Genomic DNA, 102,818 nt, shown 5'->3' with positions numbered 1-102,818 from the left:
GCTATGACAATTTAAGAACTTCCCATCTGAAAAAAAAAAAAAAATAAAAAAAATCTCTGATTACAGAATGAAAAGCAATGCCCCCGCCATTATTATCCCAGAACAAAACACGAATACTGTCATGGAAACACTTCAAAGAACTTGATCTCATGAGCCAACAATGCTGCTGCTAGGAAGAACTCAAAACAGCGGGTTTTGCATCTGTGTCAGGGACAAAATGGTAAAGTTGGTTGTTTTCACAATCTAGTTCTTTCATCTTACTTACCACAATGTGCACTGAACAAAAATATTTCTTATTAGGTACACCTGGACATTGGCTCAATGAGAAATAAGACAGAGAAGGAAGAGAAAGATGCAGCATATTATTCCATGTGATTAAAATTGCTGTAATATATCTACAAATACTCCACCTGAACTCCCCATCTACCTCTCTGTGCTGCTCAGACTGTCACCACTGGAGGCTTCACAGTGAAAAAAGACAGGGTCTACCATTGTGCATCACAAGTCAATTCAAATGAAGTTGATTCAAAGCACATGTTGCACTTGAGAAGTACTGGAAATCCTGGGGCAGTTCGTTACTGCCTGCCTTAACATCTTTTGTTCCCAGGATGAATACACAGACGGCTCCTGATGACCCACAGACAATTTATGTTAAGATTCCCTATTAAGCTATTTCTGTCTATAATGCCTGCTGTTACTGCTTCTGAGACGCCCTTAGGGAGTGAGCAAGGCTGCTCAGAAGAAATCCAGATGCTTTGCACATAATCCATCTGATCTACCTAAGCTGATAGCACGTATGTGGCATTTGCATCCTTACACTCTACACCTCAAATAAAGAGCACTGGGAACACAGTGTGGACACAGTTACAAAGCTGTGCAGAGCCAGTCCGAGTTTAGCACGGATAACACTGAACTGGGTCTATACACAAGGCTTACTCCTATTCCTGCTTAATTACTTGTGCATTCACAACAGAGTTTTCAGCACTGGCAAACAAACCATGAGTACATGGAGTGAGCCCAAGTCTGGTATCACTCTTGATAAGCTCTACCGAAAACAGAAGTGTGAGGATCACATCATGCATACTCTAGTTTTTCTGTCAGTGCCAGGTTTGGAACAGCAGGTGATATCAGGTACAGACCAACACCAGTCATGGCTGCTGCACAGTTGGGTTGCAGGTGCTATCTGCTCCAGGGTGTGAGGAATGCGATCATGTGTATGTGTAATACACGGGGTTTTCCCATTAGGTCAGGTATTCCCATCTGCACAGCTGCCTTTATCTTAAATAACAAAAAGCTCTGACTGGAAAAGAAAAATCCCCATCATTAGTACGAAAAGAGAACTGTGAATTTCCATTATAGGACAATATACTAGCAAAAAATGGCATTTCAGTTGCTGCAATTTTAACTTTGCTTATTAACATATGATGCAACAAACCAAAGTAATATATTGTACACAGCTTATTTCATCATGTCTGAACACAAGATACGATGTTCTGTATTGCAAAAGCGTAAGGTATGAACAAACACCGATTGCTCTCAGAACCACCACCCGAGTTATACAATCACATGCAAGCTCCAAAATTTAGTATTAAAGGTATTGCAGGGTGTTTAGCTACTAAAATACCATACAAACATGCACTAGTCATACAGCTCCCTGATTGTCATCTTCCTTTTCATTTGTTTTGTTCAAGAAGTCATTAGTGAAGTTTCATACACTTAATTAAAGCTTATAGAGAACAAAGTATCAGTGGATCATATTTGATGGCAGAGTAAATGATGACTTAAATCTACTAAAATTTCAAGTTATTATACAAGTGGAGTATTAGGAAGAAAGGTCCTAAGAAGTTTCAGAAACTCAGCTGTCACTGACAGATGGAAAGACAGACCTTTCCAAATATGCCATTAGTCATGCCAACTGTTGCACAAAAGCACACAGAATTCGCAGACAATCAACCCAAAACCAGAAGCAAGGGTAGCTTAACCTAGTCACCTATACTACACTATCTGACATGAGGGAAGCTGAAATTTGGAGGCACTAATGGAAATTCAGGAAGCTTTGCAAAGTCAACAGTTCACACTACATTTGAGTCTCCTCAACTCATTTATCACATAAGCTTAGCATTAGCTTTTATTAAAGCCACCAAACACAGAATTACAACTCCTTTACTACAACAAACTTGAAAAATACACATTCAAGGGGCTTTAACTGTAAAGCAAGAATTTTGGAGTAATTAAAGCAAATACAGGACTAGCATGACAGAACTGAAGGTAAAGAGGTAGGTTGTATTAGCTTGGCATTCTTCCAGGATGACTCCCATGTCCACCCAGCAGCTAAAAATGTCTAGTAATCTTCCCTTTCTCCTCAGTGTCTCCTTCCTCATAACTTCATATCCCTTTTTGCTGCTGAGACTGAAACCTCTTCAGTTTCAGCAAAACAAAAACACATTTTTCTTCACCTTGACTCTAATTTTGGCAGTTATCTTTTCTCCTAACCCAGAACTTCGAAGGAGCAACGGGAGTTCCTTCCCAGGCACATTCTTGTTAATGGACTTTGTCTATCGCCCCATCCAGCCCCAACATTGCTTTCAGCGCTGCTCAATGCCTCAAAACCAGGTAGGTGACAGGCAGCCAAAATTGCAAAGGGTACTACATACACAATCTATTTCCCTAAATAAATGTTAGATTCAAAGATCTTAATAGCAGACTTCTATTAAATTCACTACCTGCACCCGAAATAAATCGGTTTAAAGGAATGCACTGGGAACTGCAGCTCAAGTTTTTTCCTTTAACATTTTTCAAATGTATTTGTATTATTCTCATACAAATGTATTTGTATTATTCTCATACAAATACAAATACAAATAATATTTGTATTATTCTCATACAAACCTGAGCAAATATTAATGATCATCTGAATTTCCCCACAGTTAAACCAGTAATGTTACAAGCCTTTCTGTATCAGGGCAAGAAGAGAATTTATCTCAAGACATACACACCACATAATCCGATATAAAACTTTACATCAGGAGCCAAATAGCTCAGATAAGAAATATCATGCAGAGTATAAAATTTCTCTTAAAATACAACTAAAAAGCAAGAAAAACCACAGAAACATTCAAAGTCATGAAGCATTTTGATAATAATTTCACAGAACTGAAAGTTAAAAAATTTACATTAAAAGGAGACACTAAGTATTTCAAAAACCTCTGTTTTATTTGTACAGAGTAAAATACATCATATAGTGAATACAGTTTTCCACCCATAATCTAAAGCCATTAATAAGTGTTTTCATTTCACCAAATAACCAGGCCAGAAGCACAGACAATGGAAATGGGAATGCTAATTAGTCTCTCTCTGCCAGAGCTACAAGGTGCACATCAATCTCTGCTTCTGTAAGGATCCTGAAAGAATAAAATGAAATCTTAAATAGCTTAAATGATTCTTCACCTTAAACTCCAATATTATAACCCAGTACCTACACATATAAGTTATATACAATGCATCTTTCACCCCTTTAAAAAGCCCTGCTGTTAGGGCCACAAGCCAACATTCCAATTCATTTTAAAAACAAAGGAAGAATCAAAGGCACTAGAAAGCAAAGAGGTAACAAAAGGTAAAACAACATTCCTCATTCCTTATGACTAATATATTTGTGAGCTGGGACCTTGTGAGAAGAATAGCTATGGTAATTAGTATGATACTCCAAGGGGGACACAGGTTTTCACAGCCTTCTCCCTCTACTTGTTATTTATCCTTCCTGAAAAGGACATGGAATGGTAAGTGAAGGTTGCCAGAAAGCTAGCACTTGACCCTTGAGCAGCAGTAGAAAAAAGCAGTAATTCAGCTCCTTGCATGCTTTCTCAAAAAAGAAAAAAAAAAAAAAATCTATGCTATTCTGTTGTCCTCAACACACACCAAATGCAAAACCACCTGTCATCACCATGTCAACTTTAAACACATTAGACTTAAAGCTTTGAAGCCTCTCTCCAGTCCCCACCTACCAAGTAGCTAAACCAAAGCAGCAGAGGACCTTCCTTCCCTACTTAGCTGTCCCTCTCTTCTCAATTTTTTAAAAATAGTATATACTAAAATGTATATAATTAAAAAAAAAAAAAAAAAAAAAAGGCTAAGGCAGAAATAACTGCACTCTTCTGCAGTAAGCCAGACTTACCTAAATTTTTGGTAATACACACCCAGAGGGTCTTTTTGCATTAACAAAAAAGCCCCAGAATGTATTGTCCCACATTTCATGCATACTTCCATAGATATACATTGTGTTGTGCGAAGACCATCAGGGACACTGTATCTGACATGAGGTATAGCCCTCAGCAGCAAGATTTCAGTTTGTTGCACACAGTGCACTGCACTCAGACTCAGGCAGTAACAGGGAAAGGAGAAAATAGCAGGCGTCTTGCTTTCATGCGAGGTGGGAATGCAGTGTACTCAGAAGGTAGAAGTTCAAGACAGTTTCATATCATTGCAGTGATTTTTAAACCCAGGATCTTTTAATCTTGCCAAATATATATAGCATTTCAAAGAATACAAATTCATAAGGTGTTAACTATATACTGGAGATGTTAAAAACGGCTGCAATTACAAGATGAGCAAGAATAATTTAAAGATCCCATTTAGAAAAAGATAAAAAAACCTAAGTGATTTGCAAAATTTTCCCTTGTATAAAAACAGACTTCACTGTGTTAGTTGTCCTGACTATGATCTGGAAGTGGACTTCATATACTAGTACAAAGAAAAATCTTTATTCCTTTAAGCATGGAAAACCACCTATACCAGATGTAACTACATTTTAATCATCACATAAAGCAATACCCTTTTAAGAAACAAAAGATAATACTTTTGTTGACATCCTTTAACCTTGTCAAATGTTTTAAAAATGTGTTTTGTGCTATGTGTTTTTTAACAATGTTTTATATACCTACACATTTTGAAGAGTTACAAGAAAAAAAACATCAAAAACTTCAACTTCTGACTTTTTTTTTCTTGACTTATCATTACAAAGAAGTTCAAACTAATTGCACACAACTAGAGAAACACACACCAAGTTTTATAACACTGATCACTTACCTGAATTTAGGATTTTCCACTGTAACTACACCAACTTCTATTTCTGAAGGTTTGAAATCAATGGATAGTACAGTAGACAGGCACGTTATTGCTGTCTGAAAGATGACAAAAACCCCTATCATTAAACAGAAAGCCCTAAGGTTTGGTATTTTTTTTAATAGACATAGCATTCACAACTACCCTTCCTTCTAGTTTTATTTCCTTCCACCTCAAAACCTTAGCTGAAAAGTTTCAAATAGCTTCCCCTTGTTATAGAATACAGTCCCACCCCAGTCCTCTCCCTAAAAACCCCAATCTACAAAAAACAGAGGAATATGTGGTTTTCATAACACAAAAACCCCACACAACAAAACCCAAACTTTGTCATGAGAAGATTAAAAGCCCAGGTCCCAAAAAAAGAACATGTTTCATTAGTGGCAAATAATACAGACATCAGTATTACAGTCCAAAATTACCCAAAGCACATGTCACTTGTGTAGCTTCCATCTTGCCTTTTTCTTCTGGTAACTAAAATTATGTTGGCTGTTTTTAAAAGCTGTATTTCATCATGGCTTAACTTATGTTTTGTTGCACCCTAATCATCAACTGTTTTAAAAGGTGTTCTTTGTAACCTCGCTCATACTTAACCCTGCAGTAGGGTCATAATAATGCTACAGCTGTATCATTAAAATGATGATTGAGCACAAAAAGAAGTTTCATAGAACAGCTATATGGCTAGATGCTTATCAAATCAGTTATTTTGACATGCTGCCATTTAATACTGATCAGCAAAGTGTCAGTAAGTGTAGAACACCAGACAAGATAAAGTTTATTTTCAGTATGATAATATATTGATTCTGCAATATTTTTATAAGACTATATAAGATGTATTATCAGAAGGCTGCTAAGTTGTTAAAAAAACCCCACTAAACTAAGAAAATCCAAACTGAGTTCTTACCCTTGGAGCAGTACCTCTACTGCACCACAAGCTTTAAAAAAAAGAAAGGGAGCGTATGTGCGTGTGTGCAAAGAGCACAACAAAAACATGATTCTTGTTTCTGCTTGAGACTTGCTTCTCCATGTCACTGCCCACTTTTAGAGTAACAGTGTCTGATTCACAATCTCAGCACTTTTAAAAAGACAACAAAAGGTATAGAAGCGCATCCAGGATTTGACTGCCAGATTAATTACCAAGTACGCATTTGCAGCATGCCATGGAGGTTTTATGAATTAAGAACAAGAAAATGAAGAGACTGTTTCATCTACCTCTCAACAAGAGGCATGCACAAAATAATCAAGCAGCGTAGAAAAATGTGAAAAATATTTAGCCAGGATAAGAAAGGCTCTCTGAAGTAACTGCAAATACATTCAATTTCAGTATGATATGATTATTTATCCCCTTCAGGATCAAAGAACTCACATACTAAGGAAATCCGTACTTACTAAGATATACACTTAAGCCTTATGAATTTATGCTGAAGAACTTTCTGGTTAAATGGTACTTTCACAGCAATGTAGATTTCACAAGTAATTTAGCTGAAGGTCTAAATCTGCAAAGCACTCACAGCGATCTCAATACAATAATCTTACAGGGGCATCAGTTGTTAGGATGTTATTCTACATTTCAACTGCTCATCTTGTGATGCAGGAAACGTAACATAGAATCATAGAATAGTTAGGGTTGGAAAGGACCTTAAGATCATCCAGTTCCAACCCCCCTGCCATGGGCAGGGACACCTCACACTAAACCATGCCACCCAAGGCTTCGTCCAACCTGGCCTTGAACACTGCCAGGGATGGAGCATTCACAACCTCCCTGGGCAACCCATTCCGGCACCTTACCACCCTTATAGTAAAGAATTTCTTCCTTATAGCCAATCTAAACTTCCCCTGTTTAAGTTTTAACCCATTACCCCTTGTCCTGTCACTACAGTCCCTAATGAAGAGTCCCTCCTCATCATCCTTATAAACACCCCTTCAGATACTGGAAGGCTGCTATGATTATGAGAGAAGTACAAGGCCTGACAGGGGAAACAGGTATGCCACAAAAAAAGGACTGTTTAGACAGATCTCTATAGCGTAAGTGAAAAATCAAGGACGATTTATAAACTAAGTTCATTAGCCTATTTTATAAGTGGGATACATCTTTTTAAGGGGCCCTGAACACCAGCTGTGATGCTCAGTGTGAGAACTGTTATGTTTACTAAACTGACAGACAAGCACTGCCATGTCCTGTTTGAAACGCTTTCTAACACAATGACTGTTTTAAGTGCCACTAAGTGGAAATTGCACTGGTATCCCCAGAATCAAGCATTGTAGTAACCAATCACCCGCTACAGTGGAAGTACTAGAATTATAGATTCTGCTTCAGCTAACGTAAAGCAGATTCGATGACCATTCAAACATTTGCAGAATACCTCCAAAAGATTCTCTGGTTAGAGCAGCTGTATTTGCTCTGGCAGCAATACAGAACTGTAAGAAAACAGGAAATGCCTCACTGCATTCCTCTGCATCAAAAGCCCACACACAGCATGTTCATTAAAAATACTTTAACAGATCTTTAATTCCTTCTGCTGCCCTACCTCTACTGTTTGGTCATATGTCCAATCAAATTTCTTCTTTACTTTCTTTTCAAGGAAACTGGTTGACTCTGTCTGCTTTACTCCTGCAGCTGTGGCCTTGAATCCACAGTAGTAACCTGCTGGATCACACTTGTATACCTGAGGGCCGTGTTCTTCATCGATACCAATCAAAATCATACCTTGAAGAGAAAATTTGTTAATTTATTTCTTACCCCAATTTTAGCAATTTCATTAAGCTAAAGAACAGACTAGATACTCCCCCCCTGTGAAAATCGTGCATGCACAGCAGTACATTTTAGGGAACCAGTCCCATACCAAGAGCTGCGATTTCCTCTTTATCTCCAATTCGCCATTTGTTACCAGCATCTTCTGAACACGCATGCAACTCCATTTAGTGCAAACTAGATTTCTGTCATTACCAAAGAAGGCTCCTCATTAAATGTAGAAACAGTTTTGCCATGTGTGTAGAGAACCACAAAGTCAGGAAAGACTATTCAGCCCCAATACAAAGTTAACCCAGCCACGATTCACATCCTGCTTACCATACGGCACTTTTAAAAGTGTAAACAATAGTTCTATTAACAGGTGCTTTCCACCAGAAAGCAACTTTACAAATATATTGAAATTAATGGAAATATTAAAAGATCAACTTTAGATGTCTTGACTGCAATCCTGAAAAGCTCTGCATTACATCCCTTTTCCTCTTCTCTTCATACTAAAAAAAAAAAAAAAATCTGGAAAAATAGTGGAATGTGGAAATAACAGAACATAGAACTGTGTCTTTGAAGATCATCTGATTAAGTGCTTCAAGTTGGATGCAACAAACTGGTCACATCACTGAAATGCATCTATGTTCACCCACACTTCTAGATTTGTATAGACTCAACAGGCATGTTAAAAATAACTCAAAAGCAAAACAACAACAAAAAAATCCCAGAACAGGATTAAGGTTTTAAATAATTTTTACTTTACACTTGTGAAACTCTTAACTAGTAGTTACAGCTGATAAGCTTGAGCCGTTATTACTACAACAGATAAACAATCTCCCAGCATCTTTTCAAAAAAACCTAAAGGAGAATTAAGATATTTGCTTTCATCTACTTAAAAATAAAAAAACAAAAAAAAAAAAACCCCAACACCAAAAATCACTTTCCAGTAGTATGAAGGCATGGGGAAATGCCAAGGGAAGAAAGAAACAATCATTCCTGAACATCACAAACATAGGAAAATTGCCCCATCATGGAAACCGTGGTGCAACCATGACTGTTACTTCTGTAGTGAGAAGTGCTGGTGCCTACTACGATTACGAGAAGTGATTCACCAATTCTGAAACTATTCCACTTAGTGGAGAGAAGAGAAAAAAAAAAAAAAAAAAAAAAACCCAACAAAAAAACAACACACCATAGCCCCCCACCCCCCCCCCAAAAAAAACAAAACAACCCAAAACCCACCAAGCAAGCAAAAAGAAACCCAGACAGTCTAACGGTACAGTTATAATTTGCCCACAGCCAAATGTAAGAGAAAAAACAAGTCAGAACCAACCTCAGAACACACAGATGACCAGGAATACCTACAAAAACCAACTCTGCACACATCTGTGTAATTTAAGCTGCATCTGCTGTTATTATACAAGACTGATGCAGAAATGCTTGCATGTGAAATATTTTTAAGCACTTCTCTACATTACATATATCATGGTTAAGAGCAAAAATCATGCAGATTTTCATCCTTAATCTGCATGATTAAGATGCAGAAAATCTGCACAAGCACAGCCCCAGAAGCCAAGGTGAAATAGGATTGCACATTTTAAATATGCTAAATCATTTACTCCAATTCAAATGCTGATTCAACGGCAAAGTCATGGCTCCAATTCAAGACTTCCAACACTGCTCTCTCACTTGGCTGTTCATCCCTCTTACTTATTCAGTTACATCTGTATCTTGCACAACTTGAAAACGGGTGAGAATTTCTTATACTTTAAGTTGCAAGCTTAGACAAGAAACAGAAAAGATTAATTTCATACACTATACTTACAGCAACCAAGAGGCCTCATTTCAGCATTTTGTGTATAGACCTGAGAAATATCTGCAATCCTTTTACACAGCATATCCACAGGGATGTCATAGCCATACTTGTACTTCCAGTTAGCAGCCTCATAGCGAGCTCTCTGCACCTGAGATCTGCTGTCAGCTAGACAGGAAGAACCAATATTAATTTCACTGAACTTGTACCATGTTTATTGCTAGCATCACTTGAGAATGCAAATTCCAGGGTCAACCTTAAGTCACCTTTACATGCATATATCAGAACTAGACAAGTTTTCCAAAACCAGACTGAGTGGAACAAATCTCCTAGAGCACTCGTTTGTTTTATCTGACGCAAAGTTGGCAAACTACACGCTTCAGGTACTTAAAAAGATAGTGAAATAAATACCTGTCATTCCTGTCATCACACAGCCAATGTTTTCAGTAATTCTGAATAAATGAGTCACTGTGTTGGAATCCAGTAACTTGTCCTAAAGACGAAACAGAAATAAACTAATAGAAAACACTGTCCTTTGAGTAAAAAAAAAAACAAAACCCTGAACAAACCAACCCCAAAAACCAGACTTGGAATACTCCTGTATCTACAGAAAAGCCCAAAAGGATCAACTAACAGCTAAAAATTGCCTTTCAGTCTCACCACTACTTACTGCTATAGGCATGAAAAGAAACAGGAGAATAGGGAAGATAAAACTGTAATATCTGGAAAAGGATGACAGCTACAGCATGACCAACATCAAAGTCCTTTTCCCTTTGAAAAAAAACTTTGAAAACACAAAATACAAAAACTTGTGCTTGTGCCTTCATTTTAGCTGAGATAGAGTAAATTTCCTTCCTAGTAGCTGGTGCAGTGCTGTGTTTTGGCTTTAGTCTGAGAACAATGCTGACAACATGCCAATATTTTAGTTGTTGCTCAGCAGCGCTTACCTTGATCAAGAACTTTTCAATGTCTCATGCTCTGCCAGTGAGGAGGGGCACAAGAACCCAAGAGAGAGCAGAGACAGGGCACCTGACCCAAACTAGTCAAAAGGATATTCCTTACTACAGTGTCATGCTCAGTATATAAAGCTGGGGGAGTTGGCCAGGAGTGGCTGACTGCTGCCTGGGAACAAGCTGGGCATCTTCCTTGGAGGGAGTGGGGTTTATTGCTTTCTCTATTTTCTATTATTATTTTATTATATTTTACTTTTATTTTTCAATTATTAAACTGTTCTTACCTCAAACCATGAGTTTTTACATTTTTTTACCAATTCTCTCTGCCATCCCACTGGGGGCTGGGGAGGGAATGAGAGTGAATGAGCAGCTGCATGGTACCTAGTTACTGTCTGGGCTCAAAGCACAACAGCTCCTATTGCATACTTTCCTTCAAACACAAGGTTTTCCTGCTTTGTCATCACCACTCTGCTGAAATGCTCATGAAATAGTTCTACTAGCTATTGGTACAATGTCTGAGTGGGAATTAAAGAAATCATGAAACTGATTATGGACCTTACTGCCCTTACAAGCCAGAGAAATGTATGCATGCATGCATGCATGCATGTATGTATGTACATCAGGACCAACTTACTGTTTTAGCTTCATCCCTCCCACAGCTAAAGAGAAAACCAGTACTTACAGTACTTAGTGAAGAAATGTACAATTGAACACTAAATGGAGCTAGAACTTGTAATAAGCAGAGTGATAGTAAGATAATCAATCCAAGCAGCAATACAGGTCAGTGGTAATCAATATAACATCAAAGTCTCACCTCCCACACCTTTTTTCTCATCTCCTTCCAGTCCCCCCCACTCCCAAAACCAATCTACTTACAGGTACTTTCTTCTGTGTTACAATTACTGCAGAATCTTTCCCACGAACAGCGACAGATGTAAGTCCACCTTGGTTTATGGCCTTAAACGCATATTCTAGAAAAATACGTAAATGTTAATTAAAAAACAGTGTTAGAGATACCAGAACAATTAAGTCTGACACCTTCCCCTAACATAGAAATCTCACCAAGTTCTGGCTTTTTTAATACTTTAATACTTCACAACACTTGGTGTCTTTAAGGTCTTTAGTAAAATGCATATAAGTTTCTGATCGGAACTGAGAACTGAATTAATTGACTCTCTTCACAAAACCACTACCACTGCTTCCTTCAAATATTTCTAGTAACTTGCCTTTTTGTTCAGTTGGAATGCTTAAAAGGAATAGGATTTATTTTAAAACAAAGCAGTTGCGCTGTCCTTAACCGAAGTGGTCCAACCTTTACCTACAGTAACTGCAAATCCTCAGTGTTTTTTAACATGCAGAAGCTTAGTATTTCAAGCATTGTTATCACTGCAAAGATGTAATTTTTCTTTTGTAGATTTTAACTGATACAGATGAAAACAGAAATGATGGACCAGGCACAGAAGATGGGGTTTAACCTTACTATCACATTTTCTAACTTGACATTCAAACCCTGCAATGCTTTTGTTCACTTTTGAAAATGAAACCTATGCACACCCCAACTAAACAGCATTATTCAGATAAATATAATGGATTATGATTTACTTTATGTGATCCATGAAGTAAATTTCCCTTGATTAATGGTTTCAAAAGCCTCAGGAACAACAACTTTATAGATTATTTATCCAGCAATATATGATAAACGTACAAAACTTCCTACTATCTGGTTAGCAGAGGCAGGTTTCAGGCTGCAGCTAAATGCAGATGAATTCTCTCTTAGCTATGTGAATGAAACTTGAATTTAGAATATGTCTAGATGCTAAAACTATCTTCTAAAATAGGGGAGGCAAGAAACTCATCTGTTTTAAAAGCTGCATTCAGATCTATGGAAGAAACTGCACAAGAGAAGAGGAATAATCTGAAAATTACAACCTACTCTTGCAATACCAGGGTCTTGATGTTCAATCTGCCGAGTCAGTGTTGTGGAAGAGCTGACCGCCATGTATTCATGGCACTGTATTTATTACTTACAGGCACCAGAGCATTTACTGGTTACCCAAACATGCCATAAGGAATGTTCTCCCTTTCTGCTAGATGCACAACTCCACTCACCTGTTCACTTGCCTTCCCCAGGATGACCAGTGCTAGCCTGCAGCAAAGCACAGAACCCAGTGAGACATAAACTAGTACTGCCCACAGCCTAGTCATGTTTGAAGCCCCAGGCCAGGGCTCTGCAACACTTTTTTATCTGTGTGTACAAATACCTGAAGGGAAGGTGTGAAGACAGACAGAGCCAGGCTCTTTCCAGTGGTGCCCAGGGACATGACCAGAAACAATGTGCACAAACACGGCAGAGTCCATCTGAACACGAGAAAACACTTTTTTACTGTGAAGGTGACCAAGCACTGGCACAGGTTGTGGAGGTTGTGGAGTCTCCCTCCTTGGAAACATTTAAAAGCTGTCCGGGGGTGGTCCTGAGCAACCGGCTCTATGTGACCCTGCTTGAGCAGGGGTTTGGACCAGATGATCCCCAGAGTTCCCTTCCAACCTCAACCATTCTGTGGGAGCAGGAATAGGTGCCCTCACAAACCGGCTTTGCTCACAAGTAGTGACAATCAGGGTTGTTGACTGAACCGTGGTCCCCTCTTGCGCCATTCTTAGTATCATCTGCATTGCTCAGTTTTCAGAGGCAAGCCAAAAAGTGAAGTGGCTCTTAATGTATACCCAATGCAAATGGCTAGTGGTGTTTTAAGTCTGTTTTCTGCTACTTTAAGTATTTCAGTAGCACTGCATATGTTTTCTGAGAAGAGCCATCCCTCGCTATTCCCTGAAAACATCACAAACACTCACAAATTTGACCATAATTATTTTCTTCACCTACCAAAATCCCACTTAGATGAAGCATCACACTTGAAGACAGGAACTAATAGGTGGCAAGATAACACTGATGCTCTGAGGGATTTTAACAAAAGCAGTAAGAAACACATACAAAATAACTTATACTTTTCTAACACATCTATGTTGTGATAGACACTGGATCAGTGTAGTGATAGGGGTAATGGGTTTAAACTTAAACAGGGGAAGTTCAGGTTAGATATAAGGAAGAAGTTCCTTACTGCGAGGGTGGTGAGGCACTGGAACTGGTTGCCCAAAGAAGTGGTAAATGCTCCATTCCTGGCGGCGTTCAAAGCCAGGCTGGACAGAGCCTTGGGTGACATGGTCAGGGTGAAGCACTGCCCATAGCAGGGGGGTTGGAACTAGATGATCTTAAGGTCCTTTCCAACCCTAACTATTCTATGATTCTATAATATGAGATCACTTTAAAGGCACATGAGCTTCACAAGGGAAGGGAGGGAAGAAAGGCAGCTAGATTCTGATATCTGACCAAAAGCAAATGTGAGCTTTCTGCCCATGCGGTGGCTAAATACTGACCTACAGAGACACTAGTGTGGCACCATGCCAGAGTTACCAGCCTGGCAGTGGGAAAAGTGAGCTCATTCTTGCTTGAAGTTAACTATGCACATCTATGTATTTTAATTCTCACAGCATATTAGTACTTAAAATATCTTTAAGACAGCTTCAGGCTGTGTGCAGAAGTTCTCAAATACACGTGCAGAGACTTGGTTCTATGAAGCCGGTAAAAACTATGGAGGGAATGCACATCTTTCATACATTAACTTAATTGCTGAATACACCCAGGAGGTAGAAAACTAAGGCTCGGTTTCCTCTACTACAGGATGCAGAAACCATTCCCAACACAAAGTATGAAACAGAGAACAGCCAGAAAGGTGATGCAGACCAACCAGCCTGTTCTAATGGCAACAGAAGGTCAGAACCACTGACATCCTCTATGAGAAAGTACCGTCCCTACCATCCATATGTAGAAGGCTTACTATGCAAGTCACACACGAGCCTTATACAAACTCCAGGTACCTAGTACAGGTAACTTGCTACCTGCGTATAGACACCACAGGCACTTTCCTAGTTGCTCCTTGGGAAAAAGTCTGCTCAAGCCGGGGCTGCCAGCCCATGAAGCCTATTTCACATAGCCTTCTTCCTGAGAACTCAAGGGCAGACACAAAAGAAACTACTGACTACCATGGAAAATTCATGCAGCCTGGTCCTAGCAACCTCCTTTGCTGGAGAACAGATGACAGTATGGACATGCCACACAGTGAAGCCACTGCAGCTGGGGAAGAACCACTAAGCTCCAGGGAAAAAAGGTATCAGGATGATGTCACCAGAACAATTCATCTGGCCCTGTTACGAGGATCCTCCAGCTCCACCCTCAGTGAACTGTCCTGAGAGACTGCAAGTTGACTATGCCGGTATAAAGTATTCTGCAGAAGGAGCACCATAAGGCTCTTCTGCAGAACCTGGTACACTGTAAAAATAAGAATAAAAGGCTTAAGCCTACAGCGGCTACAGGAAGAAGCAAGATGAACCTACGCTGCAGCTTAACTGCAGAATGCTCAAAGATGCCTGGAAATAAAGGATGCTTGCTGCTGTCTCACAGGCCATGATGCACAGAACACATTGCACTCAGGTGTAACAGGAGAGAGCATGGGTTATCTCCAAAACCTGGCTTTGTTACTCTGGCATGCAGGATTTGAGGCAGCTCAAGTCCTAATTCAAACAGCTATATAAGTTCATAGGTTCCAAAACACAATGCTTGTAAGTTTAGCAAGAGAAACTACAAAAAAAGAAATAAAGACACTTCAGGGAGAGCAAACAGGCAGTTTCCCAGGCCCCCAAGGCGGCACGGCCGTGACCGCAGCTGCTCCAGGCTCCCACCGGGCTTCTCCCCGCACACAGCGCGGCCAGGCAGAGCGGGAACCGAGACACCTCGGCCGCGGGCAGCGCCACACTCCCACCTCCCCAAAGGCAGCCAGGCTCGGCGGAGGCAGGCTCTCCGGGCCGGTGCGGCCCCGCTCGGCGGGAAGCGGCGCGGGCAGGCCGACCCCGTGACGGGGCAATTCAGCAGCAGCAGCATCCCCGTATCCGGACACCCACCGACTTGGTAGAGGCGCCCCTCGGGCGAGAAGATGGTGATGTGACGGTCGAAACCGGCGCTGGAGCCTCGGGACATGGCGGGCAGTGTGAGGAGGGGCGGGGCGGCGCGACCGAGGGGCTCACAGCGTGCAGGGCCCCACCGACACCGCGCACTCAGCAGCCGGTGGAGAGCTTCCGGGTCACACGAGCCGCGCAAACGCAGAGGCGTGCTCCACTCGCGCACCGTCACGCTCCATCACCCTCACCGCGCACGCGCCAACTCGGCGGCCCCTCTTCCCATCCCGCCTCCAGCCGCCGGAGTGGGCGGGCATGCGTGCGGCTGAGGGCCATCCTATCGCGATACGTCATCTGTGTCGTGAGAGAAACGCAGCAGCTGTAAGTTTAACCAGAGGGGCTGCGAAGGGGAAGGGGTTGGGAGCTGGCAGAACTGTTTCTGATTCATCGAAAAAGCGAAACGCGCCCTACGTGCGCTAGAGAACACGCACGGGAACGGCAGAAGACGGAGAAAAGAACCTTCAGGAACCAGCCAGGGAAGCACAACCGCCCTTCGTTTTCTAAGCACAGTATTTCCACGTCTCCTCCTCAGGGAGTGTAGCTTTAAAGCACAGGGATACACTGACCTCAAAACCCACGTTTAAGATACTCGTAATGAGGAATTGTTGCCGCAGCTGCATTATAATGTGGTGGTTAAAAGATTCTTTTTAATCGGTGTCCAGAACAAAGGGAAATTCCCCAAGTTTAAACTCGAGAATATACGCTCCTTTTGCCTTTCAGCTTCTTGGATTTCCCCTGCTCCCTGTGGGAAGGCTGTTACAGTCGGTTATCAAAAGAGTTCAAAACTCTTGTTTTGATATCCACACCTCTGTTTTAAAAGATGTTAGATGAGCTTACTTTCTGTTGGAACAGCAGATCACAGGTGCATTTTGTGTGTGCCCTACGTCAAGAGTCTACTTGAATATTTCAGTATATTTTACCTTGCTTTTTAATCTCCTTATTTATTACAGGACACAGAGTTTGTCTCCTGTGTTAGGGAAGCACTTTGTGGGCAGACATGAAGTGTTTAAAACTCTGATGCTTCTCACTGGAACATGGAGAACATGAAAATGCAAGATGGTCTCTGCTGGGTCAGAGGCAAAGTCTCCACAGCCCTATGCTCCATGTCCAGATGTGAATGCCCAAGAAGTGTTAAGGCTATAGAGAGCCTTTAATGAGGCACTCCCTAGTCTCCAGCTGTCTGGAGGGACTTCCCAAGGCAGGCAGAGATTGTGTCTGGTTATTTAATAAACTATGCTGGATTTGTCTTTCATGAACTTGCGGGTCTCTCCCTGAACTCAGATGAACTTCTTGTATTCATAATGTGCCATGGCAAAGAGTTGCTCAGCATAACGTTCTGTGTTGTCTGGTTTCATCTGAAACCTCACTTTTTATCTGAAACTTCTATCTACCAGAACCATGTGGCACCACTTTTGTAAGACACAATAATTAAACAATCCCCATGCATCCCTTCCACAGTACTCATGCGTCTTATGGCCTCTACATCTCTCAAAGACCTGTTTCTCCAGGGTGAGGATTTCTACCCTCACATGTACAAAGCTCTCCCATTCTATAACACTGGAGTTTAATGTCAGATTTTTTTTTTCCGCTTGAAAAAAAAGGGATAGGAAAATGGAAGTAATTATCTAACATTCAGCCTGTTTGCCATAAAGTAGCCAAGTGAGAAAATCTGTGTTTGCATCCAGAGATTCCATATTTGACTTGTACCAAGGAAAGACTTAATAGTTGCTCAGTACCATGGACACGATGGAGTGGAAATCATGATACTCTCAGAATATAGCTTCCAGAAGTCTTCTCCATCTACATAGCAATTCCCTCAACTTGCAAAGTATGGGTTTGTTTCAGCACAGCAATCATTTATATTTGGTTTAGTGTTGATCACCTCTGATCCACCACAAGTCGGTGTTGCAGGATCCTGAGGCAGACTGCTCTCACTGACGTTTTTTAACAGTAAACAAGTCTGTGAGCTTGGAGAGGAAGCTGTTCACAAAACAGTTACAGTGCAGCCTGAATCAGTTCAGTCTGCCTCAAGGCTATCTTGCCAGTGAGTCTCCATCTTGATAGCACATGGCAGGCTAAGCTGAGCATTTGTCCTTCTGATTTCTGTTATCAGTGTCATTTGCCATAGTTTTGGGGGTACCAGTTGCTGCAACATTGGAGGACTTGCCTTTCCAGCATTCAGCATGGACCATCAATCTAATAAACTACTAGACAGATATTAAAAATCCTTAGATTTTTACTGTGCTACTGCATACAAAGTAATAGATACCAAGTAGATTCTGTTCTATCTTCTAAATACACTTAGAATGTGTATTGAGGAAGTATTACTATGTAGAAGGTATTATGGTAATTCTAAGAATAGTTTTTGAGATGAAGCCCAAATCATCAGTATGAGGCAAGTTGTTCTCAGTCAAAAGGAAGTAGAGGATGCATTTATTCCAATTAGATGTTGATACTATGCATGTCTGTTAGTGACCAGCGTGAGGTAAAAACCAAACTTCAGTGGATGAACATGTCTGGCAATGAAGTAGATAAAATGTCAATTTCTGGTCAGCTAAAGTTGACCTATGGCAGAGTTGCAGGGACCCATGTTCTGCAGCCTGACATTTCAGCCCCCCTCCTACACAGGTACTTGTGCAACGGTGCTAGTTCAATGAAACAACACTAGTCTTGACCTAGCCAAACCCAATTTTTCAAGGAGTTTGCATTCAGCAGACCCAGCTCTGAATTGCTTAGGACTGCACAAGCACCAGAGCTAGTACCAAACTGTGACTGTAACATCACTGACTCACATCAGCTTATGCTGTTATGGGGCTTCATATACAGGGTAAGTAACCCTCTTACAGAGCAACAGTTGCTAATTAAGCAGTTCTGTAGAGGAGCAGATGCTTACTTTAACAAAGCAGAATTTGCACTTTCAAGGAGATGTGGCAGTTCTCCAACTTACAGAATTGCAAAACCCATCTTCTGACAAATTAGAATTAAATCAGTTTGATGAGTGAGAGAAGTAGATCCAATCTCGCCGCTTTCCCTGGTGGACTCCAGAAAGCAGATGACTCATAGGAGCTGGCATGTTCTGTCAGAAAAGGGGTCTATGATGAATGCTGCCAAGATGATGAATTTGAAAGCAAGGTTCCAGATTACCTGAAGAGTTAATCAGCTCATCTACACTTTCTGCACAGTACCTGAAGGATGTGAAAGTATGCAAATCACACCCGCTGGTTTACAAACTGATACCTGGAGTAGAACAAGTGACATGAAAAAAATAGCAGGGAATGTGTTTGAATGCTAAGAGTCCTGAGGAAGCTTGTCATGGGATACTACAAAAGCTCAGAACTGCAAGTACTATACAAAAAGATCTGTGTGGTTCAGCTCAGTTTCAAATAGAGGATTTTTCAGTGTACAAGATAAATGCAACAAACCCATGGTATTTTATCTGAGATTAATGTGTAATCTATGTTGTTGGGGAAGAAAGGCTTGCATTAAAATGGTAAGCGCAAGAAATGAACACATTTACTATATACTCACTTAGAAATAATGACTTGGAACACTTTTCCTGTAATATATACTTTTTTTCTTGCTTTATAACTTGGGATAGGTTTTACAGAAATCTGTGTTCAAAGTTCAGTTTTATCCTATTGTTGCCTGTAAAAATTTCTAGTTATCATCAATTTGTGTTCCAAAAATTCATGCATTTCCATAAGCAAACTATTCCAGTGACATGAAATCTGTCAGAAGCAGCAAATTTAAGAGTGTGAAAGAGTCACACAATATCCCACTGGTCATTTCCTTGTTCTTCCAATCAAAATCTTAATGTATGTTGCTGTAACAAATCTCTTGCATTCTATATGATCAAATGAATTGTAATTAGCATTAGCCCTATTAAGGCTGTATGTGTCTGGCAAACAGTATACATATCATCTGGTCTCATTAGTTTTCTTTACTGGTGGCAGACACTGTAACACTCGTACTAGGTCAGCCCCACAGACTTTGAGGTATCTTGCAAGTCCTGCTTAATTTATTTGAAGTACAGAGTTTATGCATTTCAGTGTAGGTGGAAATCTTGAGGGGAAAAAAAAACCAAACCCAACAACAAAACCCAAAACAAAACAAAAAAGTTACACTGCAAGAGGAAAAATCAAGTTTTAATTCAGATCACTTTGAGAAGCCACAGAAATCACCCATAAAGATGGAAATAATGGACGTAATTCATCCCTGCTGGACCACCACTGATGTTAACAGATTTACTGCAGGCATGATTTTGACAAAATGCAGTTACTGAATTTTTTCTTCAGTTCTAGGCCTCACACATTAATCCCATAATTGTACTGCTGAGCCCTCCTGGTCAGCAACAGTGATCAAAAAAAAAAAAGAAAAAAAAGAGGCAGCTTCAGCACGTGCAGTTACATTGTTCATCATTTCTGTTGGATGCAGAGCCATTTTCTTGGTACTTGATAGGAATATTTTTCCTCAAAAAAGTCTTTATAGGGGATATGCCATGTATCACCTGTAGTCTGTACCACACAGTCGTAACGTAAAGCAGGCTGTTGAATAAAGACAGAGAAAAGCAGCATTTTTTTAGACATTACCCAATATATGACTAAAATACCAGTTACAGGTAGTTATCCAGCATTTATTGTATAAACCTCCATAGATTCATCTCCTTAATAACTCTCATTTATTTCCTTAGAACAAACAAATTCTAAATTTTAGTACTGGAGGAAAAACTAAAATATCTTTTAGTATTCTGTGGTCTAGGAGTCATTATAAATGGTTAAAATTCTGTCTTCAATCTCCACCAGATAATAATAATTTCAACATAATGCATTATTTTCTAGAAATGGCAAAATTGTTTTCCTGTGCAGTTAAATGAAATCATCTGGGAACTAATTCAGGATGTGGCGTTTATAGGCTTGAACTGATAGGATTTAATGACATTTTGTGTTTGTTCTTCCAGTATACCTCTTTAGAGACTGTCTTGCTCTGTGGTGAGGAGGATGTAACACTTTCAAGAGAGTCTAGCTGAACAAATTTAATAACCTATTTTTCTAGTCTATTATGTTACAGGTGTACTGACTCAACATATATGACACAAATAAAAGAAACATTACCGGTTGTCAGCTTTGGTTCTCAGAACATACTATACTCTATATGTACAGTTTTGGAAGTCTGCTTTCCCATGACAAAGTCCAGAATAACCTCTCAGACAGCTGTGACTGGGAATGTCAATCATCTAAGTCATTTCTATGGGAATTAAGATAGAAGATTACCAGCCCTTTTGTACAAAAGAAAGGAACGAGGTGCAGCTAAAGCCATGTTAACTCAGGTAACCCTACATTCAGTATTTGGTTCCATAAAAGGAAAGGTATGTATGGCAACACGGAACGAAAGACTGTCATTCTTTTAAGATTGTATCTCTATGGTCTATTTGTAATGATGAATATTATTTTACGGTTTTAACCAGAGCAGCAAGAAAAAGTAATCTGCATAGATGCAATATTCCTTTAAGCAGGCAATAACAATGCAGACAGACCAGATAACAAAAACCTGCATGATATGAAATAGCACATGATGAATTTTTCCCTAAGAAAATCTTACAGCAGCCTCACTCCTGTTAACGTACTGCTCATGGCTCACAAGGATACATGTCTCCTAGACAATACCAGAAGTATTCTGCTATAAGATGATACTATGCTTGGAAGACTGTAATTTCTGCCACTGAATACTGACTATAAACCTGACTGTTCTGGGCTTTCCTTCATGAAACTTCCTATGTATGTTAGGCTGATATTACAGTGGATACTGAAATAACTGTATTTTCCTGATTCTTTAAAATAAAAGTGAAAGAAATTCAATTAGAGTTCTATTAGAATTTCTTTAGCATTAGAAGCACAATATTTTATAATAGTACTACAAAGGAGATATTTCAAAGTTTAAAATAAATGAAAACATACTGGCACTTAGGTTTTACAGAAATAGAAATACACAAACTTGTATTTACATTGTAAACATTACAGCAGCATTTCCTGTCTTTTTGAGAGTTTTCATGCATGTGGCATGCTTTGTGAACACAGTGAATTTTTGAGCCCATTGGTACAAAACCATTTCTTAGATAATTTCAAGCAGCTTTTTGCTTCCAGAGTTTGCAATTGTGTAGCTTTAATGAATGTGCTCAGTGTGCTTTCTGACTGCAGCAGAAAACTTACCGAAAAATGTATATGCTTTCCTTCTGCAGAAGGGGAAAACGCTATTTGGCATCCACGCTGCCACTTACGGAACAGATGACGTGTCAGGCTGTCGGAAAGGCAGGCCTTGTGATCCCGGAGGAAGTCTCTAGTGACAAACTTGCAATGCTTGCCTGATCGAAGAGTGGCATATAACAAGAAGGCATCATCTTCAGAGCTTAACAAAACAAATGGAAAAGACAGACGTCATTCACAAGGCAGTGAGTGGTTGCAGGAAATGAATCAAATGCTAATCTGATATTTATTCATCAGCAACACTGATGAATATCCCAGCACCATTCCAGTTCCCTGGTAAAATAAAGAACTGCTTACCAAAGGGCACCAGAAGTTAGAGTGCAATAAATACTGACTACGTGCTACACAGAGCATTCTTCCCTCTTAACACAATTTGATAATACAACGGTATAATCTTTTGCCACAAAACTTAATGCAGTGCTATGTGGAACAGAACTGCTAAAACTCATAAGCATATCCCCAAAGTGTTGCTGGAAGACAATCACCACAACTGATAATAAAGTGTCACGTAGGCAACATCACAGATCTGTGAGTCTTTGTCTTTACATGGGTAAATATACTTCCAAAAAGTACTAAGGTTATTTGAAAAATATATTCAACACTGGCTGCTATTGAACTGAAACAGTTTTAGGGAAAAATTTCTAAAAATACATTGAGAGTGGCATGAGTTGCCCTATACCTGGAGAAGCTGAGCAGAACTTTGCTTGAAACCATTTTTGATTGCTGTGGATTACTGTAATAGATGAGATTAGTGAGGGTCTCCATCGTGGGGTAACAGTGTCCCCTTTGCTGGTGCGCAGACAGCAGGAAAAGAAAGCAATGTAATTCAACAGCAAAGAGAACAAGAGCTAGAACTGGAGTCAGGGGGTGTGAAGGAGAACAGATCTGGAACAAGGAGGCAGACACAAAAGACTTGGTCTGGCTGTTGGGACAAGAAATTTGGTTAGAAGTACTGGAAACTAGGATGACAAAAGAAATGGCAAAGAGAGGTTAAGGATTAACAGGGCCCAACTCAGAAACTTAGATGAAGCTGAAACGGAAGAAAAACTGAGACTCATAGGAGGAAAGCAGGGCATGGAGAGGGAACACTGGGCTAGATTCAGTCACCTAGTTTAGAGACAAGGACAGCTTGACTGGACAAGAGCAAGGGGTCACGCTTCCTAAATTAGTGAGGCAGAAGGTCTATTTCCATCCACAGAAATAGCCTCCTCTGGGAGAAGCAAGGACGTCAGTGCTCCAGATTCTCCATGCTACTGGACTACCAAGCAATAGTAGCCAAGCACGAACTTCATCTGTTCTTGCAGGGCTTACACAGCTAACCACAACTGTACACTGATGCTATCAGGTATTCTGTAAGTTCAGGCTACTGTTTTTTGGCAATGGTTGTAATGGTTACAAATCCTAATAAACCATACAGCTTACACGATTCCAAGTGATGACATTCTTCATAATGCAACTTTTAATCGGTATTGGTTTTTGAAGAAAGTATAGTAAGGGATATGATGTTTCTCTTTCACACACAGAGAGCTGGAGATACTGGAAATGGTACTAAAAACTACAGGAAAATCCACATAAATCAGGTGTTGATCTCCATTACGTCATTTTCTTCAACTTACATATTTTCAGCAAAGAAGAAGTGTGCCTTATGCTGCATCTCTTCCATAATCTCTCTTTTCCAATTTGAAGAGTTAATCAGCATGTGTTTGCGGCCCAGCACAAGCAACCGCGTATTCTTTTTTGCCAGGTAGTTGACAGCATTGAAGAGCTGCAGAAAACAAAGCAAAACCACAGATTCTATTAGCTGTAAAAACAGAGTGACAGGAAACAATTTCACACCTGTGTCTCAGTTAGTGGGACTTCTACCATACCCTCATTTCCCACAGTTCTTAACTGCAATACGAATGGAGTAGATAACTAATTTAAATCCCTAATGACAAAGAAAAAAACCCAACAAACCGTTGTAGGAAGCTGCTCTCAACCACACAGAAAATGCATTGCTATTATAAACTTTTCCCAGCTCTTACAGCTTAAATGACATGAATGAACTCAGGAAGAGTTGTACGGAGATTTCAGAAATTCACAGTCAGCCAAGGGAACTGAATCACATTGGGATTTAGGTAATATCTACTTTTGGAAATGATTCAGCACTGAAACCTTTGTTGGTATGAGAGGAGGACCAAGCTCTAAATCATCCTGCTTTTCCAGCCCCACCTGTTGTCGAAATTGGAGAACTACACGTGATCTGGGCTGCCCTATGGGGAAGAAGCAAGCAGTAGTGAAAGGGTAAATCTGCGGCCTCAGGATTAAGGGTTTATGAAAGCCACATCCACACCAGCCTCCCACTTATGAACCAACATCCTGAGGTAGCAAATTCGCTGCTGCGCCAGCTTCTCTTCAGAGGGACTTCTCACCAGGCTCAGGGATATGCCTGTTTGGCAATAAATGCTTCTCAGGATCGGAACTTGTGCCTGCAGCATTCCCTCTCTGCTTCACCCAGTTTGGCTGGTATTCAGCTTCCAGGTTATTCCTGTGGACTGTTTACAAAGCAATGACATTTCAATTCTGCCCAGAAAGAGAGAACTGTTGAGACTGAAGCATCATGTTTGAAGGCCAAGGACAGTGCTCAACCACCAGGGAAAGGCATTTCCTAATTTTTACCTGCATTTGCTGCTATTATTTGTCAATACACAGCCTCCTGATTTTTCTCTAATCCCTCTTCCTACTTTTTCTAGCTACTTCCCTCTCCCCTATTTCCTTTCCTTATAATACCTCCAATTGTCTTTCTCCTTCTCTTGCTCTTTTCTCTCCTTCCCTCCTATTTGTGATTTTGATCATTATTTGATATCATTATCTTTTGTCTCAGGGACTACAAAGAATTGTTCTTCTAGCTCTTGGGTCTAATTTACAATACATTTAGTTTGATCTACCTGCGAGTATCACTGGAGAGGGATGGTCCCACTCAATCCTCTCTCCAGTTGCACATTCCCACTACTTCTGTTGTGTCAATCTACCCATGTTGTGTCACAACTACCCATGAGCTCATTGATCCAACAAAAGAAATATTTTTGCAGGGTTGAGCCTGCAGCCACACAACTGATAGACCTGAGTCAAAGGCGATGACTGATGTTAACATGTTGCTGGAGGCAGTGAGGAGAGGAAACTTGGGACTACCCCTCTCTCCAAAGGACCTGGAGATGGATCAAATTAACTGTGAATCTGGATCTGAGGATTTGAGAACAGGACAGATTTTCTACATTACTTTTAACTGTTGACCTATACGCTGCTGTTGCCAGCATTGACTCTGATGGACTGAAGGCTCTGTTTTCATGGAAACACAGGGTCTCAGTGCTAATGCAAAGTGCAAGAGCCTAACAGTACCTATCAGAATCGACTTCCTGCTTCTGGGAGATCGCACTGGACATCAGCTATGCATGCATACACTCTACTTTTTCCTGGTTAAAACAAACAGGACATAATGTGAGCAGGAAAAGGTCAAATGCGCTAATTTCTGCCTATAAAACATCATGTAAAAATAATAACTCCATTGTCTCCAGTGCATGACCTGAATCTTTGGAGATACGTTTCAGAATTCTTACTGGAATACAGAATTGAAAGATACAAACAAAAGCCACCATTTTTATGTTACTGGAAAGCTTTCAAGGTAACTATATTATATAATAACATATCTCCTCATCTATGTCACATAATTTATTTGATTATTAAAAGAGGCGGTTATTAAAATTTGAAAAACAACTTCAGTTTTTCAATATTGACATATCTTTTTGTAATGTCTCCTCTGGGCAGGGGATCATCAATTTTACTTGTTTACAGTCAATTTTATTTTCCAGTTCTCATGCACTGGCCCAGTCCTGCAAATAGTTGGGATATCAAAGGAGAATCAAGTTTGTTAAGATGAATTCATTAAATTTAATAAAAGCTAGGAATGTACCTACTGCATCCACACACATTTTCATGTAGAGAAGTCAACCATGAATAACTCAACCCCTTACAAATTCCATATGAAAATACTTTCTCTTTTTGCCTAGTGTTTTGCTACATTAAGGGAAGGTTAGCATGTGAAAAAAAAACCAAAACACAAGCTTGACAGCAAGAGCATCCTAATGGTACAACAGAAGAAACAAGTCCTAAAAGCACACTATGATTCAATTAGAGTCTCAGGAATGTAGCTGCACTAGTGGTATTGCAATGTCAACAATGAATTGCCGGGATTTGAACTCCTGGAGTTTACCCCCAATAAAACCCATGGAAACACCTTTTAATTACACTTATGGTTCAACATAAAGGCAGCTGGATTTCCAGATACAGATTGGTCAGCTGGGGCTATTCCCAAGTTTATAAAAAAACCTGACTGGCTTGCATCCAGATCCCTTAAGTCTTTCATTCTGAAGGGTGTAACCAGTGGTACTTCGTACCTGTTACTCATATGGACTTTCTTCTCCTATGTATCATCAGCGTATGAAGTCCTCTAGTATGAAGTACTTCTGGGAGGTTGGCAGAAATTAGCTACAGTTTTGCAATGGAAAAACTCAAAATAAGCTTAAATTATAGTAAAATTAATGGGAATCACATTAAAAAAATCAGAAACTCCTGCTAGCATACCAGCACACTGTCTCTCCTCTGCTTACCACAGAGATGAACCTTTACTTACACAACTAAAACACAGAAGACAGAAATTATTTTTGCTTTCACAAGATAAACACAATTTTGTTCTCCACACTCCCTGGTCTAATGCAACTTTACTAAAGAGCATTTAACCTCATTTTAGGCTTAACAGGGGTGGTCTAAGGGAGTCACAGAAGTTACATGGGGAGTTTCCTAAGTGTGTCTACTCCCACATCTTCTGCTTCTAAAGAAAGGAAGACATGAGACACACAGTAACACTTGTTTTAGTCATAGAGGAAACTGAACATAATACTGCTAACAAAAACCCAGCAGTCGTGATCTCTCACTTACAAAAGCTCAAGTATTTTATTAATCTGGTATTTCCAAAGGTTTCCTAAAAATTGTCTGCCACTACGCAATGCAAACATGCTATATGCTGTAAGCTCTATGTAGATGCACCCTTTAAATGCTCCACATTATTTAGGCAGCAAACATCATCAGATGCTGAGTTGGATAATCTGTTCAAAACACAATCTGTATAAAACATTAAAAAATACACAACATATACAATATACACACATTCCCTATGCTATTCATGTTCCTGTGAAAGAGGATTACAAAATCAGTGCAAATTTTCCCCCTCTCCCCCCGTTCTGCAAATACAATCCATTTATTGGGCCGTGTTGTCAACTAGATCATGGCAGGATCATCACACACCAGGGGAGGAGCCTCTGGATCAGAGGAGCTGGAATCGAAAAGAGGTGGAGAGGCAGAGCTGTAGGCCAGAGAATGCTTACTCCACAGGATCATGCTGATGGTGAACTTCTCATATAATGCAAAAAGCCCAAGCTTTGCAAATATGAAATAAAGCAACTGAAAATGCTGTAACTGGGAGCATTTTAAAAATCATTAAGTTATACCTTAAAGAACCACTCTTCAGGTGAGAATAATATTAACAGTTTTCCATCAGAAGGGAACTTTTCTATACAATTTCCTGGAAATTGTTTTGCAGTGACCCCCACATTCATAATTCTGCAGAATTTAATGGAGATCAAACACTGGGAGAGCAGGGAATCTTATTCACACTGCAAGATTAATCCTCATTCTTTAAATTTCACAACAGCCTTATGAAGTAAATGCGTCATTACATCTCCGTTTTACACAAGTGCATAATGGAGCACAAGGAAAACAGATTAATCACTCTACCTCATACAAGGAACTATGAGCAGAGCACAGTACAAACTTCCTAGGGCTTCACTGCCCATCACCTGTTTGGATCACTAGATCATGCTGTGCCAACGTGTCCCAGTTTCAAAGGTTAGTTAGTATGTTATAGGACAGCTTTCTTGAACACTACTAGCGGCTTCCCACTTGTCAGATGGGAAACCCCTAAACACTGCTGCTGGGAGACACACCATTCAGTGATTCAGCAAAAAGTGGCTCACCTGTATACAGGTATAGCATGATGAAGTAATCACCCCAGAGTTTAAATCAGATTTGTTATTAACAAATCATGTTTGCCATCCTCTAAACATCTGGTTTCACTAACTGCCATTTAAAAGCAAAACATGCCTACAATCAGATTATCTGCTAATAACAGCAACAAACTCCTCTATCACTGTTATTTTCATCTGTTGCTATTGCTGCCTCCCACCCAACAATGTAGCTGTGAAATTGTAGAGGAAACCCCAATGCTGACCACAGGTACATTGCTGCCAGAAGTACACTGTCAGGTGGGGCTGAGCATGAGCTCCAAAGGTTATCCAGGAGTCAATTCCCATCATCGCCACATTAATTTGACTTACAGTGTCATCATTTTTAGTTCCCATGTTACATGTTGTAGCCAAAGAAGCTCAAAAACCCAAGGGTGCTGCTTGCAAGAAGGCTGGCCCTTCTCACTGAGCCTGGCGATTTCACCAAAGCAGATTCAACACCATCATCACAGCACCAAACACAACAGAAACTGCTTCTTACATTCTCTACATTATTACTGATAACACATTGTAAATTAGTCTCAAAGTCTTTTTTACTCAACTGCAGGCACAGCATACACATTTCTTTACCTCCCTAAAGCTTATCTGCCCATGACTAGTAAGGGGCAGCTACTTAGAAGGGAAAGAAAGAAAAAAAGAAGGGAAATGGATGAGTAAGTAACAGTGACTAAGCTTAATCAACCATGTTTACTTTACACTTTTGAGACAGCCAACAGCTAACTCTTGGGAATTATCCCTTAAGACACTGGGGATCTCTCAATACTGCAGAAACAACATCTTTGAGAATGTTTGTATCCTGTGTTACTGTAGAACTATTTAGATTGATGAACACACATTATCGTGCAACTTCATATATCAATGACAGTAATCATGCAATGTTTAACATGTTTTAACCTGTCGACATTGACCCCACACCTAGAATTGACTTATTCTCTCTTGATGCATTAACTAGAGATATTTCTTAACTCCCTATCACAAAGGCAGATTATTGATTAAAAAGGAAAACTAAACCACAGAAGTGAAGATACCTGAGCTGATTTAATATATATTGAGGATGGTATGGTAGCTTCATTTTGCTCAGATGAGGTGATGCCTAAATATAGCTCTGCTGCTTGTATTCAGAGGCATCCTGAGGATGCTTTTGCAGCCAGGTCCAAACTGACTGTGTACTAAAAGGCACCTGGTGCTTCTTCACAGCCCAGTGTTCCCAACGACTGGAGGACCTGGCTCAAGTGTAGCACTGGGTAAATGTAGACATATTACTTCCAGGTCAAAATGGATTATGAGGATACTCCATGGACTGAGCTGATGGACAAGCTAAGGAGTCCTCTTGAATCCTGGAGAGTGGGGAGAGTAAGGCAGAGTAACTGTAAACAGATTTTGATCAAGTACAGGTAGGTTTGGAAAGATTCCTCTTCCTTATCTTCTTTCTTGCAACAAAAATACCAAGATCTTGACAATACATATGGGCATCTTACATGGATTATTTTTTTTATCCAGACCTCTCCAGAGTGCTTACTGGAGATCTGCAAAGTATTAAAGAGTTACCAGTATCAACACTCCACCCCAAGGAGATGAGCTAGGGAAATGTTTCTTGCCATGTTTATACAGGAGTAGAAAAATAAACATGTAAAAGCTCAAAGGACTTGAAGTTTTAACTATGCATTTCCACATATCAATACTGTCCTTTGTTCTTATCCTCAAATTCTTTCTGCCTGCACTGCTGTTTCTTCAACAGTATTTTCTTAATGATCACCAACATTGCTTCATTGCAACAGGTACTACATACATTATCTTGTTTTCTTGAGGAAGCAAGTTACATGAAAATGAAAAGGTATGAGGCTTTACTTATTTTTGTATAGGCTTCAGAAGTGAAATGTTACCTATCAGAGCCATTGACTAAATAGAAAAACTGCCCCAGCTGAAGTCACAGCTTCAGAAATCTGCCTTCTCTCACTGTAAAACCACTCTTTGCTATTATATTTGTTGCATTTCTACTATTATTGTAGCAGCTGCATACAACAAGTTAAGGCCGTAAGATAATTTCTTTTATCATTTCTCATTCCAGAAAGAATCACAGAATGGTTTGTGTTGGGAAAGACCTTAAGATCACCGAGTTCCAACACGCCTGCAATGGGCAGGACACCTTCCACTGGACCAGGTCGCTCAAGGCTCCCTCCAACCTGGCCTCGAACGCTGCCAGGGATGGGGCATCCACAAAATCTCTGGACAACCTGTTCCAGTGTCTCACCACCCTCACAGTAAAGAACTTCTTCCTTATGTAAAAAGTTAGCTATTAGAAGGGAACATTTGTGAATTAAATGCAGCAGTGCCAGTCTTAGACTTTCACTGTGTGGGTCAGAAGTTATATTTAAGTACTGAAAATGAAAACGTGAGCAGGATCGTTGGGTGGTGATGGCAGCAATGGTGATGGGATGTTATGAAAATGAAAGCACAAGCTTGACTGATCCTTTCCATAGATAGGAAATAACTTGGTGCAGGACTGAAATTGGCTTTGTAAGACTGAAACTGACAGTTTAAAAGATACCAATACTTTAGCTCTCACCACTGACCTATGCAGACGTCTGCACGGCATCACTGACCTAAGTCTGATGTTAAGTGTTTTCCCCCCTCTCCAATTTGTGGTTGAAAAAGCCCCAAGTGGTACTTTTATTATTTGAGAAAGGTGCTGCAGCAGCTGGGGAGATCAGTTACAGAAGGCACAGGCATGATGCTGTTCAAGGCACATTAAACCCATGCTTCTGCAGTGACATCGTGTGTTTTAATAAGAACTTGACAGCTCAAAAAAACTTTCAAATAAAGACTATTTCTATGCTCACAGGTCAACACGTATCATCCAGGTAGAATGACATGATAACCAAGGAAACCCATCAGTACATCTTTTGCTTGCAGTTGAAAAAAAAAACACATTAGACTACAACCTGCAGCAAATATTTATAACAGTTTTCACACTGCTTTTCTTCTGTTTCTCATTAGTACTATTTTTCAGGTGCCTGCTATAGATTACTGTTCAGAGATAAAGAAGCTACCTTCAAAAACAATTGTTCCAGTAAGAACAATTTTTCATTTCTTAACACAAATTAATACATTAATAAACACTACTTGAGTAGTGATTGCTCTTTGAAGGTCAGAAAGATGAAAAAATTGCTTAATATGAAAGAGAACACATAAAATGTTCTTCTTCAACAGCACAAAAGTCAGCAGAAGCAAACTAAAGCACAAGGGTCTGAAGTGGAGAAGAAGCTGTGTGGTCAGTCAGGCGCACCTACCCCAGGTAGACCATGCACCAAGGCCTTCAGCAAGGAGGGACCAAGGAAGATTAATACTGGTAAGAGCATAACTGGTATTCATCAGGCTGCAGAAAACTTAGGGGACTTCCATATACAGCAGTACACCTTCCCTGCCAGTCCCATGAGACAGAGGTTCAACTGTCTTATTTGGATCAAGGCTTTACGCCCTGGTAAGCAACAGTACTGTTCCTGTAAAACCAGCAAAAATCTGATGCAGACTGTACTTGTATCACGAGTGAATGCAAACTATGGGTCAGCATTATTTTTCTTAACACAATCATGATTGTACATCACTGCAAACTCATGGCATTTTACTACTACTAACACTGCAGGCAGTATCTCAGCCTGGAGATCCTGGGCAGTGAAGGTCTGAAAGCCCCCCACAATAGCTACAATCCACAAGACCTAATTTACTTTGATGCTTTTAACTTAAGTTTACTGATAATGTCCCACAATACTCAATAGCTGGACACTGGGCAAAACACTCTTTTATTCGAAGTACTCTTCTTTCACTCAGAAGATACATCAATTTGACAAACAGATAATATCGTCAGCTCCTACAAATTAATTATGGATGATATCTGGCATTTAGCTAAAAGATCCACCTCCTGGGAACAAGCATGTATATGAAAATCTTTGTCTACTTAGTCATTTTTTGACCTGGTAGTGAAGATAAATAAGCTTGACAATATGAAAATATGAACATCAAAATGGCTTAGACAGCCAAAGCCAAATAAGAACCAACCATCCCCTATTTCATAAAACGATCTATCTTTCTAAAGCAAATTCTGGGCTGGGGACTCAGCACTGCGGTTTCCAGATATCTGTGTATGACTATACTGACCAACATACTGGAGGAATTCTTTTGCATCTTTCCCTCCTTTTCCATTTCCGTGAAAAGGATGCAGATACCCCCCTAACAACTCTTGGGGCACCTAGGACCAAACAGCAGTGCTTAAGTGCAAGAGAGAGCTATAGTTCCAGGATTATTTTGTTTAATGAATTTATCAGATAGCTAAGGGTTAAAACACTGTGTTGTGTTATTGGCTATGTTAGCTAGGCTGCCAGAGTGAAAGAGCTTGTGGAAATGAGAGTGCGTGTGATTGAGAAAAAAGAAATCCCTAACCTCTAGCATTATTATTTCTGAAAGCCTGTCTGGGGACATCCGTTCAAAGGAACATCAGAGCTTTTCACTCTGCAAGGCATGAAGTATGAAGATACATACAAATCAATGAGAACTGAAAAAGTCAAAAGCCTCCAATTCTCTTTTTTAAGCCACTTCATGTAACTATTGAGGCTTAGGGCCATCATACGTAAATGGATTTACAGTGCAATGTTGTACAGATATCAGGTAAATGACCTCAGATGCTGAGAGCAGCATAGTGACATTAACATTAGACAAGCCCAGGATAACTACTCCTAATAAGGAGCATGGTAAATCAACAGCATTAAGACTGGTTCAGCTCTATAATTACCTCTTGCAACCCCCTTACTACTCCTTCATTTTGTTTATTCAAATGTGTGGCAACTTCAGGCTGTGGTGGAATTCCAATCAATCAATCAATCAATCAATCAATCAACCAGGTAGTAGTGTAGGTAGTATTCAAGGAATACCTATCTTTCACTGTGCTCTCCTCAAACTTGCACTGAATGTAGAAGCTCAGATTCCAATGAAACACAGCTCTAACGAACACCTGCATCATATTTCTACTACTTTCTTTTTTTCAGCATATAGTGTAAGCACTACCTCGTTTACCTAAACACCACACAATCAGGGAATAAACAAGGAGAGAAGGCATCAGCAAGCTTCATCTTCCCACACTGGTATACCACGTAAGTCAAGAACAACCCCACAGAACCAGTGGAGCTGAACAGGCTTTTAACTTCTGTTAGAGAGCTTATGGCACACCATGTACACAGCTTGCTCATGGAGCCATGTCAACACAACTCCTTAAAAGCTCAAGACTCAAAATATTAGAGGCAGAAGAAGTTCTACTGCCAACTCACTGTTTCCTTTTTGGCAGTCACAGAAGCAAGTGGGCAAATGAATTAATGCTGGATAATGACGAGGACAGGCATAAGCATCACTAATATTTTCTGATTTATGTAAAACAGAAGTTGTCATCATTAGTATGATGGAAACACAGGTCCAGTTTTAACAGTCATTACAGGAAACACTGTGCAAACATGCGACAATGCAGCAGCTGGAAACGGTAGAAATTATTTGGAAATACTAGTAAGAAGTATCAGTTAATACTTCACAAAATTGGTTGGAAAATAGAGTATATTATGTTTATATAATTTTGACAACCTCTTCAGCTTCTGACTCACCTGACTCATTATAACTTCAACACATTTCCAGCTAGAACTATGAAACGAACTATTTGGATCATAAAAGGACTGGTGAATAATAAATCAGTAAGAAACAGCACCACAAGCTAGTATCTCTGTGTGTAAAGGAAAAACCAGCAGATAGTTGTAAAGATTAGTACGAAATATGTAAATGATTTGAAGTAGAGAATTTCTCAGGAAGAAGGTTCCCTAACAATGAGGCAGTAAGCACAATGCCAGAAATTAACATTCAAACTTATTTTATATCTATTTTTGGGACCATATTTAGAAAATAATACTTATAGAGAATATAAATGTTTATTTGATAAATGCATATAAAAAGGAGAACATAAATGACGCTTTTTCAATGACTAATTTTTAAGATCTTGAGGTAGGCATATGTCATGGAGGATGGGGAGTGGAAATTTCTACTGTATTTCAGTTAGGACCATGGCTACTAAGAAGTAAATACATACAGTTTTAAATATTTAGTTCATTATCATTTAGAAAATACAAGCCAGGAGATCTAAAAAGCTGTAAAATCATGTAAGCAACAGGGAAGATCAGGTGGGAAAGCAAATAAGGAAGTGTTTAGAGTTTCCGCAACTAAAAAGGAAATTATCTTGCTTTACAAATGAAGATAGGGATGACCTTACACACAAGATCAACCTCTGTAGCCACTGACATGCTACATTAGCATGACATGCATATGAGGTGACCCAGCAGATACAAGGCTCATTTTCAGGGAATCCTGCAACTCAGGACTTCCTCTGCAGTTTGTTTCAGCTTGGGTCATCTTATTATGACTTTACTCCTAGAAGCATCCCCCAGATGCCCAGATTTCCCAGAGTTCATTCTATCTGACATAGGAAGAACCCATGTAGATTAGCATTGCCTGTGCCAGAAATCAGCCTATGGGTTGTACTTATTTTTTTCTTCTGAAAATTGGAAGGACAGCAGCAGCAAAAGTAGCCATAGCATGTTTAGTATGTTCTTGGTACTTACATTCTTACTGCGTCACTCCTGTTCCTCATATGGCAACAAGCAACAAAATCATTTACAAGTCCCAGCATGTATGATAATAGCTTAATTACATTTTGCATGGATAGATCAGGTCTGATTGTAACCATTAACAGACATGCTTGCAAGGCTTCTAGGCATTTCACATCTTGTACTATGCCAGACCACATTTCAATTGCACCGGTGGTGGGGAGTTAAGATAGATGATGCCAAAACACTGTTCCCTGATCCTGCTCTCTCTGTTGCTATGCTGTAATTTAAACGCAGCAGAGGTCCACCACACATCATCCATGTAAGACTGCAATGGATTACTGCAGTGGCACACACAGCCTTTATGAGGTGTAGTTGATTTTTTATTTTATTTAAATCTATTTTATATTTAAAGTCTATCATTCCATCTCTGACACTTAAATAAGGAAAAATAGTAAATTTATTAGGAAATTTCATTCTATGACAAATAAGTGAAAACTTCACAGGAAACTTCAGCTTGTTATATTAAATACAGGTAACCTGTAAGACAAATATACTTCAAACTGAGTTGCTCACAGTCAAACAGAAGATCAAGCATGGAATTTTAATTCTGGCGAAACCAGTCTCCTAGATTCAAATAGGAGTTCCTATTTCCATGTTCCAGACAACACAAAACAATCAGTTTATGAGGAAATTTAGATTAAAAGCTGTGAATAATTGTACTTGACCTCCTATCAGTGTAAGATTACAAAAAAAAAAAAATACTTTAACTTTGGTTTTAAACTTCACTGCAGGTTACAGTAATTTTATAACCTCCATTTAAATATGTTTAATTACCTATATATAAATGTCTTTTTCACTCTTGCTCTACAAAGCAGAATGCGACTAGAGGAAAAAACCAACAAATGCAGGCTAATAGACTGCTGAATCATCAATCAGCATGTCAATATACTGAAATCCCTGGGAATAACCTAATGTTCAAAAAATCTAGGCTTTCATAACTTCATAAATAAATCCAAATGCAGTTTAGGCTCCTTCAGATAACACAGCTTCCAAATACGTTTTCTTTCCTACTTTTACTAAAAACCAGCTTATCAGATGTAAAAGCAAAGTGTGAACCAAAAATTAATTGCTTTTCAAAATATATAAATAAATTCAGAAGTACATGAATGAATGCAGACATTGTTCTGAGGATCTTATCTATATTACCTTTAAGACAGCACTAAACCCCAACATTTCTCAGGCTCAAATAAAATATTTATTCTTACACAGAACTGGCCTTCACATTTTTCTGGCCTGCTTCCCACATCTTGATAGCACTATAGTCTCTCACAGTTATGAAGAACTTTCATACAAGAATCACTTCTAAAGAAGCAGTTCAGTTCCCTAAGATCAGGTTTCAGTTTTGGAGGCCCTGTACACCTCTTACTGCCACACTGATAACAATTCCATGATCAGGTGAATCAGTTGGGCTGCCCAAAGAAAACTCAGCTTGTGGTTTTGAAGGGAGAAGTGAAAGGGCAAGACTGAGACTCATCCAGTTCAGAAGATACCTTCATTTGACTTTATCGTCCTGATTTTAGGAGGTCTTCTGTACAACACACAACAAACAACCTGTTGCTACAGTTACCAACTTCACTGGGACATGAATCATCAAGGCATGTTGAAACATGGAAAGTTCAGGTTATAGGATATAACCTGAACCTTCAGATATAAGGAAGAAGTTCTTTACTGTGGGGGTGGTGAGGCACTGGAATGGGTTGCCCAAAGAAGTGGTAAATGATCCATCCCTGGCAGTGTTCAAGGCCAGGTTGGACGGAGTCTTGGGCAACATGGTCTAGGGTGAGGTGGCCCTGCCCATAGTAGGGGGGTTGGAACTAGATGATCTTAAGGTCCTTTATAACCCAAACCATTCTGTGATTCTATGATTCTGCTCTGCTGAATTTCAAGTTTATATTCCTAGAGATTAGAAGAATTCTTGGTATGAAAGATACGATGCAATTCCCCTCATAAAAAAGGAGCACTTAGGTGCTCCTGTCCTTACCTTTTGATTTGCTGTTGTTGCCAAATACAAAGGTAGAAATTAAAAATACCAGACAGAAACCAATAGAGATAGTCAGCTGAATCACATTGGGTTTATTCAGTTTTATAGCCCAAACCAGAGGTTACAAATAGTAATTAAGGGGAGGCAACCCCAGGAAGTGTCTGACTTCAGGAAAAAACAACAGGGAGTTGTCAAAATGCCTGACAGTCAGATTTTTTAACCTGCTTAGTTACTGCAGCTCTGTTCTCCTTACCAGGAAATGCAAAATCAGACTGGAAACCTATGAAAGGAAACGTAGTAGCTTAGAGTCAACCATTGAGGCATTTAGTCAGGGAATCCTGACAGCTTCCCCATTCCCCTATTTCAGAACGTTGGAGGTTAAAAGTTTTGAGAAAATTTCCCTGCCGTATTCACAGGTAGCCAATCTGACTTTGTATTTCCTTTCTTAAGAAGTCCTATCTACCTTCGACTCTCTCCTCTCAGTGCTGCAGAAGCAGCAAAGGATGCTGGAGCATACCCCTATGGGAAGAGCCAAACTTAGTGGCTAAAGTTATGTAGTCAACATGTGTGTTTCTTTGATGAAAGAATACATGCCAAGCACTTGCAGGAGTACTTCTAGAACACACCATTTGTACTGGTATACAAATCTGAATGTATTACATGACCTTTTATTTTTCTTTTAGCCACAAATGGAAGCTGTCAGGTTTCAGAAGAGAGCAGGCCAGGCCTCTTCCGTAGGTTTCACAGGCAAGTCAGTCTAGTGTCCTTCACCTCCCCTGAGAAGCTTAACAGCCTTGCTTTTCTGGATCTAGTCACCAAAATTTTTGAGCTTTATCTATTCTATTTTAGGATGCCCCAATATAGGAAAGGAGGGGGAAGATTTCAGCATATCAGTATCAGTCTCTTAGATGTGGCTTCGCAGAAGAACGTGCTTCAGTCCACCTGCTGAAATATTCAAGGGACCTCAGAAATTAACTGATAAGAGATGAATACGATGCTGAATGTTCCAGTAACACATCTCTAAAACACTAAAAATAGGTGAAGCTTCAAGGGTACCCCTTAGTACTTGAGCATCTTTCTCTTCTAAAATCATATTACAGAGGGTGAAGGTGATACTCAGTGAAAACACCAAAAATCTTCATATTTATGATTTGTGCAATACTTAAAGGAAATGAAAGTACAGATCTAAAGAATGAAATACATATTGCAAAGATAGAAACCTCTCCAATCTTGAGCAATAGGGCAAATGTTTCATTTCTGTGGAAATGCAAACTTGGACTACCATTAGAAAACAGAAGAATAAAAAAAACAAAGATAAAAAGGCTAGGAGCAAATGAACAAACATGCCTGACTGCTTTGTTGAGTGGTAAGACAAGAATTGGTGGGAGGAAGAATTGATGAACTGTCACAGTATGACAAATAAGACCTCTGGTGGATGTATTGATTCTGAACAGAGAATGACTCACAGATCTACTTCATTCTTGCTTCATTTACAGACAGTAAAGTACTTGAACAAATCACAGATGCTGCCAAACGAGCCAAAGAACAAAAAAATTCTTTTCCAAGCATGACTTTTTGGGGGTCAAATTTATTGATATCTGCTTGTTTTTGCAGGACAGCTCATACAGCAGAGCTCATATTTTGTATCGCTGATTGTGCAGTTGATCTCTCAGGCATGGGCATGTTGCACAGTCAAGACAGACTTGAAGACTGGAAAAAATTACCACATGAAAACCTGAGCATGTTACTACATGTATTTGTCAACTATATACATATGAACAAGAGTTAATTTCTTTGTTTCATCACCTCAAAATAATTTTCAATAAGCAGGAAAGTTTTATTTTTACTCTAATACTTTTTTCCCCCTTTTTCATCACAGAGGATTTATAGGCACAGAGAAGAAATTCTGAAGAAACAAAATTATGCTTCAAAATTGATTTGGGTTACTAACCCAAGAGAATGATGGGTCATAGGTACCTTCTTTGCTTGGAGTCTTTTGTTTGTTTCTGCTCTTTTTTAACTTTAACCTCATTTGAAGAGTTATTTCTGTCCTGATATTTGGAAAATGAGCCTTGAAAATGTGAATAAAGTACATACCAAAGCAATGGTTCTGAGCTGAATTTACAAAGCATAAGTCATATAATGATAGAATGGTTTGCTTTGGAAGGGACCTTAAAGATCATCTAGTTCCAACCCCCCTGCCATGGGCAGGGACACCTCCCACTAGCCCAGGTTGCTCAAAGCTCTGTCCAACCTTGCCTTGGACACTTCCAGGGATATAATTCATCAAGGTTCTTCAATTCTGTGGCCACAGCTGGGCTTTTAAAAAAAGAAATTAACAAGACCATCTACCATTTCCTGTAGATTGATATCCCACATCCTGTTTTTCCCCTCTATTCTGATGGAACCTTTTTCTTACTCCCAGCTTTCCCTTCAAGGCAGCACCCTCTCTGTACCCACTCTTTTCCATACTGCTAAAGTAGGCAGAGAGTCCAGGAATAATTATTACAGAACCACTAGAATAACTAAAACTGTAATAATAGTTTTAAACTTCAAATCCCCTTGACAAATATTATTTTAAAAATAATTAATATTTGGAAAACCAAAAGGCATAATGCATTCACATGATTACTATGCTAGTTGGGACCACATAATTTCTTTAGTCAACTCTTCTCCAATTCAGAGCAGCCTTCACTCAACAGGTCTGCTGCTGTTTCCCTGGAAGAGAAAAGGAATAGTTGCAAGGCAAGTCCTGTCCCCTCTGCCTGTCACGAAGCATCCCAACTACAACAGGAACAGCCTGGCTTTTTGTGGCAGCCTGTGAGAGGAGTGGGAAGGCAAATCTGGTGGCTTTGCTGGCAGGGCTGGCTGCTGCTGCATGCAGGAAGTGTAGTAGGGGTGGCATGCCAGATGCTGCTACCAGACTGGGATGGGATGGGAGTGGAACAGCAAGAATCTGGCTCTGTCAGCTGTTGTACAGGCATAGTGCAACTTACATGGGAATTATATGAATTTATGTAGTCCATTTATAGAAATGCTGATTAAGTTTGGGAAGCAACTACTTTGAACAATCCGCCAAGAGCAAAAACTACTCCTTTTGTCAGCCTTATGAAACTCAATCTGGAACTATTTCACCAGTCTTTCAGATGTCTGAGTTTAATATAGAGATCAGAGAGGGCAAAGTTAGGGCAAAGCTGACCCCAACTGCCAAACTATTTGAAGAAGGGAATTGTGAGTTAGCTTTGATCCAGCACACATTTGAAATACATACTCAGTTACATCTAGCACCAGATGGGTAACCAGCTAAAAAAGGAGCTGACTGATACCTCTTTTGCAATGTACCAATCTCAGTGTAAATTAAAAACAGCTAAGTATTTTTTAAATGGCACTTGCTGATTGTGCTCTCTTACCCCTCCCTCATCCCCTACCTTGGCCCTTCAAATTCTAGGGGTAGCTGGAGCACAGCTCCTTGTAGTCCCTTCACTCCTCACCCACAAGCAAAGTGAAATGCTCCAGAGCCTAGATATCCTGATTGTGCCTGGATTCCCCCTCACTTCCAAGGAATACTTCTACAGAAAATTGTGATATACAGGAAAAAAAAAAAAAATGCACTTAATAATTATGTAACAGTTTGTGTATAGTAAGAGAACTGAACAATTCATGTATGGAAATTCCCACTCGACCTTTGCAAGGTGAAAGGTGGGGGCACTACAGGGAGTTACGGCAGCAGAGGACAGGGAGTTCCAAATGCCATTGTGCTGGCTAGGGATTTATGTAACTAGATACGTCTGGAGGAAAGGATTAACTCAGCGTTATGATACAGCCTGAATCAACTCTGCTTAGTTAAACTGCAAGAATTCCTCAGTTTATAAACTACCATTTCTGCAGTACAGTGACTAACTCATCAAGGCAAACACACATCAGGTACAGTTTTGGACAGCATCAGAATGCAAAATACCCCAAAACTGAAGAAAGACAATATTTAATGATTTTAGACTATATGGGAGTTTGTTTCTGTTGTCTGGATTATATAGCAAAACCAACTTCCAGTCTATAATACTTTTAATTGGTAGTCAACTTTCATGTCTAATTTAAAATGCTACAGTAAGGAGGCAAATTGCTGATACAAGGTGCTGGCTAATACCCAGCGTTACAGTTTTACAGTGTGCAGTGCCTTCAAATCAGATGATCTCACCATTCCCTAGCCCTCAAAAATCTTTGTTCCCACCCTCATGCTACCTTCTCTTTTTGTCAGTAATTGATGCTGCCACATGATGATTTGTACCAGGAAGCAGACCAAGTATAAAACCAACCTGGAAAAAGGGACTGTAATTACAAACCGACAGTCTCATGTACCAGAGAAACTACCACAGGATGTTCCTGTAAATCTGCCAAGTCAATAATATCCATGATGATTGCTAAGTGTGTGCTGGCTGTGAGGACTGAAGTTGCCTGGGGCTACTGGAAGTTACATATCTAGTTTTCCAGAATGTCAGAATACTTTGGGAATTGAGTGAGTAAAAATCACTCCTTCAACTTCTGCTTTTTTAACTTCTCCTCACCCCTCAAGGTACTTGTGCCTTGTCCACACAGCCCAGCCCCTCTCTAAGATGCCTAAGGAATGCTGAAATGGAATTACAAATGCTAGGATGTTTGAGAACAGAAAGGAATATTTTATCATTTCTTCTTGTTTTAATTATATGACTAAGAGTTAGCTAGAATTGGTCTTCAGCAAAACAGTTACAGTTCTTAAAGCTAAATCACAACGTGGAACAGTACTTTCTGTTAAATTTAAGTGAAGACCAGAATGCATTTAATTTACCATATTATTGTCACATAATCTTAGGCCTTCTCCTGTGTTTAACAGTGCCCTTTATTTTGCTGTTCACTCTAAATCATATAAGGGACACAATCAAAAAAAGCCCTACCAGTTTGCAAATAGTAATACTTACAGTGTGTTATAAATGGAGAACAGTCTCATTTTTTTTACTCTTTCAACCATTGCTGCATATTAACTACACACTGGAACAGAAGAGTATAAAAAAATATCCTGGCTGGGTCCGACAGCTGCAGTAATGAAGCCTTAGAAAGAGCACAGACTGACTCCCACCTGGAGACTGAATTTAGCTTTTAGCTAAGTAAAACGTGGCTTGGGCAGCTTTTAACACAGGTCCTTGGAAATCCTGCGCTTTTATTATCTCTCAAGTCGAACAGAAGAGGTCACTAAAGAGTCATAGCGTGCCCCCTTTCAAAATGGGGCAGTCATTGCCCTAGCCGGCAAGTTTGACCGCAGCAGCCTTCACTCTTGGCTTTTTCCATCCTTTGTGCTCTGTCCCCAAACTCTCTGGCGTTTATTTGCCCTCTCCATCCTCTCAGTTCTGCACTATGTTTCCCTATGTACCTTGAAGAGTTTTATTAAAGGTTGTGAATGTCCCAGACCTGCCACTCCACATTTTCCATTCAGCTGCCTCTGGTGTGAGGACAGCAGCCTCCAAAAGAGGACGTTTTGTGGCAGTCAGCCCCCAAAAGGACATACTACAGCATTCAGCCAGGTCAACAGTGGCATATAGGAGATTACTTGGCAGCAACACCAGTAACCAGGGAAGGCAACACATGCAAAGATTCCTGTGGCCTTCCCTCCCTCATCTGGAAGAAAAGTTTAGAGACAGAAGAAAGGATTGCTCTGCTTTGTTGGTTTAGGGTTTTTTTTCCTTTCTGTTTTTAGCAGTCTTGGAAAAAAAGAGCAAGAAAACACGAATGCATGCTTCTTGTCAAAAGTATCCAAAATAAGAACAAAGACACAGTCCTTTCCTGACATGTTACAACACAGGAGTTCAGCCATGAAGAAATATAAACCAGATTTGCTAGCATCCAGCAAGATCTTATGTTTAAGCAATGTTTCCAGTTGGAAAAAAGTTAACTCCATAGTTAACACTGTAATTGTATAGCAAAACTTCTATTATGAAAACAGTTAAAAAGTTATTTCAAGTAACAGAGAGGCTCAATACAGGAAAAAAATCTTTAGTAGCTCATGTGTCTAAAAGAGTATTATTTTTGGGCAGTGAAGAAACTCATTTGTTGCTCAGAGCGCAAATACACATTTCCCATGCCAAAAAAGGTACTATCAGCCAGTGAATATCTACAGGTATAAGGCAGGAGTAATGAGCATATCCATCCTATCTCAAGTAATGACTTCACACTCTTAAAGACAGAAACCAGGTAACTGGAGCAGCAAAAGATCCACTGGCAGAAACTCCAATAATTAACATATTTTGTGCATGACAAAATGCAGTAATAATTAACAGCAACACAGCTCATAAAACAAATAAACTAGCTAAGAGAATCTTACTCTGGAGGTAAGATAAGGTCAGGCCAAGTTCCTGTTCTGTTGTGCAGGAAGGAAAGGCAGATTTTCCTAAAAAACCTCTTCATCTGTAAATACGTGGGATTCAAGAGAGATTTGACCTGTATCTGTATGGAACAATCTAAATGGAAAGTTGATGTCTCCATACAGTCCTTCTGGAGCTCCTTGGCACCATGGATGCCAGAGTCCTTCCAATATAGCATAAACTAAGGAGGAACTCAAAGGCAGATTATGCTGATACCTCCTAGTAAGATTTCTGGTCAGAAACCAGCAGTAATTATCTGTGAAAACCAGGCTGTCTCTTTGTTCCACTGCATACAGCTTTTACAGAACATTCAGGATCCTGTTCAGAGCCCCACACTGGGAACAGGCATGCACTGAGGAAGGATGTTCATTTCTCCTCCCCCTCTTTGGCAGCATAGATCTATCTTTCTAGATCTTAAAACACTGTGCCATCACATGCTGCCTGGGATTCGGCTCAGGTAATCAACACTTCCTCCCTGATCCCATCCAAACAACTTGTAAACTTCATTTTCTATTTTCATAATAAGGAAAGTACCCTCTTCATGAGCCAGTATCTCATGAAACTTCTCTGCCTCTCTCAAACAAGCATTTTTCAGCAAGTTTATCTAACCTCCCTAGCACAGCTGCTTTTATCTACATATATGAAAGCACATCCTGCTTAAGATCAGTTTTAATGTAGTACTTAGAACAAAAACTTATTTCTTGTAATTTACTAAGAGTAAATTACTTCCTTTGTTATAAAGTTCATTTATAACTAAGTTTGAATTTCAAGAGCATGAAAATTTAAATTCTGGCTTTGGAATGTGAGCAGCTACTTTGTTGCTCCTAATTCAAAGTAAATATTTGATTGACAAAAAAAAAAACATCCTTAAGCCACTTCTTAGTGAAATGCCAATATGGAATACCAAGAATTCTCAAAAATAGGTATTGGTAAAAAAGCAGGATTATTCTTCTACAAATCACCAAGTGAAAAGAACTGAAGCCAGACTGAGCTGCCCTTCTAAGCACAAAACTCCAGTGCATAAGGCAATAGGAAGTGAAGTAAGTTTAAACTTGTATAGGATGTGGTTTGAACTCAGAAAGGTGTTATTTTGGGAACTCTTACCAGCATAATTTTATAAGACTAAATTTTCTATAAGGTAGATTAAGTCTGTTCCCTAAAATCCTTATTACTGTGAAAACACACATAGAGCGTATGTCCTACTAACACTTACCAATACCTCAGCTCTAACTATGAGCACTGTACACATGAGGAAATTTAGGTATGATTTTTTTAATGGCTAACGCAGTCAAATATGTAAGAAAAACCATCTTCCCATGGATAATTTTTAATTTATGAACTCTAGATAACTTTAAACTTCATTGTAACATGTGCTACAAAATTGCCTGATCAGTTCCTCAAGAGGATAAGTAATAATGGTGCACTCACTGGTTTACAATACAATCAGCATACACAAAACTCTTGATGAATATTTAACCAGCACTTACATTCTCACACTGCATCTTTCTGGCGTTTATGTGGGAAACATTGAGTCCATCAATAACAATATCAAATGGAAGTCGATTTTCCACAAATTTTTGAAAGGCTTCAAATTCCTGAAACAAACAAAGAAACAAACACATACAGGGGAAGACTAAGTTAATAAAAAGAGACTTCATTCATTTTATAGTAAAAGAAAAGAAACAAAGCCTAACTCTCTCACTTTCCCTTTGCTGGTTACACCTCACATCTTTGCTTGCATATTTGGTAAATCAACCACATACACAAAAAAATCTTTAAAACTCGTGTTACAGTAGATACTTCCAATATCATTTTAAATTACATTACAACTAAGACCCAAAAGTTTACAGTCATCCAGATTTTCAGAATTATAATCTAAACTGTATGCTTTTATAAAGATATATGCTATAGTTACTGTAACACAACAGCTGCAAAACAAAGCAACTTTACAAACCAGTAGTGTGACACTATTACTCTTAACATTTCCAGGTGTAAAATAAGCATCATACCCAGTTTCTCTGTAAGAATTCTGAGATCTCAGAATGCCATCCAATATTTATATAAACATACATTTAGAAACACAGCGTTCCATTTGTGAGAAATACGCAGCTTTAAGGCTAGCAAAACAATGGACTTTCTTACTAGGTCAGAAACATAATGCAGTGATTGAGCAAACCAATAGCATCTATCTAGAACTTCCAGTGGAAGGAAAACCACAATTGCTTAGGCTTGAGACCCCCCCAGGAGGAGTACAGAGTACAAAGTTTTAATAAAATCTTCAGGAATTTTTCCCTTGATTTTTGAGGAAACATTTAGTGTTTTTAGCAAACCCTTGCGTAAGATTTCTACTTCCTGCTTCTGACTGTTTTTAATAGGCATAGGAACCCTAAGCCATCCTGGTGGGCAGTGACCTGATTTCATAAATGACCTTTTTACTAACAAGAAAGACTTACTTATTGGTAACAGAGGTCTCACAGCCCCAGGTTATAAATGAATTTTTATAGGAACTCAAAACAATTGCAATTTCATGCCTTCTGCTCTAAATTCAAGAAGCACTCTTCTAATCCTGTTTTCTCTGATGTAGCCATATGGCAATATGTAAGTCTAAATAAAAAACATCCCCTCAGCATCCAAACAATATATTTTATTCTTCCTCAGAGAAAGGAATGAAAGAAAGAATTTATTTGTCCAGAAAATACATTGCTGTCCAGCAGTAACAAATGATCACTGACTTCAAATTTAGTCAGAATGCTTAAGACAAATTATACCAGGAAAAGGGTTACTTGTATTAAAAGCACAAACCACCAAGTAAGATAAGGATGTCTCACTTAGATGTTAAAATTCCAGGCATAATTTCCAAGTGAACAGAGGCGTACTGGTCAAAAGCACACTGATGAGAACACAGACAACACCAGGCTCAGTCTAGCACCACCAGAATCAACTGCCTTTTATGTTACCTTTCATTTCTTCATGGCTTAAATGTTATTATTGAGAAAGTATAAAAAGCTGGGCAAGAAAATTATCATCTCAAAAAACAAGAAATCATTGGCACTTGTGAAGTGTTTCCTCTTACCCCCCAGCCCCAATCTTAATGTATTTTATATAGATGAATATTCTTATTGCCACCTGATAGAGACACCAAGATACAGAAAGTCACTAGCAAAGGCAGTGGCAGGGAAGCGAAGTATAAACAAATGCAACCCAAACAACAAGGATTCCTGACTTCAGACTTGTGCCATGCAGTAGACTTCCCCATGGCTCAAAATCAGAATACTGGGTGGCTGTCTGAAACATGGGAAAGATAAAAGGATGGAAAATACAGACTGAATGAAGGTAAAATAGGAGAGCTTTGAGACAAAGATGAGTGAAGACAGAAAAGTCAAACGGAAGTAGAACCAGACGAAAAACACACAGTAAACACACTAATAGAACATTGTTTTCCTAATGTCAACAAATGCCAGTATTATTTGAAGTAACATAGTTACAGTCAAGTAGCCATTTTTATAAAGTACAGTGTACATGTAATCTTGTTTTTAAGGGCTTGGTTCAATACAAAACAAACACTTTGTGGAGAACTTTTAAAGTGGTATTTTATTTCAAGTGACAATAGTGCTAAAGCAGTTCCTGAAGCAGTGAGTTTTCCCTGACAGGCAGAGTGGAGTGCTTTGTTGAGGGAACACTACAGTACGAGTTGGGGGAGCAGCAGAGGAGCTTGGTGGGTCAGCACTCCCTTCGGCCCACTCTGCTTGGCTCCCTCTCTCCCACCAGGGCAGATGGAGCAGCAGCTGCCAGGAGGGTCCTGCTGAGAGGCACCAGGATAGTCTCAGCACCTCTGAGAAGCCAGCTCCTGCTACTCTGGGGTTTACTTTTGGAGCTGGGGAGATGCTGCAGCTTTTTCAGCATTGTAACCTTGGCCACCCCACTTTTGCCTGCCATCTCCTCCTGTTCATGTCTCCTATTCCATTCTCAACAGGTGCCTGTCAGCGTGTTCCTGTCAGCTTCCCAAATCTGCTCAATTGTTTTGCCTCATTACCAGTAAACTGTTCAATACACAGGGAGAGATGGTTTGCTGGTACAGGAGATGCTTATCCACACAGGGAAATGAGGAGTTAACAGCAGAGTAAGTGCAGAAGACAAATAGCCAAGTTCAATTTATGTTGCCAAATACAGAAGACTCCAGTGAAAAGCCTTAGATGGACTAAAAATCCCCAAGGATCGGTTCATTTACTCTTCACTATCCATATTTCCACAGCAACACACAAGAGTGCTCCTTTCCAGAAAAAAACAAAACAAAACAAAGAATGACAGAGAAGTTCCAGGCTGCTCCCCTGAGAGACAATTTTCAAGTGGTCATATTTCCCATCCTCTCTAGATACAGTGAAGGAAAAGGGCAAAGCCTGGGAACAAGCAGCAGGCTACATCACCCAGATGCAGCAGAAAAGGTTATTCAAACACACACTATAAGAGTGTATTTTACCTGCTGAGGCAGAGTTAATTTATCCCATAGCAGTCCTCACAGTGCTGTGCTTTGTATTGGTAGCTAGACAGGTGATAGCTGCCTTTCCAACATTCCCACCTCGCCAGCAGGCTGGGGGTGGGCAAGATCTTGGAGAGGACGTAGCCAGGACAGCTGACCCAGACTGACCAAAGGGATATTCCATACCATACGACATCTGCTGAGCTATGAAAGCTAAGAGAAAGGGGGTGGGGGGCATTCATTATTACGATGTTTGCCTTCCAGAACAACCACTACACATACTAAACCCCTGCTTCCTGGGAAGTGCCCGGACATCACCTGCTGATGGGAAGGAGAGAATAAATCTTCTGCATTCCTTTGCTTCCGCACACAAGCCTTTATATTTGCTTCATTAAACTGCCTTTATCTTGACAAGTTTTTCAACTTCTCTTTTTCTCTCCCTCCCTTCCCCACCCCAGTCCCCTGTCCTGCTGAAGAGGGGACTGAGAGAGGCTTGGAGGGCAACTGGCATCCAGCCAGGGTCAACCCACCACAAAGACAGAAAGTAAACAATGTGAAGGATGCTTATCATTCAAAGATCAGGATTTGTCTGGATTTTATGCAGATCTTACAGCCACAGTAATAAAGAGCTGATTCACCCACAATTCTCTAACGATATTTCCTAAACAACTGTAAGATGTTTATAAGCAGTAAATGAAGTAGAGCACTGATGCAGCTAAGGTACAGCTGATCAAGAGAAACCAGACACAGTAATTGTAAACGCAGTACAACAGTGACATGAAGGTTGTCCTTTAGGCAAAAAGAAGTGATTCATACAGGCTTCCCCTTCCAAATGGACAATGCAACACATCATTTACATACACCCCTGCATATCTACAGGGAAATGTCCTGTGAAACACAACAAGGGGCTCTTCTGATGAATCCCTACAACACACCAACAAGTAGTAAAACATTTCTGCCTAACACTGCAAACCTTACACTGATTTCTAGCCTGATCTGACTGGGTACATGTCACAAAGTTTCCAAGGAAAAGTCCATTATCCCAGCCTTGGAAATGCTACTCAAATTTGCTTCAACAGAGCTCACAACTGAAGGGCCAAACCATAAAAAACACATGCATCATTGCTTATTGACGTGATCCTCTTAATGCTCATGAGCCACAGGAAAGTGTTGCAACGCATCCCGGCTGTTACCTCAGGAACATGCCTCTCTGCAGCAGGAATATGTGCAGGGTGCTCATGGGAGGCTCTGGCGATGTCTGGTTTCATACCACGTACAGAAGAAAAGGGAATTTAAAAAAATACCACCTGATTTCATTCATTGCCTAGCTGGGAAAATAGGGGAATGCCAACTACGCAACCGTTAGAAATGATTCACCACACCTTCTGCTAAGAAAACTTCTGGCAAATCAATTTGGAACTAAGAGTGAACCATAACAAACCTATGATGGAATTTATCTTGATGTGAAGAATTAAAGACATTTAAACCAACCTTTTGTTTAACCACTAGCACGCAGGTGGCTCAAGTTCACTCACATCTCAGCAAAAGCCCAACAGTCTCACATTTCTTTGCTATTCCACACCAGCTGGATGACTCATGCCATTTCACCATTATTTTATACTGGTGCATACTGGTGCTGCCACAGAAAGAGGTGTTTCTATCTTCTCCTTTCTCTCAGCCATTCATTACTAGCCTTGTTCCCTTCTCTACCTACACATACATATTTGTTGGCATATGGATAAAGATTGAAATGGGTGAACTGAGCCAATATAACAGTCTTTAGCCTGCAACAGTTCTATTCAGGTCAAAGCACAGAGGTCTGTCCTGGCAAGAAAATCCAGCCAGGACATGGAATAAGAATAAGCCTCGTGAGACTATGGGGATGACCTTTTAGCATAGCCAGGACACCCTATGGGAACTGACTGGGTTGTGAAACTACAACATTTTATGAGATTTAGCTCTCAACTGGGGGTACTGCAGCAAAACAAGAGATAGAGGTTGGTTTTAAAAAGCAAAGTACAGGAATTATCGTTTGAGAAGGAAAGAAAGAAGGGGAGAGGGAGAAGGAGAGGGAGAATGTGGGGGCTGGAATGTATCAAAGCTGTCAGAGACCATGGGAAGAAGAAACTACAGCTGGCAATTAGGAGTGACCATGAGAAGGAGGAACTACAGCAGGCAATTAAGAGTGACCTGTCCCTGACTGGTACTTGGAAGATGTTGGAACTGGCAAGGAACAAGGATGTCAGAACTGGAAAGAGGATGTCGATAAGAAAATCAGATAGACCTTTCACCTGATGTAACCGTAAGGCAAACACAGATGTGCTTTGCTAATTGCTTGGAAGCATATAAATATCGTGTAATCTTTTCAATAAACGATCCAGCTTGCACTCTACCTCTGGGTCCGTGCCTCAATCCTCACGGGAGAGGGAGAGGGGAAAGAAAATTGGCTTTGCCATTTTAAAAAATTAATTGAAAAATTCAAAAAAGTGTGACCTCAGACTCCAAAAGTCTGGCTTACAGAGCCAGTAATATTGGCTGTGTGACAGCAGTAGTAATAAATCTGAAAATAGGACTTTTCTGTAAGAGTATTAATAGTATATTTCTGTAATACCTTTATAAATGGAAATGTGTTTTTCTTCCAATACCAGTGCACACACACATGCTACAAGCCTCAAAAGCACAACAAAAATGAGGAGTGGAATTCATTATTAGTATTCACAGATTTACTATGTTAAATATGGTTAATAAACATTACAGTGAAGACAAAACAAAGAAAACATAGCTAAACAAGCATGTACTTTGATAAGAGCAATGAGAGTAATTCAAATGAATATTCTGAAATAATTTTAATGTCTGTTACGGACGTAAGGGTATTACACGTTTCAGATCACAGAAAAATTAGGTCACTTGAGAGCTTTTCTCCTCAAGCCTGAATATGAAATATGTTGGCAACTAGAAATAAAAATCATGGTATTGCTCAAATTCTTCAAGAATCCAAAACATCTACTGATCTACATGCCAAAACCCAAAGCAATATAACACACAAAGAAGATACATGAGGAAATCCATAGAGGACTTTCAAATACAACAAATGCTATTATGTTCATGACAACACATGGTATTTGAAAAAGAAAAAAAAAAGGGGGGGGACCATAATAAAATTTATTAAAATCACTGCAGAAGAGGCTGTTTGTCACTTTTTCTAAACAGTAATATTTATGCTCACTCATCAGGAATCGTGGACAAACTGAAGTCAAACTAAGTGCAAAACTACAGTATTCAACATACATTGTTTCAAGAAGCATTCACAATAGTTTAAGCTTTGTACAACAGAAAAAGCAGTGTCTCCCCTCTCCATATTAAATAACAATATATTCAAGTGCAAGGAAAGAGCAAATTCTAATTAACAGATTATACTGCTCTTAAGTACTGTCTACCCTTATCAAACAGGGTGTTTTTCAATACCGTAAGAGCAGCTTTTAGAGAAGTGAAAACATTCACTTTTTAACAGCTGTATAAAACACAAAGTGAGGGGGGTTGCTTTGTTTTCAGCACTTGGTTGGTATCAGAAGAAAAACAGGAATGAGCATTAGAGTGTGAGAAATAAAATTCAGCTGTCAAACTGAAATCCAGCCAATTTCTTTTTTTTTTTCCAGGCACCTTGTTGGAGTACTTTTAAATCTGTTTATTGTTATGCCTGAAGGGTTTGAATATTTCCCTCAGTTTCAAAGCCTGGAAATCCCCTTCGAACCCTTATATGCAGGAAGGCTTTTCTCAGTATTGTGTATGGTAACACTATGTACTCTGGATTGCATACTGTTTGTTTGCCCTCTGTTACATGCTTTTAGAGCTAACAAATACTCCAGGAGTCACAAACTCCTGTGGCTGCAGCCTTCAGTGACACTGTCACAAACAGGAAGGTATTCACAGGCACACTGACATGGCTGAGATGTGCTCTGTGTGGCCTGCAGACAGGCTTGCTGCAGGACTTGTTCTTGCCTGCCTACATCAGATGGCAGAGGGTCAGCCACAAGGCCAGTGCAAAACCTGGCCTCCAACAATTCAGGCAATGCACTTCTGAAATGTCCTTCCTAAGCACGCTTAACATGGAGGAACAAGCAGTTTCTGCTGTTGTCCTTAGGGGAAAAATACCCTCATCTTTGCAAGGCTGCCATCATAAGTACAAGAGTACAGAAATGCATCATGCCAAGCTTTCTTTTGAAACAAACAAACAAAACCTTCCAAAGGCAGAAATATTCTGAATTCACAGGGCTTTCAAAATTAAAAACTATTGCACTTGCAGCCCAGAAAGCCAGCCACGTGCTGGGCTGCATCCAAAGGAGCATGGCCAGCAGGTTAAGGGAAGTGATTCTCCCCCTCTACTCTACTCTTGTAAGACCCCACCTGTAGTACTGAATTCAGGTCGGGGGCCCCCAAAACAAGAGGAATGTGGACCTGTTGGAGCGGGTCCAGAGGATAGCCATGAGGATGATCAGAGAGCTGGAGCACCTTTCCTATGAAGACAGGCTGAGAGAGCTGGGGTTGTTCAGCCTGCAGAAAAGAAGGCTCTGCGGAGACCTTGTAGCAGACTTCCAGTACATAAAGGGGGCCTACAAGAAATCTGGAGACTTTTTACAAGGACATGTAGTGATAGAACAAGAGGGGATCACTTTAAACTGAAAGAGGGTAGAGTTAGATTAGACATTAGAGAGAAATTCTTTACTGTGAGGGTGGTGAGGCACTGGCACAGGTTGTCCAGAGAAGCTGTGGATGCCCCCTCCCTGGCAGTGTTCAAGGCCAGGTTGAACAGGGCTTTGAGCAACCTTATCTAGTGTGAAGCATCCCTGCTCATGGCAGGGGGCTGGAACTAGATCATCTTTAAGGTCCCTTCAACCCAAACCATTCTATGATTCTATTCTGAAAAACTTTTGTCTCAGGGCAAGCAACCTAACAGGATGCTAAATCGGGAAAAGACTGACTTGAATGCTTAAACACAATGTAACAGGCATTACAGAAAGACAGTGGAATAATATAAAAGCAATGCATGATAAACTTCATAGAAATGACACCATTTGAAGTTAAGTTAGCCAGACTAGCACTTAATTACAGACAGTCCATAATATCCATGTGGAAAAATGCAATCAAGCAGTCAGATACACCTCCATGCTGTTTACTCTGCTATGCTGGTACAAATATTTGAAGCGAACCTGAACAAGGAACTGATCTACCTTAAAAAACATGCACAAGAACACAAAACATTGTACTGCCATCTAGGTTTGTACCCTGCTTTCCATGGGGCTGTGCTCACTTGTTTCCTGCCACACTTGCAGGGGCAAGAGGAGGCAGGAGTGAAGAGCTGGCAGGGTGGTAAGGCTAGTTAAACTAGTTTCAAAATCACACTGCTACCAAATGCATATGCTAGTATTTGCTATCTCAAGCAACTATGCTGGCGAGCCGTATAGCACCACATGTTGTACCCCTATTTTAATTTCTAGAAACAATCCAGAAAAATAAACCCATGCACCCAGTAGAGTACACTGAAATATGGTTGAACTGATCACTAAAAATTGCACAAGCCCTCTGGAATAATATGATTTGTCAGAGTTTAATGTGCACAGCTTTTGCAGAAGAGTATCTAAAAATTCTTTCCTTGTGTCAATGAAAAAGCAGGTAAAATAGAACCAGATGGCATTAATTAGATTTAAAAAAGCACCAACCCTGACACAAGACTCCATTAACAAGCTACTAAAACACTGAACTAAATACAGTATTAAAAAAGGACAGAGAAGAAAAAAACAATTGGTCATGCTAAAAAATTAGCAGCATGTTTCAAAGTTCTGTACTAATTCCCGTATTTATGAAGTATTTTACAGATATTTAGGAAAGGAGATGGCACAGAAGCCAAGCCAATCTTGAACAGCAAATTAAATTTAGCATCAGAAAGATGAAAAAAATGCATGATATAGGAAAAAAGTGCACTTATTTTTACAGATTTCTGAAGAAACTTAAAAACTTGAATGATCTCACAGTGTAATGAAAACACCTGCTGAAATTGCTTGTTCTAAAACAAATCCAATCAAATCCTAAGAGATAAAGCATTGGCTAGATAACGTAAAAATGATTATAAACTTGTTAAGTTATTCTAATTATCATATAGTATAATGAAGCTTTATATTAGACAATTCCACATAGGCCTCTGCAGCATCAGAAGAATCTGTCTTTGACCACAGCTAGAGAGCAGCTCCCCAGCTTAGAAGGACCTTTGGTAACAGACCAAAGATGGTCCTTTACCAAATGGTGAAGGACCATTCAGTAATGCTCAAGTTCCACAAGGTAACACTTCAAAGTGTCTTAAATCAACATTTGCTCACACTAATTTTACTTTAGAAGTATTATCACATAACTTAGCAATATTTGGAGACACTGAACACTTAACCAAAGGATGGTGGTGTATGAAGTCTGCATTATGTAAACATGTCTCAAGACTCTTCTTAGTGAATGCATGAGCTGCAAGTACGGGACTGGGTGTGCAAGAGGTTCTTGATAAATTAATTTCAAAAATCAGCTATTCAGATAACTCAGATTAGTTTAATTCTTTAGTTAAAAGTTACTCTTCTGACTTCAACGTTATGGCCCTGTCTGCCCCTGTGATCAGCTAATGAACAGGAAAAAAGAAATACTTCATCAATGTATGCCACTCTTAAACCTTCACAAAATTCTTCAGGTTTTTCTAGTTCTCTCAATTTCTTTTTACATTCTAGTTAATGTAAGGAAGATACAGATCTGATTAAAAAAACCCTGCATCAGCAATCCATGTTTGTATTTTCCTTAGCAAGATCTTCAGGTGATATACAGTGGAAACAAGCTAAGGTTAGCAACTGCACTTTAACCAAGCAACTGGTGTTCAAAACCAAGACTAGAACCAGATTTTTCTTATTTGCTTGCAGTAACTGGAATATGAAGAATTCATCACATTAGAAGAATTTCCAAATACAGATTTGACAAAGTAGTAGTTTAAAAAGACTGTGGAGGACAATGAAACAGGTTTAGACAGTGGATTGGAAGAAAATATTCTTGTGTTGCATGGTGGCCTAATTTTGATGGCAGAGAAGACCAAGTGACCTGAACAAAATCCCAACTCATTCTTTTCTGTATGAATTGAGAAAAGGAGGACTGTGGACCACCCCAGCAGATCTGACCCATCCCCAAGAAAGATTCTCTAACACTGAGGTAACTGAGGGAAACAAATATGCACTGCATTTATAATGTTTTCATCTAGATCTATTTCTTGCTGTTAAGGAAGCAGCTAAGTCTTTTATCCAAAGCCAAACGACTGTGCTTCTGTTTGCTTCCAGTATCGGGAGCCTCTGGGGTAAGGGAACACGCAAGAGAAACCTTAGAAAAATTACAACTGCCTTTGTCTCTGACCAAGCATTTCCCATTTGGTCTCCTCTCTTCCCCACCTTCTCCTTCCTCAGAGTTCCTTCTACACTAGTAGATCATATCACAAGAAAAGTGTAATATCCACCCTGAACTAAATGGAGGCAAGAGGACAGAAAGTAAGTAGGATGAAAGTTGCAGCTTGGCCTGCAGTGCTCTCAGACTCAGCACTCTGCTACTGCAATTGTCTCAACACCGGCCATAACCCATTACCTGTCTTTATTCTGTGCTTACTAGACCTACAAGACTGAATACTGGATCAAACTTTGAGGCTAGTGTTCTCTCTTGCCCTCAAACTAACTTCAGTTGTAGGCAAACTAAAACTGAAATGAACCCACAGCTCACCCTGATCCTCACTCAGACCAGCTCCCCTCTATCCTTGTGGATATTACAAGATGCAGCACCAAACCTAAAGGCTCTAAAGGCAATGCAGGATTCTGCCCTACCGAATACCAAACCTCTCCTGACTAAGTCCAGTGGCCCATACAGAGAACTGGAAGGGGAGGTGGAAAAGCAGCAGCTGTTCAACACTATCTGCAAATGTTGTCTCATCTTCACAGATTTCCCTAGATTCCTATGACTGCACATCTTCATGATCCAGGACCCTTCAGGCTTGATATCAATGCATTGAATTGCAATTGCAATACTAACCCTACCCTTATCTCCTTACCTACAAGCTAATGACCATATCCTTCCCATAACTAAAGATCAGCAACAAGGCAGCAATACACTTGGTCATCACTCTTCTATTCTGCAAAACCTGAGGAACTAATGTGTTCCTGCCCAAAATGGCTCCAATCCCTGTGCAAGGGGCTTTGCAGCATCCAGCAACATGCCAAATTTCTGCACTCCTACTGAAGAGGAAAAACACTTATCCAAGGAATCTGATCCCTTTATTGCAGTGTGGCACACACGTGGGAGGTAAGGGGGCACATGAACCCACAGAACAAATTCCATCTCGCCTTCCCCTTCCTTCCATGCTTCCTCCCCTCAGAAAGTTGTTTCCTGGCAGTGATCAGGAGGAGCTAACATATGTGGGAATAGAGGGAGAGGAGGTAAATGGCATACATAGCCTGGGCTGTGGCACACTGCACACAGTATCAGCTGTTTGCTGGGAAGGTGTTTTCAGGCCCTACCTTCTCAGGAGACTTCCCAGGCCTAACTGAATTAACTAGCCTTCCTTTTCTTCCTGAGCAAAGCAGCTATGACATCCAGGTGCAAGACTGACAGCCATCATCACCCAGGCATCTCAGGGTAGCTCACCTTGGAACCTGTTCAAGTGCAGGCAATTTAGCAGACTGACCACAAGTTGAGTCAACAAAGCAGGCAGAAGAATAGTAAGTTCACACTAGAAGTTGGGAGTGAAGGCTCTGCCAGATGAAGTTAGGGCAGACTGTGTCAGACATGGTCTTAAGAGTTCATAGTACATAGGGGTTTTGGAAGTAATAAACTAATCCATTCTGAACAGGACTGATACATACTACACAGGGCTTTGGGGCAAATCATGGAGCTGGGAAATATGCACATGTGGAAGGAGAACCAAAGCATTACAGAAAAGGCATCAATCTAAAAGTAAGAGAGCTTCTTTCAAGGCTCCTTGGAAATAGCACAACCTCATTCAGTTGCAAAGTAACACTGACATGAATGGGTCACTTTCTTTTCCCCCTCCAGTCTCTTATATTCTAGAAGAATATGTAAAATCCCCAGTTAGTTCAGATCTAATGTGGGGAATTTACATGCCCACAAACCCATCTCTTCCTGCTTTCTTGACAGCACATACACATCCCCCAAGTTTCCTTCCCCCTGCGCAGCAGTCCTTTCAGGTTTATCATGGGTATGAGGTAGTCATAACAGGAATGAAATTACTGTGGGTATTTGAGAGAAACACCTGGGAGCAGCTGTGACATGAAAGTCATCACAGTAAAAGTTGATTCTGTCTCTCAGTATACCAGTTATATCATCTCAGGCTCAGTGGCATAGCTCCCAATTAAATGCAGTCAGAGTACACAGGCATGTAACTGAAAATATCATATAGACACTGGTACAAAAGGCGACAGTCTTACAATTGTTCTCTTTCTACAGCAGCCTGCAAGGTGGCAGCTCACTGTATTAGAACATCGTATGATATCCTAACAGGCCCTTCAGTAGCTGTGCATAAAGATCTGAATTTTTAATGGGTAACATGTATTTCCTTATAATTCAGGCAAGCCATCTTTCCAATGTATTTGTAGATCGTGTTCACTACCATTCCGATGTACAAATCTAAGTTGTTTGATTTTCCTTCCTAAAACTAATTAGGAAAAAAAGATTAGGTTGTGGGTTTTTTTTTAAATCACAGCACAACAGACCCAACAAACCTAATCTTTCTTCTTGATTTCCTACTGATTGCATTTATTCTTAAGTGAGAGAAATAAAATCAAATAAACCCCAAATCAAAAAGATTCCAATGCATTACATATTACATTTTAAACATTGGAATAAAATTTTTACAGCTCAAACAACTCAAACTGTTTCCCTGAGTAATAATTTCATTGCAAGGAACACAGGCGCGCTAAATAAAACTAGTTAGAAGAAAAGAAGGAATAGAAAGCTAAAATCTTTTCTATTTGAATTGCAGCTACTACAGAAAAGTAAGTCACTGGAAAATGGAAACCCCCCTCTCTGATGCACTTGCTTACATCCTATTTTCAGCCTTTTCACCTAGTTTCCCCTCTGGAAAACCCTGGCTACAGGAGAAGTCACGCTGTCTGGCACACCTAAAATGGGCAGCATATCTTCATCACCACACATCTGCTTTCACAGCACAAAGGCAACTAAAAAGTCCCAAATTTATTTCTGGAAACCTCTGACATATCACAACACTGTTTTGCCTCTACCCACACATCCATGCACGAAATTCACTTGAGGGAGCAGACTTTAAGCTGTACAGCCGAGTTCACCTCCATTCAGCCGCCAGGTGACTGCCTGCTGATACAGAACTAGCAAGTGGGTGGCCCCAGAGTAGTAAATGACAAGATTTCAGCTATCACATGGACTAACAAAATCTACTGACAACAAAACTTAAGAGTGTATTGAGTCTTTGTTTTATTAGATTGCATTCATTTGATCTATCAGGTCCTCAAACAGGGGGAACATAATTTCCACTACTGTGTAGCAGGACGTGAATATCCTGAATAGCCAGAGCTCCCTTTCTAAATCTCCTGCCTTCAACAGGTATTGCTAATCTAACCCTGTGTACCTGACAGATTTGAAACTTTCAAGACAGCGGTGTCCACAGGAACAGAAATGAAACTTCGCAGACTACGACAGTTAACTGGTTAAGGAAGTAAAAGTTTTGTTGTTGGTCCTTTCTTTAATAAACCAACTGTAATTTTCACAAAGGCATTTAGAGAACAGATATTGTTGCACAGTGTGCAATAAAACACATCCTTTTGTTTATTTTTTAGTATTATAGAACACCAGTACCCATTAAATGCTTAAAATTATTGCTGTATTTTCAAGGATAATTTTACTCCCTTGTACAGTTCACAGCTAGATCAGCTGAAAGTCCTGAACTGAGAAGAAAACCTGTGTGGAAATTAGATTTCTGAACAATAGGCTACATGTACAAGCACCCCACACTGTTTCAAGTTTTTTCTGTAACTGTTATACAATGTCTGTGCCTGCAGAAAGCCTGAAGAATTAAACCTGGTGTCTTCTATATTTCCAGAAGCCATGAAGAACTGAGGTGCCAGCTGCAGCAAAATGACATCAATACTCAAAGAGGTAAAGCAAAACCACGCTGAGATGTGGCGTGTGCTCCATCTAGCGGAGCTCAGCTTCATTCCATATGGCTGGGGCTGAATCACTAATCCCCAAGCAAAAAGAGTAAGAAATAGAACTGCAGTATATTATAGTGTCTGAGAATGATGCCCTCTCATATGTTTACAATGACCTTTGAAAAGCTTCATACTCCTGATGTATACTGTAATTATAAATATGAAATTGTGTATTTAAAATTATGGGGTAGTTGGTTTGTTGGTGGCTGTGAAAGTTGACTGAAGTGATGATTTGTTCATTACTGTTTCTGGCAAACAGCTTCCCAATTGAAAAATCAAATATTCAGCACATGAACTTAAGCTTCAGGTATGATACTGAACTTCAGAAACGGTAGGACTCCTACTTTTTTGCAAACTCCAAGTACTAGATGTTTAATTTTTTGTTCTTGTTACTGGGGTTTATTCTGTATTTAAAATTTAGCTTTTGAAGGGTTAAAAGATTTCTATACCTTTTAAATTTTTTTTAATGTAAAAGAAAAAATTACATTTTAATTGTTTCAGTATCCATTAACAGCTGACTGAAAATGTAAGAGCGAAGACAATATGAATGAAATCAAGATTTAGACCCATTTTATAAACATAACTGAAAAAGATACATGGATACTTCAGTATGTAATGGCTTATTAATGTTTAAAGCAAAAAAAACCCCACCAGATCTGTGGTTTCAGAGTACTTGAACATTAATTGTATATAGCGCCCTAGCCAACGAACCTGACAGTGTGCAAACACCTACCTGTGGGCTTGTCTTTCTGAAAGTGTCAGTTCCATGTATCACATCCCTTATTATTTTTTCTCTGAGATTATTATACTCCTCTTCAGTGAGACTGCTGTCCTCCAACTGACGGTTGCAAACCGGGCACTGTCCACTGTAATAGTAGCGAAACAAATAAAAGGATAAAGACTTTTAAAGAAGAAATACCTTAAATTTTACTAACTTACTGAGTGTCTGTGTATGAGGGTAATTCTTTACAAGAACTCCAAACAGTACAATCATCAGAAAATTACCGTACTCTTTCTTGCATGCATCCAAAACCTACTAAAGTCACTAGAAATCTTTTTATGTGATTTAGTTGGATAAGTCTAATGACGAAGGGACATATACACATATACATAGGCTTCATGGGTACACTTCTTGACTTGCACCTCTGACTGCGAGTTAAACCTAGACATTTTTCCAAGCTTAATTCTTTAATAACTACATGAAAAGAAATGGCCAGATAGGATATTGACATACACTAAGGAAACTCATAGTCAAGTCATGTCTGTTCTTAAGCACTTCTGCCAAGAATATTACATGTGAGATCCAGCCTGCATCTTCATCACCAGACTGGACAGTCCAGCCACAGTACCAACAATATAAACAGAATCTAATAGCTTCTCCAACAGGCAGTAAAACAACATTTAGTCTGAATGGGTCTTTGGCATTTCCTGGCTGATGAACAATGACTTTTTTACCACTTGCTCCCACTTAAAGCTTCTCTTACATGCAGGATATGTCGTTGATGTTTCATGTTTTTCCTGTCTATCATGCTCTGTTCAGAAGCCTATATTCAGCCAGTGGGCCATAGTCTGAATTGAAGGAGTAACCATTTTTTCTCTAAATCCATCCAAATATCGTATTTTCACAAGCACAATTTTAAAGCTCAAATCCTACTATTCAGTTCTAAGTTTTGAAACAGAACAAATTATTCTCCCCTGGCTAGCTCCAGAGAGATAGCCTAGAGATGCTGATGCTAAGTCATTGTAATTTTCTAAACCCATGGCAATCAGAAATGTTATATTCTCCCAACAACTGATGTCTAGTATACATTAATGCACACACCATAAGACACGACTGCAATAATTGCAATGTTGAAGAGCACTTACTGAATCAAAAACTGTTACACATGGAATCCCAACAACGAACGGTCACTGCTACAGTTGGTGAAGCCACTGTGGCCACTGCAGACTTAGCCTACACATTAATATAAGCAATGAGACTTATATGTCTCATTGTTTATATTATGAGGCTGATCATATAGATGTAAAGTTACCATTAAATACATCTAATTGCATTAAGGAACTCCACGGTTTAGCAACAGAGAAGAAAGGCCTAACAAACTGCTATAAGACTATTTCAAAATTATTAAGCCTAAATTTCAGGGCCTGTCTGATAGTTAATTTGGATTCTTTTGCAACTACCTCTTTCAGATTACTTAAAAAAAAGAAACCTTCCCATACCCCAACAAATCATCCCCCCCCACCCGCCAACCACCCACCAACTACCAAAGCTCCTGAAGAAAGTTTCTTCTTGTGAATTCTCCATGTGGATTCACAAAGGGAGCAGAGGTGAAACAGGCACAAGAAACACTCAGCATCTTGCAAGACTGGATCCTTTGTCTAGCTGCTGCTTTTCCACAACTGTAGCTTTAAAATTACTTGCAGTTTTTGTAACTTCTCACGGATCATTTTATGACTGCATGCAAAGAAATTCCCCTACAGGCAGCTTTTGCCTCTGTAGGATAAATAGCTGTCCTTATAGCTAATTGACCATTTAACTACTTTTTTGAGGGTCTACTTTTTTGAGATAGATTTGAAGTATCACGACACCTACATATCAAGCATAGTCTGACATGCTACAGTAATTTGAATGCAGATTCAAAAAACCTGAGTTGCAGCTTTCAATAGCTGACCTTGGAAATGTAAAACTTTTGTAAGTCTTAAAGAAAAATGGTCAGCAAACATCAAGGTTTGTCTGCAGGGGGTTCAAGCTTCTGACTGTCACAGGTCAAAGAAACTAGGAGCTCAGTGATAGAAGAAGATGATGCCCTTAATATGAGCATCTTAGCTATAACTGCCAGCATTTATACAAAATCGGAATAACCTATGAATAAGCCTATTAAATTGTCAAACTCAGTTTAGGAAAAAACAGTTCTTCTGTTTTTTTTTAACTCAAGACTCATGTTTTAAGACATCAGTTATGCTGGATGCAGAGACAAGTCTAGTAATAATCACATGAGTTTCAGAGATACCTTAAGGGCTTCAACCTTTATGATTAGGACCAAAATAAACCTCAACAAAACCAACAAACTTTTTTTTTTTTCTTTCTTAAATCCTAAGGATCTTTTCTGTCAGCAGCCATTTAACTTAAACACAACAAAATTCTGATACTCTTTTTCTTTTCTGGAAACTATTTTGATTTTATTCAAATACTTATCCAAGTAGACTACCTAAAACTTGTTTATTTCAAAACAAAAAGTGTTCATACACTTACCACAAAATAACTACCACACTGCACCTTGTCACCACTTTGTTCACAGATTCTTAATCCATGACAAAATACAAGGTGATCTAAGTTAGTTTAACTCTCAAAGTCTAGCAGAGTTTACAGACAGTAAGATTATTTCTTAACCAAGATAATCAGCTTTAGAGTTTTAAATGTCTAAAGGCTGAAAAAGGTTGTCTAAAATGTGGTGACTTACTGTAATACAGTATAGCAACACACACTCTACATAATAATAATAATCCATTTTACAGTAACCCCTACTCTTAGTTATGTTGTTCAAAAGCAGCAGACTGCACTTGCTTTTACTTCAGAGTATGCAATGCAGTATATTTTTATAAACAACCATAAAAAAATCATAATCCATTGGAGACGTTCTTATAATTAATACATTTATAGTCGCCCAATTGCCACAAAACCACAGAACTAGGTTTCAAACAGAACAAACATTTAAAATAGGAATATACTGTCATTAACAAAACCGCTGTAACAGAAATGAATATCCAAGTTATCCCTGTGAAAACCTAAAATCATTCTGTCTTCACTGAAAATCAGGTGGAAAGGGAGAACCCTTCCATTAACTGCAGTGTGTGAACAGTATCAGTTTTCAAGACATCCATTTACACATCAACACTGCTCTGTTGAATACTGTGTTAAACAACGGATATTAAAAAGCCAACCAAAAAAAATTCCTAAACAGTAAACAAATAAGCCACCCAGTAAAATGGCAGCTCTTATTTTTGTCTGTGTTTTTCTGTCTTATCTCTGCTTAGCATAACTCGTTTCCAAATGTCCATGTTGGGTCTTGTTTAATGCACAAGAATGAGCTGGAAACTGGAGTTTAGGAATCCTATGTACACACAAAGTTCATATTCTCAAGGATTAAAATATTTTTTTATATAATGAAAGATACTTTTTATACTTACAAGAAAACAGTTCAAGATAGAATAATCAAGACAATATCTCACTTTTAAATTAATGTTGTGTTTACCTTTCTTTAATGTTGGTTAGATGTCCTTTCCAGTTCCTTTCTGGTATACTAACATATACAGAGGGAAAGATAAATAAAATAATTAGATTCTTATTTAACAATATCTGAATTACAGATAAAGAATAATTCTATTTTGGTCAACATTTAGAAATAAAAGACAAATCAATAATCTACTCTGTAAAGAAATCATACGAAGATTCATATATAATCGAGCAACGGCTGAAAATATTCTATAAAGAACCAACATTTAACAACATGCAGAGAACCAACACCAATCTCACCAGCTTATGGTGTTCTCAAGTTTGTCTAATTTTCTAACTTCAGCTTGCAGGACTGTTTTGCCACTATATACAGGCAATATATAGCTTTTCAATGTACTCATTGCCCACGCAGTCTCCTTGTCAAGGCCTTCTTATTATACTGAGTTTTCTGTGAATGTAGCACACACCTACAGGTAAGTTCTTCTCTATTCATCTCGATTGAGGCCTACTCTGTCTGCTCACTAGCTATTCCTAGGAATGAAAATAGCTAGGAGACAGCAGTATAAACCATTCTAATAATGGCAGTGCATTCCACAGGCATATTTCCCATCCAGGAAAACTAACTTGTAAAATGGCTCTGTAGCTCACATAAACCAAAGCCAAGAGTTAAAAAAATACATAGCATAACTAGTTGTCATTTGTGGAGTCTGACCATCACTACTTACGAAAAGAAACTGCATGGTCTGCTAAATATCATGCTAAAACAAAGCACCTCCTATAAAGATTATTCCTCTTCTATTATTCTATACAAAGTTAATATTTAAACTTCACTTAATCTAAGCTAAATTTGCTGCCTCTTTCCTTTAAAGAAAGAAACTGTCTAATTTTCAAATAACTTACTACTTCTACACTCCAACAGATTATAGGAAAACTCCTCTTAGGTGTCAATATTCCTTACGTACCAGCCCCAGAAAGACACTGTGGGCAACCATGACCCATCAGTTTCCTACTTTCTATACCAAGGAATAATATTTAACAGGTAAAATCTTTGAAGAAAAAGTGAAATCAATAAGAAATTTCCATTTTTATACTAATCTAGGAACAAAAATAAAAAACAAAAATAAAACACATCTTTTCATGACAATGTATCTGTCATGGAGAAGCAATAACCAAAATGAGATGTTGAGGGATCTATTAAGAGTTGATCTGTCTAATTTGAAACCCATCCTCATGAGCTTGCTGTTGAAACATTATTTACCTTTCAAACCATAGCTTTATACTCCACATAAATGTTTTGTGAGGGTATAACTGGTTCTCTCTCAAATATGAAAGGACACCAAACAGCTCTTTTTGTAACTCAGCACCTTTTATACCCCTGCTGAAGTCAAAAAACACCTGCAGGACATCCAAGGTTGGGACCAAATCCTTAGCCAGCATTTCATGGTAAAGTTCAAACGCAAGGTTCATTTCTTGGTGACGGCTGGCTGCTTTGATACAGGACTCATACTGTATTCGTGAGGGAATCATAATCTTTTTTACTTCTTCCAAAATAGTCAATGCCATCCTCCATTGATCTGAATTACTCAGCCCCCTGATAATAAGGCTGTAAGCCCCACTTTCAAGTATCTTAAACCTGCCTTTCATTATATCATGCACATCCAGAATTTCTGAAGTCTGCCTCTGCTGGACACACAATACCAGATACTTGACCAATAATTTATATTCAATGTCACCACTGCTCTTTGCCACATGGGTCAGCAAGGACTTAGCCACATCAATGGGGCTGTTGTATTTGACCATACTGTTAAGCATTACTTCTTCAAATACTTCAGGTGATTGAAAGCTTTCCCTCAGTCTGTTCCATTCCTCAGCCTGCAAAGGTTTTTCTGGAGGCTGTACATTGGTAAACTGACGCTTTAACAAAGCATGACTCAATAACCGTTTCTTTGGAGCTCTCACAGAGGAAGAAGAGTGGAGTTTCCCTTCAGATATTTCTTTGGCCTCCTTATCCCATGCTTTTTCTTCATAATCAATTTCAGACCTTTTCTTGGAAGGAACGACATCAGTTCCTTTGGGATCCACTGGTAATGCAGCACTGGAAGATGTCATAAAACTGAAACAGTTAAACTTCTCCCTACTGGGGATGCTGAAAGAGACAGCAAACAGTTGTGGACATCCTGAAACAGGGGAGAACATACGGCATTTCCATAGCAAAGCTTGAAAACCATGCAGGCTGGTTTGAGAAAACAGTGCCATCACAAGAAGAAATTCTCTATTAGCTCACTGTACCTAATGAAGTTATAAGAGAAAATGCAGTTTGCATGGGGATGTCCACTATAAAAGCCCAAGGACTGTTCCACTGTATAAGCCTCAGGTTCAAAATGCTTGTTCTTGGAGTCCCTTTTGCCTGTTATGAAAACAAAAGTCTTTCTGCACAAAAATCAGTCTCTTACACTGTGAGAACATTCATCCAAAATCAGGGCATCTTTCTTCTAGAGAAGATGTTTTGCAAGTTTGCAGCTTATCATTTCTGCTTGTTGGTTACAGCAAAGCTGAGTACTCAGGCAGGTAACTGATGCAGCTAGGCAAAAAGCACAGGTCTTTTTCTTCCTGACTTTATCCACATCGAGTCAGAAGGTTTCCTAAAAATAACATGGCAACATTAGAATTCATCCTGTGCTTTCCTGTCATGTTTACATTTGCATGCTACCAAACACAAAGGTCAAGGTACCCTGACAACTTCAGGGGAGGAATCCCAGTCCTGATCCCTCAGGCAGTCCCAGCACGGGACGCCCTAGTTTGGCTCCCTCACACCTTTCAACCTGTGACAGACATTGGTTGAACTGCTTTCCCCAGTCGCAGATCCTTGGTTACACCGCTGCTGAAGAGGAAGAGCGACACCACCAGCAGTAATTACGGCGACACCTCAGGTAAGTGCTAGGCTATAAAAACAAATGCCGGAGATTTGCCGGCAACCGGGCAGGCGGCCGCCACCCCCGCGGCTCATGAGAAGGCCCCGCACACCCCTCCCTCGGTGCCCGCGCGCGCGGCCCGTACACTACAACTCCCAGCGAGCACAGCGACTAGGCAAGAAGCACACAGCCCCAGCCCCCCGCCCCCCAACTCTACCCTGCCAGAGTGTAAAGAAGCGCGGGCTGCGCCCTTACTCCCCAGGGACTGGCCTACCTCGATCGGTGCGCGGCGGCCAAAGGCCCCTCGGTGCAACGAGGTACCGGCAGAGAGGCGCTTACTGCAGAGGTGCCCACACGACAAACGGCGCTCTCACTTCCCGCCAGCCCGGAAGCGCCACCGAGCCCGCCCCTGGGCTTAGAGCCAATCACGCCTCACTGGCCTAGCTGCCACGTGATCTCTCGCGCCCCGTCAGGGCGGATGGGGTTGCTCCGCCATATTGGTTGTGGGTACAGCGGTTTGAGCGCCAGGCGCCGGCCGGGCATGAACTGGCAGCGGAGCCTGAGGAGCCGGCTTGCCGCCCGCTGCGGCCGTGAGTGCCCCGGGCGTCGGGGGGCGGGCAGGGAGAGAGAAAGGGAGGTGGCATGGGTGAGCGAGAGAGCGCGGCCGGCGTTGCCCTCGGTGAGGAGGGGTTGAGGGGTCAAGGCTGGCGGAGTGGTGGAGCGAGCGCAGGTGTGTGTCCGTGGTGCTTTAGTTCCCCGTGTGGAGAGTGCCGCGGGGGTCGGGCACGACTGGATTCCTTCTGCGGGGAAAGAAACCCCTTTATGTTAGAGGTTAGTGACAGCAGGGGCGGCTAGGGAGCAGTGTGGAGGCCGGCGCTGTGAAGGCCGGCTGGGCTGCAGCGTGTACCCCTTTGACAGTGCGGCTGGTGGCTCTTTATTCGTTCCTAAGTGAGCCCTTAGAGAGCCTGTGCAGGCATGCAGTGAAATCCCTGATGTTACAGAGCGAAAGGTAGAGTTCATGCTGCTGCTTGCAGTAAGCAGTATCACACTGCTACTTCTGCAAGAGTACTGCTGCTTTGTCAGTTATAATTGTGTGCCTGCTACAGTCACCTACAGAGCATCGGGTAGCACTATGCTGCTGCTGAAAGAGGTGCTCTGTAGATACTCAGAATATATATGTGACACATTCACTGTATCTGCTATACAATTTATATAATAGGCCTGTGCTCCATTCATTATTTACGTTACTTAACAGCATAGCTGCACCAATGTCAACATGAACTCTTACTTTCAAGGTCCTTGTTACATTAAAACTGTGGAGTACAACACGAATTCTTTTCTGTGTTTATCAGCCAAAAAAAGTGAACAAGAGCTAAAAGATGAAGAAATGGAATTGTTCACAAAATATTACATGGAATGGAAAGGAGAGAGAAAAAGTGGCAATACGTCATATGTGAACATACCACGATTTTACTACAGGGTAAGTGAGGCATCCAGGTAAACTTCCGAAAGAGGCTGTTCTGTGTTATGCGAAAAGATATGCTTACTCAAAGAGACACTTCAGCTTCAGAAGCTTAAATAGATTAAAATCTGAATTATGTGGATTGCTAAGCATAACTTTTTGTTTTGTACACATATGGATTTCAGCAGTTTCAAACATTACTAAGCATCTCATTAGAAGCTATAAAATAGCTTGCTAATCGGACAGTAAGCTTGGTTGCTTACAAAAGACAGGAAGTCCTCCTTCTTTTTCAGAGGAACTTCCTGCTTTAACTGAATTTTGACATACCAGCATTATAAATACATATCTTCCTCGTTCTGTTTAGGCACAGTGGGATGCTGTTTCATGAAAATGGTCAGTCATTGGTCTTGCAGACTAAAGTTATGTTTGTTGCCTGCATAATCCAGCAGAAATGCTTGGTCTGGCAATTTATGTGTGAGATGAATCAGATTGGGACGGGAGAATATGGGAGCACAAGTTCAAGATCATTATATTCCTGGCACTAGTCAGCTTGACCCCTCAGCTGCTGTCTAACCTCAAGTGGACCTGTATTCCTTAGGATTATGAGTTTCTGACAATTAAGTTCTTAAGTACCTGTGTTTCAGCTGATGAATACATATGCAATACCAACTTCTGGTAGTGCTGTACAGTTTTGCATGTAAACATCACCAGAACTTTCATACCAAGTGTTCTTCTATCTGTTTCATTGCTTAAAACAAGTCTAGTAGATACTTACTCTTGAGAGTCAAGCATACAACAAAATAGAAGGTTCTGCACTCTCCTGAGTAAAAACACAGTAATAAATGTCTTTTATGTATGAGCACTCCTATCTTGCTAATATGGGAAAGTGCTTATTGGGTGGGTTTATCAGGTATGGGGTAGGTCTTTGTCTCTCAAGTTAGAGATGTCTTGCTTTAAATAAACCAGTACTGAAATAATTTAACACAGTATGCAAGTGATGTCCCTGTAGAAGAAGAAGGTGCTGTACAGCATTCTGGTAGATAGGTTATGATTTTTTGTCAAGTAAAGAGCTTCATCAAAGTGTGTGAGGCAGGACTACCAAGAGTACTTGCTAAATATGGAGGTTTTTAATGGTGCCACTGGACAGAACACTGAAACACCGCAATGTTTCTAGCTGCCAGCTGAAGATGAAATCTTACTTCAGAAATTAAGAGAAGAATCTAGAGCAGTCTTTCTGCAAAGAAAAAGCAGAGAGCTGTTGGATAATGAAGAGCTGCAGGTAAGAAAATATTTTCTGTATGTCTCAGAATGGCTTCTGATGAGACTTCTTTCTGCAGAGTTTTATTATCTCCTGTCTGCATGGTGAGGTGCTTTGTATTTGGGCACGTTGGCTGGTTGTGAAGTACTAGCTAAAGCTGAAGTGCTTAATTGTCCTGGGTTCAGCAGTAGCAGTCATTTTTCCTCTTCTTGGTAGCTGGTGCAGTGCAATGTTTTGACTTTCAGCTCGGGAACAGAGCTGATAACAAGCGATGTTTTGGTTTGGCCAAGGACTTTGTGAGCCTCGTGCTCTGCCAGGGAGGAGGGGAAGCCAGGGGGAAGCAGAGACAGGACACCTGACCCAAACTGACCAAAGAGGTATTCCATACCACAGCACGTCATGCCCAGGATGTAACTGGGAGTTAGCCGGAAGGGCTGGGGGACTGCAGGGTTGGAGGAGGTATCGGTCAGAGCTTGGTCGGGCTTGGGGGGCGAGTTATCGGTCGGCTGGTGGTGAGATGATGTATTCTCTTCCCTTGTTATTTCCTTTATCATTATTATCATTGGTGGTAGCAGTAGTGATTTGTGTTATACCTTAGTTACTAAACTGTTCTTATCTCAACCCGTGGGAGTTGCATTCTTTTCGATTCTCCTCTCCGTCCCTCCGAGAGCAGGGGGAGGGCAAGAAAGGGGGGGAAGTGAGCGAACGAATTACCTGACTGGGTTTAAACCACGACATTAATATAGTCTTGGGCTGGTAATGTTAGTGTAAAACTTCCTTGTTATAATGTGTATGAGGACTAAGTCAGTGGCTTCTGGTTTTCCAGAACATTGCAACAATTTCTCTAGTGTGCTCAGAAGAAGAAGTAAGTTCTGTTTACATACCACTGAGAGAGACTTCAAAGATGATTGCATTTATTGCAGTGCAAAAGGGATGTGAGTAAGAGAGAGAGTGTGTGTTTAACACCAGTTTATAGCAGTGGAAATATCACTTTGTTGCTTTTCTGGCGGAACTGATGATGTGCATTGATTAAGAGGTAACCTTGCAGCAAAACCACTTTTTTTTCTGCATTTCTTTGATGCTCTGTCTTAAGCACATTGACATCTCCAGAGAAATACCTTCTTAACCAAATATAATGTCTTTTAAGAATTTGTGGTTTCTACTGGACAAACATCAGACATCACCGATGATTGGGGAAGAAGCAATGATTAACTATGAGAACTTTTTGAAAGTTGGTGAAAAAGCTGGACCTAAATGCAAGTAAGGCTTTCTTCTCTTGCATGTGCTTACTTTGGCTCAACCTAAGTGCTGCTGTAACTTGCAGTTGGTAAAATAAATGGAAACAGTTTAATGGCAAGATAAAATCATGCCTGTGTAGTTATGATGGACTAGTTGATGAACTAGTTGCTTTGCATCCTTGTAAAGGTGTATTCCCCTACACCTCTGAGGGAACTTTTGATGGAGATGTCTAAACGAGGGGTACTTCATCTTTTTAAAGAAATTCTTGCCAGCATGAGTTTTTTTGATGTTAGTGGCCAGTAAACAGCACACTTTGTATCTGAAGAGGAAATCATGTCTCCAGTGATATTGCCCAACCTTCCCTAATACCTACTAATGGAAAACTTTCTGCTAGATGTTCTGTGTGCAGCATATATTGAATGTCTTCTTTATGCTCCTGTTGGAGACTGCTGTTGTGCCCATAACTTTGTAATTGAGTTTTAGGCAGATTAGTTGTCAGTACTGGTGATCCCTTCTATGTGCATATTGTTGTAGAAGAATTTAAGCTACTAAATCTATTGTAGTAAAGAGAAAATAAATTGAATGAAAGTTCTCAAAACCCCCATATCACTGAATCTCAATGAGCAGCAAAAGATTCTGCTTTTTGTGGAGTTTACCATTGTTACTTGGTAGGATCTCAGTTGGTGGTTGTAGTGTAGCAAATTAATCTTTTTGAATACACAGAACACATTCTATATTGTTAAAATAGTATTTTAAAGTGTCTAAGTTTTTGGATACCATAAGTGGATCTGTCAGTGCAGTGTAATTGGATGCATAGAAGCAGCTTTGTGTTTATGTTTTACAGGCACTTCTTCACAGCTAAGATCTTTGCTAAATTACTCCATAATGATCCTTATGGGAGAATATCTATCATGCAGTTTTTCAACTATGTCATGCGAAAAGGTTAGTTGGTGCTTTTTCTGTCTTAATGAGAAGTTGTTTTATTTTCAAGACTAATTTAAGCTTTATTAGTTACTTGCTGTTCTCTTCAACAGCAGTGAGATCTAGCATTTGATAGCTAATGCTGTTTTCCTGGAGGCTTGGGACTTTCCACTGTTTACTAGGAAGTGGGAATTCAGCCTGTCTCTAAAGTCCAACTCAGCCAGAGACATCCTTGATCTGTTTGTTAAATACATTGTTATTATAATTTTCTTTATTCAGGCAGTACTGTGAAGAGCGAAAAACTAAAGTTATGTGAGGAGTATGGTCCTAACCACTGTGATCAGATTGTCCTGCAAATAGCTTTGTTTACTGTTTTTCCATCTATAGAGTGGTGTTACCTATTTTTGCAAACCATGCTTGTCATTATAGACTCATATTGTGACAAGTATTTTCAGCTATATTTTTATTACAAATAACCACTTGGGCTGAAAAATGCGGTTTGATTTCTCCTTTTAAAAGAAAAAATAAAATAAATCTGTATTAGATCTTATTTAAAAAAATGAGACTGGCAAGCAGGAAGGAAGGCTGCCTCATTGGCCTGTCCCCTGCTACTGTGTTCATAGGTTTGGTAGGGTCTTCAGGCGGGGAGAATGGCACCTTTCCCCAGAGCAGCTCAGCTTGTCTAACTTAAAATCTTGTGGTGCAAGAGATGAGAGATGTGTTGAGCAGGAAACCTGGTGAGTTGACATGCTGAGTATGCAAGAAAGGAGTGATAGGACCATTTGCAATAAACAGTAAACCCAAAAGCTGCAGGATAGGAGACTCCTGAAGAAGTCTATGAAAATTGTATGCATTTCAAAAAGGCCTGTTCAGCTGCAAAGATTCTTTCAGAGCTCTTCATTTGTTTCACCCAGAAGTTTTAAGTCTTGTGTATTTATGGTGATGCCTTTCTTCTAACACCACAACAAACAAACAAAGCAGCACCACCCAATTTAGAGATGGGAAGCCTTGTGGCATGTCCCATCTCAATCAGATTTCATTTGCAGACTCTGGCCAACATAAAGTCCCATTGAAGTGTTTGTTTGCAAGTACCTCTTGGGTCAGTTGTATAAGGATCCTTGTTTTTTCTAGCTTACAGCATTGACATTACCTAATAAAGTTAGCCCCATGGCATGTCTGTGCAGTAGTAGAGATAATTTCTATTGTCTGATGTACAATGTTACTTATGAGGGCTAAAGACCAGGCCAGGTATTAAAGGAAGAAAAGACTTAAATTCCTGTAGAAACTTTCAGTTAATACTTGGGATTAGTGGATTGGATTGGAATTGATTGATTCGAATTTGTGATTTCCATCTGTATTTACTGCTATGTGTCCTTCAGTGTGGCACTGAAAAGAGAGGGAAGTAACAGATGAAGAAGGGAATTACTCTGCAGCAGCTTAAGTTGATCCAAGTTGGGGCAGTGCAGTGCCCGTTTTCACCTGTTTTGATGAAGCTCATGGACTTGGAGAGGTCAGCCTCCAAAACATGCTGCAGCAGGGAAGAGACCCTATCAACCTGAGCTTAAAACATCTTAAACAGCTGTTCCTTGGGTGTGTGATGGTATTCTCTAACCAGATTAACTCATTAATGAGCTTTGGGGTTTATTTTTTATTTATTTTATTTTAATATGCTTGTTAAATTTTTAGGAATAGCTAAATAAGAAGAATCATGTACTTGTGCTGAACATGTAGCATTCTGTCTTTCTCGTTCCTACCTCCAGCTGGAGGATTTTGTACAGTCCATGGATTACAGCCTTTCTTACCCCTTTTTAACAGTCTGCAGAGTCCTTTTGTGAGGGAATGAGAAAAACGGTAGCTAATAGTTGAATAATGGTGAAGGATTTCTTCTGCCTCCAGTAAAGCTTCCCCTTCACGAGGAAAGGGTCAGGGCTATTGACATTTTCCAAATAAGTCAAGCTTAGTAAAAGTGTCTTGAATCACTTCAGGGTACATCACTTACCTTTAAGCTTCAGCCAGCAAAGAAACAGGCTCACTATATAACCTCTGTCATCTCTAAGTGATACTTAGTCCATCCTGACAAACACCTTGAACAGGTGAATGTTGGTATGAAGGACAGCTCATATTTTGTAAGAGGAGCTTTTAAACTGTTTTTTCATAAAATGGAAATTAAATTTAACGTGGAGTGTATAGTTTCTATGCCTATTCTGTACTCCATCTCTATTACTGTACTTTAACAATGGCCTCAAGCACATTGTCCTATAGTTTGTTTGATTAATGTGCCTTCTTATTGCAAAAGTAGATACTTGTGTTATTCTAATTCTCCTGCTGTAACTTCGAAGTGAAGGCAAGACCTTTGTCAGTAGCTGCAGTGCCTCATGCTGTACAAGGGGCTGTAGCAATTTGAGAAGCACTCAGTATATGACATTGTACAGCTGTTTTTAATGCATTGAAAATACACTGCTTCATATATCTTGAGGTCAGCAAGAACAAATGAATCCATATGATCCCATGTACCAGATAAAATGTGTTTGCTCAGCCATTTCTCACATAAGGCAGCATTGGCCACAGTGTACTATGTATCACCAGTGACTCTTACTAAGAGACTGAAATGGCATTTCTAATCAGGACTGGTACATACCATGGCTTCATTTAAATCTCAGAAAAATGGAAACCAGAGAGGTACTTAACATCCAACAGTGCCCTGTGGCCTTAGAATAACTTCAAATTTTGGTGATGCCTCAAAAGCCCCCTGGATTTCTTGCATTATAATTCCGTTTTCTGTTTTACAGTGTGGCTTCATCAGACAAGAATAGGTCTCAGTTTATATGATGTGGCAGGACAGGGTTACCTCAGAGAATCCGTAAGTAAATTCTTGAGTAACTTAATGTCTGTCTGTACTAAACGATAGAGCATCAAAAAGGTTCAAATTTTCTTCCAGTCTTATGTCATAAAATCATATATCATAATCTAGATTTGGGGTGAGCACGTTTGTTTAGATAGACAGTCTCTGTATTCTAGAGATCTGGTGGCTACAGTGCTGCTAGCCTTTTTATCATGCGGGTAATTGTTTGAAAAAGAGATTGTAGCTACCAAGTTTTTATGTCATTAGCACTTTACTAGATTTAGTAAGAGTAGAAATCACAAAAAGGGATGGCTAGAGTGGGCCTCAATGAACTGTTCTGTTTTAACGGGAGTTGATATTACAAATGAGTTTTAGTTACCACTAAAAAAGATCTATTGAAGATCTATTGAAGTTGATATTACAAATGAGTTTTAGTTACCACTAAAAAAGATCTATTGAAGAATATACAGCAATAGGAGAATCCAATTAGGGGTCATGCACTGGTATTTGAAAAAGGTACAGTTGAATGCATTTATATTTACATGTACATATCTCATTAACATTCTGGGTTTTTTTGTGGACTGTTTCAGTCATGGCATCACATGTGCATGTATGTGACTTAGGCTCTTTTGCCGGCTTTCATGTGCCTTTCTGTGTCATTTCAGGATTTTATTTTTAACAAGACATACTTGAAAGGCAGGGTGGAGTATAGCAAACATGCAGTGATAGTAGTGTTTAAAGCTTGTTTCTTTTTCTTCCTTAATTCTGCAGGATTTAGAAAACTACATTCTGGAACTCATTCCTACTTTGCCACAGCTGGATGGTTTAGAAAAATCTTTTTACTCCTTCTATGTCTGCACAGCAGTTAGAAAGTTTTTCTTCTTTCTGGATCCTCTCAGAACAGGTAGGTCCATGTTTTCAGATGCTAAATATGTGGGACTATTTTCACTTTTAAAATGTTTCCACTGAAGCTACTTGTGTTTTCAAAGTAGAATGTAGTTGTCTTTGTAGTTTGGTTTCGGTTTTGGGGGTTTGGTTTTTTGTTTTGTTTTTTTTTCTCAGCAATCTTGTGTTTGAAGATTAATCCCTGTTGAAGACCATTGTCCTTATGTGGGTCCAGTAATCTACAGCTAATGAATTTCTATGATATAACCATCAGTTGTGATACTATAGAATTATGTCATAGAAACTGACAAAATATTGTTTCATCAAAATGCATTATTAGTGGTAGCTAATTTTAAGTGTTTAGTTTCAATAGAAAGCACAGCAACTAACAACAGAACTGCTTGGCAGAACATCCACAGAGCTGCTGAAATGCTCAAGAATGCTTATTGTGCTGTGCTTCTCCTGTTATTAAATTTGTGTGCACCATGTAAACTCATTACAAAAGGTTTGCAGCTATGGTTGCTAATCCCTATTACAGCTGTAGCTCCCTTGGACAGCAGCTTGCTTTTTCATGGGCCCTTGATTGAAGTCACAAACTGCATGTGTTTTCAAGCTCTAGCTGTGCCACTCAACAACGTCAGAGTTGTGTGGGCGGCAGACTCCAGTGGAGGTAATTACAAACACTTAGAGAGGGTGTGTGTGAAGTTGCAATGCCATTATTTTGCACAGCTGTTTCCGCAGCATCTGTGCACCAGTCAAAGCTACACCAGCAGAAGTGCATTCTGCCACCTTAGCTTTGTGTCACATCCACTGTTTCTGAACATGTAAAAATATCACATCACCTAAGAGACTATTATTCCAAGAAATGTTTTAAGCATGATTTCTTTGAATTTTTTATTTTACTTTTTGAAAAGAGCTGTCGTGGTTTAAACCCAGTCAGGTAACTTGTTCACTCACTCCCAGTGGGTGGTGCCGAGCTGACAACAATCGAGGTCCGTGTCCGTCTCCCCCCCCGCCTCCCCGCACCGGGGCTCTCCCCTTCCCCGCTCCCGGAGGAACGGGGAGGAGGATTGAAGAGTGCAACTCCTATGGGTTGAGACAAGAACAGTCCAGCAACAAATCACCACCGCTACTATCAGCTACAACAATGATAAGGGAAAATAACAAGGGAAGAGAATACGATACCACCGGCCAAGAAAGCGAGTTCCACCCGGAAGCCCTGTCCTTCCGGGTAACTCCCAGTTACCCCTCACCCCGGGCATGACGTGCTGTGGTATGGAATACCTCCCCGGCTAGCCTGGGTCAGGCGCCCCGTCTCTGCTTCCTCACAGCTTCCCCTCCTCCCTGGCAGAGCATGAGCCTCACAGAGTCCTTGGTCAGGGTAAACATCACTTAGCAACAACCGAAAACATCGGCTTCACCAACACTGTTCTCAAGCTGGAAGTCAAAACACAGCACTGCACCAGTTAACACAAAGGAAAAACATGACTGCTACTGCTGAATCCAGGACAATGTTGAATCTAACTTTCTGCTTTTTAGGCTTCAGGAATACTCCTTCTAGCAATATCAAGCTAGTTTTATTCAGTCATTTTAAAAGCTGGTTTTATTTTGTCCCTTAAATTACAGCTTTATCCTTGATGTTAGAAGTTGGTTATGTTTAGTTTTGCCTTTTAAAAAGGGTAACTATTTTCCTGCTCAGGATACTTCTTTTGTAAGGGGAACCACCTAAATGAGAATAATCAAATGGATATATTGTCTGGGTGACTGTTAAAATGTGGTTTTTTTTTCTTGCTGCAGGGAAGATAAAGATACAGGATATTTTAGCTTGCAGCTTCCTGGATGACTTACTAGAGGTAAAGATCTCTCAGCATACACTATTGTATTTCAGTTTAATCTTTCTAAATTCTAACTTCATGTTTCACTTAGTTAAGGGATGAAGAACTTTCTAAAGAAAGTCAGGAGACAAACTGGTTTTCTGCTCCTTCTGCATTAAGAGTTTATGGTAGGTTTCTTTATTTGTGAACCCTTTTTTTTCCCCTATCTCCTCTCTGTCATGTATGATTTGATCACATTCTTGATGTTACTTTTCTTTTGGTTCTGTCTATAAATCCTGATAACTTTTCTTTTCAACTCCTGTAGCCATTTTTTCAGTATATCTTTCTGACTTTTATGGTTTCAGTTCTCCATTGTTGCTCTTTACCATGGTTTTATCCTCTGTCATTTTGTGCTTGTTGCACAAGGTACAAGGTTCCTCTGTAACCTTCTCTTTTGACTGTTCTGTTCATGCTTTTGCATGTTCTTTTTTCATGCTTACAGTAGATCCATTTATTTTAAACTGGTCTTACCCTTCAGCTCCTTTTGCTATACACAGCCTTTACTTTTGAGCCATTACCTTAGAATTATTAGCAGCTTGTTACAGGATTCCCGCTTTCTCTAACCCCATGTTCTGTGTTCATTTATGATGCTCTGTGAATATTATTGTGGATCTAGCATATTCCCACTTAACTGCATTAGCTTTATGATAATTAAATAAATGTTTAAACGTTTAAACCTTTCCTCTGCTGAAACAGTTCTTTGCTGACAGAGGTATATTATGTTTTGCCCTCTGTCTCCACCCTAGGCCAGTACTTAAACCTCGATAAAGATCACAATGGCATGCTCAGCAAAGAAGAACTGTCCCGGTATGGAACAGGGACTCTGACCAACATATTTTTGGATCGTGTCTTTCAGGAATGCTTAACTTATGATGGTGAAATGGTAATCACATATTTTCACTTTGTTCACGATATAAAAGCTTTGGCTTGCAGAGATGTGAAATGTTTCGTAATCAGTATTTTTAAAATAAAAAGTAGCCAAAAGAGGTAAAGTAACTTCATTTATCAATTTGCACATAAATGACCATGCAGCAGATGAAGAAATGAATTTTCTTAACAGCAAGGTGGTTGCAGCCTGGCTTAAAGAGAAGTTGCTTGTTTTGAAAAACAGAGGTGATATGAAATCCAGACAGCCTAGGATAAAGCTTCTTGTAGATTCAAAAACATAAAGCACATTTTGAAAAAATGTATAAATGTAGCAATGCTTTTTCGTTGGATGGAATCATAGAATAGTTAGGGTTGGAAAGGGCCTTAAGATCATGAAGTTCCAAGCCTCCTGCCGTGGGCAGGGACAACTCACACTAAATCATGTCACCCAAGGCTCTGTCCAACCCGGCCTTGAGCACCACCAGGGATGGAGCATTCATGGCTTCCTTGGGCAACCCCATTCCAGTGCCTCACCAATTCCTTAAAGAGAACTAAAAACAAGTGGCACACTTGAGACTACAGCAAGTTAGCTAACCTGTCCACTTCTTCGTGAAGACAACAGTGGTTTTGTTGTGAGCTTTCCATAGTTGTGAAAAATGGGAAGTCTAAATTAGAGTTAAAATGATATTTTGAAAGTTTTTATTAATGTATTGGTAACTGTCGTTGCATTCAGATGACTGAATTCTGAAAGTGATAAATTAACAAATTCATTAGGCAGTCCTGCCACCTTAGCATTTTTTTGTAGAATCACAGAATCTTCAAGGTCATGAAGGATCTTCCTGGTTGCCCTTTGCTGGACTTGCTACAGTAGGTCCACCTTTCTCTTGTATCGGGGAGACTAGAACAGGACCCAGCACTCAGATGTGGTCTAAACACTGCTGAGCAGAGGAGAAGGATCACCTTCCTCAGGCTGCCAGCAGAGCTCTTCCTCATGCAGATCAGAATGCTGTCAGCAGCCTTTGCTGCGAGGGCACGTTGCTGGCGTGTGTTCAGTTTTGTTGCCTGTCAGGACTCATAGGTCTGGCTATGCAAAGATGCTTTCTCACCAGTTAGCCCCCAGCATGTACTGGTGCGTGGAGTTATTCCTCCCCAAATGCAGGATTTTGCATTTCCTCTGTTGAACTCAATGAGGCTCCTGTCATCCCATTTTTCCAGCCTGTCAAGCTCCTGCTGAACAGCAGCACAACTCTCTGTTTAAGATAGACAGGATTATTATATACATAGGACTGAAGGATATCTATCCTTGTCACTACTATATCTTGATCAGGAAACCAAGAATCAGTCGTAACGAAAAAGTGTGGTACATGTTTTTGATGTCTACTAATGCTTCTACCACGTTTTTTGCCAAACTGCCTACTCTGATCTATAAAGAATTTGGCCATATAGTACTGTTTGGTAGCGGTAGGCTTATTGCCACTGGATGTTTAATTTGTGGTAATGAAAACCTTTTATACGACTCTTCTTCACTGGTTGTGTATGTTCAGCAGTTTAAAGATATATTAAACATTGTTTAAAATATATATAGCATGTTTGATTTTGATTTATGCTTGGAATCTGAATTTATTTCTAAAATGACAGGATTTCCTGTTGTTAGTAGTCATTAAAAACTAACTTTTCTGTTCATGTTGGTGGTAGCAGCCATTTTCTATTTCGTGTTGTCTTTTTCAGAAAATAGACTGATCCCCTACAATGAAATAGCTGCCAATTATAGAGTTCCTGCTTGCAAAATCAATTTAGAAAGAAGACTGTAATAAACATGATTGTATCTACTTTTAGGACTATAAAACCTACCTGGACTTTGTGCTTGCATTAGAAAACAGAAAGGAGCCTGCAGCTCTGCAATATATTTTCAAACTGCTTGATATAGAGAACAAAGGATACCTGAATGTCTTTTCCCTTAATTATTTCTTTAGGGTAAGTCTCTTTATACAGGTAGGCCATTTTCTGTATTTATAGTGTTACAGCCTGTGTGCTTCTGCGTGCAGAACTGCAGGAAATCACTTTAAATTACCGGTAGCCACCAGGAGACCAGTAACTACTTCTAAGAAGACTTAAAATATTAAGAAAAGAAAATAAAAAATCCCAAACTTGGAAAGAACTCAAAAGGTATTTTCAGCATTTCATTTCCAGTTGAAATGAACTGGTTTGATTTTGTTTAGCAAAAATATTTTCTGTTGAATTTTTTTAAAGAACTTGAAATTGTCCTAAGATTGCCTAATGATTACCTATTGAATCTCTTATGATGGTTCTCATTGGCTCTTGCCCATGGGTTTAATTTCCACTGTAATCCTAAAATTCAATAGACATTAAAATAATCAAAAGCAGTGATGGGCCTATATAGCTGTGGGATTCTTCATTCAACCTATTGATTGCAAAGAGCTGCTTGCATTTCTCATTTTCGGTATGGTTAATCTGTTACTTCCACATAAGTTAATTTTAATAGCAACTAAAAAAAAAAAAGCTTATTTTCAATCTGAGGCTTGCAAAGTCTTCCTCCAAATTGCGGTTTGTGTGAATGGGATTTTGTTTTTCTTCTGGCTTGTGGTGGTTTTGTGTCTGGGTTTGTTTTTAATTTGTGGGGAGAGGAATGTTGTTTTGTCTTTTATTGTAATAGATACCTGAGGTATCTTGGAAAAGCAAATGTTCTGCAGTAAAGTAATAATTTTGTTGTAAATGATTTGGACAAAGTAATGAGTGTGGTGCTTTTTTCATGTACAAGATGCCTTCAATGATTATCTGTTCAGACAGAGGGACAGGCACTTCAGTTTTCTTTATGTGGCTCTTTGTATTAGAACTGTAAAAATAAACAATAGCATTGTAGTTAGCCATATGTGCAAAGTATGACAAGCAATGTACACGATTCAGCTCATTAGGTAAAGCTTCCAGGCCTATTCAAGGCATAATCTTATATCCACATTGTTTCTATATTATAGTTAAGTCTCTAGTTGAACATGAACTTTGATAGTGACTACAGCCATACCATTCTGTAAAAACAAGATGACTTATCTCAAAGACCTGTAGACCTTTTCTGAAAAGGAAAGGCTTTTTTAAAAACAAACACCTCCCCTTAGAAACAACCCCAAAAAAACCCTAAAGCAACCCCCCCACTCCACGCCCCCAAAAAATACCCCAAAACACACCACACACCCACCTCTATTTTCTTTTAGTGCCTTTGAACCATCAAATAATTTTGGGTGAAATGAACCTTTGGAGGTCACCTGCTCCTACCACGTGCTCAGAGCAGGGCCAGCTTCATGGTTAGGTTGAGCTGATCTGAGCCTTGTGCAGGTGAGTTTTGAGTATTGCCAAGGAGAGAGACTACAACCTCTTTGGGCAATGTGTTCCAATGTCTGCATACCCTGAATGGGAAGACTTCTCCCCTCAGCCTTTCTGCCACCTCTAGTTGGAATGCCTCTTGCCCTTTCACTGTGTGTCTCTAAGCAGTCTTGTTGTGTTGTCTCTAGCTGCATACTGGTAGTTGAAGATGGTATTAATATTCCCCTCACCACCCCAGCCTTCTGTTCTTCAGGTGAATTAATCCCTATCTCAATCTTTTCCTCTCAGCTGTGCTGTGCGTTAGCTTTCAAAGCATGTTGGTAGCCCTCCAGTGGGCTCCAACTAGTTTGCCAAGGTCTTGTAAAAGGGGAGCCCAAAATTGCGAGGCTGCATCTGAAGTACTGTGTCCAAATGTTGAGTCAGGAGGCATAGTCAGCTGTCTAAACCTGCAGCCCAGGATTTATCTGTCTTCATTGCTACAAGGTCATCCTGCAGATTCTTAGGCAGTGCCAAGACCTCCACTCCAGCACCTTTTCTGTCAAGGTGCTTCTAGCCAGCTGGCTGCTAGAGCATACTGCTGCATGGGGATATTTTGCCACAGGTGCAGGCAGGGTTATTGCATGTGGTTTTTGGACTTCATTATGAGCTTTGTTCAGCTGTTGTAGCTGTGTTGTATGCTTGATGGACAGCTGTCAGGCTGGGATTTGGCAATACTAAGGATCCTAGAGAAATCAGGCGATGACTTGTCTTATCTCCAAGCTTTTGCAGCTCACTGTTCCCATCACTCTCTCCACTTTTGTTCACATGGCATTAGCAGGCAGGGAAGACCAGGGGCCATGTCAGCTGTCTCTGATTTTAATAAAGGGTGTTAATTTGCAGTTTTATATTTTACAAAACATGAATTTTAGTATTTTCATAGTACAAAAGTGATTCTAATACAAAAGCAAATTTAACAAGGTAATTCTGCATAAGCTACTGTGGCATAGCTATTTTTGTGCATGTCTCCAGTTACATACTTACTCTATTGACTTTGTTATTGAAAAGATTCCTCAACTGCAGCAGATGTTTGATCATACTCCAAAGTGTGTCCTTTCTTTAATCTTTTGGAAATGGAATGTTCTAAGTTTTCCTTGAAATCAGAACAGTTCTTTTGACTCTGTGAGTAACCACTTTTCTGTTAGCGCAAGCAAGGATAGGTCTGCACCTACACAGGCCATGCTGATAGAGACAAGGATGCACAACCTGTATTTTGTGAGACAGTTCTGTTCATAGTTGTTACAGTTGCGCAGGCAGGGGTTTGGTGATGCAGCTGTTTAAATAGTACCACATGGAAGGAACTAATAGTAGGGGATACTATTCTGCTGAAAATGAGAAGTGCCCCATTACAGCATGAACTGGGAGAACTCACCCATGCTCAAATAGACAAACACATAGTCTCCATCACATTATTATTTGATAGACTTGAATACAGTTCCATTTTCAAAGAAATGGGAACTGTGAGTAGCTGCATTGCTTTGCCTGTCTGCTGGCTGATCTTTCCCCTTCTGTCTTTCCCTAGTGTGTATTTTTCACTTTGTCAGAAACACTCAAACCAGAAGGTTCAGTTTTCGTAAGTATTAAGTGATAATATTCAAATGTCTGCATATCCCATTTGCAGAGTGCTCAAACACTGGTCATAATGAAAATTAGATTCTTATCATAGTGACAGAGAACAGTGAACCCACACATCATGTGTAATACCTTAGTTCACCTCTGCCTCAAATTTCACTTGTGGAAAAGAACTGATTGCAGGTTGTGGCATTGAATGCTTTTGTCACAGGGCAATATGGCTTAAGATGCAGAAGCATTTAAAAGTTTCATACAGTGTCAGTATAATACTGCACTATTTCTAACTTTTTTTTTTCCCCCTAGGCTATTCAGGAGCAAATGAAAATCCATGGGCAAGAGCCTGTTTCGTTTCAGGATGTCAAGGTTAGTTTTACTGAAAAGAGTACTCTGAAATACTTAAATAAGCATTTCATAATTTACTTATGTTACAGTGTCTAGGTTGTTGTATATTTATTTGCAGACTAGTAGAGATAATATGACAAGTCCTACTTGTAGGTTGGAAAATGCTTTTATGTTGGCAGCTGCTCTAAGAAATCCGATGTGTTAACTGTTCTAGTTGTTTTCTTACTAATAGACGGATTACTTGTTTAATACATGTTGCTGTGTCTTACACTAGGGGTCAGGATTGTCTGTTGGAGCTTGGAGCAGACTGGTGACTAAAAAAACCATGTCTTACAAAGCTCTTTATTATGGCCTACTTTACATTTAGCAGTTTTAGTACTTCATAGAAGCTCTGACGCTTTTCAACGTCCCTCATAAAAGTTGAGTTTCATGTTGCCATTTTGAGGCCAGAGCCTCCCCAGAAAAACAAACTCTTCTTTGAGAAGTGGGAACTCAGCCCACCGCTCCTATTGTTGTGCTTTGTGTGGGTCTTAACAGCTTTTATTTGTAAACTGGTGAGGGTAGCAGTAGTTATCCAGAGATCACTCTGTATTATGGTATAAAGTAATCATTATTCTGCTCATTAATGTGTGGGGTCTTTTTCCCCAATTTTGACTTTTCTTTCATAGGATGAAATCTTTGATATGGTGAAGCCTAAGGATCCTTACAAAATCTCCCTTCAGGACTTAATCAATAGCAGTCAAGGAGACACTGTTACCAGTATTCTAATTGATCTGAATGGATTCTGGACATACGAGAACAGAGAGGTCCTTGTGGCAAGTGATAATGACAACGCTGCTGATGTTGATGATACATGAGTTTGAACAGGGGCAGACTGTGTCCATAGAGATACCTCAATCTGATGCACTAACTGTTGAAAGCTAGAAGCACTCATTATCTGCATCGATGCCTCTTCCATTTTATTTTTCTCCCAATATAAAATGTGGTACATACGGGAATTGCAGGACTAATTTCTGAAACCAAAAATGCAACTGCTTAAGAGATAAAAATTACCTGTTTGTTTTGGTTTTTTAATAAATATTTTTGCCCTATTCTTATTTGAATACTGTATTGTAAATTTGAATATAAACTCAAAGCAAGGATGTGATTCTTACTGTCTTCAACACTGGCCTGTATCCACTCCACAATCCCAAGCCCCCCACTGCATTCTGTGTGTCTTCCTCTAATGTACTGTTGAGCATTCTGTTGTAAAGGCAGAAGTCTTCAGTATGAGGTAAAGTTTAGGCCTCTTTCTTCCATATGTGTCCAGCTTTAAGTGTCTAACAGAAACGATAAGTAAATAATTATTGAACTGCCTGAATGGTTGCCCAGTTCTCAGGAGGTTCATTAACAAAACTGCACTAGCTTTATATATAGGTAATCCAAGCAACTGTCTAAAATCTTTCACCAATATAACCTCCTGTGCAAGTACATTATGTAATTAAACTTAATTACACAGCTGAGCTACAGCAGTAAAGTAGTGAATTTAACAAAGACGTAGAAATGTTTCAACTTTCAGATAAAATCACAATAGTACAATAGTTATTACCATGAGGTAGTAGCGTTATTTATTAGTGTGAGGTATAGTGCTGAGCATACCTCACACTAGTGATGAATGTGCTGAACATACATCAAGTATGTTACCAAGTGCTACATGAGACTGTAAGGCAGGGGTGTGGGTACTTACTGTGTTATTTGAATTTCAGAAGGATGTGTGACTCCGTGAAGATGAAAAAACTGAACAGCACATGCACCTGCATGCAGGCATGAAGTTGCACAGACCGCACAGTTTTTTAAGAAAACCCATAGCCAACTTCCAGTTCAAAAATTATATTAAATATAAAATAACCAATTAATGCATTTACAGGAAAATTAAACCATTATGAAAGTAACCACTTTCATACATTTTGCAAAAAAAACTGAAGGAAGGATTAAGTTAAGGCACAGTGAGTAATACAGTATTTTATACAGAGAAGTTTAAACCCAAGGCAGTGACAGCATTTCTGAGACAAGAGATAGTGTGGTGGGGGAGGACAGCCAATGCTACTGATACAAATTCCTTGGCAGAAAAGCAAAGCATCCTTCAGCTTTACTCTTGAGCTGTGTGAGGCTTTCTATCTGTAATGGTGTAAGAACTCCCAACACATGGTTATTCTGTGTATTCCCCAAGTGCTGAACTAAGCTGTTTGAGGCTTTCTATCATTTGTAATGGTGTAAGAACTCCCAACACATGGTTATTCTGTGTATTCCCCAGGTGTTGAACTAAGCTCTCCCCTGCAGCTGTTCAGGCTAGGGAATGATTTTATACAGCTGTCAGCACCCTCTATCTTACAATTAAAGGAGGAGGCAAAGAAGAGGGTATCAAAACAGATGTCATGGAGCTGATGACTGAATCCTCTTCAGAAGATTTTCTGGTAGTGCTGGAATTCTATGGGCAGATGAGAGGAGAAAGGATTTGTGCTTTACAGGACACTAGTTGCGGCAGAGGTTGTCTGAAATACATAACTGAACCCTGGAAACTAACAGCCAAGTTACGTGACCTCTGATGTTACATCAGGTTTCTCAGTTAGTTGGTAGTGGAACCAGGGACATACAGCAATACCCAACACAATTTCAGTGGAGACTTTTTTTTTTAGAAGTACTGTTTCACATGGTAACTGGTGCAGGTTTTCTGCCTCTTGATCTAAAATGACTATAGAATAAAACTGACTGGGGCACTGACATCTGATTGTCACAAAGTTAACCATTCTCCTTTCACAGGCTGCATGTAGAATGAGGGTGACTGCAGTAAAACAGACTTCACTGGCATCTGGGCTACTTAAAAGCCCTGGAGCCATCTGTGTTTCACTTAGCTAATAATCTCTGTTGTTGCAGTATTGCAACAAGTGTTTTGTTTATTTAAGAAAAAGGAGGAATCGCAAGTTTGGTTTTGGGATTTCTAGTTATTTATGTATTGTGGGGAGGGGAACATCTGCAATGGCATGTCCCTTACTGTAATTCAACATTAAACTAACAGTCCAGGTTAATTAAGTACACTGACTCTGGTAATTTATGTGTGAAAAAGTTCTTGATTGGTTCTGTACAGTGTCCTGTGGATTCAGTATCATTTAGCAAGATGTTAGTTTACTTCTCTGCACCATTCAGAGCATGTGAACTATTAAAGCAGGTGGATCTCTTAATTCTTGGACTTCGAGTGAGAACATCCTACACAGATGCTAGTTTTCTGTACTTTGCTAGAGCACTGCATGGAACAGCTGAACACTATGGGCCTCCAAGAATGCTGGTACTTGTTAAATAAGTCCTTAAAGATATTTATACCCTCCTTTAAAGTTGTTCTTTAAAATAAAAATTCAGTGGACCCTTAAATCTAATTAACATTAAATGCAACATTATCTCTTGTGTGAAACAACAGGAAAAAGAAACCAAACAACATGCATACAGTGACAATAAATAGGGGAAAACAGACACTATTATAATGACTTGTGAGTTACAGAATATTGATTCCTATTAATCTGTTCATAGAGAGCTGAGTTGCAAACAATGTGCAAATCAGAAATAGGTGTTTAGAAGTAGGAAACAGCCTGCATCTGCAATCCACAGGTGTAAGAGACACAGCAATTCAGGGAATTTGGGAAAGACATTTTTACCTGCTTTACACAGAAATTAGCTTACACATTCAATTGTAGACCAAATGTTTCTAGTGCAATTTTCATTTTATCTGAAGTGCCAGTTCAGCAGGATGCCTCAGCCTTCCTTAGGCAGACAGACTGAACAGACATCACCAAGCTCTCTCCTGATCAATAAGAATGCTAGAAGTTGTATTTCACTGAACAAGTATCATCCTATTTTTCCTGCTTCTTATAGTCAGAGCGTGACACCTGACACTTCTTACATCATACAGGACTTTACACTTAAGGAGGGACAGGAACCGCATCCTGTTTATCTTCCCCAATGGACTGGCAATCTCCCTCATGTTCAAAGTTTACATTCACGAATGAAGTGCATGCTGTTGCTTCAGGCTGGTCTGTCTGGACAGGAGCTTCAGCCTGTGGCTTGTTCTGCTGTTCCTGGAGCCGTCTTTCTGCTTCGTCTGACATCTTGTTTTCCTGTTCCTCCTCTTCCTCCTAAAAATGGATAACCAGATTCATAACCTACTATTTACCTCTTACACCCACTGTAAGGCTTTTCCATGACAGCATAGCAGTTCCTGTTATAAGGCAAGGACATTTGTTCCATTGGTCATCAGCTCATGATAAGGTATATTCCAGAATTCCCATTAAAAAAAAAAATAAAAAACATGGGAAAAAGTGAGGATTAAGTTATGCTAAACACAAGAAAGTCACATATCCAGATAAGCAGTTTTTAAGTCAATAGCAATAATGATATTTCACTACCTGCTCTAAAGCTTTTTCGACTCTTACTACTAAAGAGCTATCAAAAATAAAAACTAAGGAGTAAAGATGTTTCCCATCTCTTGCAAATTAAGATTATTAATTGTTGGGTTAGGGTTTTTTTTTGCATAAAGCACTGGCTTCCTATCAGTCATTTCCAAAACAAATGGTAACAGCATGTTCAATTTACCCGTGACACTTCATTGAACAAGTTCTAGAGTTGAAAGGTACATTCCTGGCAGCTGCCTCTTTACAGTGTCCAGCAACTGCTCTGTCCCAGCTTCCTCACACTGTTGACTTGAAAATGCATTGTGTAAGAGGAACAAATGGAGCAGTGGTCAGGACCCAGCCAGTTCTGAGACTGAGGAGCTTGTGGGAAAAGGCTGACGATAAGCAAGCATTAATCATGTGTCAAATGGAAACTGAAGGTAAGTAGAAACAGAGGTTTTCAAATTTCATTTTAATGCTGGAATACCAATGTTTTAAAATACCAGGGGAGGCAAGCTGGGAGAAAAGGAGTACAAGAACCCCATCACATACCTCTCTCTTCATTCGGTAATACTCATCAATGGCATATTGGTATTTTGGTGTGCTTATCCCCAAAACAGATGCAATCTTTTCCCCAAGGAAATCACACACTAAAAAATTGAGAGGTTTACATATGATTAGTGTCTAGAAGAGAATTCTTAAACACAGGTTTATTTTAAAAGGTGTAGTCATCTTTCCTGAAAGGTTTTCCATTGTATTACTTCACTCGAAAGACAAAACCACTGTTACGCTGATCGACTTACATGTCATTATTAGCTTAATATATGAGTAACAGTTCTTTAAGATAAAGAATGAACAAAAGGAGGACACGGAAATCAGTGAATGGTGGTGCTGGTTGTTTGAATTTTACAAGTTTCAGCTTTGGATCTAGGTTTCTTTTGCTAAAGGACAATTTTAACTGAATTTTAACTGAGTATTTTTCAGTTAAAAACTACATGGCTACCAACCATAATTGCACTTGAGTCTAATGGTATCAGCAAACTAGAGAGTTATTTATTGAAACATGCGTACACTATCAGTTTTAACAATGTTCTATGTTGCATATTAATGGATTAATGAAATACTTAGGTTTCAGCTGTTTCCATTTCCAAGCTGGAGGCTACATGCAGCGCTACTTTGCTGAAGCAAGTAGCTCACAAAAGTATGGAACACGAGAGCTTGTGACAGTCAGTCTCTTTACCACAATGACAGCTACAGCACTGGTTCTTGAGTAAAGGCAAGCAAGAAGTCAAATATCTTGCACTTCAAATTGCAAATCTGCCCTGAGAATGCAAATGACTTAGTCACCTTTAGGGAAAACAAGTTAGAAGTTAGCAATTGACTGCCTCAGTGAATGTTCACAATAACTCATTTTATGGATTTCCTGGCATCCAGAGCTCTGCGCAAAAGACCAGTTCAAATTACAAATGTAAGAGGCAAAACTGAAGTGGGAAGAAGGAAGTGCTAACCTTCATAACAGACATCTGAAAAAAAGGAAAGCCGTATCTACCTCTGTGTATGAAGAACAGGTGGACAAACAACAGAATTACACTGTATACAAGATAAAAAGTTTCTAGAAGTAAGGATAGGTTAATTAACAGAACAAACTGCCAGTAGTTTTTAAAAATACTCAAAATTAGGTCTACAATGACAGAAACTCCACAACATTTGTCAAAGAAAACCCAGCAATAAATATACTTTACACCTTGGGAAGAACACAAACTAGGACAAGGATTTTTAAAATGTCACAACATTTTATGAGGTCCACAGGTCAAATAAACTGCAGTGAGCTTAAGACGCCTAACAATAGCCTTATTTTTGTTTATTTTGTAACCTCAGAAGCCTGTGTAAAGCACCATGACTAGATGTGTTCTTGGGGTAATTTCTAGTTGTCTTCTTCATAAAAATGGTCAGTTTAATTACCCCAAGCAGCATTCTTTTCAGGTAACACCACACGAAACAATTCCATACAAAACCTAATAGAAAGCTGATACGCTCCCTTGCCAACACCACCCTATCTACATATGGAGAAAAAGGGGGAAAACAAAAGGGTATTTTCCGTTTGTTCTTCCATTCAGGAGTTGTTGTTTCAAAGCAAAATACAGGTTCGTAACTCACAAAGATGATTTACAGTCTGTCAATGCAACTTCCAATATTCCATTGGTAGTTTACCCCAGAATTAAATAAAGCAATACCTGATAAGGTTGATGTGGCAACTCGCAGCATGTGAAACCACAAGTACGGTCCCCACGTGAGTGTTGTCTGTAAGAACATGAGTAGTATGAATACATGATCACTATATGTTCATGGCACATGGTAATACATGCAAAAGCTCAAACAGATTGAGAAGAAAAATCTGCAGTGTTTCCTGTTTGCCAGCTACCACAGTATTTTCGATTTAAAATAAGTCTATACCAGACATACATGAAGCAAAGTGTCAACATAAGATATAAATATAACCACAGTTTACATCAGGGAAAATCTGCTTCACTGGTTTTTGTTTTCCAGTCCTAGATTAGGAAATGACAAACATCCAACTCAATCCCAAGGTAACTCCTATAACTAGAAAGACCTTTCCATAATGTTCTGAATTTCATCAGGCCAAGAACAGAAGTGGGTTAATCAAACAGCCCCTTACTACAGTAATAAGAGAACTGCAAATACTATTTACAACCAAACCTTCAAAGTGGCCCCTGAGCAAGAGGCTGCTTCCAAGTATTTACAAGCAGATATGAATTACCATTTGGAATTACCGTTCGGAATTGACTGAAGGACAAAACCAGGAAGCATGAGGGAGAGAGACAGTTACAGCATCCCTCTAAGGGAGCAATGGACAGGCTGACAGGCAAAGCACCTGCGGTGATGTGAACAAGAGGAACACAAAATGAACAAAACAGGACTTCAGTAGCGTCACCTCAAGCATTTGCATGTAAGCAAGGAAGTCTCTCTGAAGTGCCTGCACACTGAGGCACACAGCATGGGGCTAAACACAGTGTGTGGTAGTGTGTAGAGAGCTGCAGCAGTAGGATCTCGTTGAGACCCCGGAGATGCAGTGGATGGCTCACATCACTGGAGTGCAGTGCAGTGGAGGGATAGAGACTCTTTAGGAAGGACAGGCTGGGAAGACAAGGAGAAGGACCTGCCCTTTGCACAGCTATGGTGAACTCACAGCCAGAGAGGAACTGCTGCAGTATCCAGGCAGATTGGGGTACTTACACACAGGAACTTAAAGATTTAGACATTAATGGCCATACATAGACTATCCTCTTCACTGAGGAAAGAGGCTGTATATCTTAAATAAAAATAAAACAAGCCACGTAATAAAAAGGAGAAGGGGCAAAACAGATTCCAAACTATCAGGGAAAAAGCTGTGGGTCTTCACTTTGTGAAAAGGCAAACTCAAATTTCACAGTGAACTTACAACATGTTTATAGTTAACAGTCTTCAAAGAGATTCAGGAAAGCTCTTTGTTATGTATTTCCCCTCAATAAGGATCTCTATAGAGGTACTTTCCTTGTGGAAAGTAGCAATTCAAAGTGTCAGCTTTTACTAAATGAAACCCATTAGCTCCACTCAGTTGCATATGTATTTATAACTTGTTGCTAAAAACTGTCTGATAGTAACCATTTTCAGTAATCTTATTTGATAGATATCTGTACAGGACACCAATATTACTGTAAATAATACAGCTACAGAGACTAGTTGATACACCTTCAGTATGCCCATACACAAGCTACTTGGCTTTAGTGCTTTCCAAGCATAGCCTCTAAAATCAGTGCCGCAAGAAACTGTCTGTCAAGCCAGAAACTCAAGTTGGGCAAGGCTGAAAAACGCCAGAAGTTATATAGTTTTGGCAGTGGGAATGGAAAATGTCCTGCCAAGGTGAAAGTAAGGAAACCCAGCTGCTATCCTGCCTGCACAAAAGCACCTCCAGCTTGTGGATTACACGCTCAGTTGGCAGACAGGCTAACAACAATCATTTTGGAGTTTGCTCAGTTGAAGAAGTCAAGGAAAGTGCTGTAAAAGCTTGTTGCCACAGGTGCAAATAATGACACTAAGGTGGCTCTGTACAATCCTTCCTAATGAGGTGAACAAGGTTAAAAAACATTCACACAGTGCACAGGACAAACAGGGGCCTTGCTGTGCCACTGTGAGCAAGTAGCTACAAGACATTTAAGAGTGAAAAAGCAAGCTGAACTGCAATGTGACAGAAGTAGCTCAGAACATTCTAGGGTGTTTGTGGTGTAACACAAATGCAGCGATCACCAGAGGTTCGGCAGACACAGAGGCTCCATCTATTCCTGCTCTCCCCCCCCCCCCCGCCCCAGACAATTAAATAACAGTTTGGTATGTTAGGAACACTTCTAAATTCAGCTTCATGGAAATCTCTGCTTTCTGACAAAGCCCAACCGGAGACTTTTTCACCCCCACGATGAAAGGATTTGCCAGTCCCCTCAGTTTAAAAAAGGAGCATTCTTTTGGGGGTCTCAAAAGGCAATACAAAACCCTAAGAGAAGCTACTACACACAAATTCAGCAGGGGAAAGATGGCAAGAACAACCAGGAACAAAGGAACACATCCAAGAAGTATTTCCCTCCTTCCTCCTTACTTCCTCAGTGCAAGCTTGGGTGGTTTCCCAGAGCACCTTGGGGATCAAAGCAGGAATGGTGAATGTGGGGCAAGGAGAGGTACTGGAGAAAAGCAGAACGGTTCAGGTTATATGAACAGGACTGTTAGGCAACAGCTCAGTATGAAGTAGCTTTAATACACTGAGTGATACTGGAAAACAGTACCCAAGTCAGACCCTATTAGCATTCAGTAGGAACCACATACCCAGATCCTGTATGTCAACCTCCTTTGGCCAGAGAAGCCTTAACATTCAGTCTTTAATCAATGCAAGGACACTGTAATACTGTATTTCTTGGCTGGAAACAAGGAACAGCAGTATGGAACACAGGACACTGGTTCATTGTAAGGGCACAGTATTTTTCCTGCCATCAGTCTCTTCAGTATTCATTTTTACAATGCCTGATTATACTATTGAGCTATCCTGACTTTACCTTGTTGTCTAAAATTAAAAACACAATGGTTATGACAACTGTTTTTTAAACTGCAAAAATTCTCAACATACAATTTTAATCCAACTACTGCATTTTAAGTAGGAATGAACAGAATGGATTCGACCATTGATAAAACCAAGAGTGCTCTGGTTCAACAACTAAACATGATTTTGTTTCCTAATATGGGGCTGCTGAAGGGAGCAAACACCCACTTCCTTGAACTTCCAAGCGCTCCATGTTCCCAAACAATCCACATCTATATTTATTTCTGCCAGATTTCAGTCCCTAGTAACACCTGAACTTTCCAAAGAACGTAGGGTTTCTTTTTGCAGAGAAATGACAAAATGAGGAAAAGAATAATTTTCCGAGTCAAGAAAAATCAAATCCTGTATTTAAGAGTTAATGTGTCACCAAATAGATACTTTTCCATTGTTTACTGTGCCAAGATGCTTTTTAAATCAGTTTAGTTATTGAGTGATCATTGCTATAACAGGTCCTTCAGCATACGCACCGTGTAAAACTGTGGCATCTAACACAAGCCAATTAAACCAAGATCTGGAACACACACCATCCTTCATCAAAAAGCTCCTACTATATCACAAGTTGCTAGTACCTGGCCAGTGACTATGTTTGTCTCTCATCCACAAATTCTTAAAAGAAAATTAGAGTTAGACAGTCCTCAAGAGAAGGCTTTTTGCTATTTGAAGTTAAGCTCCTTTTAACTACAGGACATCAAGATAATCTTCCTTCAAGAATGTGATTCAATCTTTCTGAGCACTGAAGGTCAATAAAATTAAATCTCTTCTGGAGCTCTGTTGCAGAGGTGTACTCGGGATGAATTTTAAGGTTATCACCAACAGCTACATTGCTTCCAGTCGCTCTGCAAAGACTTATTCCACTTTCTGCCTACTCATGTAATAAGTGAATGAAACAAAGAGTTTATAGCAAGTCACACTCCAGAGATGAACAGAAAGAGCATCTTCTAGAACAGGTTAGAGAAATTTGATTACTACAAAATAAAGTTTTGGTGAACAGAAGCAAAAAGAGATTTGTGTATAATGTGTAAGCATCTAAATTTTAGAACAGAAGACTCAGTTAAAATTAAAGTATTTATGTTACTAAAGCATTTATGTTATTAAAACATTTAAACTTTGAGAACACTCAGATAATACCGAGTGCTATTATCTACAAAACCCAGGTAAAAATGTATTAAGCATACCATGTGTTCTAGATTCAACTCACTCTTAAAAAAAAAAAATAAAAAAAAAAGATAAACCAAAACAACAGAATGGATACTCCAGTCCAAGAATCTTCCTGAACTCAGTGCTCACCTATACAACAAGCACCAGAATCATTGTTTCAAAGCAAAATTTAAGACCTACTACTTTCTGAGAACTTGTTTTGTTCTGAGGGGCAGCAGTCCATCACACTGCTTTGGTTATCATATTACCAGGATACATACATGTTATTTTGCTTACTAAGAAAGGCATCATCGTCTGCTTAGCTCTGAAACACAATTAAACCAAGGTACTTACTGAAGATATTCTTTACAATGTGGCAAAATATTTGTTTCCCTTACAGTCATCAGAAGCTGCCAGGATGCCAATACCAGCTGAGCTCTGAAATTTCATGATACAAAGTTTCTATTCAAAACATTAAATGAGCATTTTCTAAAAATAAATTGGACCAAAAAAAGCTATTACTTGCAACATACTTTTTCGTGTCCCAACTGAGATAACAAGTTTTAGACATGCTGGTCTCAGCAAACTGATTGTTTAATTGCTTTTATAGAAATCCTACCATAAGAACATTTTTAAGGCAGCAGTTCGCTAAAATGTCAAAGCTCAGCTTGGACTAACATTTCTTCATTAAGTGGCTCAGCTGGGATACATGAAGCAGGCAGCAGATAAGGCAAACTTCACTTAATGCAACCCTTGGTCTAATCAAGTTTATTCTGTCAGGGTACAAAGCAATACATGTAAGGCATACTGTGCTCCACAATAAACTATTCTGGGTTTGGGGGTCCTTTTATTAAAAAGCATAATAAAATTAAGGATTTCATAAACTATAAGAGGAGAATAAAGCAATCTTAACTGTGCCATACAATGTACTCCTTAGTATTCTGAATAAAAAACCAAAAATCCTTATTAGGTAAGCAGGAGAAGGGTCACAGAGCATTCCTGGCTGCTGTGCATGTTTGAGGGCTCTTCAGTTAAGTGTCCATTTGTACAGCACGTCTCTTGCCTCACAACATGTAAGCCCAGGCTTGTGAGCCTCCCACCACTGCACCACAGTGAAACTCTTCAGAGGAAACTCTTCAGGGAACTCTGCAGAGGAAACTGCACAAAAAATTACACAGATCTGGTCCCCTGCCAATCATAGTTGCGGAAAAAAAAAAATCTCATACATACCCATGGATATCTGACATGACCTGCATAGTGGGGAACAGACCTGGCCTTGAAGATACCTGGACATTACCATGATATTCAGTAAGTTTCACAGTACTTGCACTTCTTGGAGTAGGTCCTTAGGGAGGAAAAGAAAAACAAACCCAACACCCAGCAAGGCACCTTAACATCTAGCCACTGGTTTTGAATATTTATTTTCAGACTATAGCTAAAGTATTTATTGAACATTTATTTTCAGACTATAAACTTCAGGTGTACTTTATACTGATAATATCCTACCTGCTCCCAGGCTAATATTACTCTTTATTGTACACCAGAACTGCCTAGCAAGAAACAGGCCATCAGTCCCTCCAAGATGAAATGCACAGCTTCACCCATGAATCACTACCAACCCCAATCCCAGCTGAATTCCCAGTCTCACTGCAGGTCAGCCCTCAAACCACTTTTTGGGCTTTTTTTTCTCCTGTCTTTCAGATAAATTCATTTTACAGAAAGGAAAAACAGAGGAACTGATTGACAGTCCTTCCTAAAGCAAACTCCTTACTGTTCCCCACTTCTTCAAAAGAGAATCAGCAGAAAGTCAAACTCTTCACTGCAGTTCCTTCAACAAAGCCACGCTCTCCCAGGATGGATATACATATAAATAAATACAGGGCCAACTACTGTATATTAAACAGAGAGCTTCAACCACATTTCTTAATTATGGATTCTAAACTGATGATGCAGAAGTTACTTCAACAGCAATATGAAGCAGATAGCAGGGTACTGGTTTTGGTGCATGCAAAGACTCTTATCAGAAGCATCGAAACAAGCAGCTCCATGCTGGCATCTGCTTCCAGCATGCAAGCAGGCAGGACTAGCCACTGCACAAAGGAATGACTCACAGCTGCCTGACCACACTCCAGCACATCAGAAAGGATCCAGCCTCTATCTCAGTACAGGCAAAAAGGCCCAGAGAGGGACAGGAAGGGAGCCCCACCAGCAGGCAGGGAGTAGGACTGCAGACCCAATTCACTGCGGTAAGCATTGTTGCAGGAGGGTAAAAAAGTTTGCAAACTTAAGAAGTTTGGGACACCAGTTTGTGGGGGTGCCATAAAAGAAACATGAGACTAGGGATGTGCACAGATGAAGAGAAGGATGCAGATCATCTCTGGGACCGGCTGCCAGAGGGCAGAGAACTGCTGCTGCCAAAGCTGGCACACATGGCTGAGAGCTTCGCAGATACAGTATCACGACAGAACAGATCGTCAGACACACAAGCAGAATAAAACATTATATATTTCATTTTACCTCTAAGCATAGATCCAGAATCATTGACAAACAGGAAAATGTATTTCAGCAGCTGTAATACACACTACTGGAGACAGCTTTACCTGTCAAAACCTCACCTGAATTCAGACCAATAAATGGAGACTCCTCCATTCACAGGTTGAGCAACACCTTAACAGCTTAGAAGGCAGATGAAAATTACATACACAGACTAGGCAGATGTTCTAAAAGCTGTTCTTGATACATCATGAATTAGACCAGTTTTCCTTTATTTCTGTAAGTCATCTATTTCTTTCCCTTTTAACACTTTTAATTATATCTAATTGCCAGTATGGTAACATCATAACACGGAGAGGTTCAGCTCTCCACTGTCACCAAACGTAAGGAAACAACTGCCCTCCCTGCCCATTTTTTAGACAACAGTACAAATCAAGGAGACACCACTCAAATATTATGAGAGGAAGACATGCTGGAGAGGACAGTCTAGAACCGTGAAGAAATTAAACCCACTTCCAAGTAGCATGGCTACTTTAGTGCAGGGCAACTCCAAGACAAAACTTCTCAGGAATATTTCTCACAGACTTCTCAGTGCCTAGAGCCAATCAAATTAAGGGAATGTTTAATAGTACACCAGATTTGTGTCACAAAAATTAAAGTATGAAATGTGGGCAGTTACCCAGTAAACCAGAAGTAGCAATTTATCAAGTAAAATACCTACAGGATCTACAGGTGGCAACAGGTCTTTTTTCTCTTGTTCATCTTCCTCTTCATCTGTGCTATATTCTTCCATTGTTTCTCCACTTGCAAAATGAATAACCCTCCTTGGAATTTTCTTCTTCTTTCCTATGACACCCAGCTCCACGTTCTCAAAGCCTCTATCTCCATTTGTAAGTTGCTATAATGAAGAAAAAAAGAATCATTATATCAGGTACGTACTTCTGGAACTGGAAAAGTTCACCCTTAAAAAACTTAGATATTTACATTATTTTAGAATGATTAGTGTATACAGTGGACATTTGCAAGAGCTTGGCTGCAGGTAAAAGATGGAAACATTACTGTTTGCACATACATAAAAACTGATCTCATTGTTAAAATAACCAGGAGGTAAGTGCTTTCACTTCAGCATGGACAGGGGGTATCAAAAACAACTGTTCTGGAAGAGCACTGTGTTATGCAGGACTTTCTTAGCAGGACACTTTAAATATTTTACTGAACACCTAAGTGTTACATTTAAATCTATCCTTGGCTTTGGAATACCTAGTGAAATTAATCAAGCAATTCATAAGCTGTAGCCATCTTTTTGCAAGCTTAGGCAGACACCTCTAGCACTGGAATTGAATGAGGATAATGAAGCAGCCAGGTTCAAGCTTTAAAAAGATGCATCAAGGAATCTGCTTCTTTGGGCTTTCATCGGCAATCACAATTAGTACACGGGACCATACTAAAAGAACAACACGCAGTTTTGTGGCTAAGGACATATAAAAAGAGAAGTACAATGTCTGGTTTTGTTCTTCCAGCTGCTGAATACTACAATGCAGTCTTTGGGCCACAAGCATTAAAAACAATATACTTCTAGTTCAAAGGCCAATCAATAATTCTTTATGTTAGTAACTCCTGCAGCCAGAGAATGTAAGGAAGCTTTTGTGCTGTAGCTATCGAAACGAGCCTTCACCTTATAGTGCTTTCAGACACTACTGCATCAAATGCATAAAACCCCTCTGAAAACACTTCTGTCATGCAGAGAAGGACACAGAGGCCAGAAATGCCAAGCACATGTTTTTAATATACCGTGAAGGTTTTTAAATATGCACGAGCTCCTATAATTGGAAACCGTATCATAAGGAGTGAGATGTGTGTATGTGTACATAGAATTCAGGTTGCACAAAAGGGGCACATTCCATTTTTCAAATGGCAATTGCCTATGCAAACTTCACAGTCTCCACAGGTTACAATCCAAAATTATTAATGAGAATATATATTTTATCACATAAGACATCCCTTAATTTTTGCAAGTGCAGCATCACCATTCCCATCTCTTACACTAGATTACATGAATCAGCTGTGCAACACAAACAGGCTTGGTTAGCTGGGAAAGCCAGTGGGACAGAAGGGGGCTGTGGGGAGCAGAACGGCTTCCTTCATTCCAGGCACAGATTTTTCCCGTGCCCATAGAGAAGAGGGAGGGAAGGTAAAGATCATGTGCCCAGCTCTACAAAGCAGAGAGGGAGTGCACACATTCATCATCCTTAGCCCTTGTACCACTGCTTCCCAAAACTGCAAGTCATTTCAGCTTCCCTTAGCATTTCTGTAGCTACTGTGGTACATTTTGGGCATTTTCCTGGAAGAGCAGAGCAGAATGAAGCAGCAAGTCCTCAATGGGGTAGTTCAGCTGAAACAGCATTACCTTTTTCATGCAGAATTACATTTTCATGTAGAAAGACAGAACTGACTATATGGGGCCCAGTGTACTCTCTCTGCTACATACCAGTCTTGGGAACATAGCAGGAGCAGAAGAGCAAAGCTGCAAAAATATGAATGCTAAAAACAGCGAGGCAACCTCAGCACAAGGAGCATGCCTTGCTGCTCCTATAAAAGCAGGCACCACTTACTGTGACTCAGTTCTGTATTTTTTTGGAGCAAAGAGCACCACAGAATCAGCCTTTTATGAACATTTCACGCTCTTTTCTTGGCATTGCACAATGATGCCATTTTTCATGTTTAGTCACAGTGCTGAAGAGCACTATAACTTGCAGCATGGCATCACAGATATTACTGTGATTAACAACAGCATGCAACATGAGCCTCTCCTTAGAGCTCCTCTAAAGGCACAGTCTGATTTTGGCTCATTTAACCCAAATGCTTCAAATATTTCAACTTAGAAAAAACCTGTAGATAACATTTAAAGTTGAAAAGGCAGGCTTCAATTCCCTGCACGCCCATCCCACACTCCATTTACTCTACCTACAGTAAACAGCTCCATACAGCTGGTACAGGTGCAAAGTTTTAGGCAAATGCAGCTGTTCAAGACAGTAAGGTTCATCAAGGAATGATGAATCTCACTTCCTTAGTAATCCAGTTCAGAGTTCTAAATTATCAAATAAAAGCAACATATATCAGCTGTTGTTTTGGTTGTTATCTAATCAACAAACCTGGATGTGGGTTTTAGTCATCACTGTAGAATTTGTCCTTCTAATTTCTACATGCATGATCAATAAAAGCCAGCTCTCCCAGCTGCAGGCAGAAAGTTCAACAATGGTAAATTGTATTTATCTTTCCAAAACTGTGGCAACACAGATGTACTCTCTAGAATTGTCAGCTAGGCTCACTTTATAGCACAAATGACACAGTATCTCCTGTCTGAGGCTTCACACTTTCGATCTTCCTTTACAAACTTGATCTTCTTTTCCAATTTAAGAAGTTGTTACAAAGATCATCCCTCTAGTCCACACTTCGGTCAGGTTGCCACCTCATTTCTTCCACGCATTTTTTCCCTTTCCACTGCATCACATGGATATTGAAAGACAGCCCTGTCTTAACCTCATGCTGCAGAAGTATTTACTTTGGCTTCTATTCTGGCAGCTATCAGACACAAAGGCCAGTCATTCTTGCACTTTTGCCACACCAGGTTATGCTCTTAAGGTGCTTGGTGAATGCTGTAAAGCAACTTCCTTTTAGACGTCCCTTTTGAAATTTTTCTTGACTTTACAGCACCCATACAAACCTTGCCCGTCAGAAAGTCAGCATCTGAAACTGCTGCTCCTTGTTCACCCTCCTTACACCACTCTCTTATCTCACCCTTTGGACAGAGACTGCGAGAGAGCTCGGCACGTTTTGACAGGAAGTACAACACTGAGCACAACGGAACGGCAGTCCACGTCCCAAATGCCAAGATAAATAAATGACGATTAAGGATGGGGTGTGTCAGTACACCTGCAGGTAAGCTAGCAGAGCTCACATAACTAGTATTAGGTGATGCAACTGACACAAACCTTCATCAAGGAGAGGAAAAAGAAAAGCAAAAAATAACAGGGAAAACAGACTATTCACTTCAGCATCTTTTAATCTGTCAGACTGGGGTATCCTTACAAGAGCTCATGGCCCGAAATGCCCAAGTCTGTGATGTCCGCGCTCCCTCAGAATAACTCAATTTGCACAGATCTGCTGACCTGACAGTGCTACTTACTAGAAGGCTGGTAATAGCTAATGAGAAACATCTCCACCCATGCATGCTGTCTTGACTGCCTTACTGATTTCATTTGGGTTAATTCTGGGGCTCGGGGTTTTTTGGGGATCTGGTTTTGGGGGGGTTGGTTGGTTGTTTTCTTTTCATACAGCTTGACCTTCCACCCCTTTGTTTCAACTGACCTTAAACAGCGTAAGTGTTGATGAAAGAAGGTAAGAGAATAACAGAGCCACAGGACGACTGTAAGAAATGACAATTCTTTGAGAGGCACCATGATCGGTGAAGGTGCAGTGCATAGCGGAGGCTGGGGCAGGGTAGAACGGCTCACCAGGTTACACTTAATTAAGAGCTGGTGTCCCTGACCATCTCCAACGCCTTCTCCACCTTGGCAGCGCGGAGGGAAGCTGAAACCTGCCTCAATTTAATATTCATCAGGCTCGTTTGTAAGAAGCATTATGTGCCGGTGAACGAGAGACACCGGAGACACGCGTGCCCGCCGTGCCGACTGTCATTACCGAGAGCTGTAGAGCAGGCTGACAGACCGACCTCCCTCCCCCGCGGACAGACCCCACCAGCCACAGCGGACAACCGGCCGCCGCCGGGCCCCCGCTCCTGCACACCCGAGAGCGTCAGGCCGGGGCCGGGCCCCAGCGCCCCCGCCAGCCCGCCGCGGCCAGAGAGGCCTCGCCCGCTCCCCGAAGCGGCCTTCTCCCGGGTGGCCCGGCCGGGAGGGTCCGGGGAGAGGCCGCCCCACCAACCCTGGCCCCGCTCACCTGCTCAGGCTCCATGGCGCAGGCAGCAGCCGCGGCGCCGGCGGCGGGCGCGCAGTAGAGGGTGATGGCGGACAGCCCCTGCTCCATCCTCCCGCCCGCCGCGGCGCCGGGGGAGGGCGGCAGCGGGCCCGCCGCGGCCCAGGGAGGCGAGCAGCCGGCCGGCACCACCCATCACCACCGCCCGCCGGGGCGGCGCTTGCAGCCGCCCTGCGCTCGAGGCGTGGGGGGCCCCCAGGGGCCCGCTCTGCTCCCAGCTGGAGACCGGGGGGGAGGCTAGAGGCAATGGGGCTGCCAGGCACAGCCATATCTACCCACAGCAGGAAGCTTACCCCCTCTGTGAAGAGATGAAACTATGCGTGTTGTGGGGAAATACACGTCATCCTCCTACAACATTGTAGAAATGTGCAAAATAATAGAAGAATGGTCCGAGAAACACATAAAGCTACTTGACAGGATCTAGGAGTTCTTCTGTGTGTCTCAAAAGCCAAGTTGCTACCTAAGTCTTTAAGTACATGGTCATTTTACACATTTTAAAAGCCAAGCCACAGAACAAGAAAGAAAGGGAAACCAAAAGGTGCCCGGGCCCTGGTGGCGTGCCCGTGTGAAAAAATAACATTTATTCCCAGCAGGCAAGAACAACTGTTTGCCAGGCAATTGGTTTGCTTAGCTACTCCAGCACAGACCTCGAGTCCTTTTCTCTCCTGTTTGTGCTGAGGCCTCCTTGCCGCTGGTGATGGCTATCAAACCTGCCAGAAAATGGTTCTGGGGTAGTTGTTACTCATGGCACTTGCTGGCTGTTTTACATTGCCTCTCCTGAGCTCATGCAAACAGATCACCAGTTCAGAATAATAACTCAACATACAGACCATAATAGCTTCTGTTCTCCTGCAACTCCAGGATTTTCTTCTAAATACTGTGCTCTGCAGGGTCCATAACCATGAAAGAAATTACGGCCATGCTCCCTAAAATGTTCTCCCATAAAGCTATGAGAGCATTTTACAGGTGCTCCTATACAGGAGAATTCTTCCTTTTGAATGCCTCTGACATAAACCTGCATGTATATATACACACACAGACATACACACATACACATGTATATATATAAAAATCTTGGTAACTTTATGCAGTCATACCAAGCAGGCTCCAAAGTTGTTTCTACCTGGCACATTAAGGTAAGAGAAATATACTGCTGTTTATTCCAACCTATAGTTTAGAAATAATAATTTTCATATATAACACTTTAAAGTAAATGCCCTTGTCAACACACAACTAGTGACAGTTTGGTTCCTGTCAGGTAGCAGCAGTAATAGTTTGGAAATGCTGAAACTAAAGACTAAATGTATGCAATGAATTGCAAATAGAAATTAATTGTTGGTAACTGGACAGTCTGAGCCAGTCCAGAAGCACAGTGCTTCACCATTCATCCTCAATACACCTATTAATGTTTAATCTCCATCAAAAGCATTCAAGTTAACGATCCGGTTTCTCCTATAGAATGCATTCCTAACCCAGATTTATTTACTACTCTTTGCTGCATAGCTTTTGTGTGTTACATTGGTTCATACTGCTCAAGAACTGAAATAAAAAGATTAAAAGAACTGAACAGTTTTAGTAAAAAACACTTAAGTAGCTGAGGACAGCTGGCCAAGCTGGTGACATGAAAGGCTTCATTCTTTTGTTGTATTTAAAATATTAAGACCCAACTTAACTAGTCCTTTTACAGACTAATGCTATGCATAAAATGATCCACTGTAGGTAAATAGCATAGCTGAAGATTTTTCAGCATCCCATACACTGAACATACATACGACTAATTGCACATATGACACTTCCACATTATAAACTAAGTTACTGCACATCTTGCTTTATTAGCACAGGAGCATAACTACCAATAGAATCTATCCGCTGTCAGCTGTGTTAGCTGCCACCTCAAAGAACTGGCTGACAGAGGGACACACCTGTTTTAATCACTGCATTTGAACACCTCTTAATTACTGCATTTGATTCTTACCTAAACAAGAGAGATGGGT

General features: G+C 40.1%; 4 protein-coding genes across 5 annotated transcripts; 1 reads left to right on the top strand and 3 right to left on the bottom strand.

The window, feature by feature from the left end:
- Positions 1 to 3,192: 3,192 nt before the first annotated feature.
- Positions 3,193 to 15,820, bottom strand: PSMA6 (proteasome 20S subunit alpha 6). The gene is made up of 7 exons (XM_062623362.1): positions 15,629 to 15,820; positions 11,495 to 11,589; positions 10,077 to 10,158; positions 9,678 to 9,833; positions 7,644 to 7,822; positions 5,083 to 5,177; positions 3,193 to 3,401 (listed from the first exon to the last, which is right to left on the bottom strand). The coding sequence occupies exons 1-7, from the start codon at positions 15,702 to 15,704 to the stop codon at positions 3,344 to 3,346; spliced, it is 741 nt and encodes a 246-aa protein (XP_062479346.1). The 5' UTR covers positions 15,705 to 15,820; the 3' UTR covers positions 3,193 to 3,343.
- Positions 15,821 to 19,800: 3,980 nt separating this feature from the next.
- On the bottom strand, positions 19,801 to 66,413 carry PRORP (protein only RNase P catalytic subunit). Of its 2 annotated transcripts, none has more exons than XM_062623339.1 (8): positions 66,279 to 66,413; positions 64,351 to 65,734; positions 63,112 to 63,159; positions 59,592 to 59,724; positions 44,611 to 44,718; positions 23,559 to 23,707; positions 21,889 to 22,084; positions 19,801 to 20,226 (listed from the first exon to the last, which is right to left on the bottom strand). In XM_062623339.1, exons 2-8 carry the CDS (start codon positions 65,346 to 65,348, stop codon positions 20,098 to 20,100), a joined length of 1,761 nt encoding a protein of 586 aa, XP_062479323.1. In that variant the 5' UTR covers positions 65,349 to 65,734; positions 66,279 to 66,413; the 3' UTR covers positions 19,801 to 20,097. The 2 variants fall into 2 exon arrangements, with proteins under 2 accessions (XP_062479323.1, XP_062479314.1); XM_062623330.1 differs by having other exon boundaries at positions 66,344 to 66,408.
- PPP2R3C (protein phosphatase 2 regulatory subunit B''gamma) lies at positions 66,403 to 83,700 on the top strand. The gene is made up of 13 exons (XM_062623350.1): positions 66,403 to 66,594; positions 67,357 to 67,484; positions 68,641 to 68,745; positions 69,872 to 69,984; positions 70,808 to 70,905; positions 73,674 to 73,744; positions 74,498 to 74,630; positions 76,409 to 76,464; positions 76,538 to 76,613; positions 77,232 to 77,368; positions 79,189 to 79,326; positions 82,600 to 82,659; positions 83,307 to 83,700. Exons 1-13 carry the CDS (start codon positions 66,483 to 66,485, stop codon positions 83,493 to 83,495), a joined length of 1,416 nt encoding a protein of 471 aa, XP_062479334.1. The 5' UTR covers positions 66,403 to 66,482; the 3' UTR covers positions 83,496 to 83,700.
- A 2,345-nt stretch (positions 83,701 to 86,045) lies between these two features.
- On the bottom strand, positions 86,046 to 100,972 carry FAM177A1 (family with sequence similarity 177 member A1). The gene is made up of 5 exons (XM_062623310.1): positions 100,789 to 100,972; positions 96,551 to 96,727; positions 89,291 to 89,357; positions 87,609 to 87,706; positions 86,046 to 86,801 (listed from the first exon to the last, which is right to left on the bottom strand). The coding sequence occupies exons 1-5, from the start codon at positions 100,873 to 100,875 to the stop codon at positions 86,589 to 86,591; spliced, it is 642 nt and encodes a 213-aa protein (XP_062479294.1). The 5' UTR covers positions 100,876 to 100,972; the 3' UTR covers positions 86,046 to 86,588.
- Between the last annotated feature and the right edge of the window lie 1,846 nt (positions 100,973 to 102,818).

The sequence above is a fragment of the Pezoporus occidentalis genome, unplaced genomic scaffold (genome assembly GCF_034315485.1).
Source record: "Pezoporus occidentalis ecotype Australia unplaced genomic scaffold, CSIRO_AGI_Poc_V1 ctg108, whole genome shotgun sequence".
NCBI lineage: Eukaryota > Metazoa > Chordata > Aves > Psittaciformes > Psittacidae > Pezoporus > Pezoporus occidentalis.
Note: the sequence above shows the minus strand (reverse complement) of the source record. Positions and strands in the feature narration are given on the sequence as shown.

What these genes read in the sequence shown, in the direction of transcription:
- PSMA6 (XM_062623362.1), bottom strand. Translation starts at nt 15,704, where the DNA reads ATGTCCCGAGGCTCCAGCGCCGGTTTCGACCGTCACATCACCATCTTC. An exon ending in TAACACAGAAGAAAGTACCT is followed by an intron (nt 10,159 to 11,494) that starts GTAAGTAGATTG and finishes TTTCGTCTTTAG; the next exon opens with GACAAGTTACTGGATTCCAA. An exon ending in AATGAGGCCTCTTGGTTGCT is followed by an intron (nt 7,823 to 9,677) that starts GTAAGTATAGTG and finishes TTTCTCTTCAAG; the next exon opens with GTATGATTTTGATTGGTATC.
- PRORP (XM_062623339.1), bottom strand. Translation starts at nt 65,348, where the DNA reads ATGGCACTGTTTTCTCAAACCAGCCTGCATGGTTTTCAAGCTTTGCTA. An exon ending in CTAACCAACATTAAAGAAAG is followed by an intron (nt 59,725 to 63,111) that starts GTAAACACAACA and finishes CTACTATTACAG; the next exon opens with TGGACAGTGCCCGGTTTGCA. An exon ending in GAAAGATGCAGTGTGAGAAT is followed by an intron (nt 23,708 to 44,610) that starts GTAAGTGCTGGT and finishes TGTTTTCTGCAG; the next exon opens with CTCTTCAATGCTGTCAACTA.
- PPP2R3C (XM_062623350.1), top strand. Translation starts at nt 66,483, where the DNA reads ATGGGGTTGCTCCGCCATATTGGTTGTGGGTACAGCGGTTTGAGCGCC. An exon ending in AGGGTTACCTCAGAGAATCC is followed by an intron (nt 73,745 to 74,497) that starts GTAAGTAAATTC and finishes TTAATTCTGCAG; the next exon opens with GATTTAGAAAACTACATTCT. An exon ending in CCCTTAATTATTTCTTTAGG is followed by an intron (nt 79,327 to 82,599) that starts GTAAGTCTCTTT and finishes TTTTCCCCCTAG; the next exon opens with GCTATTCAGGAGCAAATGAA.
- FAM177A1 (XM_062623310.1), bottom strand. Translation starts at nt 100,875, where the DNA reads ATGGAGCAGGGGCTGTCCGCCATCACCCTCTACTGCGCGCCCGCCGCC. An exon ending in GCGCCATGGAGCCTGAGCAG is followed by an intron (nt 96,728 to 100,788) that starts GTGAGCGGGGCC and finishes TCTTCATTATAG; the next exon opens with CAACTTACAAATGGAGATAG. An exon ending in TGTTGCCACCTGTAGATCCT is followed by an intron (nt 89,358 to 96,550) that starts GTAGGTATTTTA and finishes ATGTTCTTACAG; the next exon opens with ACAACACTCACGTGGGGACC.